Source organism: Panthera pardus, unplaced genomic scaffold (assembly GCF_024362965.1).
Source record: "Panthera pardus isolate Hobbes unplaced genomic scaffold, ASM2436296v1 HiC_scaffold_13, whole genome shotgun sequence".
In the NCBI taxonomy this organism is placed as follows: Eukaryota; Metazoa; Chordata; class Mammalia; order Carnivora; family Felidae; genus Panthera; species Panthera pardus.
This window is the reverse complement of record NW_026526688.1, coordinates 148,454,994-148,579,893: the sequence shown is the minus strand read 5'-3', so window position 1 is coordinate 148,579,893 and position 124,900 is coordinate 148,454,994. Positions and strand designations below refer to the sequence as shown.

The 124,900-nt window shown below is 35.3% G+C and overlaps 2 protein-coding genes, 4 long non-coding RNA genes, 1 other non-coding gene and 1 pseudogene across 7 annotated transcripts; 7 read left to right on the top strand and 1 right to left on the bottom strand.

Moving 5' to 3' along the window:
- The first annotated feature begins 7,669 nt into the window (after positions 1 to 7,669).
- Positions 7,670 to 25,060, top strand: LOC109275427 (uncharacterized). The gene is made up of 3 exons (XR_002084137.2): positions 7,670 to 7,736; positions 21,526 to 21,546; positions 24,965 to 25,060. It is a non-coding gene; the product is annotated as an uncharacterized LOC109275427 (long non-coding RNA).
- A 15,041-nt stretch (positions 25,061 to 40,101) lies between these two features.
- LOC109275034 (uncharacterized) lies at positions 40,102 to 42,934 on the top strand. The gene is made up of 4 exons (XR_008421484.1): positions 40,102 to 40,132; positions 41,244 to 41,267; positions 41,361 to 41,405; positions 42,815 to 42,934. It is a non-coding gene; the product is annotated as an uncharacterized LOC109275034 (long non-coding RNA).
- Positions 42,509 to 42,616, bottom strand: LOC128776782 (U6 spliceosomal RNA). Its single transcript, XR_008421956.1, has one exon. It is a non-coding gene; the product is annotated as a U6 spliceosomal RNA (small nuclear RNA).
- A 4,837-nt stretch (positions 42,935 to 47,771) lies between the features above and the next one.
- Positions 47,772 to 51,434, top strand: LOC109275419 (uncharacterized). Its single transcript, XR_002084131.2, has 3 exons — positions 47,772 to 47,818; positions 49,114 to 49,242; positions 51,165 to 51,434. It is a non-coding gene; the product is annotated as an uncharacterized LOC109275419 (long non-coding RNA).
- A 6,198-nt stretch (positions 51,435 to 57,632) lies between these two features.
- On the top strand, positions 57,633 to 59,788 carry LOC109275414 (uncharacterized). The gene is made up of 3 exons (XR_002084128.2): positions 57,633 to 57,776; positions 58,346 to 58,409; positions 59,757 to 59,788. It is a non-coding gene; the product is annotated as an uncharacterized LOC109275414 (long non-coding RNA).
- A 26,364-nt stretch (positions 59,789 to 86,152) lies between these two features.
- On the top strand, positions 86,153 to 86,269 carry LOC128776853 (U2 spliceosomal RNA; annotated as a pseudogene).
- Positions 86,270 to 90,239: 3,970 nt separating this feature from the next.
- Positions 90,240 to 105,903, top strand: LOC109275406 (alpha-S2-casein-like). Its single transcript, XM_053900713.1, has 13 exons — positions 90,240 to 90,290; positions 91,925 to 91,948; positions 92,739 to 92,762; positions 94,365 to 94,400; positions 95,793 to 95,816; positions 95,913 to 95,957; positions 97,541 to 97,669; positions 98,183 to 98,209; positions 99,434 to 99,460; positions 101,609 to 101,632; positions 101,717 to 101,761; positions 102,604 to 102,732; positions 105,820 to 105,903. Exons 1-13 carry the CDS (start codon positions 90,240 to 90,242, stop codon positions 105,901 to 105,903), a joined length of 669 nt encoding a protein of 222 aa, XP_053756688.1.
- Positions 105,904 to 119,787: 13,884 nt separating this feature from the next.
- Positions 119,788 to 120,335, top strand: PRR27 (proline rich 27). The gene has a single exon (XM_019463059.2). The coding sequence runs from the start codon at positions 119,922 to 119,924 to the stop codon at positions 120,333 to 120,335; it is 414 nt and encodes a 137-aa protein (XP_019318604.1). The 5' UTR covers positions 119,788 to 119,921.
- Positions 120,336 to 124,900: the final 4,565 nt, after the last annotated feature.

Genomic DNA, 124,900 nt, shown 5'->3' with positions numbered 1-124,900 from the left:
ATTATTGTATGTAGATGTGTGCATAACTTTTTTGAATATAAACATACCAATTGAAAATTAAGGGTTTTTTTCATTAATAGTATATTCTGGCATCTAAACAATAGGGGTAAACTTAAAACAGTTACATTTTTTTAGTTATGAAGACCAAAAAAAAACCACTTTTTTTAGGTTTAATTCCTTGAATAAATCAGTTAATGGGGTTTATTCTTGCATTGCTCCACTAATCATCTAACTTCTCAAGTTTTCTAGAGCAATGGAGATCTTGTCATTGAGTGGACTTCATTACTCCAGCTTGGCATTTCAAATGTTTGCCATATGCATTTCCTATCTAGGCTATATTTAATGAATATTTTTAACTTAACATTATTTAAATGGCTTACTTTCCTTTTTTTTTTTCTTTTATTTTTTAAATAGAGAAAGTGTGAGCAGGGGAGACGAGCAGAGGGAGAGAAAGAGAATCTCAAGCAGGCTCCATGCTGAGCCATGCAGGATCCAGGGTGAGGAGCATGACATGGGTCTCAATCACATGACCCTGGGATCATGACCTGAGTTGAAATCTAGAGCCTGGCGCTTAACCAGCTGAGCCACACAGGCGCCCCTAAGTGGTTTAAATACTAACTATATAATTGTAACTCAAGTCACAAATTTACTAGGTAGTTATATGTATAATATTTTAATACACATTAACCTGAACATAAAAATTTTTAAAAATCTTTTTATTCATGTGCTGCCCAAAATCATCTTGTAGATTTATTTGTTCATGAAACATATATTTATAGAGTATATACTACATGCCAGACATGACTCCAAGCCTCTGAAGATACAACAGTCCACAAACTGACAAAATTTCCGTCATTACAAACAGAAATGAAGTGATTTTTCAAAAAGAATGAATTTATCTTTTTATGATAAAAAGATATACTGTATAACAAATGCTACAGGAATAATAGTTCTATTTTTTTTAAGTAACCCCCAAAGATAGATGATGTAGTAAGACATTTCTATTTATGAAAATATTTTAGAAGTCTACATATAATTTATATCTTTAAAATCTATTTGTAATATTTATAGTATTGTTAATAAGGTAGAGAAAGGTTTTTAAATTGCCTTAGAAATAGAATTACTTCCTGCCCCCTTCCCGCCAAATACATTCCTTTGCAATTGCCCTGAATTCCTTCAGTTACAATCCTTCCACTAAAGGTAAGGTGTTTATTATTTCTTCTCCCTTTCTTTCCAAAAGTAGTTGACAATAAAGAGTTAAGTAAACAGATTGTATTGATTTTCTGTGCTAAAAGTATAATCCAATCTTCGCTTTTACTTGTTAATCATGAGAAAAATTTCAAGTCCCTATGATATTTAACAAATAATGCAAATATTTCGATTTCCCCTGGCACCTGATTTTAACTTAAAAAAATTCTTTAAGGAAACTTCTAGAAGCTCGTCTACTGAGGTAAAACTTCTTCAAAGTCAAAGAGCCAAAAAATAGAGATATAGTACTTATTCCTGTTGTTGTGTGGTGCTCTGTCGCTAATTTTCAGCTAAACCAAACTTGCAATCAGGAGAAAGTAATGCAGAAGCTATTTAAGCCACAAACACAGAATCAGAGTTGATTGGAAGACTGGAATTAGCTGTCATAGCTATATTCTCAGTATTTCATATTCAATGTTTGTTTTACTCCCTGGTCTTTGGCAATATGTATCTAAACTCTGACTCTGAGCTTGTGCCAATTAATGGCAATTGGCTTCACCACTTTTTTACTATTGAATAAAAGAATGGGTTAGTTGTTGAGCTGCTTATGCAAACACCTGGAGGAGAAGTCGCCAGGTTGTTGAGCACCATTGGAAAGGGTGTCTCAGGACAAAGTCTGTGATCTGTGTCTAGAGGCTTCCTGTATAGAAATTAGTGAACACACTTTATCTTTCTCCTAATTTGGAGAACTTAATCTGAGAATTCATGGCCATAAAAGGCTAGCAGTTGTCACCTTCGAAATGACATGCATTTCAGCAGCTCCAGACCTCCTTTTGCTCATTTATTTCACCTACCTGCCCCTGTGGATATTAAACATTGTCTGAACACAAATGTAGAATTGATTCTGACTTTAAAACACATTTTTGTGTCATTTTCTAAATCCAGAGTAAGGGTTTAGATAATGAAGATTTTAATATATTTAACTATTAGTAATGCCCATATTGAATAAGTTTGGCTTTTATTTCTGAATGGAGGTGGTTTCTGATCATTGACAAGTATTTGGGAGAGTATTTTGTTGCAAGTACCGATATGCCGATGAAGTTAAGTTGTTCCTTATTGTTCTTTACTAAAGAATCTGAAGAAATAGTCACTGAGATAATTATTTTTTCATTCAATAAAATCAATTCAATATTGTATACCTTTTTGTGTGTTTTTGTAGCATGGGCTTTTTTATTCTTAGCAGAAGCTTGATCTGAGAAAAGCACTACCTAAACCAATAACTTCAGTTAAAAGATTTTACATCTGTTTCCAGATGACCAGTGACCTGTCACTTACTTTTTCCTATATAATCTCTTTAATGTTCATAGTTTTCACTATAATCAATAATCAGATTACTTCTAAATCTTAAAGCCCACTCTTGACCTTTTCTTCCCAAATGTAGAATACCATATTAAACACTCTATCAGCAGTCACCTTTTTCCTTGTCTGTTTCACAAAGATCTCTCATTCAGCTGAGGCTACTATAAAAAATACCATAGACTTGATGGAGCCTGGGAACTTTGATATCAGGGTGCCAGTAGGATTGGGTTCATGATGCAAGTCCTCTTCCTGGCTTCCAGAAAGCTGCCTGTCTCTTCACATGGTGGACAGAAGAAGCTCTTTTTCTTCTTATAAGAGCAATAATCCCATCACGGGGGCTTCACCCTCATGAGCTCATCTAAACCTAATTATCTCCCTAGGGCCCTACCTCCTAATACAACATATTCGGGAGTAGGGCTTCAACATATCAATCTGGGAGGAAACAAACATCCATAATATAAGGTGAACCCCCAAAGGCAGCAGTAGGAGATTGCCACTTTGTACTTCCAATGCCCAGGAGGTTTTATGTTATCTAGTAGGCAGTCATACATTATTCTATATTTCTCAGTTGCAGTATTTTTTATTTTAGTAATTCATACAGGAATGTAACAAAAGTGTTTTTTTGAGTTAAATAAGTACACGTCATGGCTTATGTCATAGACTGCTAACCATGTTTTCATTGTAAGGGAAATGAAGGAGGAGGAGGGACAGGGGGAGAAACAACAAGAGAGAAAGGAAGAGAAAGGGAAGGAAAATTCAGCACAAATACCGTCATAAATACCAATTCACAGGTTGCATCCTTATGCCACCAATTTAATGCCACACTTGTGATCTAGCAATAGCTCTTTATTGATATTTCCCTTGTAAATGTAAACCCTGGCATTTTCAAATGGTATGGTTGGTTATAGAGGAAATTACATCTGTTTTACTTAACTGTAAAATATCAGGACATGTTCTGGTCCATCAGTATTCTAAAATGACCTACTGTCTCTGGAGGGTGGCACCATAACTAACACAAGAAGGCTATTCTGGTGCTTAGAGTCTACCTTCTTGTTTCCCACCGTCACACATAATCCTCACACTTCCTATCACATTAAGGCGGAAAGTGATGGGTGGAATAATGCCTACATTTTGATATCTGAATCTAACATGTGTTTTTAATTGTAGGTTTTAAATGTATATATTTAAATGTGCATAATTATTAGCATCTATTTCTTTTCATTACCTGGCAGTTTGTTGTTGTTTCTGGTGTTGTTTGGTATTGCCTTTGGAACATTAGTTCACTTTGTGTTGATGAGGCCAGGAATCTCATAGGTCTATTAGGTTAGTGCCTCATAACATTGTTTACATGAATCAATAAATACATAAGTGAGGAAAGAAAGTGAGACATGGAGGGAGAGAGAAAGAAAAGAGGAAAAAAGGAAGTCATATGACAATCCCAAAATGAATAAGCAGGACTTATTTTTAAAAATCAGACTTATTTCAATACTTACTAAACCTTGTATATCTTTTTCCCATTGAGAATATACTAGAGTTGGATGTGTTTGCATTTGACAAGAGACCATATATCTATGACGCTTAGAAATCAGTGAAAAATATAACAATGATTAATTGAATTTGACTTTAATTCTTTTTTTTTGGCCTTAATAAAACTCATATTTTGTATACTACCCAGAGAATAACAATACTTTCTGACTGAGTTATTCAAATATAGCATACAAGATTTGCATTAAATTTAAATAAATATTTTCTTAAAACACCTGTTAAAAATTAAAACTTAAGTTTTATTTATGGGATCAAGTCTATAGGAAAATAATACATTTATAAGCCTATCATGCAGTTTTTCAAACTTTATGGTACCAAATAATCTCCCGGAAAAACTGTTAAAATGAGATTCCCAGTGCACCTCTGAGATTCTGAGTCTGGAAAGAGGGACTAAAAACTTTGCATTTCCAACAAGCTCTCAGGTGGTGTTGACACAGTCCCACATACTACACTTTGAGTAATAATAGACTGGGACATAAAACTTACCTAAACTTTAAAAGTTATTTTCTGATATTCAGTTCTGATTACATTGAATTAATCAACTAGTAGCAAAGAGGTGAATTTTTATAAAGTTTGACTAGAAACTGGTGAAAACAGTTTTTCCTTCTATCTAATGTAATCTTATGAACACATGGCTTCCATTGAGGAACATGGGCCTCTAGAGAATCAAAGTAAGTAAATCAAATTTCAAAACATATTCCTCTGTTTGCTATGTGAGCTATGTAATACCAAGCTTCTAAAGTAATTTGATTTGAAAATAAGAATTGCTTTATTATACAATTCTCAAAAACTACTGAATTTTGGCAACATGAATTCAGACTTAAAATATGCCAAAGTCAACAGAATAAAAGCACATTTTAATAATTTGTAGGAAACATACTTGAAATAAATGATGACTCCTATATTATTATGCTGGTTATTAACACTTATTGAAAAACAGATAAACTTTTAATAAGATGGTATCATTTTTGGCATAGAGTTGTTCCATCTTGGACATGCAATAGTTGAAACAGGGTAGATGGCATTCTACAGAGACATTTTTACCATTTCAATTCATTTCCACACTTGGTTTACCCTTGCGTACATTTCCTTTTGTCTTTTTCACATATGCCTAGACTAATACTAGGATTAACATTTGACAGGTCCATTTGTTTCCTGGTCATCTTCTTCACAATCTTCTATTATAAAATCACCATGTTCAGTTTATCTTGGTTTCTGTGGAGACAGATTTTGGGCATTATTTTCAGTACTATAATATGATCTCATATGTGACATGATTTAGAAAAACAAATGGAGGATTTCAGTGTATTTAAACACATCAGTCCTCAGGAAAAGCACATCATACTCTTAATTAAGGCTTGAGAATTTTGGGTTCTCTGACTTTTGAGTCTCATCTTGGATAACAGGTAATATATTCATGGACAATCAAATATCACCTGATTCTAATCTTTTGTTTGTTAGAATAAGCTGAAAACCATTTATAAAATGTATATTACTCACTGATAATTTTTTCAAAAAAAATTTAAAGAAGTAATGACCTGATGTTGGGATCTGAAGGTGAGTTCAGGATTTCAGTGCTTCTGAATTGATAGCAATTATTGTACAAAAAGAATGGTGTGGAAAATGGAGAAGATGTGCCCCATCATTTCTGCTTGTGGGATTTTCTAAAATCTCTTTTATTTCTTTGACTAAATATATGACATTGACTTTGTTTATAATTACTTTGACCTTTAACTTGAAGTTTAAATTTTATAAGAAAATGTTGTATTGAGTAGCATCAAGCTCTCCTTTTTGCAAATGTGTATTATTTCAAAAATTTAAAAATAGACTCTTAATAGTAGAGAACTACCTGATAGTTACCAGAGGGGAGGTAACTGGGGAGATGGATGAAATAGCTGAAGGGGATTAAGTGTACAGTCATCAGTGTGAGCACTCAGTAATGTAGAGAGTTGTTGAACCACTATGTAGCATACTTGAATCTAACATAACACTGTATGTTAACTATATTGGAATTAAAATTTTTTAAAAATAAAAAAAATGAAGCAACCTTTTCAAAGTTACTTTATCCCCAGCACCAATGCATTTTCCATTACCTTTTCATTATCCAAAATAGTTTCTATTTTTCTGCATAATTAACTCTGTATAATAGGCTATTTTGTTTCAATGATTCATCTTTTATGATATATTTTCATTTTATTTGTAATTTGGCTGAAAAAAATTTGACTGTTTCAAAATTTTATTATTGTGGTTTTAGGGAAATTTTTTTTCAAAGTCCTTAAATCTATCTATCTATCTATCTATCTGCCTATGGCATACCAATTACTGTGAATATCTCTCAGTCTTCTACTTTCAATAAAATGCCAGCTATAAACAACATCAAAAGTTACATTCTATTTTGTATCATCAAATCACTGAATATTTGGTTTTACTAGTAGATGATAGAAAAACTTTACCAAGAAAGATTTAATTTTTATAATTTATCTAATGCCACAGTCCTGAGTTAAAGCCAATGTGGCAAAATAAGCAGATAAGAACAAGGAAAATGCCATCAGCCCCGAGTTCTGCTTCATATGTTAAAGATTTGAGGTTATTTAGTAGAACAGTCTCTTCTATCCCTAGACAAAAGTTGTTACCATAATGTTCTACCAAAACTGATGGTCAATAAAAAAAAAAAAAAAAGCCTTTGCCCATTATTTACCTTATAGTTTGCAAAATATTTTTACTTATATGTCTTCAATTCAGAAATAAATATCTGCTTTTCAACAGCAAAAGAACTGGGTTCACTTGCATAGAAAGAATTACAAACACATGTCAAATGGTCCCAGATTACATTAATTTGATTGAATAGGATTATTTACAATATTAAATCACTTTTACTGATTCAATTTGTCAAAGTATTTATAAATACTTATCCTGAAACTTCTTTTTAATTATATATTTTTTCTGCCAAGTAACATTCATGTTCTAATACCAGGGTCACAACATCCACACCATTCTCAAGTCAGAAACCTGGCTCACTCTCACTCACTCCTTTATAAAACCAGTCCCTGTTGCTTGTCATTCTACTTTCTAAACATTTCTTTAAACTCTGCCTTAACTCTCCTCATGTCATTCTGTGGGTCCTGTAGTCTCACAACAATCTAAGGGGCCAGTCTGTCTCCATTATTGTCTTCCTTGCATGCTGACCAGTGTCATTTTCAACATGCAAGCCTCTCTCTCATTTGTATTTCTTGGCCAGCTCCCAACATCTCTCCTTACTTATCTTATATAATCTAGCACAGCGTCTGCTTTTGCTTGGTCTGTTCTTCTGGTCTGTTCAAGGTGTCCCTTTTGGGTGTTTCCATAGCACTTACTATTTCCATATCACAGCACTTATCTTTACTTATCAAGGTCCCCACCAGTCTCTAAGTTCCTTGATGTCAGGCAATGTGTTTCAATTGTCTTTGTATTTCCAGTATGTTTCCCAAGGCTTTGGAGCATAGTTTGGTCAACAAATGTTTAACTTGTAAATAAAGGAATGATAATTATGCTACTGATTATGCTACTGAAATGCTACTGATTTTCACATATGCTTTCACAGGACTCAGCCAAATATGAAGATCCTTGTCTTTGCCTTTATCATGGCTCTCATGGTTGCCATGATTGTAAGTATACCCGGGAATTTTGAATAATATGGTCTTTGTAGTTATCCAAGGATTCTCCTTATTTCTTGTGTTTTTGCTTGTGTTTGCATTTTCCTTAACTCAGTTTTATAGATTTTAATGGTTTTATATAGACATTTTCTTTGAATTAACCTAGAAATGTTCATTATCGATTTAAAATAAATCTTGGGTACACACACACAAACATTCTAAACACAGAGAGACACTCAAGTATAATTAGTTTAATGTAAAAATAAAATGTTTAAAAGAGCTCCATAAAGTTGTGAGATTGAGAAGCACTTAAATATTATATTATAAAAGACACTTAAATATTATAAGCTCCAGGCCAACCAAATGTCCTGCCTATATTGCCATTTACCTGTTTGTCACCAGGTAAATTTGACCTCTCTGAGGCTCTTTCTTCCTCCTCCACCTCCTCCTCATTTCTTTATTTCTTACTCTGTTAACATTAATGGCCTCTTTCACGTTGGTATATTTCGTGTTCAGTTACTGAGAGATTCATTAAGATATGTAATAATACTTCAACTAATCCAACAAGTTCTTGTGCATGTTTAAAAACATTTGGTTAACACAGTTTATCACATAATTTTTAATAAAGGATACAAGTGGGAAAAATAAAAATCTAAGAATAGAGAAAAATATAATACCAGACTCTATGAGCACATAAACATTTGAATGTGAGTAGCTTCTGAGCAACTTAAAACATATCCACATAAAAAATATTTGTTTTGAGCAATTCCAAAGCTTAGCTTCTGAATTTCACTCTCATTCACACGTGATAGATTTTCTTCCCTTTTATACACACAAAATAATTTGTACCAGAGTGAATTGATATTAAAATGTAGCAAGTTAGTTATAGCAAAAATTTATTCTTCACTCCTTTTAAAGATGGCATTAAACAAAAAAGAAAAAACTAGTTTAATGTATCAGTTACTAAGGCTTGGCCTCCATTATGTTTAATCATAATTGTGGCAACTAATGCATTTTTATACTCAATTTAGAGTTATAAAATGAAGATGTTCACTATTTTTTCTTTTCTTCTCTTTTTTTTCCCCCAAGGGAGCCGATTCATCTGAGGAGGTAAGACACATTTTCATTCACTGGAAAAGTTGATAATTAAGTATATATTAAAATTTTAATCTGTTCTCTATTTTTACAGAAGCATCATTGGCATAAAAAACATCACCATGTAAGTATTTTCCTGATAATGTGAAAATATGTACAAACATATTTTATATTTTCATCTCCAAGCATTTATTCTATAAGGAGGATCATTACTTATCTCTCAACATATCTGTATAACGAATGGCTAAAATACATATTGATTTTATTTTTTTTTATGTTGCACTGGTGAAAGACGCAAAAGTCTTTTGCCCTAGTACCATTTAAATGTAAACTCATAATGTCATCCTGAAGAGACCAATTATTCCGTCAGAACTTAAGTAACTTAGTCTGGCAAATAATTACTTTGGCTACAGAATATTTGAAATTCTGATTCTCTTAAGTATAATATATGCCTACTGGAGAATAGAGGCTGCTAAAAACACATATTATATGGTAAGTTTCCACCTTCTGATTCTTTTGCAGGGTGGTGAAGTCTTAAGTTAAATTGACCATGTTAAATAAGTTGAAAAATTTCATTTGTTTAACATTTTCCTTAATGAAATATATCCTTGATATCTCATATTATTTTCACATGTCATATCAATGTGATAAGCTCTCAAAAATTCTTACTAATATAGTAAATAAGTGAATTTACAATAGCACAAAGTAAGACTCCAAAGGAGGGATGAATGATATTTGGACAGAAGTAAATATTAAAGAATATGGGAGTTGTAAGACACAGCAAGATCACCCAAAGTCAAGAGTGAGAAGTAACAATTCCATCTAACCTCGAACTAGTAAATTCCTCCTTCCTGGAATATTCAAGGATGGTCAAAGTAGGAGGTTGGAGGGTTATTTTAAAGAATATCCAAACCTTTTGTGAGTGTTTGGCTGTAAGGAGGGGTCCCATAGTATTATAAAACAACAAAATTATCAACAAACAGTATAAAAAATGTGAATGCTGTATCATTTTTATCTTCTTTTAAATATTTTCTTATAAAAAAGTGAAAACCTGACCAAAAGTTTGAGAAAAAACCATGTAGATGATATATGAGCCCCTACCAAGTTTAACAACCTAAGTTTTTCATCAAAATTATTGTGAAATATTTGCAAGGCCATTGTCTTAATTCTCTGCAATTGTTCCTTTCCTTTTGTTTGTATACAGGGAGTATATTTCCCAAGTTGGCAATATTGGCAGCATCCACAATTTCAGAGATATCACAGAGATAAATAACCTTACAATGCTTCCCAGTTGCTCCAGGACAAGATTACAGAGGTAAACTGGGTCTAGTGAAATTCTATATTCCAGAAGTATCAGTGGTGACAGTCTAAATAAGAAAAAACAAAAGCAAGGCATCAAACCCAAAGCACCCCAATTTAGGAGATGTAGCCTGGTGTAACTCTCCTGAAGGGTAGTTACTTACCTGTTTGCAAAAGAAAACTTCAGTCCTGGGATGGGTAAAGGGCATTTGGGGATGGAAACAGCTGTGTTTGTATCCTGGTCCTGACAACTACTATGTCATGACCTTGAATTATTCCTAATCTTTTCTAAACTTCATTTTCTCATGGATAAACAAGTCTTACAGTGACACTTAACCAATTTATAGAATTGGTGAGACTATTAAAAGACAAACGACATAGAAGACCTTAATCAGAATTGTCCCAGAATTGTCACTGCAGGCTGCCCTCCCACTAAATCTATGCCTCGATATTGTTTAAACATTTCCTTCTAAAATGTAGTCTTTGGAGTAGCTGCAACAACAGCGTCTGGGAAATTGTCAGAAATAGGGAGTCTGAAGGCAACCCAGACCTATTGAGTCAGAATCTGCATGTTAAAAAGATCCCATTATGATTCAAACACAACAAGTTTCAAAAACTTTGCTTTGGGGATTCTGATAAGCAATTGAAATAGGGACCGATATTCTAATATAATATCAACAAGGAGAGAAGGAAACATTACCAATTTGCTTTTAGAATGACAATTTTATCTAAAATAATATTAAATATTCCAAAATCTATGAAAGATTCAAACTTTCACTATAAAATAAAGCAATGTTTTCTGGAGAAAACTAAGACTGTTCTACATCTCAGAGTTGAAATAGTTCCAAAAGATTTCAATTGTTTTTAAATATACATAGAGACTTCTTTCAAATTGAATTCCCTGTTGCCATTAATGACAGAGCAACGAATCTGAACTTGACTTCTTGAGCATTATTAAGGAATAGCTGAGTAATATTTCAGCAAGGAAGGATATACTAAAAATATTGTTTGGGAGGGATTAATATGGGTGAAAAGAGTAGGCTATAATTAAGCAGAGGGATGGTGGAACTGAAATAGATTGGCAATAGAAAGACTCTAGAGAAATATGAGAAAGGGATCCAAAGAAAGGCAATCAATAGATTTGATGAAGGATTGAAAGAAAGACTAATTCAGAGAAGGAAAAAAAAAAAGAAGAAATGGATACAACTTGTCAGAATTGGAGTAGCAAGTAAAAGTGCTGAGCAAATATGTCTTTCAGAAAGAGTGCTCTGCTGTTGTCCATCTGTTTCTTGGCTTTTGTTGTTTTCCTTCAGGGAATTTTGCTTTGTGTGTGTCAGTCTCAGTAGGGGATGTTAAAGACAATTTGACTATGTTAAGTTTCTAAGAGAATAGCATCCAAACTGAAAAGACAAGTGGGCTAAAATGTAGAACTAAACCACTGAACTTCAAGGGAGAAGTGACAGGAGAGAAAAAAAAACCAGACTAGAAATTCATTCAATCAATTTTTCAATATTCATTTTAATTTTTTTTTAACTCTGTGAAGTACCAGGAAAAGTATATAAGTAGTTTGGCTAGGAGATTTGAAGACATAGAAATAAAGGAATTCTTTAATAGATTGGAAAGAAACAATTGGAAATAAATACGGTTCCTTTTGTTATTATTGGAGGAAATAAGGGTCCAAACGAAATTCATGTTCATTCAGGCATGAGCTATTACTTGACCTCATAATGAGCAGCAGTGAGACAGCCACTGGAGATATAAATACAGTTATGCCAGTCTCTTCACACCACAGCTCATTATCTAGTTTTAAAGATGGATATGAAAACAAGCAACCATCAGTCACAATGTCATTGCATAAAGAAGTGAGGTGATTGGGTGGGTTATTTAGGACTGTTTTACCAGCAGGTCTATGGCAGCTGGAGTGAGAGGGATCTAGACAAACAATGAAGACGGCCATCAAGAAACTACCAAAATAATTTAGGATGAGAAATAAGAGCTTGAGGAAAAACAAAGTAATAGAGATAGTAGCAATTTACTCTAAAGCAGAGTCTGACTATATAAATACTTGAGAATAATTCTCATCAGCTCTTCCCTGTGGATGATTTTTAACTAAGGCACAGTTTTTGGTCAGGGAGCTTGTGTCATGTCAAATCAAACGGAACCCAAACTTAGATAAGGAGGGACTTTATTGGTAACAAATTCCATTGCTTAAATGGGGAGAACACTTATATCTCAGAAATCTGCAAGTGTCTCAAAATCCAACAGAAAAGGCTTTTCTTTCACAGGCTAAAAAGAAGAAAGCAAGGATCAGCAGAAACTTTTGAGGGGAACTTGGGCAAGCAGGGGGAATCCAGTAGGATCTAAGAGAAAGTGTAGGCTATGGTTAGTCAATTCTCAGGATAAGTTGATAAGGGGCACACTCCATCCCTAGCGCTTCTTCAGACTTGGGCCACACAGAGCTCAGAGCGTAGAGGAGGGAGAGAAGCCTGATGAATATGAAATCCAGACCAAGCAAAGGGTAACAAATGGGCAACTGTGAACACCTGCTCATTCACGGAGGAATATATTTAGATACAAATCAAAAAACAAGAAAGCATAAGGGTATTAGCAATGACTTGGTCTGTCGTTCAAATTTAATAAAAAGAATGTTTCTTTATCCACAGGTTTGGCGGAAAGTCCTATTTTCTCTCTTACTGATGATGATTCTTCTTATTCAAAAGTCCTTTGACCATCTATTTATTAGATAGAACTACCCGCTGTGCTGTTTGTATTATGTTATGTATTATATTGGAATTTTAAAAAATAGTTTGAACCATCAGTAGTTTCTAGCTTCCCCAACAACAACAAAAAGCTCTTTCAATCAAATAGTGTTATATGAAATGCACAAACTTGAGGTAAATGATCAATATTTTTAAAAGAGTAGTAATGTTAGTCTCTGAACAATTTGATTTTTCCCTGACTTTGTGCTCTGTATTCATAGCATTATAAAACTTTTTTAAAAAGTTCATGCATAATAAATTGATTTATCAAGCATATACTGGTTCTCCCATTGTATTTGTTTCTAGGGTGGCCATAACAAACAAATCACCAAAACTGGTGTTAAGAACAACAGAAATTTGTGATCTCACAGTTCTGTTGACAGAGTCTTGCTCTTTCCAACAGCTCTGGGGTACAATCTTTCTTCGCCTCTTCCTAATCTCTGGCATTTGTTGATAATCCTGGAATTCCTTGGTTTGTAAATGCATTATTTCAATCTCTGCCTCTCTTGTCTCAAAGCAATCCTCTCCTGTGCATCTCTCTTCTTATACAGATAATCATCATATGCAGTTAAGGGCTCACTCTACTCCCTCCAGTAGGACCTCATCATAACTAATCACATCAGCAGTGGCCCATATTTCCAGAGAAGGTCACATTCTGATGTTTTGGGCTTAGGACTTCCACATATCTTTGGGAGAGGGACACAACTGAATCCATACCACCCATTTTTGTTTTGGTTCTCAATAACATTTTTCTGCAATGATTATATGTCAAAAACTCATAATATTCTTCACTATGTCAACATTTCTAAAGGAACGACAAGCAATGCTATTTCATAATCTTCTGGGACAATGATTATGGAAGAAAATAGTTTATGACATAGCAATTCACAACAAACCTAGGTGGTTAATTAAGGGGCATGAAAATTATCTAAGCAATCTCATTTTAGCCTTGAAATCTTCTGTACTAGAAGACATTCCAATTCATGCAATTTGCATGAAATCCCTAGAATGCCAATCAAAATCTTTCCTTTAATTTTAATCATATGCATAAGGAAAACTAATGCACATTTAGCAAGTGGCTTGGAAGAAAATCTCAGCTGTGCCCTGGTTGTAAATATTGCCAGCTAAAAGTTTACAAATTATGCTGAATGACAATGTTTATGATAAAATGTTTTATTCACCAAAATTCATGGAGGCAGCTTCTCTTCCAGAGAAAAACAGCCCAAACTAAAGGCCAATCCCCAATCCCCACAGGGTTGCACACAGCGGAGAGAAGTGTGAAGGGCCAAAGACATTTGAAAGGAACAAAAGGAGGGTGCTGAGACTCAGAGGCTGAGGAAAGAAAGGGAGATAAAGGGAAACTGGTAGAATGCTGAGTTGGGTGGGTTGTGTTTGTGTCCTGAACCGCCTTCTGGCCCTCCACCTTACACACTTTGGTATGTAAGGGACTTCTGAAATTTAACAGATCTAGAACTCTTTCTTGTTCTCCTCCTCGAGTCTTAGAGAATTTCACCTTGTCCTTGTACAGATTCTAACCTAAAGAAAACAGTGATTTTTTTTTCTCCTCTGCCTTTCACTCTTTACACACACACACACACACACACACACACTTGCTATTTGTGACCACAATGAAAGTTTTATTTGTCAAATACTTCAAGTACAGTTTGATTCCAATTACATATGTCTCAATGAGGCATTGCTAATAAATTAGGCACTGAGAAATAATTCTGCTTTGTGATTTTCTTTGAAAGGGGCTACTTTCTTTCTTCTTTCTTTAGTTGTAATGTTTATTTATTTTTGGAAGAGAGAGAGAAAAGAAGGGGAGGGGCAGAGAATGAGGGAGACACAGAATCTGAAGCAGGATCCAGGTGCCGAGCTGTCAGCAGAGAGACTGAAGTGGAATTGAATTCATGAACTGTGAGATCATGAACTGAGCTGAAGTCACTCCCTTAACGGACTGAGCCACCAGGTGCCCCAAAAGGGGCTACTTTCAAGTATGAGCCTTAAAGATTCTGGTCAATGGCCTAGCTCTCAAGTAGATTCCCTTGCATGTACATGTTTTTTTTCATGTTTTAATTATGACTCTCACTTTCTGGTTACATGATTTTGGCCAAGTAACTAAACCTGTCTGAACCCTATTGTGTCTTGTGTGATGACAACTTAAAGGCGTTGCTGGAAAAATTAATGTAATAACATACATAGGCACCTATACGATGCCTGGCAAAGAACAATACTTAAAAATTTCAGCAGGAGTCATTATCACTTTCTATGCTTGAGAACTGAATGCTTTCCCAGAAGTAATTTTATTAAATCTGTACACAATCCTGCTGAAACAGTATAATTGTATACAGAGAAGGAATCCAACACTGAACAGAATTAAGATATTTGCCCTAAATGACACAATTAGTAAATTGTTAGAGAAAAAAACAATCAATATTCTGGTCCATTAGATTCCAAAGCCCCGGCTATTTATCATACTCCAAGAGTGCCTGTATTGGTTTCCTATTACGGCTGCAACAAATTACCACTAATGTAGAGGTTCAAAACAAAACAAACTTATTTTTTATTTTTAAAACCACTTCATTGGTATTCAGATTGAGATGTAAAAGCTGTACATTGACAGCAATGATTACAAAGAGAATGATGTGGAAAATGGAAGAGATATGGTCCATCACCTCTACTGGTGGGATTTTCTAAAAGACTTAATTTTCTTGGCTACATATGTGACATTGGCTTTGTCAATAATGACTTTTACCTTTCACTTAAAGTTGGAGTTTAAATTTTATGAGAAAATGAACTCTTGAATAGCATCAGCTCTCTTTTTGGAAATGTGTGTATTTCAAAGTTTTAAGTCATCATTTTTAACATTGCTTTATTCCCAGTACTGCTTCAATTTTCCACTACCTTTCATTGTCCTTTTCATCATTCAAAATAGTTTGTTTTTGTGCATAATTAACACAGTATAAAGGATTATTTTATTTTAATGACTCATTTATTTAACTCATCTTCCGTTTCTTTGTAATTTGACTGGAAAAAATTTTGCAATATTTCAGACTTTTATCATTGTGTTCCTTGGGAAATATTTTTCAAAGCCCTAACTCTATCTATCTATCTATCTATCTATCTATCATTTATCTATCTATCAATGCAATACCACTTTCTATGAATGTCTCTCAATCCTCTACTTTCAATAAGATGCCAGGGATACACAACACTAAGACCTACATCCTATTTTGTATCATACAATGACTAAATATTTGGTTAGATTGTACATGATAGAAAACCTACACCAAGAAAGACTTAATTTTTATCATTTGTCTAAGGCCACAGTCCTGAGTTTAAACCAGTAAGGCAAAAGAAGCAGATAAGGAAGAAGGAAAACTCCATCAGTCCCAAGTTCTGCTTCATATGTTAAAAACGTAGTCATTTAGTGGAAGACTAAATACTAACTTCTTCTCTCATTAGACATACATTCTTAAGGTATGTTCTATCAAAACTGGTGGCTAAAAGAAAAAAGAAAAAGGCTTTGCCTATTGTTTACCTTACAGTTTGTAAAATGCCTTTATTTATATATCTTCAATTCAGAAACAAATAACCTATTTCTTTTTCAAGAGAAATAGAACTGAATTTACTTGTATGGAGAGAATTACAAACATATGACAAATGGTCCCAGATTCCATTACTTTGGTTCGATAAGGTTATTTGCAAGATTACATTATGTTTACTGATTCAATCTGTCAAAGTGTTTACAAATGTTTTCACTGAAACCTTTTAATTAGATTTTTCCCTACCAAGTATCATTCATGCTCTAATACCAGGGTCACACCATTTACACCATTCTCAAGCCAGGAGCCTGGCTCATCTTCACTCATTCTGTTATAAAACCAGTCCCTGTTGCTTGTCGCTCTACTTTCTAAACATTTCTTTAAACTCTGCCCTATCCCTCCTCATGACATTCTGTGGGCCCTGTAATCTCACAGCAATCTAAGGGGCCAGCCTGTCTCCATCACTGTCTTCCTTACGTGCTGAACGATATCACTTCCCACATGCAATCTTCTCTCTTGGTTGTGTTTCTTGGCTGGCTCCCAACACCTCTCCTTACCTACCCTATAGAATCTACAACTGCTTCTCCTTTTGCTTTACTTTCATGCCCCCATCCTCTTGGTCTTTTCATGCTGTCACTTTTGGGGGTTTCGATAACACTTTACTATTTGCAAATCTCAGCGTTTATCTTTACTTATCAAGGTCCCCACCAGTCTCCAAGTTCCCTGATGTCAGGCATGTGTTTCAATTGTCTTTGCATTTCCAGTATGTTTCCCAAGGCTTTGGAGTATAGTTCAGTCAAGAAATGTTGGACTTGTAAATAAAGAATGAATATGCTACTGATTTTCACATATGCTTTCACAGGACCCAGCCAAATATGAAGATCCTTCTCTTTGCTTTTATCATGGCTCTCATGGTTGCCATGACTGTAAGTATATCCGGGAATTTTGAAGATTACGTTTTTAGTGGTTCTCCAAGGAGTCTCCTTATTTGCATTTTCACCTATGTTTTTGCATTTTCCTGAACACGGCTTACTAGATTTTAATGGTTTTATATGGACACTTGCCTTGAATTAATATAGTAAGCTCACTAGGAATTTAGAATAAATCTTGGGTACACAAACACAGTAAACATATATGGACACTGAAAACAATTAGCTTGATATAAAAATATTTTTTTTAAAAGAGATCCATAAAGATGTGGGAAGGAGAGGCTAATGAAAAACACATATTATCAGCACTAGACTAACTAATTTTCAGAAGCTCTTACCTACGTTGTCATTTTCTCGTGGGTCACCAGTGAAAATTGACTTCTCTGAAATTTTCTTTTCTCCTTCATCTTTCCATCTGCCTCCTCTTCTTTATCCTCTTCCTTCCCTCCTCCCTCTCCTCTTCCACTCTCTAACCTCTTTGTTCTCCTCTCTCCCCTCCTCCTTCCAGCCTCCTCCTTTCCTTCTTCCCCTTCTCTTCTCTCTTGCTTCCTCCTCCTCTACCTACTCCCCCTCCTCCTGTTTGCCTTCCTTCCCCTCCTCCTCCACCTCTTAACCTCTTCAGTCTCCTCTCTCACTTCCCTTTCATCAGCCTCCACCTTATGTCCTTCCCTTATCCTCACTCTCTTCTTTCCCTCCTCATTACTTACCTCCTCCTCATTGTCCTAGTCTTACCTTTGTTTCTTAGTCTGTTCAAGTTAAAGTGAGTCCCTTTTGCTTTGGTATTCTTTCTGTCTAATTATTGAGAAATTCATTAAGAATTAAGAATACTTCTTCAACTAATCCAACAAGTTCTATTTGATGTTTCTGAAAATGTGTTTATGACATCACAGTGTATCACTTTATATTTATTTGCAAACGAACAAAAGTGGAAGGAATAAAATTTGAAGAACAAAGAGAAAAACAATACCAGACTCTACTAGCACATAAAATATTTGCAGATAACTAGCTCTTAATCTACAGAAAATATATCCATGTGTTTAAAACAAGCATTTGTTTTTAGGAAATACAAAGCTTAGTCTTTCAATTGCTCTCCAATCTAATTACAGCAAAAACCTACTCATCACTCATTTTATTTATTTTTTTACGTTCAAGATTTTATTTGAATTCAAATTAGTTAACATACAGCATAAAACATAGTATTGATTTCTGGATCAAATCCCAGCAAATCCCAGCAAGGGCCCTCCATAAGGCCCATCATCAGTTTAGCTCATCCTTCCACCCACTCCCCTCCAGCAACCGTCAGTTTGTTCTCTATATTTCAGAGTCTCTTATGGTTTGCCTCCCTCTCTGCTTCTATCCTATTTTATTTTTCCTTCCCTTCCCCTGATGGTGTTTGTCTCCTCTGATTGACTTATTTCACTTAGCATAATATACTCTAGTTCCATCCTCATGATTGCAAATGGCAAGACTTAATTCTTTTTGATGGCTTAGTAATATTCCATTGCATGGATATACCACTGTTTCTTTATCCATTCATCAATCAATAGACATTTGGACTCTTCTCTTAAATTGGCTATTGTTGATCATTCTGCTGTAAACATTGGGGTGCATGTGCCCCTTATTTTTTTGTATCTTTTGTGTAAATACCTAGTTGTGCAATTGCGGAATTGTAGGGTAGTTCTATTTTTAACTTTTTTGAGACACCTCCATCTTCTGTTTCACAGTGGCTATACCAGCCTGCATTCCCACCAACAGTGTAAGAGGGTTCCCCTTTCTCCACATCCTTGCCAGCATCTGTAGGTTCCTGAGTTGTCAATTTTAGCCATTCTGACAGGTGTGAGGTGGTATCTCATTGTAGTCTGGATATGTATTTCCCTCATGATGAGTGATGTTGAACATTTTTTAATCAGTCTCCTAGCCATTTGTATGTCTTCTTTGGTGAAATATTTTTTCATGTCTTCTGCTCATTTCTTCACTGGATTGTTTGTTTTGGGGATGTGGACTTTGATAAGTGTTTTATACAGTTTGGATACTAGTGTTTTATCTGACGTGTCATTTGCAAATATCTTCTCCCATTCTGTAGGTGGCCTTTTAAGTTGATTGATTGTTTCCTTCACTGAGCAGGAACATTTTATCTTGATGAAGTCCCAATAGTTCATTTTTGCTTTAGTTTCCCTCTACTCTGGTGACGGGTCTAGTGAGAAGTTGCTCTGGTTGATGCCAAAGATTTCCTCCTGAGTTCCTCTCTAGGATCTTGATGGTTTCCTGTCTCAATTTAGGTCTTTCGTCCATTTGGACTATTCTTTGGTGTATGGTGTAAGAATGTGGTCTAGGTTCATTCTTCTGCACGTTGCTTTCCAAGTTTCCCAACATTGTTTGTTGAAGAGACAGTCTTTGTCCATTGGATATTCCTTCCTGCTTTGTTGAAGATCAGTTGACCAAATTAGTGAGCATCCGATTCTGGGTCCTCTATTCTGTTCTGATCTATGTGTCTATTTTTCTGCCAGTACCATACAGTCTTGATGATTACAACTTTTTAATACAGCTTGAAATCCAGAACTGTGATGCCTCCCACTTTGTTTTGCTTTTGCAACATTACTTTCTACCCCTACTTTCTTGAGCGTTTTTATCAAGAAAGAATACAATATTTTGTCAAATGCCTTTTCTGCATCTATGGGTGGGGGGGATCATAGAATTTTTATCCTTTCTCTTATTAATGTGGTATATCATGTTGATTGATTTGTGAATATTGAACCACCCTTACATCCCAGAAATAAATCCCACTTACTGGATCATGCTGAATAATTCTTTCAGTGTACTGTTCTATTTGATATGTAATATCTTGTTGAGGTTTTTTTTTCACCCGTGTTCATCAAGGATTCTGGTCTGTATTTCTGCTTTTGGGTGGGGTCGTTACCTGGTTTTGGAATCAAGGTAAAGCTGTTTTCATTGAATGATTTTGGATGTTTTCCTTCCATTTCTATTGTTTGGAACAGCTTCGGAAGACTACGTATTCATTCCTTTTTAAATGTTTGGTAGAAGTCCCCTGGGCATCCATCTTGCTCTGGACTCTTGAGGGAGATTTTTGATGACTGACTCAACTTCGTTGCTGGTTATACATCTGTTCAAATTTTCTATTTCTTCCCACTTCAGTTCCAGTATTTTATATGTTGTTAGAAATGTATCCAGTTCTTCAAGATTGCCCAATTTGTTGGTATACAATTGCTCATAATATTCTCTTATAATTGTGTTACTGTGGTGTTGGTTGTGATCTTTCCTCTTTCCTTCATGATTTTACTTATTTGGGTCTTATCTCTTTTCTTTTTGATAATTCTGGCTACGGGTTTGTCAGTTTTATTAATTCTCTCACAGAACCAGTGTTTAGATTTGTTGATCAGTTCTACTGGATTCTTATTGCTTCTACATCATTTATTTCTGTTCTAATCCTTATTCTTTCCCTTCCTCTGCTGGTTTTGTACTTTATGTGCTGTTCTTCTTTCAGCTCCTTTAGGTGTCAGGTTAGGTTGTGTGTTTGAGACTTTTCTTACTTCTTCAGGAAGGCCTGAATTGCTATATATTTCTCTCTTATGACCAGCTTTGTGGCATACCAAAGTTTTAGGACTGCCATATTTTCATTTTCATTTGCTTCCGTGTATATTTTTATTTCTTCTTTAGGTTCCTAGCTAACCCATCCTATCTTTAGGAGGATCTTCTCTATCTTCCATATGTTTGTGGTCTTTCCAATTTTTTTTTTCTTGTGATTGATTTCAAGTTTCATAGTATTGTAGCCTGAAAGTTTGCATGGTATGATCTCAATCGTTTTTTGTACTAGTTGAGGTCTCATTTGTGACCCAGTATGGGATCCAATCTGGAGAATGTTCCATGTACACTCGAAAAGAATGTGTATTTGCTGCTCTAGGAAAATGCTCTGAATATATCTGTTAAGTCCATCAGGTTCAGTGTGTCCTTCAAAGCCATTGTATCCTCCTTGATCTCCTCAGTCACTTTAAAGATGTCATTAAACCAACAACAAGAAAAAACTACTTTAGTGTGTCAGTTACTAAGACTTTGTCTTCATTTTGTTTAATCCCCATTGTGACAGCTTAGTGCATTGTAACCTTCAGTTTGGAATTATATAATGAAGATGTTCATTATTATTTTTCTTTTTTCCCAGGGAGCTGATTCATCTGAAGAGGTAAGACACTGTCATGTAACTGGTAAGCTTGATAAGTAAGCATGTATTAACATTTTAATCTGTTCTGCTTTTAACAGAAATCTGTATCTCCTGAGTATCCATATCCTGAAATTCCCAGTGATTATCCGGTAATGTACAAACATTTTCTGTCCCTGAGTATTTATTCTATAAGAAGAATCAATGCTTACCTCTTAAATATATCTATATAGTGAATGGTTATAGTACACATTGATTTTACTTATTTATGATGCACTGGTAAAAGACTCCAAGTCTTGTGCACTAGTAATGACTAAATGGAAACTCATAAGGCCACACAGTAGAAGCTAACTCTTCTCTCTACTTAAGTATCTCTGTCACATAATTGCCTTGGTCAAAAGAATAGCTGAAAATTTAATGATATTAAGTATAATATATGCCTCATGGAGTATAGAGGCTGCTAAAAACACATATGAGGTGGTAAATCTCCACCTTCTGATGCTTTGGGACAGTGATGAAGTCCTTAGGTTAAGTTAATGGACCATGTTAAATAACAGAGAAAACTTCATTCATTTAACATTTTTAAAAACTTTATTTCTTTATTTTGTGAGGGAGAGTGAATGTGAGTGGGGGGGTGGCAGAGGGAGACCTAGAGAGAGAATCCCAAGGTAACAACACCAACCCTGATGTGGGGCTAAAGGCAAGGAACTTGAGATCATGACCGAAGCAAAAATCAAGAGTCAGATGCTCAACCTACTGAGCCACCCAGGCGTCCTTAACATTTTTTTAAATGAATGCAACATTGATATCCTTTATTATTTTGACATGTCATATCAGTGTGATCAGGTCTCAAAAATACTTAGTACCGTAGTAAATAGATTAGTTTAAAATGGCACCAAACAAAAAGAATCAGAAGGAGAGATGAGCGATATTTCATTTAATAGAAGTTTGTAAGGGACTTCTAAGAGATAGTAAGCTTCTTATGACTCAAGAATCAAAAGAGCTCTACCTGACCTGGTATCAGTAACTTCTTTCTGTTTGGAATATTCAAGGATGGGCAAAGTAGGAACTTGGAGGTACTATTATAAAGAATACGGAAACCTTTTGTAAGTGATTGGCTGTAATCAAGGCCCCTGCATGTATTATAAACTGACAAAATTGTCAGCAACAGTAAAAATGTGAATCCTTGATCATTTTTACCATCTTTCAACATTTCCCTCTTAAAAAAGTGAAAACCTATGCCCAAGTTTTAAAGAACAATGAAGTAGATGATACATAAGTTCCTACCAACTTTAACTTTAATCAAAGTTTTGAATGAAAATTATTGTGAAATATTTGCACTGTCATTGTCTCAATTCTCTGCTATTGTCCATTTCCTTTTCCTTGCATACAGGGGAGGTATTCCCAACAATTTCCAAAAACAGGACAACTTTATTTTCAACGTTACCCAGCTCCATATCCATAGGAAATCCCTTTTCCATTACATTCCAGAGGTAAGCTGGGTTTAGTTACATTTGATATTCTCCAGAGGTATCAATGGTGACATTAAAACAAGAGAAAACAAAAGCAAGGTTTTAAGTCAAAAGCAGTCCCAGTTTAGGAAATGCAGTAGCTCTCCTAACGATAATTGTTTATTTAAATGTTTCCAAAAGAAAACTCCTGTCCTGGTATGGTTAAGGAGTCGGGGTTAGGGCTGGGAATACCATTGCTTGCCTCTGGTTCCAAACATTACTGTTTTATGACCTTGAACTATTCCTAATTTTTTCTAGACTTCATTTTCTCTAGGACAAAATGTGATTGTGATGACACTTAAACCAATTCATAGAAGTTGTTAGACTATTAAAAGACATATTACATAAAAGACCTTGATCAGATTTGTAACTGCAGGATGCAAATTCATTTAATCTATTTTTCAATAATGACTCACTGGTTTCTAATTCCCCAAAGTACTAAGAAATGTAATCCCTTAGGATACAATTAGTTTGGCATAGAGATCTAAAGACATAGTGTGGCAGGATTTTCGCACAAAAGTTGTGACACCTAGGCTTTTCTCTCCAGGAAGCAACTTTATTTGTGCCGGCACTACTCAGTCGGGTTTGTACCCGAAGAATTGAGCCCCAACACCACATGGCATAGTGTTGCATGCACTTTTTTATTTTTTTGGTTTCCCGTCCATGGTAACACACAAACATGTAGTCTGATTAAATCGTCTCAAGGTTGTGAAGGATATTGTCACTTATGCACACCTCCAGGTTGCCTTGAGGGGTTTTTGTTTGTTTTTTTTGTTTGTTTTTGTTTTTTTGTTTGTTTGTTTGTTTGTTTTGTTTGTTTTTTTTTTAGGGAGGGGACCCTACAACAATAGAAATAAAGAAGCTCTTTCAAAGATAAGAAAGAAACAATTGCGAATAAATACAACTCCTTGTATAATCATTTGCGAACATACGGGTCATACTGAAATTCGTGTTCATGCAGGCATAGGCTGTTACTTGACCACAGAAGGATCATACAGTGAGACAGCCATTGGAAATATAAAGACCATTAGCCAGATTCTCCGTACTCCACAGCTTACTATTTAGTTTTAAAAATGAATGTATAAACAATCATCAGTCAGAATATCACTTAATAAAGAAGTGAGGTGACTGCATGTGTATTTAAGACTATGTTACCAGCAGGTCTATGGCAGCTGGAGAGAGAGGAATCTAGAAAGACAATGAAGAAGGCCACTGAGAAACTATCAAAATAATTTAGGACAAGATATAAGAGCTTGAGGGAAAAAAAAAAAAAAAAACTAATCGAGATGGTAGCAATTTACTCTAAAGCAGAGTCTGATTATATAAGTACTTGAGAACAATTCTAGTCAGCTTTTCTCTGTGGATGATTTTAACCAAGGCCCAGTTTTTGGTAAGGGATCTTGTGTCATGTCAAATCAAAGCAAACCCAAACTTAGTTAAGGAAAGACTTTATTCGGAACGGAACCCATTGCCTAAATGGGGAGAATGCTTAAATCTCAGAAATCTGCCAAGTGTCTCAAAATCCAAAAGAGAAACCTTTTCTTTCACTGCCTAAAGAGAAGTAAGCAAAGATCAGCAGAAACTTTTGAGGGGAGCTTGGGCAAGCAGGGGAAACCAGTAGGATCTGAGAGAAAGTGTGCACTGTGGTTAGCTGATTCTCAGGGTAAGTTGATAAGGGGGCACGCTCCATCCTTACTGCTTCTTCAGACTTGGGCTAAACAGAGCTCAGAGCCTATAGGAAGGAGAGAAGCCTCTTAAGCCTCTAATCCAGACCAAGCAAAGGGTAACAAATGGGCAACTGTGAACACCTGGCCAGTCACAGGGGAATATATTTAGATACAAATCAAAAAACAAGAAAGCATAAGGGTATTAGCAATGACTTGATCTGTAGTTCAAATTTAATAAAAAGAATGTTTTCTCTTTATCCACAGGCTTGGTGGAAAGTCCTATTTGCTGTCTTTCCTGATGATTCTTCCTATTCAAAAGTCCTTTACCCACCTAGCAAAATTTTGTAGCCCGGGTATAATGAATACACCCAAAGTACTTTTAAAATCATGTGAAAAGTAATTAAAACACTACAGTTTTACTTTTATTATGGTATGTAGTATATCAGAATTTAAAAATAATGGAGCCATCAGTAAATTCTGGCTTTTCAAAATAAAAAAGAAGTCCAATCAAATAGTGTTACAAGAGCAACACGACCTGAGATCAAAGTTCAATATTTTTAAAGCAAAAGTAATGGTAGTCTCTGAACTCTTTGAAATTTCCCTTTTTCTTTCTGTGTTAATTGCATTATAAAATTGGTCTAAAAACTCATCACCCATAATAAATTGATTGATCAAGCATGTACTGGTTCTCCCATTGTATTTGGTTCCATGGGTTGCCATAACAGATTTTCAAAACTCATGGCTAAAAACAACAGAAATTTATGCTCTCATAGAACTGTTGGAAAAGACTTGCTCTTTCTGACAGGGCAAAATCTTTCCTCAACTCTACATACTTTCTAGCAACTTACTGGCAATCCTAAAATTCCATGGTTTGTAAATTCATGATTTCAATCTGTTTCTCTTATCTCAAATCTATCTTCTCTCTCTCTCTCTCTCTCTCTCTCTATATATATATATATATATATACATATCTTCTTATAAAGACAGCAGTCAAATGGATAGCAGTCAAATTTAGTGCCCACTCCACTCTAGTGTGAACTTCTCCCAAATAATTACATCCATAGCAGCACATATTTCCAAATAAGGTCACATTCTGAGTTACTGGGGTAAGGATGTCAGTATATCGTTGGTGGGAGAGACACACTGAACTTTTTCCACCTATCTTTATTTTGATTCCCAGTATAATTTTACTGCAACTATTATATGCCAAAACTCATAATATTCTTTACCATCTCAACATTTCCAGAGAATGACAAGTGATTATTTCATAACTTTCTGGGACAATAATTATGGAAGAAAGTAGTTTATGACATAGCAATTCATGACATACCTGGGTGGTTATTTAAGGGGCATGAAAATCATCTAAGCAATCTCATTTTAACCTTGAAATGCTCTCTGCTAGAGGACTTTCCAGTTCATGCAACCTGCATGAAATCACTGGGATACTATTCAAAATCTTGCCTTTCATTTAAAACATACTCACAAGGAAAACTAATGAGCAAGCCACTTTAGCAAGTGGCTGGAAAGATCATCTCAGCTGTACAATGGTTGTAAATATTGACAACTTAAAGTTTACAAATTACGCTGAATGACAATATTTTGCTGCAACATTTTACTCACCAAAATTCATGGATACAGGGCTTCTGTTCCAGAGAAAATCAGCCCAAACTAAAGGCCAATCCCCAAACCCTATAGGGTTGCACACAGCAGAGAGAGGTGTGAAGGGACCGGAGATATTTGAAAGGAGCAAAAAAGAGGGTGCTGAGACTCAGAAGCTGAGGAAAGAAGCAGAGAGGAAAGGAAGTTGGCAGAATGTTGAGTTGGGTGTGTTATGGGCCTTTAGGCCCTCCACCTTACACACTGGGTGTGTAAGAGACTTCTGAAATTTAACGGATACCAAAGAGCTCTTTGGTGTTCTCCTCCTTGAATCTTAGTGATTTTCACCTTGTCCTTATACAGAATCTAACCTGAATGAAAACAGTGATTTTTGTCCCCTCTGCCTTTCACTCTTTACATATACCCAATGTATATCTGGTAGGTTGTCCCTGCAACACACACGCGCGCACACACACACACACACACGCACGCACACTATATACACCCAGTATTTGTGACCACAATGAAAATGTTACTTATACAGAAGATCAAATGCAGTGTGACTCCAATGACCTATGTCTCAGTTACACAATGAATGCATTAGGCATCTAGAAATAACTCTGCTTTGTGGTTTTCTTTGAAAGAGGACACTTTCAAGTATGAGCCTTAAAGAATCTGATCGGTGTGGCCTATCTCTCCTGTAGATAAACTTACATGGACATATTTTTTTCACGTTTCAATTATGGCTCTCATCTCCTGGTGACATGATTCTGGCCAAGGAATTAAGCCTGTCTGAACCCTATTTTCTCTTGTGTGATGACAACTTAAAGGTGTTGCTGGAGAATTAACGTAATAACGAACGTAAGGCACATATACACAGTCTGACAAAGAGCAAAAGCTTAAAAATGGCAGCAGGTGTGTGGTAAGAACAGTTTCTATACTTGAGATTATCACTTTCTATGCTTTCCCAGAAGAAATTTTATTAAATCTGTACCCAATCCTGCTGAAGTAGTATGATTACATCCAGAGAAAGAATCCAGCACTGAACAGAATTAAGTTACTCATCCCAAATTGCACAATAGGTATATTGTTAGAGAGAAAAAATCAATACTTGGGTCCGTTGGATTCCAAAGCCCAGGCTATTTATAATACCCCCACACCCCCTGTATTCATTTCCTATGGCAGCTGCAACAAATTATCACTAACCTAGGGGCTTAAAACAATACAAACTTATTTTTTTATTTTTTTTAAATTTTTAATTTTTTTTAACATTTATTTATTTTTGAGACAGAGAGAGACAGAGCATGAACAGGGGAGGAGCAGAGAGAGAGGGAGACACAGAATCTGAAACAGGCTCCAGGCTCTGAGCTGTCAGCACAGAGCCAGATGCGGGGCTCGAACCCACGGACCGTGAGATCATGACCTGAGCCGAAGTCGGACGCTTAACCGACTTATTTTTTATTTTTAAAACCATTTCACTGAGATAGAGTTTGAGATGCGAAAGTGGTACACATTTAACGTATACAATTTGATGAGTTTGGGGATAAGTACACACCCAGGAAACCATCACCACTATCAAAATCAGAGACCTATCTATTGCCTCCCATTTTCTCCCACCCCCTTCATCATTTATTGCGATTATAATTTTGTGTGCATGTGTGTGGTAAGAACACTTAGCATAAGATCTAATCACTTAGCAAATTGGAAGTATGCTGTACAGTTTGGTGACTATAGATACTCTGCTACCCTGCACAGGAAGTCTCCAGAACTTGCTTATCAGGCAGGACCACAACAGTGCTTTCTGACCATCACGTTCCCATTGCCCCAACACCAGCCCCTGGAACCACCATTCTACCCTATGCTTCTGTAAGTTTGACTCTTTAGATTCTCCAAATAAGTGAGGCCACACAATGCTTATCTTTCTAAGCATTTCTAAGCATTTCTAAGGTCTGGCTTATTGCATTGACCATAATATCTTTCAGGACCACCCATGTTCCCCCAAATGGCATGATTTCATTAAAAAAAGAGGAATAATATTCCAGTGTGTGTATATACTCCATATTATTTCTGTATTCATCCATCAAGGCACTTCTATTTCCACATCTTGCTACTGTGGCTGCTGCTGCACAATCATGCTACAATGAACATGGGAATGTAGGTGTCTCTTTGATATCCTGATTTCAGTTGCTTTGGATAAATAGCCAAAGTGGAATTCCTAGATCATGTGATAGTTCTAGTTTTTTAATAGATCAACCACACTGTTTCATTGAGGTACAAAACAAATACTGCATCATATTAATTTCAAGTCAATGCCAATGGGATTGCAAGATCTAATGGCAGTTTTATTTTTAACTTTTTGAGGAACCTCCCTACTGTTTTCTGTAATAGCTGTGCAATTTACACTGTACACCTTTTCTCCACAGTTCCCTTTTCTCCTCATCCTCACCAACAGTTGTTATCTTTTTTTTTTTTTTTTTTTTTTTTTTTTTTTACAATAGTCCTTCTAAAGAGAACTTTACAAGGATAGTCTTCCTTTTCCATCTCACACCCTTTGTGGTGATGTTGCCTTATATGTTCAGTTTTCTATGTGTTGCAGACTGTCCTATATGTTGTTATTTTTAAAAAAAAAAATTTACCCTTTATAGAGTTTTAAGACGTAAGTATTAAGACGATTCATATTTACCCTATTTCTATCATTTCTAATGTGCTTCCTTTGAGTAGTTTACAGATTTCCAGGTGTTATTACTTCTACCTGTAGGTATTTCCTTTAATATTTTTTACAAAGTAAGCCGGCTGTCATTGATTTTTCACCTTTGGGAGTATGAAAGATTTATTGTATCTTCACTTCAAAGTATAATTTCAGGTCACCTGGGTGGCTCAGTAGGTTGAGCATGTGACTCTTGATCCCAAGGTCATGGGATTGAGCGCTATTTATTTGACAGATATATTTTCAGTGCTTAAAAAGTTTTCCTATTCTCTTTTCCTTCTATTATTTTTTTCAAAATTAAGTCAGTTGTCATTTGCATCTTTGCAACTCTGGCTACTTAGGATGTTCTCTTTATAACTGCTTTTAAGCAATTTGATTATGTTGTTTGATGTACATTTTTCATGTTCTCTCACCTGCCATTTTGTTGAGCTTCTTAATCTACGGTATCAGACTTTCCTAATATTTAGAAAATGTCAGCCATTTATTTATTCAAATATTGTTCCTTCCTTTTCCTCTTTGTTACAATTACATATGTATTCACAAACGGTTTCCCCAGAGATATTTCAAGGGACTGTTTTTTCTTTTAGCACTTTCTTTTACCATGTTATTTTGGATACTTTTTTGCTATATATTCAAGTTCCTGACTCTTTTCATTTACATATGCTACTACCTACATTCAGTGTACTTTTCATCTTACCATCATGTGTTTCGAATACGCTCAGGATTTCCTCTACTTAAACACATCAGATACAGTTACACTAAGATTCTTAATAGGCTTGTTTGCTAATTCCATCTTATTTGTCATTGCTGAGTCTGTTTCTATCAATGTAAACTTCTCTTCATTGTGAGTCATATATTTCTTCTTTGCTCCATGCCATGTAAATTTGAGTGGATGCCAAGCATTGAATTTTGCCTTTTTGAGAGGGGGTGCTGAATATTTTTTTATTCCCTTGAATGTTATTGATTTATGTTGTGGGTCACAATGAAGCTACCTGTAAACAATTTTTCACTGTAGAGGCTTGCTTTTAAGCTTTATTAGACAATCGAGGCAATTAGAGGCTTTCATTTCCACATAAATTTACACTTCTATTAAAGCATGCTACCAATGCCAGGTGCTTTACAGGCTATTTCCACCCTGGCTGTAGCTAACCTGGTCTATCTTAGTCCCGTTTGAGTTCAAGGGATTCAAGGGATTGCACAACATGCTCCTTTGTGATGTACAGCCCCCAGCCTCATGGGGTTTCCTCACATGTATTTGTACTCGTGAAAACTCAGCAGAAGAATAAGAGCAACCCTCTGTAGATGTCCAGAAGTCTTTTCTCTGGGCAGTCCTCTCCAGCCTTTGAAATGCTCTCCTTCTCAGTATTCTGCTACATCAAGTGCAGTCCTTTCCTCCAGCAATCTCAACAACTTCTTCTCCACTGAGGGGAATTGCCTATTGCTTTAAAGCCCCAAATTCTTGTGCCACAGTTTGTAAATTCTTTCCAGGTGATGAGCTGGGTTAATCACAGGACTTATCTGGCTTTTCTCTCTCTTCCTGGGGATTATATTTTCCTTTCCTGTAGTATAAGGTCTTAAAATTGTTGTATCATATATTTTGAGGGGTTTTTTTCGTTCTTTAAAGCAAGAAGATGAATCTAGTCCCTGATACACAATTATGGCCAGCAGCTAAATGATGGAGTAAAACTCTTTTAAAGTCATCGTGATGCCCCCAAATCCTGTAGTTCCTGGGCATATGGCTTCTCTGAACTCATCCACTAAATATCCTCAACTCCAGCTGCACTGTTCTATTTGTTGTAGTTTTTAAGAGTACCAGGCGTGCTCCCCTCCCACAGCCTGGAGTGGAGTCTCTTCTCCCAGCTATGTCTATAGTATACTTCTTATGTTCTTGAGTTGTTACTCTCCTGCTCAGGAAGGCATTTCCTGGCCACACTATCTAATACTGAAAAGCCTTCCCTCCCAAATTTCTTAACTCCCTTCTCCAAATCAATTTTCTCTTAGTGTATATCACAATCAGACCAACCACCTATTATTTAATTATCATGTTTGTTATGTCTCTTTCCAGTTACAGTATAACTTCCCTGAAGTCTAAGATTTTTGCTGCTTGTCTGCATGGTCTATTCTAAGTGTCTATTGGAGCTCCCAGCACATATTAGCTCTCAATAATTATTTGTTAAAGTGTGGGGAATAAGTTTAGGAATACCCTGAGCTTGCACCAGTGGGTCGACAAGGCTTAGAGCAGAAAGCGGCCACGGGGCAAAAGTGACCCCAGTGTAGAAAAAAAAGCATAGATCAGGAAGCCATTTCCACAAGATGAAAGCATTGGAGAATAGGTAAACAGGTAAACAGGGTGAAAGACCAAAAACAGGTAAACAGGGTGAAAGACCATGGCAGCAGGGTGAAATTGCCCTGAACTAGTTAGCAAAACAAACAAACAAAAAAACAACAAGTGCCTTGTTGACCCTGAGGTAGCATGTTCTGTCTTATCCTCTAAGCAAGTTAAGATAAACAGACAAGGTGCCTACTGCCTACCATAAACAGCCATCTGCTCAGTGCCTTGATTTTGTTTTGTATTGACCCAAATCCCTCACACTGCATAGCATCAAAACCCCATTCTCTCACACACTTGAGTTAATGATCACTGTTTCATTGTCTCTTTCTGCACATCCATCACACTTATAAGCTTTCTGATCCTAATAAGTACAGAGCAAGGACCCTTACTCAGGGCTCTTGTCTCCTCCTAGCTATCAGCCTCTCTCATATTCAATTCTTCATCTGCTCTCTTGCTGGACAAAAGAGAACTCCAGACTCAAAGTCTGCGACCTTAAATGAATTACAGTTACATATCAGCATCAATCTTTTATTTATATGTATATATTATTTTTATTAAATAGAAGAAATTTGCACAAGAAATATAAGGATTTGTGTTTCTGTGATATTTGGAGAGTAATTTCAAAGTTGTATTCAAAGGGTACCTCGGCGGTTCAGTCTGTTAAGTATCTGACTCTTGGTTTCTGCTCAGGTCATGACTTCATGGTTCATGGGCTTGGCCCACAATGAGCTCCATGCTGACAGTGTGGAACCTGCTTGGGATTCTCTCTGTCCTCCCTCTGCTCCTCCTGCTCTCCCCCTCTCTCTCATTCTCTCTCTGTATCTCTCAAATAAAGAAATAACCTGTAAAATAAATAAATAAGGGGCACCTGGGTGGCTCAGTCAGTTAAGCATCCGACTTTAGCTCAGGTCATGATCTCACACTCTGTGAGTCAAGCCCCGCATCATGCTCTGAGCTGACAGCCCAGAGCCTGGAGCCTCCTTCAGATTCTGTGTCTCCCTCTCTCTCTGCCCCTCCCCTGCTCATCCTCTGTCTCTCTCTCTCTCAAAAATAAATAAAAACTTTAAAAACATTTTTTAAATAAATAAATAAGTGTTTCTAGTTTTAAAAACAAAACAAAATAAAAAGGTGTGTTCAATTTTGAGTTTGATCTGAAAGAACACATAGGAAGTTATGTATTGTCACAGAAAATGTGAGTGGGCACCTTGGTCAGAGACAAAATGTGGAGTCACAGAGATGTGAACATCCATGGTGACCTCAGGAAAGAGGGTCAATGACTCAACAAGGAGCAAGAATTGAGGCCACAGATATCTACTGTGCAAAATTCAGATGGCCTTGAAGATGATTAGAACAATCTTCGGTATTACCTTAGACATGATAAGAAGCCAGAGAAATGTTTTTAGGCAGTTAACTTACCTGAAATATCTATTATTTTAAAAAGTTTTGTGAGGGCGTTGTGGGACATAGATTTTGGAAATGGCTCATAAAAAGTTGGAGACCTGCTTGAAACTAGAGGGGACTGACTGTGCGGGAGATGATGAGATGTCCGGTGCAGAGGCAGTGGACTGGGAAGTTAGTGAGAAGAAGCTGCACATATGTCATCTTTCAAGAGGCTGGGGGGTCAGTGTAAAGAGTGAATTAGTGGTGTGACTCCTGGGAGCACAAATTGAAGCGTTGGCATCAGAGACCAGAGAGAACTCAAGAACATTGTAGACTAAGGGGATGATCAAATGCAAACAAAGGAAGTGAAGATATAGGAGAAAGAAGTTACCCACATGAAAAGGTCTTAGAGGAAGACGACAAGTACATGTGCATTCATAGTAATTTCTAAGTCAGAGAAAAAAGTAAAGTTCATTGGCGTTTAAAGAAATGAAAAAGCATGGTTGCATGATCTCCAGTCTCTTTGAAATTTAAAGTTATCAAATACGAGTCAAAAAGGTAGCTGAAAAAGCAAGCAAGGCCAGCTGTAAAAATAAAGAATTTACTGAATACCACAACATGCCAGGTGTCAGGGCATGTGCTGGAACTAGTCAGGTTTCCTCCACTCTGGATGGAAAAGTGATTCAATGAAATAGTTTCATACAATGCAATGTAATTGACTGACAGCAACAAAGAAAATAGAAAATCAAACACAATTTTTTAAGGCCAAAAATTATAACTTTAGGAGAAATCATTTCTCAATGGCAGCTAAGTACCATATACTCTAATTGTTCTTTATTGTTTACAAGCATATGGTATGCATGATAAATTTTAGAAAAACTCTTGCAAAAAATATGTTAACATATTGAAGCTTAAACATTTATTGTCAGCTAACCAGCAAATTGGGTTTCCTAATGCGACTAGTTCCTCAATAAACACAAATAATTACATGTAGGCATTTGCACAAGAGTCTCATCCTGGTGGCACTTAGGCAGGGGCTATAATGTTGTGTTTGATTGGACTGCACAATATTTCAAACGTGTTAAACAGTTAGCAATATATGAAAATCAGATTCACATAAATATTCAACTCTTGTCCTAATGTTAAAAATTAGAAGACATGTCATGATTGGGACATTAACTGTAGAAGTCAAAATAGTCTTCTGAGTATTAACTCTGCCTTTCACAAGAAGCTGGCACTCCTAGGGAAGCCATGGTCTCATTATATCTTATTTTCTTACACCTGGACCTTTATTATACATTTTTAACACCTGCAATGAAAATGTTGTTTTATGAATTTGTAATCCGTTTTAGCCATTTCCATAGAAATATGTATCTACTTCATACACATTAGTGCCAAGTTGTAAAATCATTACATTAGATTAGACAATATTATTATTTTTATTATGATGATAGCGTTTTTATAGAAGCAAAATCCAGAGAGAAAAAGAAAAAATTCATTCCAGAATTTTTTTCCAGGGTATTTGACAGCTGGAAAAGCATTAGAGAACTATTTTTTTGTCGAAAACACCATATTCTTATGCAGCAAAGGAGGTGCCAGGAGAAAAGAAAAAAAAAAAAGAAACTTGTTTGAATCAACAAACTAATTCATAGCAGAGGAAGGCCACATACAAAATACAGATTATCATTGTAGATTACAACATCCTCATTTCCTGCTATCATGCTCTAAATCAAAGTGTGTTAAAGCATTCCTTGGAATCTGCGGGGGAAAAAAATCTGGAAGAAAAACAATTTCTAATCAGAGGGACTTCTTAGAATTCAACTGGCTTTTTAAGGATTTTGAACCACAAAATTAACATATAATGGAGGAACAACATTTAAATAGTACTGACATAACCCATCAGAGATCATTCCCTGCCTGGTCCTCTGGTCTTCCATTTGGGGAGCAAGGTAATGTTTATATATGTTCTTTCTCTCCTATGATGGCCTGGTAAAAGATATTTCAAACATGTTAAAAAATATTTAAGTACTTATAAAAAGTTATAATTTTGAGGAATTTTCTTTTAATACAAGCTAATCATTTATCTTCTTTTTAGTTTTTTTGGGTTTTTGTTTTGTTTTGTTTTGTTTTGAAATTAGGGGCTCCTAGGTGTCTCAGTCGGTCGAGTATTTTGACTCTTGATTTTGGCTCAGGTCGTGATCCCATGGTTGTGCGATCAAACCCAGTGTCAGGCTCTGTACTGGGCCTGGAGCCTACTTAAGATTCTCTCTCTCTCTCTATCTCTCTCTCTCTCTCTCTCTCAGTTTCTCTCTTTCTCTCTCCCTCTGCACTTCTCCATCAATTACTCTTTCTCTCTCTAAAATAAAACAAAATAATAAAGTAATTAATAAATAAATATGCAATTAATATGTAGACACTGCAATATTTCCCATGACTCTCTATCTCATAAAGTGCAATGTTTCTTTCTGGAGGAAGGACCAAAGTACCAGGCTTCTAGATCGCCAGCAACTGATTATTTGGTGTGTAGTTCCGGGACCATATTTTTATTTAGAAATTGGAGATGATACAGAAAACACAAAGCTATTTTGAAGAATACATTGAATATTATATGGAGTCAGGCACAGTATTTGCCGTATAGCAGTTGTTGAATCCCTACAACTCTTTCAAATGTCCATCTAACATGTTAAATATATGTCTAATTAAGAACTCGCAGTTTTACACGTTTCATTTCTTTCACCTATGTGAAATACTATCTCTAAGTAAGAATGATATGCAAACAGATATATAAAATGCACTTATTTCATCAAAAGCAATGAAATATCCCTTACAATTTTAAATAATCCTTTGGCAATGTGAAATATGTCTTCTGCATACCGTATGGATGAAACATTATTTTTGTTTAGAAGAGAAAAATATCACATCAACTCTATGCCATTACTACTCAGTGTAAAGCTGAGAGGTTTTATATTATAGACTTGGAATTATTTTAATATTATACAATCCAGGATTAAGACAGATAATTTAGTACATGTACATATATGCCGTCTTCATTCACATAAGTATGGGTCACAGACATTTTGAAGTTGTTTGGGTAAACATTAAAATTACTCTTCAAAGTAGATTTTAAATATGCAAACTATGATAAGTAAAATATATGGAAAATACAATAGAATAACCTTATTTTAATCTTTGCTTATTCACTTAATCACAGGGAAAAAACTCGAATCGGTCAAATACCTCATGGATTTGTTTGTAGCCATAGAATTAGAGAGTGAGCTGGCTAGAGGCAAACTTAGAGTCATAGTCCCATTTGTTGAATGCGGTCAATGACACCTAGTGTTGTCCCAGGCTAGCGAACACTTCAGCAGCCAAGTCCAGGGTCAAGCTGGAACTAGGAGGACACCTGATGTCTAACCCAATCACTGCCACCTGCTACTTCTTAGGAGGGAGCAAGGCTGCATTTTGCCTCACCTGTATCTGATTTAAAAGAGTGCCCCTTGTGCTTTGTGTTTCTGATAGTTGATCTTCACAAAAGGCCTGTCAGTGAGAATAATCCCTTGAACTGACTATGTCTGAATGAACCTTCCACATTTCAGCAAGTATGGCATTACATTATGTCTTGTTGATTGAGAACGACATAAATGGCTCTTCCAAAATAAACTGATACATTCATATTCACGAGCTCCTTAAAAGCATCTACTTTTAGTCCTCTTCAGTGCCCTTTCTCCATTACCTGGTGTAAAGATAATAATAGAACATGAAATGTCAGAGAATGTAATTTGTAGAAGCTGAAATCTTTTCTTGGTCTTCCATGTATGTTTTTGCAGCCCCGAGTAACCATGAAGTTCCTCCTCTTTACCTGCCTTTTGGCTGTGGCTCTGGCAAAGCATGTAAGTAAGGATAATGGGACATATAATGGGATCCTTTCTTACTTAGATACATCAGAGTGACCTTTTTACTACACGCAGAAGATGCAGATGTGGGCAGCAATGGAAGAGAGGCTAAGGATGTAACCCTTTAATGTATGACCAAGGATAGTACGGGCCTGCATTATGCGGACTGTGAAGAAAAACAAACCTTTATGAAGTGATTTCGCGATAATGACAAGGAAGCTATCGCCATAGGGAGGGAGGCATAAATTCCCCTGCATCCTATGTTGGCTAATTGATAGAATTTTCCGGAGGAGCTTTCTCCACTCCCTGGCATGTCTCTCGAATTGTAAGCAGGTCCCACCACTACAATTTGGAATTCGACAGTCAGCTGTCAATGAAATGACAGAATTTCACCATTCTTGATACAAGCAGTTGAGAAATCATGATGTTAAAATACAAAACAAGGACCAGTGACAGGGGACAATTTATAGCTCTGGATTTGAGTGGAAACTTTGTAAATTATTCACCCAATGACCTAGCGAGAATACAATAGTAACATTCATGTCACAAAATAATGAGTATATCAGAGATAAAGCATGTGAAAGAGCTTCACAAACACAGATATACATACACATGTTTACGTATGTATTTTAGTGTATATCATGCCGGTCTATCAGCATTATTCCCACACTGTTCTTGGGGGAACTCACATGCCCACTTCCCTCCCACCCCAACATCAAACTGTGCGACAAGGGCAAGTTTCCTTGTGGTGCTCAGAACCTTTGCCCTAACGTGTGTCCCCACATCCAGGAGACACATGCAGACAGGGATTTGTGCCTTCTTCCATTTGTAGCCAATTTAAGAATAAATCTAAAGTGAGACTTATTTCTGATAAGAACAAGTTACTTCAAAAAACAACAAAAAGGCTTCAGTTATCAATACTGTATAGCATCAATGACCTCTTTGCTCTTAAACTCCACTAGACATAATCACCCTCCTGCTTTTCTTTCTACAGAGTCATTGGCCTTAATCATACCTCTTAATTCACAAGGTTACTAGGCTACAGTTTGGGAGGTGCCACTAGCCAGTGCTAGATCAGGATATTCAAAAGGACTGTCACAGTTGTCCTGGCAACTTATAAGTAACAGTATCATTGTTTACTGATTGTATTTGGAACAATATTTTGAAGGAGGCCTGATTTCTATTCCCTATTTCCCTAGGTTACAAAGAAATTGTTTTAATCATTGCTATTGAACAGTAGAGGCAGAGAATCACCTTGGCATTTTAAATAAGCCATAAAAGTTAAACTTCTGTTTGTTTTTGTTATTTATATAGGAGCTAAAGCAGCTCTCCTCCAGTGAGGTAAGGCGCATTATTGTGAAGACAATTCCTGGCACCTAGTAGCACATAGCATGTACTGGGTTAATTATCTTCATTTTTGTGATCAATAACACTAGAGCTACGGAATCCTGAAAAACAAGAAGTGTAGTCATTGCTACAAAATTTGAAAAGAGTAAACCAAACTCTGTGCTTCCACTTATACTAGGATGAGATTTATACCTTTTTTTTCATTTATTTCTCAAGCCACTATCCAATAATAGTAATAACAGCACAGGAAGAACAGTGAGCATTTTGCATGTCGTGAACGCAATGACAGGATCTATTTTATCCTCTTCTGGAGTAGGAGACTCCTGCACATTTGAATCCACATTAAGTGCTAATTTCTTAATTTTCTTGTTGCCCAGGGATACACAACATGTGCACAAAACTTCTTTAAAGTCACTCAAAGAATTACCGTGCTCCCTTGCTTTGTATTCCATTTCAAAAAGAGAAAGAAAGAAAGAAAGAAAGAAAGAAAGAAAGATAAAAGGAAAGAAAGAGAGAAAAAGAAAGAGAAAAGAACAAAAAGGGAGGAAGGAAGGCAGAAAGAGAGGGAGAGAAAGAAAGAGAGAAAGAAAGAAGGGAAAGTGTTCTATGCAGAGGAGTAATAAATTGTTTCTTCCCTGCTGTCGGTATTTGCAAAAATGTTATAGTTGTGCAATCTTATAATACAAGAGTGCAGTATAAGTTACTTAACTAAAACATAATGAGCTAGGTATCTAAGGAGAAAAAAAATTAGGTCAAATTCACTTTTTAATTCTGTCAAAGACTAATATTTTATCTTGACATCCTGGATAATGTATGTGAAAGGGTACTTTCTTAGGGAGGATAAGTAAAAATTCCATAATTAAGGAATAAAAATTCATTATCAATTTCTTTTGCTAAGGACTCTGCCATCCTCCCTGAAGAAGTAAGTCAGAACTCTTGTCATTAAATACATTTCAAGTACTTTTTCATTTTCACATAGGCTCTGAAATAAACAGTATGTATTTTTTTTGCAGAAATATAGGCAGGACAATAATGTGGTCATCCAAACCAATCAGGTAAAAGTTATTCATTCATATCTTTTTGCTTGATGAATATGGCATCTTTTCTAACAATTATGTTCTTTTTGCTTTTTCTCATATAAGTAGTGTTTGTTCACCTCTGAGTGTGAAATGGGTGATGTTTTCATGGTCTTATTTGTTGTGAAACTATGTGAAAAGGATTCCAGGGAAGCATTTGTGTTCCATTTGTGACCCAAGTTTTCAAAATGCCATTTCTCTACAGGGGTTCTTATATATGGTCCATCACGTTCCCTTCTCCGTCCCAATTCCGGACCTCATGACCATTATATTTTATAAGCATCACTTTCTGCCAAAAAATTCGATATAGAGATGATGGAGAAGCAACTCTCTCTTGAATCAAGATTAGATCAGCCCTGATTTTGGCTGCTCTCAAGGAGGACACTCGCTGCATTCCCATTAAGATAATAATCTTGATTTCAAATCTCATCATATCGTTTAGTATAAAATTGCTTTGAGTAAAGTTACACGTTAGCAGAGATGACAAATATATTCTATATCAAGAATATTGGAAAAACAAGGCAAAACCATGCACTTGTCCAAATTTGAGGACTAATTAATTGAATTTTTATTTGCGCATGAATCAACATATCCAGTAAATTCCTCCGCAGTTAGTTGCCAGGAGAAATACAGTCCTTGACCTGGTCCTTTTGTGTTTTAATGAGTTAGGCTGATATTTATAGTTTCTCAAAAATTTACCCTTTTAGTAGTAACTAAATTTGCTTTTAATTGAAAGTCTCTATCAAGTCTACCCTAGTCACTGGTTTGATTCACTTGGTTATATACTTTCTAATATACATTAAAATAAGTACATATTAAAATAAAAGCATGAGGAGCATATATAAAGTATATTGTTGTCTTCCCATTGGTTTACCAAGGTCATTTGCAATAATTATCTCTAAAAATCGATTTAAGTGTTCTATTTCAATACATTTTGATGTTTCCTACTAATCATCAAGTAGGTAATTACTACGAAGCACATATAAAATAACTACTGATATTCAAAAATAACGTTGAAGATTCAATTTCTTTTGTGCCAGATTTGTATTATTATATTATCTTTTCACTTCTCAGGAATCTGCCACCAGTTCCTCTAGTGAGGTAAGATCCTGTTTATGTTAAAGCCAAAGAGCTATTTCAAGAAATGGCAGCTTTCCTGTTAGTCAGTACTTTGATAATCCTTAGCAAATCCACGTCTAAACATTTAAAGGATGTAATGGAAAAGTTCTAAAAATATCTTTGGTGACTGCAATTGACAATCTTCCTGAGAAGAATTGTTTGTTCTACCCTGATCCTCTGAAAATACGTATATGAATCCATAAGAAACTGCATTTTAAATCAACCCTGTGCCAAATCAAGAGCTTGCCAATTGCCTTCACTGTGGTTTCACTTCCGAAAACTTCTCAGGATTCTTTAGAGAAGCAGTTCATACAGATTGTCACGATGTAAGTAATATCAGAAGCACCTGAGAAATTATGAGAAACACAAAGTCATCGGCCCTACCTCACACATACTGAACCAGAAAGTTTGAGTTGCAACTAGGCAATCTGCATTTCAGGCAGGCCACTATGTGATATGGATCACATTAAGCTTTGGGAACCACTTTTAAGGAGCTTGAGTTGAGCATTGGAGCGAAGACATGTGTAGGTCACCAGTACAAGAAACACCTTCTATGGTAGCAAAAGTCACAGTGTGAGAGTGTTCCGAAGGAGCAGGAAACATCTTCATGGGTCACGGTCCAGACCATTGTGCCTTGGGCACTGCCTGGATTCTTCCCAGCTTGTGACTTGGGAAACTTGCTTGATCTTTTGTCCACGTCCACATTCCAGATGCAAACTGAGAGTCTCAGGCCATGACTGTCATTTCCACAAAGAGCCACAAGGCCTCATTTCCCACACAGCCCACCTGGTCTATTTTGCTATTTTGGGACACCTGTCTACACTGGCAGCATGTAAAATTGCCAACTTAAGATTGATAATGTTTTTGAAATAAGACATATTTAGAGTCATGGTTTTATAGTGGCGCAAAATGAGAGAGACAGTTGTGAAAATTAATAGTTTAACTTACTTAATTGCTAATATATACTTGATTTCTCAGGCTAGTAGCTTGGACTCTGGCTATTCAGTTATTGCCCCTCCCTTTCTATCATATTGTTTAGAGACAACTACTGCTATGTCATTTAAATAAGCTATTTCTTTATTTGTCACACTAGGAAACTGGTGATGTCCCTACTGATGTAAGTAATCATTATTTTTAAAAATTAACTTAACAACATTATGAATTGGGGTTTTGCTTATCTTTGTCTAATATGTGCTTTATTTTTTGATAGACAATTGAGCTGCCTGAGGAAGAAAAGGTCTACCTCAATCAACTGGTAATTTCTCAGATAATTAATTACTTCCAGTGAAAGAATCTGTTTGACAACTCTTTTCTCTCCCAGATGATCACTTATTGGATGTTCCCTATGACATAGTTCACACCAAATTTGTGTTAAAAATTACTTTGTTCAATTGTTGTGATCAGGATATGTAAAGATTATCTTAACAAACAGAAGTTTTCAGTAAAATGTATGACCCAATTAATTAGGAAGAGTTACAAGCCTCAGGAAGAGTGTTCTTAAATTTAAGTCATCTATCACTGTGGTCTCAAAGTACATAACTGCTCACTGAACTTCTCTTTCAAGTAGCAAAACCTGATATGTTAAGGTAAAAAGCTTTTAACTATTATTACCCCAACTGTAAGAGATCTGGTAACCCCTCTCTGGAGTTAGATATGTAAACTATTTAACAGAATCCTCAAAACACAAAAATGTGCACCAAAGGTCCCAATTGCTATTGAATTTATACACATAGGAAAAATATGCTCTAAATGCATTCTAACAGGAACTGCTTCCCATTGAGCATTTAAAAGCGAGATCTCCCAAATGAAACCATTTATTCTTAGAACATTCTAATAGCTCTACTAGTCTTTCTATATATTTCTAATAACATTCCTTCTATCATCCTTATCATAATCATGTGTCCATCTGACACTTATCCACATGCGATTCTAAAGACACGTTGATTTTTACATACTGATTTTCTTATCATCAGTATGAAGTGAATCTTTCTAAGAATTAAGTGATTTCACATTCAATTTCTACACTAACATATGGGCAAACACCCAAAGCCAAATCAAGGTAGAATTTGTTCAGCTAGACAAATGTGACCTGTAGGATCCAAATCACTCCACATATATCATCAGTTCACTAAAGGGTAACTTCATAACAGGCATAGGACCAGCCCAGGGCCATGGGAATAGAAGGTGAGTGTTCCGTGACATGAGAACCAGGCTTTCTTAACCAGCTATGGAAACAGAAATGAAAACTCAGACGGTGGTTTTGTTTGATTTTTTAAACGATTCTCCACTCCATTTCTTATACTTTCTGTTCCTTTTGTACATTCAGTTATTTCCATGTGGAAGCGTTCAAGTAGCTAGACTGCATCTTTAATTCTGAGGTTCAGTCTATGTCATCCTTGTGCAAGGGCCAAGCCAATCTTCCCTGTATCCTTCCAATTTTAGTGTATGTGCTACAGAAGCAAGCACTGAAGTTCACTCCATGAATGGAGATAGTAAATATCTGTAACAGTCAATTTTGGGTTAGAAATGTCTTTGATCAGTTTGGCATCACTGAGATTTTATCTAAATCAAGTTTTAATTCACTTTGTCTTGTCCATATAAGCTCTGGCCCATAGAAAAGATTCCATTCTGATGTTAAATACTGGCATATTTCTTTTCTTACAGAGCAAAATCAACCAGTTTTATCAGGCATGGAATCTTCCCCAGTATCTTGAGGCTTATCATCAACAGCACAGTGTTAGGAACCCATGGAATCACATTAAGACAAATGGCTATCATCTATTTCCCCTTCTGGTGAGTTCTACTTTTTGTTTGTTGGTTTCTGACATTCTTGTAAAAGAAAAAAATTAACAGGAGAGAAACAAGGCGTCAATCCCTTTAAATGTAGAAAGTGCAACAAACTTAAATGTAATTCTTTAGGTCAGAAATGAAGTCACAAATCATATACTCAAAATGCTATAAATATAGCATTAGTAATACCAATTTTGAGTATGAATAAGTTGAACTGTCCTAAGTATTCATTTCTAGGTCATTTTACTTGAATCTGGCAGTTGTCTTTGAAGGAGGCAGACCAAGAGAATATCATCTCCATTGTATTAAGTGAACTGAAATGAAAGACATGAAATCATTTGTCAACAGTCCAGTTCACATCTCCACTTGCATTCATAAATCATCTTTGGCTAAGGGACTTTGTCAAACACAAGGACTAAGTGGCAGAGCAGGAAACTGACCATAGGAGAGGGCACTTAACTGTAAACGATGTGAGATGTGGAGTCAGAAGTCCTGGAAAAGAGTGCCAGACCTGCCATGAACAAGATATGAGACTTTAGGGAAATCACCTCCCTCTCTGTGCTTCCTATTTCTTGAATGGGAATGATTTGCTTAGGTGACCCATGGAGGTTAAAGATACCATCACCACCATGAGGGGAAGTAAGCTTTAGTACCTTGGTTTGAATGCCACATGCCTAAGGAACAACCTAAAGGTCAAAATGTTTCTTCGTTTGGGCGGAAAAACTCTTGTGTCCAGAAGATGGCAGATTTGGGAAGCAAAATCCATAGATTATGTGGATTTGAGCTATTAACCAACAAAGAAAGCAGTGACCCCACTTGAAATAGGATGAGAGTCAGCTTGTTTCCATAGCATTCATTCTGGGTAAAACAAGGAAGCTATGTGAAGTCATATGTCAATATCACGTGAAATTTACCAGTTTACATAGGAAAAAGCTTCAGTGATCTTAGAGTAAATAAAAATAGCTATGTACATATAATATGTCAGTGTTATGTAATTGTCACTTAAAGAGAATTTCCAATTACTCCTTTACTCTGCAAAGCCTAAGAAACTCCATACCAACCCCTCCTCTGACCCTCAATTTACATCTCAGAAGACCACCATCTACTTAAGGCACTCAGAATCTTTCTTGCCTCATTTACTTGATGAGACTTGATGTCTTCTTAACATTAAAGCCAATTCAATAGTCAAGAGGAGATAGACAATTGCAAATGCTAATAAATTCAATGCAGGCAAAGAGAAGCAAGCTACTTCAGTGATCAATTTTACATGGGACAACAGTTCCTTTTCCCATAGACTTCACTAGTCTTAACCACCTTCTTCCCTTTTTTTGATTCTGTAGGTGGCCTCAGTCATTCCTTCTCCTCTACACTTTTGCTCACCTAATCATGAACTGCAGTCACTAGCAGGTGACTAATACACAAGTGCTTCTGCCATGGTTGGAATTTTATGTCAGTGATGTATATCAAGAAAATGCTTTCATCTTTAGGACTTGCCTCTGATAGAGAACACCTGCCCAATATTATATATTTAGCATTGATCTTCAAACTAAGTGTATATTTCCTACCTGAGAACCCATAATTATGTTAAATTACTGTAGTATTTCCTCATGTACTATTGTCTAATTTCCACCGATAATATCGTACGTTAAAAAACTATGGCAACTTTAATATCTACAATGCAACACTTCAAGCAGCTCCTAAATATAAAAATACGTTAAGTTAGAACAATAATTTCTTTCATGTACAGAGTTATTTGTGTATTACTATGTAGGAAACCATGAGACTTTGGCAAAGGAAGCCCAATTCAACTAAAGTCCTCCTAAAAAGGAAACGGTATTTCCACATGATAGTCATTTCATTGGACCATACAATTGAAACTTATGTTTGTTTCTATATAGGAAAAAGAGTACCTGTCCTCCAGTGAGGTGAGGGGCTTTCCTGTGAGGACAGAAACATGGCATCCGGAAACAGAGATTAAGGTCTGTACAAGACAGTCTTGATTCTCAATTTCTATTTTGCATGCATCAAGTTGGTTAGGGAATTACAGAAAAAGAAGACATAAATTGTGGCAATGATCACAAACATTTAGGGGAGCAGACTAAAACCCTACATAGTCAAAGTGAGCAAGATCAGATTTGTGTGCTAAGGGACCGAGCAAAAATGTTCAACACCATTTCCTTTGCTAGAGGTCACTGAATAATAATGTGACTCCAGGAGTCCTGGTGCCCATCCTCAATTTGACAAAATGGCTGAGAGGCATCCGACTTGGGGTAAGGACTCAACTTCATACATCAAGTTCTAATTTCCAAATATCTTCCTACCAATGCTGCATAAGCTAAATGCCTAAAGACACCCTGATACCACCTAAGGCTAGGGCTACTTTGGCTCCTTGTATTTCCTTTATGAGAAAGTGGGAAGCTGCTTGAGGCAAAATGACATTTATACGAATACATAACTGAAATGCATTGTTTCTTTCTTTCTTCTTCAAGGAATCTACCAGCGTCTCCCAGGAGGTGAGTCAGAACCACTAAAATTAAATCAACTTTTAAAGTTACTTTCAAATGTCATAATGGTTATAAAATACATGGCATGTACCTTGCTTTAAGAAGCACAAGACTCAAATCATGAACTAAAATCCATGTGTCCCATGAGGAGAGGTGATCTCAGCATTTCGTGGTTTTGATTTTTACAAAATCCTGACTTTTTCATTTATTGTGACTATCTTTGCTCATGTAAGCAAATGCTGAGCAAATATTTTTCCTGAAATTTATTCTAGTAGAAATTTTACATAAAAGCCACCCAAAACACAGATTTGAAGAAATGCTTCTCTATGCAAACACCCACTTACTGTACTTTGCAACAAACACACACATTTAAACGCACACTTCATACTAGAAGTCATTAAATTCAAGTAGATATTTATTTCAGAAATATGTATTTCTCAAGTACTATGTTCCTTACATGACTCTAGGGCTTGGAGATACAACAACTAAAAGAAGGGAATCATATTCCACCTGGAGTTTGCATTCTAATACAACACAATCAGTGTGTTTCCCGGTTGGGGAACTCAGATACAACTCAAAGAATGGAAATGAATGCATTATTCTTCTTTCTTTATGGAACATTGGTTTTCTTGTTGTATTCCAAAGGAAATTCTGTATACCCGATGGAATGAAATGGGTTTCACTTTTCTCTGCTTTCTTTAAGGAAACTTCAGGGAAGATTGTTGATATGGTAAGCTGTTTTTATTTATATACTGCTACATCGGGTTTAAAATGTTAATGAGAAGAAGTGGCATGCCTGCAAATTTGGTCTCTTAATAAACCCAAAAATCATCATTTTAATTGCCTAAGAAATGCAATTTTTCTTTGGCCCCTGGATTGTATTTCCTATAATTGTTCTCAATTCTCTCCATCCGACGTTTTCATTTACATCTAATTATATTTTCTGTCTTTTACACTACTTTTAAAAATCGGACCGATTTTTACAATTTTTTGAAAGCCTCATTTTTTTTTCTCGGGTTATTGCTTATTTTTGCCTGTCACAGTAACGGTCACGTTGGTGACATACACTTGCCTATCTCTACTGGCAATTCAAACAACATGGCAATGCTGCAGACTCCGCTCTCGTGGTCTTTAGAGTTTGGTTGCTTTTACTCATCGTTTTAATTTCTTAAGAAGACTTTTAGCAGCTCACTTTCTAAGCTGCTTTCTTTTAAAATAAAGAAACAACTGGTCTCTCCAGGACAGCACATTTTCAGCTCGTATGTTATCTCACAGAAATGAGAAGCTGCCAACTTTTTAACAAATAAAATATATACAACAATAAAAATAATACAATACAATAAAAATAATAATAATGTTGTAATAAAAATATACAACAAAGATAAAGAAAAAGCGTGTGACAAAAATGCTCAACTCAAAGTTACTTGGGGGTATGGCACTAAGTATTACTTAGCCAAGATTAACTGTTCTAGTGTAACTTCTCAGATAAATACGCACTTTCCTTCTGACTCTTCGGAAACGTCACTTTTTAACAAGAGCCCATAGGAACAAAAGAGTCTGTAAATTGCTTTCCCCATGGTTTTCCTCTCCCCACATGGTTTAGGAGATTGAATAGCAGAGTGGGTCATTAGAGCTGTGTAGGTGAGTGGTACACAAGTACCTCTTGTGACAGAAAGAGCTGGGTGAGGAGCACCATGGGAAGGTTGCTGCGAGGTGGTGAAGCCTGGATGTGGCTCGGTGTCCTGTGGCCTGTGGCCCGGACAGAGGTCTTCCTCATCAGAGCCCTAGGAGTCATACTAGGAACCGTTCCTGTCCTTTCACGTCTGATCTCATACTGAGAGCCCATGCCACTTTCAGAAATGACCTGCGGGCTCTCATTTCCCTCACCCCTCACCAGCTCTGTGTGCTCGCTGAGTTGTCTGCTCCTCTTGGTGGTCGTTCTTCCTTGTTTGGATGCACATGGAGGAGACTGTAAGAAAACATCCTTCAGCAATGTGTTAGTATGTTAACACACAGTGTGGCTCTCACAGTGAAAGTTTCGGTGTTTTGGCTCCTGGTTAAATCCGACATCACAAATTAGGACTGTGATTTGAAAACAGTGGCTTGGCTCTCAGGTGTTCCATCAGCCCTAGCTCCTCTGCCGTAAGTAGCTGGACGCAAATACAATTGTGTCACCCAAGTGAAGCTGCTTTGTACTTTCTTTCCCTAAGGAATCCACTGAGGGGTCCCCTGAGGTAAGCAGTATTTCCTGAAATGAAATACATTTAATTTCTCGGGTAGTGATTTCCTTTGTACTTTTATAACCAAAGTTGCTTTTGGTTCTTAACAGGAAGTTCAGCTGAATGATGAAGAAAAGAATTACCTGAAACAGCTGGTAACTTTTAATAAACTTATACTTTTCCTTCACACAAATTATAGTTTATTCCAAATAAGTCATAACAAATAATTTCATTCCAAATAAATGTTTTACATCACATTCAACATAAATCTTATTTCTGTTACATATTTCTGTATCCATCCTGGATATGAAATCATTGTTTTTGTGGCTACGTATGGATTGATCTCTAAGAAAAATGATTTTGAGCAATTATCTGAGTGACTTTGAAACGGTTGCACACCTCAAAAATGGATCATATTTGGTTTTTCCAAACGACCTACCCTGGAACCCATGTACAGTGACTATGCTTCATCTTCTCTTGGACAGGATGCCATGACCTGATGTCTCAAAACTAACGTCTTTTGGAGACTATTTTGGAACCACAGGCATTCTTAGACCAAATATTGTGGCGGGAGGCACATGTATCTCAGTGAAAGGACACAGGCTAGGGGTCAGGATATTTGTATTCCAACTCCAGCTGCACCAGTTTTTATGTGTGTAACATTTCTTAAGTACGTAATCTCTGTCAGCTACACTACCGTCACCTGAAATGTAAACATAGAAATAAACTGTTGACTGAGGGGCTTTTGTGAAGATCATTTCGGGTAATATATGTAAACTACATAAGAGAATGCCAGGGACACAATAAATGCACCAACAGCATTAGGTATTATTCTAATCTTTGTCCTATACAATGCCGAAATGTCCTCTGGAGGTTTTATAATGGAAGCAGGATTTCCTTCAGTGATCTCCAACCATAATCCTCCCAACTGAAAACCAGTCTGATTTTAGGAAATTCTCTTTGGTATTTAGACTTCCCTTTATATTTTGTCAACATGATTCCAGTAGCATTCTTCTGAATTGTGTATTATAGCCATGGATCTACCCAAAACTTGGTCCTTTGCAATTCAAAACATAGCTTCCCATTCATAAGCACTGGAAATTATTCTCTGGGACATAGTTATTTTAATTCTACCTTTATTCCATACAAGAACCTATAATAAGGCTTATGGAATAAGCTTAAAGAACTTGAAAGCAGGAAGATTCTATGTACATAAAATATGTGACTGGCAATATGCCAGATCTCTATGCCCATCAGATTTTTTCAATATTATAATGTAAATATGTTTACAGTAATTTCTATGTAACTTCACTCTCTTTTTGCCAGGTCTACTTAGAATAATTTATAAGTTATCTAAATAGGTAATGCTAGAGTTCATTTGCCTCTGTCTGTCTTTTGCACCCTGCCAGAGATTATGTGAGTAGTGATTCATAATTTTATTTCTCTGTAGGTCAAAATCAACCAGTATCAACAGAAGTTCACTTTCCCCCACTATTTCCAGGCTGTTCATCCACAGCAGATAGCTCTGAACCCTTGGAATCGCCTTAAGGAAAATACTTACCCATTCATTCTCACTTTGGTATGTTTCATTTTTAAATAAGTAAGATGTCGTGGCCTTTTTAAAAATATTTTTAATGTTTATTTTTGAGAATGAGAGAGAGAGAGACAGAGCATGAGCAGGGGAGGGGTAGAGAGGGAGACACACAATCTGAAGCAGGCTCCAGGCTCTGAGCTGTCAGCACAGAGCCTGATGAGGGGCTCAGACTCAGGAGCCATGAGATCATGACCTGAGCTGAAGTCAGAGGCTTAACCCACTGAGCCACCCAGGTGCCCCTTCTGGCCTTCTGATAAAAAGCATATAAAGATATAAAATAAGTAAAAATCCTAAATTCTCACATAGAAATTAAATCCAATTTAACTTAAAACCTAGGCCAGCAGTTAAAATTAAAAATCATACAGTTAAATTTAACAATGTAAAATCATAACAATAGTGGTAAAGATTTGGATTGTATTGAATTTTAATTTCCTAATCACTGGTGTATATATTTTGCTTGATTCTGGCAGCCATTCCTTGAGATGAGAAGATATAGAATGTATTAGTTTATTTTATAAAAACACTTCAAATTAAGGAAGTGAAATAGCTGTAATAAATTTAGCAAGTATCCATCATCTCATATAGACGCAAAAACAAAACAAAAACAAAAAAATTCTCTTTTGTGAAGAGAACTCTAGTATCAACTCTCTTAAGTTACATCTTCAAATTTAAATTCCTGGTCAAAACCCATATATGTTCATAATAAAATAATAAATAATAAAGTGGCCAACATGGCAAAATGGGCAATGGCAAATCCTGTGGTAAAGCCTGATATTTACTGAGTGCTTAGCGTGCGTCAGCCACAGTTCTAAACCCTCTGTCATGCTCACATCATTGAGGGTAGTACCATTAACAGCAATTTGTAGGTGGTGTAAACAATGCACAGGGAGGTTTAAAAAATGCCCGTGATCACAGTGCATGTAATCAGTGCAAGAGGCAGGATTCCAACCCAGGAGTCAAGCCCTAGTGTCCTGCCTCTGAAACTCTCCACGACTGAGGCTACGCTGCACACACATGCCAGCTGGAGATGACATGGAGGGGTGGTTTTTACCTTTCATGGCTTTGGTCCACAGCTTGGCTCTCGGAACCAGTTTGGTCCTCCTGATGATGAAAAGGGATTAGACTACTTTTCCAAATAACTGTATGTGAAGAAAAAAACATGATTGATATGGATAAAAGCTTGGCTGTGGTGGTATTTTCTGAATAGGAACATTCACTTTGATGTCATTCATTCATTCATTCATTCATTTTCTATTTTGCAATAGCTTATCATGAATACCACTAATTGAGAGACTTGATAGATAGAAATGAGATGCTGACTCACATATCCTCAACTTTATCTTCAGAAAGAGAAACAACTTTATAAAGAAGTTTCCTAAGTGTTAAGATTTACAAAATAAACCTATACATAAAAGCATCTAATAAAATTAAGCATGAAGGATTTATTTTTACAGAGATTTAAAAAAAAAATTCAAAGGACATTTTGCTTAATACAAGTGTTTAAAGATAGATTCAAATTAAGTCAAGACATAGTCATTTAAGAAGTAGTAATGTGTTTTATGCTGAAAACAGTAGATGGAAATTAAAATATTCCTTCAAATGTGTTAAAAGATATAAATATTTCTCACTTATTTCAGGCAGTAAATAGAACCATTGCAGAATCTGGCTATTATCTGTCAATCATTTATTCATTTGGAATATAAATACGTGCTAAGAATCTTTTCTGTTGGCACTTATAAATATTAATTATTATTAAATGTAAATAATTATATTTCTACTTGTCTGAATGCCGGTTAGCATGTTTATATGTATTATGCACACATGTGTACACATACAATGTACACATATTACATATGCATATTTTAGAATATAAATTTTATGGCTAATCTAGAATTTTCTCTTTATAGGCTTGACTGGAAAAATCATTTCTATATAGTTTCTTCATCTATCATATCACCTCATACCAATATGTTGACTGCTTCTTGAAAGGGCAACACTCCTGAGCCAAAGGAAGATTGTGTAACACTGTTTGTATTCCTCCTTTCGGTTCATGTTGGATATGCTAGATCTGGATTGCGGTATCATTTTAACTGTATCGACGATTAACTGAAGTCTGCAGCATGATGGCTGAGTCACAGAACCCCACATCTCTTGCCAAAACATTAAAATTTCAGATGCATTTTTATCTGTGTGGTGTTTTTATTTCCATTCCTCATATTTAGAGACCAGGCAACTATTACCACAATAACCAGTTCTCTAACAACTAACTAAGGCCATGTGGACGGCACTGGAGTAACTTTGTAAACTCACAGGGCCTTCTATCTTACATGTGCCTCGTAGACTTAATGCCTTAGAAGCTTCAGTGTATAGGCCCAACTACAGTGGTTCCTCAGCACAGGTTAGTCCTCACTATAACATCTCTGTGATTTCTTCCTGCTCCCATGTGTCTACTCTAAACAACTTTCACCCAAATTCTCAAGTCAGCAGTCACAGTCCCTGTCTGCCCACACGAGAGCCCACAATATCACCCCAATAAGAAGTGAGTCAGGCACTGGGAACCTAAACATTTTAAGGCCCTCCATTGGTGGTTAGACTGTTTTCCAACAAATATTGAGCACATATGATATGCCAAACATGTTTTCTGGTTGTTATTGTACAACAGAAAACCAAACAAAGATCCTGGCTTCACGGTGCTCACATTCTAATCATCAGAGGAAGAGCACAGAAAGAGCAACTTCACTGAGGCTGGTTTCTGTGCAGAGTAAGGAGAGAACTCCAGGGAGCTGAGCATGGCTTGAGAGCAGTGGGGGCTGGGAGGCGCTCAAAGGGCAGGGCACAGGCCTTGATGGCCTTGCAATTTGTGCCTAAAGAGTCACTTTGTGATGTATATTGGAGAAGGGGAAACAAGTACATCAAGAGGACTTTTTGCTGGACTTCAAAGAATCATCTTGTTTTGAGGTTACCCCTTAGCATTCCATCCCACCTGTTTCCACTGGGCATCAACACTTTCCCATTCACCTGGGCTTCATCCTGGATCATTTTAAACACTTATTTCAGAGTTCACATGGACTCCCTGCCTTTGACAATCTAATATTTTTACCCCAGACTGGTTACCAGTGTTTTTTTAAGAGAAACTTTATATAATCATAACCCAAGTCACAAGGTTACCATGTACTTACATGTACAGTTTTCAGACGCTTATTAATATAAACAAAAAGTTTTTGAAAATTCTTCTATTCATGTACTGCCTACTTTCATCTTTAAATCTATTTATTCAAATATCCATAGAGTAGGTACTACATACCTGACATTATTCTAAGACTCTGAAGATACAACAGTCCATGAACTGACAATATTTCTGCCACTGCAAATAGTGCTGAAATTATTTTAAAAAACAATTTTTCTCTTATGATAAAAGGACACACCCTATAATAAATGCTATAGGAACAAAAGATCTAATTTTTCCATTTCTCTTTTTAAAATTTGATTATATTTGATACACAGTGGTACATTAGTTTCAGGTGTACAACACAGATACACCCCTCTACATGTTATGCTGTGTTCACCACAAGCGTAGCTACCATCTGTCGCCATAGAATGCTACTATAATTCCATTGACTATATTCCCTACGCTGTGACTTTTATTCCCATGGGTCATTCATTCCATTACTGGAAGCATGTAACTAGCAATCCCCATTGTCCATCATTCCCACCCCTTTCCCTCTGGAAACAATCAGATTGTTCTCTGAATTGATAGGTTTGAATCTGCCTTTTTTGCATGTTTATTTATTGTTTTTTTGTTTTCAGAGATTACATATAGTAACATCATATGGTATTTGTTTTTCTCTATTAGACTTATTTCACATACCATAATACCCTCTACGTCCATACATGTTGCTGTAAATGTCAGCATCTAATTCTTTTTATGGCGGTGTAATATTCCTGTTTGTGTTTGTGCATATGTGTGTGCATGCATATGTATACATGCACCTGTGTGTGTATATACCAATTCTTTCCCTCTTGTTTGCTCTCAATCTTCATGGATTTCTGTAGTTATGTTTAGGTTTTTTTCTCTCTTTTTTTTGTGCATCTCTTATAAGTTTGGGGTTTTGCAGTTAACCGTGAGTATTATAAACACCATCCTGAATGGATAGCAGTCTATATTAAGTTGATGATCATTTAAGTTCAAACACATTCTAAAAAAAACTTCTTTTTTTTACTTTCTACTTTTTATGTATATGCTATCATATTTTACATCTTTTTATCCACATTTTCTTACATCGAATTATGGTCATTTCTTTTCCAATTAGAAAACTCCCTTTAACATTTCTTATAAGGCTAGTTTAGTGTTGACCAACTCTTTTACCTTTTGTTTTTCTGGGAAACTTTTTATCTCTCCTTCAGTTGTGAATGATAACCTTGAAGGGTTGAGTATTCTTGGTTATAGAGTTTCTCCTTTCAACACTTTGTATATATCATATAATCCCTTTCTGGCCTACAAAGTTTCTGCTGAAAAATCACTTAATAGACTTACAGGGTTTCCTTTGTATGTGACATTTGGTTCTCTCTGGTGCTTTAAAATTCTCTCTTTTCTTTAATCTTTGACATTTCAATTAGTGTTTCCTGGAGTGGACCTCTATGGGTTCATCTTGTCCAGAATTCTCTATGCATTTAAACCTGGATGTCCATTTCTTTCGCTAGGTTGGAGAAGTTTTGAGGTATTATTTCTTCAAATAATATAAATAAATAAATAGATAGATAGATAAATAACAAAGTTTTCTGTCCCTTTCTCTTTGTCTTCCTCTTAGACCTTTATAATGCAAATGATCATTTTTTTTTTTGATGTTGTCTAAGAGATCACTTAACCTATATTCACTTATTAAAATTTTTTATGCTTTTTGCTGTCTAGTTTGGGTGTTTTCCATTACCCTGTCTTCCAGACCACTGATGCATTCCTCTACATCTGCTAATCTACTGTGGATTCCCTCTTCATTTTCATGATTCACAAGAGAATATGCACAAAATGTTTTTTACGTTAAATAAATAAACATCATGGATTTTGTCATAGACTTTTTCATTGTGAGACAAATGAAGAATAAGGAGGAAAAATAACATGTGGAGAAGAAAGAGAGGGAGAAAATATATCCGGCAAAATACCACCACAAATACCCATCATTGTTTACATAATAATGCCTCCAAATGAAGGTCACATTTTGATATAGCAATAGCTCTTTATTTATTTTTCCTTTGTAAATGTAAACCCTGACATTTTCAAACAGAATGGTGATTGATTATAGAAGAAATGATAACTGTCTTACTTAATTATAAAATATCAGGACATGTTCTGGCCCATCAATATTATAAAATGAACTACTGTCCCTGAGGGCGGCACCATAGTAAATACAAAAAGGTTATAGTGCTTAAATTCCACCTTCTTATTTCCCACTGTCACACATAATCCCCATGCTTCTCTTCCTAAGTGAAAGAAGAAAGTAAGTGAGACTTGGAGGGACAGAGAAAGAGAATACTTAGGAAGGAAGTCATATGACAATTCCAAAATTAATAAGCAGGACTTATTTTAAAAATCAGACCTGTTTCAGGGTGCCTAGGTAGCTCAGTCAATTAAGCATCCGACTTCAACTCAGGTCATGATCTTGCAATCAGTGAGTTCCAGCCCCGTGTCACTTTCTGTGCCAACAGCTCAGATACTGGAGCCTGCTTTGGATTCTGTCTCCCTCTCTTTCTGTCCCTCCCCAGCTCACGCTCTGTTCTCTCTGTCTCTCAGAAATGAATAAACATTAAAAAAAATTAAAAATCAGACTTATACTTACTAAACCCTATATATCTTTTTTTTTCCATTGAGAATATACTAAAGATTAGTTTTGCTTTGCATTTGAGAAGAAACCTTATATCTATAGGGCTTAGAAATCAATGAAGAATATAAAATAAATTGAATTTGATCACAATTCTTTCTTCACCTTATAAAACATTTGTAATGTTTTGTATACTACCCAGAGAATAACAACAATTTCTAATAGATGGCTCAAATATAGCACAGAAGATTTACCTAATGAATATTTTCTTAAAACACCTGAGAATAATTAAACCTTAAATTTTCTTTATAGTATCTAGTCTATAACTATAAACAAATAATACATTTATGAGTCTATCATTTGGTTTTTAAAACTTTATGGTACACAAATAATTGCCTCCAAGCTTCTGATGCAGTCAGTCTTGAAAGAAGGCCTATTAACTTGCATTTCCACAAACTCTCAGGTGATTCTGATTCTGATGGTTCCTCTGATCACATTTTGAGTAATAATGGACTAGGAAAAAAATCTACAAACCCTAAAGTGATTTTCTCATATTCGGCTCTAACTACAGTGAATTATTTAACCAGTAGAAAAGACATGAATTGTTATACAAATTTACCTAGAGATTAAGTGAAAGGAAACTTCCCTTCTATCTACTGTAATCATGTACACATGGCTTTCACAGAGAAACACGAACCCTTAAAGATTCAGAGGAAATAAATTAAATCCACAAATAGCTTCAGTTACCTGTGAGATTTGTGGTACTAAGCATCTATGGCCATTTGATTTGAAAATAAGAATTATTTTGTCATACAGCACTTAGTGGATTAGTGAGTTTTGCCAAATTTTGGATACACATTAAAATTTAAAATATTCCAAAGTCAGTAGAATAAAAGCACAGTTTAATAAATTGCAGCAAACTACTGAAATAAGTGAAGACTAATTTTATTATGACAGTTGCCACCACATTTTAGACAGATAAAATTTTTTAAATGATACCATTTTTGGCATTGAGTAGTTCTATTTCAGACATATATTTGTTGGAATAAGGTAGATGGTGTTCCAAAGAAAGTTTTTTCCATTTCCATCATTTTACATTTGATTGACTCTTTTGCCTAACTTTTCCTTTTGTCTTATTTACAAATGCCTAGACTAGCACTGAGATTCTTACTGAATGGATCCATTTGTTTCCTGGCCATCTGCTTTACAACCTTCTATTGTGAATCACTGTGTTCTGTTTATCTTGGTTTCTATGGGGACAGATTTTCAGCATTATTTTCAGTTTTATAATATGATCTCATATTTGACATGATTTAGAATAACACATGGAGGATTAGTGTATTTAAATCAGTTCTCAGGAAAAGCACATCATCTCTCAGGGCTTCAGAATTTCAGCCTCTGACTCTTGAGTCTTATCTTGGATATTCATGTACAATCAAATATGATGTCTTATTTTTATCTTTGTTTGCTAGAATCAGTTGAAAACCATTTATAAAATGTATATTACTGACTGATAATTTGTCATAAAGAAACAATTGAAAGACATAATAACCTGATGTGAGGATCTAAATTTGAGTTCAGGATTTCAGTGCCTCTGAATTGACAGCAATGATTGTATAAAGAGAATGATGTGGAAAATAGAAGAGATATGGTCCATCACCTCTGCTGGTGGGATTTTCTAAAAGCCTTTTTATTTCTTTGACTAAATATGTGACATTGACTTTGTTAATAATTACTTTTACCTTTAGCTTAAAGTTGGAGTTTAAATTTCATGAGAAAATGAATTCTTGAATACTGTCAGCTCTCCTTTGGAAATGTGTGTATTTTTCTGCATCATTAACATGGCATAAAGGACTATTTAATTTAATAATTTCTTTCATTTAACTCATTTTCATTTTAATCATAATTTGGCTTAAAAAAGTTTATACTATGTATCATTGTGTTCCTTGAGAAATATTTTTTCAAAGGCCCACCTCTGTCTATCTATCATCTATCTATCATTCTATCTATGTATTATCTATCATTCTGTGTATCTATTATCTATCTATCATCTATCTATCTATGCAAGACTGCCTTCTGCAAATTTCTCTCAATCCTCTACTTTCAACAAAATGCCAGTAATAACACTAAAAGTTACACCCTATATTGTATCATATGACTGAATATTTGGTTTAACTAGTAGATGATAGAAAAACTTCACCAAGAAGATTTAATTTTTATAATTTGTTTAATGTAATGTAACAGTTCTGGTTTAAACCAATAAGGCCAAATAAGCAGTTAGGAACATGGAAAATGCCATCAGCCTTAGTTCTATTTCATATGTTAAATATTTAGAGTTATTTAGCAGAAAAACAGTCTCTTCCGTCACTAGACATAAGTTGTTACTATTTGTTCTGCCTAAACTGGTGGCTTCAAAAAAAAAAAAAAGACAATACCTATTATTTATTTTATAGTTTGAAAATGTTTTTATTTATATGTCTTCAATTCAGAAATAAGTAATCTATTTTCTTTCTTTTTCAACAGCAGTAAAATTGTGCTCACTTGCATAGAGAGAATTACAAACCAATACCAAATAATCTGAGATAGCATTAATTTGGTTAAAGAAGAAAATTTGGAGAAGCATATCGTTTTTACAAATTCAATTTGTCAAAGTATCTACAGATGTTCTCCCTGAAACTTCTTTTCAAATTGATTTTTCTCTGCCAGGTATCATTCATGCTCTAATACCAGGGTCACATCATCTACACCATTCTCAAGCCAGGAACCTGGCTCATTTTCCTGCACTCTGTTATAAAATCAGTCCCTGTTGCTTGCCTTTTTTCCTTCTAAACATTTCTTTAAACACTGCCTTAACTCTCTTCCTGTCATTCTGTGGACCCTATAATCTCACAACAATCTAAGAAGCCAGTCTGTTTCCATCAGTGTCCCCCTTACATGCTGAGTGATGTCATTTCCAACATGCAATCCTCTCTCTCGTTTGTGTCCCTTGGCTGGTTCCCAGCACCTCTCCTTACTTATCCTATATAGCCTAGCACAATTTTCGCTTTTGCTTTACTTTAATGCCCCCATCCTCTTGGTCTGTTCAAGATGTCCCTTTTGAGTGTTTCCATAGCCCTTACTATTTCCATATCATGGTGCTTATCTTTACTAATCAAGGTCCCCACCAGTCTCTAAGGTTCCCTGATGTCAGGCAATGTGTTTCAATTGTCTTTGCATTTCCAGTATTATAAATATAGGAATGAATGTGCTACTGATTTTCACATATGCTTTCACAGGACTCAGCCAAATATGAAGATCCTTGTCTTTGCCTTTATCATGGCTCTCATGGTTGCCATGATTGTAAGTATATCCGGGAATTTTGAAGAATATGTTTTTAGTAGTTATCCAAGGATTCTCCTTATTGTATTTTCACCTATGTTTGCATTTTCCTGAACATGGCTTTAACAATTTTAAAGTTTTTATATGGGCATTTTCATTTAATCAATCTAAATATGTTCATTAAGGATTTACAATAAATCTTGAGTACACACACTAAACTAACATGGACACTCAAATGTAATCATTTAATGTAAAAATAAAAATTTTTAAAGAGCTTCATAAAGATGTGGGACTGAGAAGCTAATAAAAGACATTTAAATATTATAAGGTCTAGGCCAAACAAATTTCAGGAGCTCCTGCCTGTATTGTCATTTACTTGTGTGTCACCAGGTAAAACTGCCCTGTTAGAAGCTTTCTTCTTCTTCCACTTCTTCCTTTTCCTCTACCTCCTCCCTTTCCTCCTCCATCTTCTAACCTCCTCCTTCTCCTCCTTCCCCTTTTGCTCTTCAGCCCTCTCCTTTCCTCCTTGTCTTCTTACTCTACCTACACCCCTCCTGATTCCCCTGCTCCTTTTTCACTTCCTTCTCCTCCTCCTTTTCCTCCTAATGTCTTCAGTCCCCTCTCTCTTTTCCTCTTCATCAGCCTCCTCCTTATGTTCTTCCCCTCATCCTCCCTCTCTTCTTCCTCTTACTTCTCCTTCATATCCTCCTCATTGTCCTCCCTCTATCTTTTTTTTTTTTTATTATTCTTTTCAAATTAATGGTCCCTTTTGCTTTGGTATTCTTTGTGTCTAGTTACAGAGAAATTCATCAAGAAATAATAATACTTTTCCAACTAATCCGACAAAGTCTAGTGGATGTTTCAAAAAGATTGTGTATGGTATCACAGTAAATTTATTTTTTGTAAAATGACAGAAGTTGGAAAAATAAAAATTCAAGAATAGAGAAAAACATAATACCAGACTCTATTAATAATCACATAAAACATTTTCATATAAGTAGCTCTTAACCTACATGAAACATATCTGTTAAAAAAATTGTTTTAAACAAGTCCAAAGTATAGCTTTTCAATTTCTCTACCATTCATACATGACTGGTATTTCTTCCTTTCACACACACACACAAAATTGGGCAAGTGTGAGTTGATATTAGAATGTAATAAATTAACTATAACAAAACCTACTCTTCATTCATTTTAAAGATGTCATTAGACAACTACAACAACAACAAAAACTAGTTTAGTGTATCAGCAACTAAGACTTTGTCTTCATTATGTTTAATCATAATTATGGCAGCTTGGTGCATTTTTACACTCAATTTGGAGTTATAAAATGAAGGTGTTCATTATTATTTTTTCTTTTTTTCCCAGGGAGCTGATTCATCTGAAGAGGTAAGACACTTTCATTCACTGGTAAACTTGATAATTAAGCATGTATTAACATTTTAATTTGTTTTTTTTTTTTAGCAGAGACATGGAAGGTATCCTCCATGGTTTGTGAGTATTCCCTTGATAATGTGGTATTGTACAGACGTATTCTGTTCGTGAATATTTATTCTATGAGAAGAATCAATACTCATCTCTGAATCATCTCCATATAATTAATGATTAAAGTACACATTGATTTTACTTATTTATGATACACTGGTAAAAGACCCCAAGTCTTGTGCAACTAGTAACAATTAAATGGAAACTTGTAAGGCCACCCTGAAGAAGCCAACTATTCTCTTGATACTTAAGTATCTCTGTCTGACAAATAATTGCATTGGCCAGAAAAAGAGCTGAAATTGTAATTCTTTTAAGTACAATACATGCCTAACGGAGTATAGAGGCTGCTAATAACATGTATGAAGTGGTGTCTCCACCCTCTGATTCTTTTGGAGAGTGATAAAGTCATTAGGTTAAGTTAAATGACCATGTTAAGTAAGATAGAAAACCTCAGTTACTTAACATTTTTCTTAGTAAAATGTACTATTGATATCCCTTATTATTTTGACATGTCATATCAGTGATATAAGGTCTCAAAAATTCTTAGTAATATAATAAATAGATAAATTGGCACCAAAATTGGCCAATTGGCACCAAATAAAAAGAATTAGAAAGAGAGATGAGGGACATTTGGATTAACAGAGTTAATATTAAAGAATATGGGACTACTAAGAGAGAGGAGGCTTATTGTAAGTCAAAAGTCAAAGTAGCAGCCCAACCTGACCTGGATTAGTAACTTTCCTTCTCCCTGGAATATTCAAGGGGGTAGGAAGCTTGAAGTAGGAGCTTGAAGGTAATATTATAAAGAATATGGAAACCTTTTGTAAGTGGTTGGCTATAATCAATGGCCCCACATGTATTATGAAATGGCAAATTGTCAACAAACGGTAAAAAGTAAATGTTTTATCATTTTTATCTTCTTCTTAACATTTAAAAAAGGGAAGCCTAACCCAAGTTTAAAAAAAAACAATCATGTAGATGATGTATAAGTTCCTACCAACATTAACAACCTAAGTTTTTAATGAAAATTATTGTGAAATAGGTTTACACGGTCATTGTCTCAATTCTCTGCAATTGTCCCTTTATTTTGTTTCTATCTAGAGATGGTATTTAAATCAGCCACGTCAATATCCTTGGATACTTCCAATAAATGACCTACCAGTTCCTTATCCACCTCCTTTCAATTTTGCTCCGTAATCCCAGGATATGATTCCAGAGGTAAATTGGGTCTAGTAACATTTTATATTCTTCAGAACTATCAATGGTGACATGAAAACAAGAAAAAACAAAAGCCAGGTATTAAACCAAAAGCAGCCCCAGTTGCTGGTGTGGCTCTCCTAAAATGTAAGTTATTTACTAACATGTTTCCAAAAGAAATCTTCTGTCCTGGTATGGTTAAGGGCTGGGATGTGAGAATGGGAACACCATTATCTTCATCCTGCTTATGATAATTACTGTTTCACGACCTTGAGCTATTCCTAATCTTTCCTAATCTTCATTTTCTCATGGACAAAACAGGCATTATGATGATATTGAGCCAATTCATTGAATTGGTGAAACTATTAAAACACATTTCATAAACGACCTTGGTCAGAATTGTTATAATTGCAGGTGGCAGGCTGTCCTGCCCCTAAATCTGTGCCTAATATTGTTTAAAACGTTTTCTTGGGGCGCCTGGGTGGCTCAGTCGGTTAAGCGTCCGACTTCAGCTCAGGTCACGATCTCATGGTCTGTGAGTTCGAGCCCCGTGTCTGGCTCTGTGCTGACAGCTCAGAGCCTGGAGCCTGCTTCTGATTCTGTGTCTCCCTCTCTCTCTGCCCCTCCCCCGTTCATGCTCTGTCTCTCTCTGCCTCAAAAATAAATAAACGTTAAAAAAAATTAAAAAAAACCCGTTTTCTTCTAAAATTTAATCTTTATAGCAGCTGTATCAATTGTCAGAAAGTTAGTGTCTGAGGCCACACCCTGACCTATACAATCAGAACCTATATTTTTATAAGATTCATGACACAATAAAGTTTGAAACTTTTCCTTGGGGATTCTGAAAAGCAATAGGATAGGGACAACTGGTCGAATATAATGCCAACAAGAAGGAAAGGAGATATTACCAATTTGCTTTTAGAATGTCAATTTTATCTAACTCAACATTGAATGTTATGAATTCTATGAATGATTCAATATTTCACCATAAAATTAAGCAATATTTTGGGGGAAAAATAAGACTGCCCTACATTTCAGAGTAAAAATAGTTCCCAAGGATTTGAATTATAATTAAGTGCACATGGGGTTTTCATTCAAATTTAATTCCCTATTGCCATTAAAGATAGGGCAAAGAATCTGAACTTGACTCCCTAACCATTAGGTAATAGATGAATAATATTTGATCAAGGAAGGATATATTAAAATATCTTTTGGGAGATGGGGTGCCTGGGTGGCTCAGTCAGTTAAGCCACTGACTCTTGATTTCAGTTCAAGTCATGATCTCACGGTTCATGAGTTCATGCCCCATGTCTGGCACTGCACTGACAGTACGAACACACTCTCTCCCTCTCTCTGCCCCTCCCCTGCTCATGCTCTGTCCATCTCTCTCAAAATAAATAAATAAACTTAAAAGAAATTTAAGTAATTAAATAAAATATTGTTTGGGAGAGATTAACATGGATGAAACGAGTAAGCTATAGTTATGCTGAAGGGTGGAGAGACAGAAATAGGTCGGTGATAGAAAGAATCTGCATGAAATATGAGAAAGAGACCCTTAGTAAAGGCAATCAACAGATTTGATGATAAGTTGAATGAAAGACTAAATCAAGGAAGGATTAAAAAAAAATGGATGAAGTTGTCAACATTGCATTAGCAAGTAAAAGTGCTCAGCAATATTCCTTTCAGAAAGACAGTGCTCTGCTGTTTCCCATCTGTTTCTTGGCTTTGGTTGTTGTTGTTGGTGGTGGTGGTGGTGGTGGTGGTGGTGGTGTTTTCCCTCAGGGAATTTTGCCGTGTGCCTATGTTTTGCTTGGTCTAAGTAGGGAATGTTAAAAATACTCTGGTTATGTTAAGTGTGAAATCATAGTATTCAGATTGAAAAGTGACTAGGGAACAAAAAAGATAAAAATTCATTTAATCAATTTTTCAATAATGATTCAATATTCTTTAACCCCCTAAAGTACCAAGAAATGTAATTACTTAGTATGTAATTAGTTTGCATAGTAAATTTGAAGATATGGAAATCAAGGAGTTCTTTAAAAGATTGAAAGAAACAATTGGAAATATATACAAATCCTTCTGTCATTATTTGAGAAAATAAGGTTTGAAATGAAATTCATGTTCATTCAGGCATGGGCTATTAATTGACCAGATCATGAGCAACAGTGAGACAGCCATTAGAGATATAAATACCATTAGCCAGAATCTCTGCACTCCACAGCTCATTATCTAGTTTTAAAGATGGATGTAAAAACACACACAGAAAGAAAGTATTTCATTTCAGAAAGAAGTATTTGGGCCTATTTTACCAGCAGGTCTATAGCAGCTGGAGAGAGAGGAATCTAGATAGACAATGAAGAAGGCCACTGAGAAACTACCAAAATAATTCAGGATGAGATATAAAAGCTTGAGGAAAATTTAAAAAACTAATCGAGATGGTAGCAATTTACTCTAAAGCAGAGTCTGATTATATAAGTATTTGAGAATAATTCTAGTCAGCTTTTCTCTGTGGATGATTTTAACCAAGGCCCAGTTTTTGGTAAGGGATCTTGTGTCATGTCAAATCAAAGCAAACCCAAACTTAGTTAAGGAAAGACTTTATTTGGAACAAAATCCATTGCCTAAATGAGGAGAATGCTTAAATCTCAGAAATCTGCCAAGTGTCTCAAAATCCAACAGAGAAACCTTTTCTTTCACTGCCTAAAGAGAAGTAAGCAAAGATCAGCAGAAACTTTTGAGGGGAGCTTGGGCAAGCAGGGGAAACCAGTAGGATCTGAAAGAAAGTGTGCACTGTGGTTAGCTGATTCTCAGGGTAAGTTGATAAGGGGGCACGCTCCATCCTTACTGCTTCTTCAGACTTGGGCTAAACAGAGCTCAGAGCCTATAGGAAGGAGAGAAGCCTCTTAAGCCTCTAATCCAGACCAAGCAAAGGGTAACAAATGGGCAACTGTGAACACCTGGTCAGTCACAGAGGAATATATTTAGATACAAATCAAAAAACAAGAAAGCATAAGGGTATTAGCGATGACTTGATCTGTAGTTCAAATTTAATAAAAAGAATGTTTTCTCTTTATCCACAGGCTTGGTGGAAAGTCTTATTTGCTGTCTTTCCTGATGATTCTTCCTATTCAAAAGTCCTTTACCCACCTAGCAAAATTTTGTAGCCCGGGTATAATGAATACACCCAAAGTGCTTTTAAAATCATGTGAAAAGTAATTAAAACACTACAGTTTTACTTTTATTATGGTATGTAGTATATCAGAATTTAAAAATAATGGAGCCATCAGTAAATTCTGGCTTTTAAAAATAAAAAAGAAGTCCAATCAAATAGTGTTACAAGAGCAACACGACCTGAGATCAATGTTCAATATTTTTAAAGCAAAAGCAATGGTAGTCTCTGAACTCTTTGAAATTTCCCTTTTTTTTTTTTCTGTGTTAATTGCATTCATAAAATTGGTCTAAAAACTCATCACCCGTAATAAATTGATTGATCAAGCATGTACTGGTTCTCCCATTGTATTTAGTTCCATGGGTTGCCATAATAGATTTTCAAAACTCTTGGCTAAAAACAACAGAAATTTATGCTCTCATAGAACTGTTGGAAAAGACTTGCTCTTTCTGACAGGGCAAAATCTTTCCTCAACTCTACATACTTTCTAGCAACTTACTGGCAATCCTAAAATTCCATGGTTTGTAAATTCATGATTTCAATCTGTTTCTCTTATCTCAAATCTATCTTCTCTCACTCTCTCTCTCTCTCTCTCTCTCTATATATATATATATATATATACATATCTTCTTATAAAGACAGCAGTCAAATGGAGAGCAGTCAAATTTAGTGCCCACTCCACTCTAGTGTGAACTTCTCCCAAATAATTACATCCATAGCAGCACATATTTCCAAATAAGGTCACATTCTGAGTTACTGGGGTAAGGATGTCAGTATATCGTTGGTGGGAGAGACACACTGAACTTTTTCCACCTATCTTTATTTTGATTCCCAGTATAATTTTACTGCAACTATTATATGCCAAAACTCATAATATTCTTTACCATCTCAACATTTCCAGAGAATGACAAGTGATTATTTCATAACTTTCTGGGACAATAATTATGGAAGAAAGTAGTTTATGACATAGCAATTCATGACATACCTGGGTGGTTATTTAAGGGGCATGAAAATCATCTAAGCAATCTCATTTTAACCTTGAAATGCTCTCTGCTAGAGGACTTTCCAGTTCATGCAACCTGCATGAAATCACTGGGATACTATTCAAAATCTTGCCTTTCATTTAAAACATACTCACAAGGAAAACTAATGAGCAAGCCACTTTAGCAAGTGGCTGGAAAGATCATCTCAGCTGTACAATGGTTGTAAATATTGACAACTTAAAGTTTACAAATTACGCTGAATGACAATATTTTGCTGCAACATTTTTCTCACCAAAATTCATGGATACAGGGCTTCTGTTCCAGAGAAAATCAGCCCAAACTAAAGGCCAATCCCCAAACCCTATAGGGTTGCACACAGCAGAGAGAGGTGTGAAGGGACCGGAGATATTTGAAAGGAGCAAAAAAGAGGGTGCTGAGACTCAAAAGCTGAGGAAAGAAGCAGAGAGGAAAAGAAGTTGGCAGAATGTTGAGTTGGGTGTGTTATGGGCCTTTTGGCCCTCCACCTTACACACTGTGGTGTGTAAGAGATTTCTGAAATTTAACGGATACCAAAGAGCTCTTTGGTGTTCTCCTCCTTGAATCTTAGTGATTTTCACCTTGTCCTTATACAGAATCTAACCTGAATGAAAACAGTGATTTTTGTCCCCTCTGCCTTTCACTCTTTACATACACCCAATGTATATCTGGTAGGTTGTCCCTGCAACACACACACGCGCACACACACACACACACACACGCACGCACACTATATACACCCAGTATTTGTGACCACAATGAAAATGTTACTTATACAGAAGATCAAATGCAGTGTGACTCCAATGACCTATGTCTCAGTTACACAATGAATGCATTAGGCATCTAGAAATAACTCTGCTTTGTGGTTTTCTTTGAAAGAGGGCACTTTCAAGTATGAGCCTTAAAGAATCTGATCGGTGTGGCCTACCTCTCCTGTAGATAAACTTACATGGACATATTTTTTTCACGTTTCAATTATGGCTCTCATCTCCTGGTGACATGATTCTGGCCAAGGAATTAAGCCTGTCTGAACCCTATTTTCTCTTGTGTGATGACAACTTAAAGGTGTTGCTGGAGAATTAACGTAATAACGAACCTAAGGCACATATACACAGTCTGACAAAGAGCAAAAGCTTAAAAATGGCAGCAGGTGTGTGATAAGAACAGTTTCTATACTTGAGATTATCACTTTCTATGCTTTCCCAGAAGAAATTTTATTAAATCTGTACCCAATCCTGCTGAAGTAGTATGATTACATCCAGAGAAAGAATCCAGCACTGAACAGAATTAAGTTACTCATCCCAAATTGCACAATAGGTATATTGTTAGAGAAAAAAAATCAATATTTGGGTCCGTTGGATTCCAAAGCCCAGGCTATTTATAATACCCCCACACCACCTGTATTCATTTCCTATGGCAGCTGCAACAAATTATCACTAACCTAGGGGCTTAAAACAATACAAACTTATTTTTTTATTTTTTTTAAATTTTTAATTTTTTTAAACATTTATTTATTTTTGAGACAGAGAGAGACAGAGCATGAACAGGGGAGGAGCAGAGAGAGAGAGGGAGACACAGAATCTGAAACAGGCTCCAGGCTCTGAGCTGTCAGCACAGAGCCCGACGTGGGGCTCGAACCCACGGACCGTGAGATCATGACCTAAGCCAAAGTCGGACGCTTAACCGACCAAGCCACCCAGGCGCCCCACTTATTTTTTATTTTTAAAACCATTTCACTGAGATAGAGTTTGAGATGCAAAAGCGGTACACATTTAACGTATACAATTTGATGAGTTTGGGGATAAGTAAACACCCAGGAAACCATCACCACTATCAAAATCAGAGACCTATCTATTGCCTCCCATTTTCTCCCACCCCCTTCATCATTTATTGCGATTATAATTTTGTGTGCATGTGTGTGGTAAGAACACTTAGCATAAGATCTAATCACTTAGCAAATTGGAAGTATGCTGTACAGTTTGGTGACTATAGATACTCTGCTACCCTGCACAGGAAGTCTCCAGAACTTGCTTATCAGGCAGGACCACAACAGTGCTTTCTGACCATCACGTTCCCATTGCCCCAACACCAGCCCCTGGAACCACCATTCTACCCTATGCTTCTGTAAGTTTGACTCTTTAGATTCTCCAAATAAGTGAGGCCACACAATGCTTATCTTTCTAAGCATTTCTAAGGATTTCTAAGGTCTGGCTTATTGCATTGACCATAATATCTTTCAGGACCACCCATGTTCCCCCAAATGGCATGATTTCATTAAAAAAAGAGGAATAATATTCCAGTGTGTGTATATACTCCATATTCTTTCTGTATTCATCCATCAAGGCACTTCTATTTCCACATCTTGCTACTGTGGCTGCTGTTGCACAATCATGCTACAATGAACATGGGAATGTACGTGTCTCTTTGATATCCTGATTTCAGTTGCTTTGGATAAATAGCCAAAGTGGAATTCCTATATCATGTGTTTGTTTTGTTTGTTTGTTTGTTTGTTTGTTTTGTTTGTTTTTTTAGGGAGGGGACCCTACAACAATAGAAATAAAGAAGCTCTTTCAAAGATAAGAAAGAAACAATTGCGAATAAATACAACTCCTTGTATAATCATCTGCGAACATACGGGTCATACTGAAATTCGTGTTCATGCAGGCATGGGCTGTTACTTGACCACAAAAGGATCATACAGTGAGACAGCCATTGGAAATATAAAGACCATTAGCCAGATTCTCTGTACTCCACAGCTTACTATTTAGTTTTAAAAATGAATGTATAAACAATCATCAGTCAGAATATCACTTCATAAAGAAGTGAGGTGACTGCATGTGTATTTAAGACTATGTTACCAGCAGGTTTATGGCAGCTGGAGAGAGAGGAATCTAGAAAGACAAGGAAGAAGGCCACTGAGAAACTACCAAAATAATTTAGGACAAGATATAAGAGCTTAAGGGAAAAAAAAAAAAACTAATCGAGATGGTAGCAATTTACTCTAAAGCAGAGTCTGATTATATAAGTATTTGAGAATAATTCTAGTCAGCTTTTCTCTGTGGATGATTTTAACCAAGGCCCAGTTTTTGGTAAGGGATCTTGTGTCATGTCAAATCAAAGCAAACCCAAACTTAGTTAAGGAAAGACTTTATTCGGAACGGAACCCATTGCCTAAATGAGGAGAATGCTTAAATCTCAGAAATCTGCCAAGTGTCTCAAAATCCAACAGAGAAACCTTTTCTTTCACTGCCTAAAGAGAAGTAAGCAAAGATCAGCAGAAACTTTTGAAGGGAGCTTGGGCAAGCAGGGGGAAACCAGTAGGATCTGAGAGAAAGTGTGCACTGTGGTTAGCTGATTCTCAGGATAAGTTTATAGGGGGGCACGCTCCATCCTTACTGCTTCTTCAGACTTGGGCTAAACAGAGCTCAGAGCCTATAGGAAGGAGAGAAGCTTCTTAAGCCTCTAATCCAGACCAAGCAAAGGGTAACAAATGGGCAACTGTGAACACCTGGTCAGTCACAGAGGAATATATTTAGATACAAATCAAAAAACAAGAAAGCATAAGGGTATTAGCGATGACTTGATCTGTAGTTCAAATTTAATAAAAAGAATGCTTTCTCTTTATCCACAGACTTGGTGGAAAGTCTTATTTGCTGTCTTTCCTGATGATTCTTCCTATTCAAAAGTCCTTTACCCACCTAGCAAAATTTTGTAGCCCGGATATAATAAACACTCTCAAAGTGCTTTTAAAATCATGTTTTGAAAAGTAATTAAAACACTACACTTTTACTTTTATTATGGTATGTAGTATATCAGAATTTAAAAATAACTGGACCCATCTGAGGAAGTCTCGAAGCATAGGAGAGATTCAGGTGCTAGGAAACCCAAAGAAACTACAAATAGCTCTTATTATTGTACTTTCATATTATCATTATTCTTTGGATTGTATCAACATCATAGTGCTTTTGGAAGCCTGATGTTCTAGTCCTGATGACTTTCTGATCCATTATCTCCATTCTTTCCCAGATCACTACTTCCAATAGCTCAAAGAAAAATCATAAAACTTCAAAAACTAAAACTTCTACTTTAGTTATTAGAGATCAAAACCAGCTCCTACTGTAGCTAAAACTATAGCTATTTCAGACATGCCGTGATATTACAAAGTAAATATTTTCTATATAATTGCGTCTTTTCTATATAATGTTTTCATTAAAAGGAAAAAAATCCCCCCCAAAAAAACTGGACCCATCAATAAATTCTAACTTTTCAAAACAAAAGAGAATTCCAATCAAATAGTATTACATGAACAATCCACACCTGAGATCAATGATCAATATTTTTAAAACAATAGTCATGGGAGTCTCCTATTTGAAATTTCCTTTTTTTCCCTCTGTTTTAATTAAATTATAAAATTTAAAAAGAAAATTGTCATTAATAATAAATTGATTTATCAAGCAATTACTGGTTCTCTCATTGTATTTGTTTCCAGGGGTGCATAAGAGAATATCAAAACTGGTGGCTAAAAACAACAGAAATTTATGTTCTCATATTCTATCGGTAGAGTCTTGTTCTTTCTGACATCTCTAGGGCACAATCTTTCTTCACCTCTACCTAGTTTCTAGCAATTTATTGGCAATCTTGGAATTCTTGGATTTGTAAATGCTTTATTTCAATCTCTGCCTCTCTTGCCTCAAAGCAATCTTCTCCCTGTGAGTCTCTCTCTTCTTAGGAATACACCAGTCAAATGGATTAAGTGCCCACTCTACTCCAATACGAACTCATCACAATTGCATCTGCAGTGGCCCGTATTTCCAGATAAGGTCACATTCTGAGTTACTGGGGTTAGTGGCTTCAGTGTATCTTCTGTGGGAGGGACACAACTGAACCCATTCCTCCCATCTTTATTTTGATTCCCAATATAATTTTTCTGCAACCATTATAGGCCCAAACTCATAATAGTCTTTACTGTACCAAAATTTCTAAAGAAAAGACACACAGTGCTATTTCATAACCTTCTGGGACAATGATTATGAAATAAAGTAGTTTATGACATAGCAATTCTTAACATACCTGGGTGGTTATTTAAGGGGCATGAAAATCATCTAAGCAATTTCATTTTATCCTTGAAATCTTCTGTACTAGAAGACATTCCAATTCATGCAATTTTCATGAAACCTCTAGAATACTAATCAAAATCTTGCCTTTAATTTTAATCATACGCATAAGGAAAACTAATGCACATTTAGCAAGTGGCTTAGAAGAAAGTCTCAGCTGTGCTTTTTTTAGCTATACTTTACTGGTTGTAAATATTGACAGCTTAAAGTTTACAAATTACACTGAATGACAATTTTTATGAGATAGAACGTTTTATTCACCAAAATTCATGCAGACAGGGCTTCTCTTCCAGAGAAAAGCAGCCCAAACTAAAGCCAACCCCACAGGGTTGCACACAGCAGAGAGAAATGTGAAGGGCCAAAGACATTTGAAAGGAACAAAAGGAGGGTGCTGAGACTCAGAGGCTGAGGAATGAAGGGAAGATGAAGGGAAGCTGGTAGAATGTTGAGTTGAGTGTGTTGTGTGTTCTGTCCTGAACCAGCCCTACAAGACCTGAAACTTAACAAACTCCAGATAGAACTTTTTGTTGTTTCTCTTCCTGAGTTTTAGTTAATTTCACCTGTCCTTGTATAGACTTTAGCCTAAGAGAAATGAGTGATTTTTTTTTCTCCTCTGCTGTTTCATCTTTTACATATACCAATATATATCAGGTCTGTCACTGATCACATCTCTTTGATCTGTTTCCCAATGACTATATACATGCTCCTTTCTGATGTTCAGTCCCTGCCTCATGGGGTTCCTTCACATTTATTTCTACTAATCAAACGTCAGCCGAAGATTCAGATCTCCAGTATTCTTTCTCTGGGAAGTTTTCTCCTGCTTTTAGAATGTTCTCCTTCTCAGTGTTTGGCTACGTTAATTGCAGACCCATGCCTACACTAATCTCAACTATTTCTCCTCAAGTCAGGGGAATTGTGGATTCCTTTTAGGCACCACCTTGTTGTGTACAGTTGGTAAATTTTCTCTAGCCAACAGGCTGGGGCAATCACGGGATTTATCTTGCCTTTATTCTCTTCTCTGGAGGATACATTCTAAATTCCTAATGTACAATATGTTAAAATTGAGATATCATATATTGTTTTCTCTCCTAAGGTACTTAAGGCATGAGGGTGAATGTAGTCTCTGAAATGCAGTCATCACCAGAAGCTGTTTTCTGGATTAAAAGCCTTTTGAAGTCCTTACAGTGTCCTAAAAATCCTGTATTATCTGGCCCTTTTTGCTTTTTTGACCTTGATTCACCAAATATCCTCAATTCCAACCACACTGGTTCTATTTGCTATTATTTTAAGTGTTCCAGGTGTGCTCCCCTCTCTGGCCAGTCCCATGGCCTGGATTGGAGTGCTCCCTTCTCTCTATCTTTATACTCTACTTTTTATTTCCTTGAAGTTTTACTCTTCCGCTCAGGAAGGCACTTCATGGCCACACTACCTAATATTGGAAATACATTCCTACCAAAACGTCTAATCTTCCTCCATACCATCTTTCTCTTAGTATATATCACTAGCAAACCCACCACCTATTGCTTATCACATTTGTTCTGTCTCCTTCCAGTTAGTGTATAACTTCCATGCAGTCTGAGATTTTTGCCACTGTTGTTCACTGTCTATTCTCAATGTGTAAAGGGTTCCCAACATATATTAAGTCCTCAGTAAGTATTTAGTAATCTTCAGTTATATAGCAGCTTCTAACTTCATATTCATTTTTGTTTATTGTTTTTATTAAATAGAAGACATTTTACATAAACAATATAAGGAATTGTGTTCTGTGGTATTTGCAGGATATTTTCACAGCTGTGTTCAAGTTTGAACTTGATCTGAAAGACTACAGAAATTTATCAGGTACCCCGTCAGGAAAGTCAGTGGGGCATCCTCGGTCAGAGGCAAAATGGAGTGTCACAGAGATGTGAACATCCGTAGTGTTCTCAGGAAGAGTGGAATGGCACCGGATGAACAAGAATGGGAGCCACCAATATCTGCTGTGTAAAATTCAAAGGGCCTTGAATATGACGTGAAAAAGCTTCAGTATTACCTCAGACATGATAAGAAGCCAGAGAAATGTTTTTACGCAGTTAAGTTACCTGAAATATCCATTGTTTTAAAAAGTATTGTGGGGGTGCTGTAGAAATATATTTTGGAAATGACTGATAAAAATTTGGAGACCAATTTGGAAGCCAGAGGGACTCTCCGTGCAGGAGATGATGAGATGTCTGGTACAAAAGCAGTGGGCTGGAGGGTTAGGGAGAAGAAAGCACATACATGGAGTCTTCCAAGAAGCTGGGGGGGGGGGGTCAGTGCAAAGAGTGAATTTGTGGTGTGACTTGCGGGGGCACAAATTGAAGGGATGGTATCTGAGATAAGAGAGAACTAAAGAACCTTGTTTTTATTTACTTATTTTAAAGTTTATTTTATTCATTTTGATAGAAAGAGAGAGAGAGAGAAAGCAGGGGAGGGGCAGATAGAGAGAACCCCAAGCAGGGTCCTCATTGCCAGCACAGAACCTGATACAAGGCCCAAACTCATGAACCATGAAATCATTGCCTAAACTGAAATCAAGAGCTGCTTAACCAAATGAGCCACCCAGGTGCTTGTTTATTTATTCATTTACTTAGGTTTATTTTATTCATTTTGAGAGAGAGAGAGAGAGAGAGCAGGGGAGGGGCAGAGAGAGAATCCCAAAGAACATTGTAGACTTAGGGAATGATCACGATCACGTACAAAGGAAGCGAAGATACATGAGAAAGAAGTTAACCGCATGAAAAGGTCTTAGAGGAGAGAAGACAAGTAGGTAGGCACTCAGTAATTTGTAAGTCATAGAAAACTTTTTTAGAGGGGGGAGAATTGGAAAAGCACGGTTGCGTGAGTTCTAGTCTTTTTGAATTAGAAGTCGCAAATAAGAGTCAAAGAGGTGGCTCAAAAAGCGAGCGAGGCAGTAAAGAATTTACTGAACAGCACAACACGCCAGGTCAGCGCAGGTGCTGGAACTACAAAGGTGGTTTAGTCCGGTTTCCTCCACTCTGGATGGAAAAGTGATTTAGTGAAATAGTTTGACATAATGCAACATAATTGACTGACAGTAACAAAGAAGATGTAAAATCAAACACAATTTTTTAAGTGCTAGACAATACTACGTTAAGAGAAAGCACTTTGTCACCAGCTGCTAAATTTCATATACATTGTCCTTTATTGTTTACAAGGATAGTGTGTGGGATAAATTTTAGAAAAACTCTTACACAAAATGATAAGTTAACATAATGAAGCTTCCGCATTTGCCAGATAACCAGCATATTGGCTTTCCAAACATGACTGGCTCTCCAATAAACACAAACCATTATATACAGGTATTTTGCATAAAAGCCTCATACTGGCATCCCTTAGGCAAAACTTAGTTGTGTTTGATTGGTTTGCACAATATTTCAAATATTTTTAATCACAATATATAATGAATAAATTAACTATTTTCCTATCCTTCAAAATTAGAAGATGTACTAAGACAAGGACATTAATTGTATAAGTCAAAATTTTCTAGAGCAGACTATTAACTCTTCATTTTACAAGATGAAGACCACTCTTAGGGAAGCCATGGTCCCACCATGTCTTATTTTTTTTACACCTGGACCTTCATTATACATTTATATCACCTGCAATGTCAATGTAGGTTTTTGAATTTGTAATCCGCTTTAGTGGTTTCCATAGAAATGTATATGTATTTTATACTCATTATTACCAACTTTTCAACAGTCTTTACATTAGGTAATATTGTTATTTTTATCATCATTATTTCATTTTTATAGAAGCAAAACAAGAGATAAAAAGAAAACTAAGAATTCATTCCAGATATTTATTCAGCTGGAAAAGCATTAGAGACATATTTTTATCCAAAACACCATACTGTTTTACAGGAAAGGAGGTGCCAGGACAAAAAGAAGAAAAAGTACAAAGAAACTTTTCTTCAATCAAAAAACTAGTTCATAGCAGAAGAAACTTCACACAAAATATAGGTAATCATTATACATAACAACATCCTCGTTTCCTGTTATCACGTTCTAAATCAAACTGTGTTAAAGCACTCCTTGGAATCTGTAGGGAAGTAATCTGGAAAAAAATTTCTAATCATAGTGTCTTCTTAGAATTCAACTGGTTTTTTAAGTATTTTGAACCACAGAATTACCATATCATGAAAAAACAATGTTTGAATAGTTCTGAGATAACCTATCCTAGGGGTTGTAACGTTCTAAAATGCTTCTAGAAATCCAGCAACTGCTTAGTTTCTGATCCCGAGACCACTTTCTTCATCTGGATATTTCAGAAAAGAATAATTAAAATAAATAGCTGGCACTAGTAAATATTATTTAGTAATACATATAAACAATTATATTTCTGCTAAGCCAGAATGTATCTTTGCATGCTTATATGTATTAAGCATACATATATGTACACATACAATGCATACGTATTACATATGTACATTCTGCAATATAAATTTTATAGCTAATCATATATGTTCTTTTTATTGATAGGTTTGATTGGAAAAGTCATTTCTGCATAGTTTCCTTATCTATCATATCACTTCATATATCAATATGTTTGCTTGTTGAAAAGGCAAAACTCCTGAGCCAAAGGAAGATTGTATGTAACATTGTATTGTTTGTATGCCTCCTTTCCGTTCATGTTGGATATGCTAGATCTGGATTGTGCTATCATTTTAACTGTATCGACGCTTAACTGCAGTGTCTAGGCCTCTGGCTGAGACACAGAAGCCCACATCTCTTGCCAAAACATTAAAATTTCGGATGCTTTTTCTTTTTCTCTAATGGATTTTCTTATTTTATTTATTTATTTATTTATTTATTTATTTATTTATTTATTTTTATTTTTTTTCAATATATGAAGTTTATTGTCAAATTGGTTTCCATACAACACCCAGTGCTCATCCCAAAAGGTGCCCTCCTCAATACCCATCACCCACCCTCCCCTCCCTCCCACCCTCCATCAACCCTCAGTTTGTTCTCAGTTTTTAAGAGTCTCTTATGCTTTGGCTCTCTTCCACTCTAACCTCTTTTTTTTTTCCTTCCCCTCCCCCATGGGTTTCTGTTAAGTTTCTCAGGATCCACATAAGAGTGAAAACATATGGTATCTGTCTTTCTCTGTATGGCTTATTTCACTTAGCATAACACTCTCCAGTTCCATCCATGTTGCTACAAAAGGCCATATTTCATCGGATGTATTTTTATCTGTGTGGTCTTTCTATTTCCATTCCTCACATTTAGAGACCAGGCCACTGTAACCAAAATAACCAGTTCTCTAACAACTAAGGCCATGTGGATGGCACTGGAGTAACTTTGTAAACTCACAGGGCCTTCTATCTCGCATGTGCCTCGTAGACCCAGTGCCTTGGAAGCTTCAGTTTAGAAGCCCCACTACAGCTATCTCTCAGGAAGATTTAGTCCTCACTGTAACATCTTTATAATTTGTTCCTGCTCCCATGTGTGTATTCCAAACAACTTTCACCTAAATTCTCAAGTAGGCAGTCACAGTTCCTGTCTGCGCACAAGAGAGCCCACAATATCACTCCAGATGAAGTGAGTCAGATATATCGGATAAGGGATTGGTAACCAAAATATATAAAGAATTTAAAACTCAATATAGACAACACAAATAATCCATTTAAAAATGGGCAGAGGACCTGGACAGACATTTTTCTAAAGAAGAAATGTGGCCGACACATAAAAAGATGTTCAACATCACTAATCATCAGAGAAATACAAATCAAACCACAATGAGCTATTACATTATGCCTGTCAGAATGGCTAGAATCAAAAAGACAGGAAATAACAAGTCTTGGTGAGGATATAGAGAAAAAAGAACCCTCGTGTACTGTTGGTAGGAATGTGTATATTGGTGCAGTCACTGTGAAAACAGTACAGAGTTTCCTCAAAAAATTAAAAATAAAAATACTGTATGATCCAGTAATTCCACTACTATTTACCCAAAGAAAGCAGAAAGCACTAACTTGAAAAGATATATGCACCCCTGTTTATTGCAGCATATTTACAATAGCCAATACATCCAAGTGAACTCGCATTTTGTCCTAAATCTGTTGTCTCTATTTTTTTATTATATTAATATGAAATAGGAATACATTATTTAATGTAGTTGCTTTTGCAGATAACTAAATAGGCTTCTAGGATTTGAGCTCTCCCCCAGCACTCACCAGACTAACTTTTCTCACTTGGATAGGTTGGCAGTAAGAGACTCTTTTCCTACTAATTGAAGTAGTTCAATTAAAATGGGAAAAGTAGGATAAAACCTCCACATGTACTGCATCCTTAGGTCACCATCTTTATGAAATTGCATTGGCTCTTCTTTATTTGTCTTCCAAATGAAACACTCTTTCATTTTCAAGGACATGGAACTGAGTACTGGAGATAAAAATACTTTATTTCCCCCTTTATTGCAAAGTTGTAGGACATGCTCTTGCTCATCGGTCTTCTAAAACCATCTCCTGTTCATGAGTATGAGATTATAGATAACATAAAAATGCTACTTTTGTGTCTGTCATCTGTTATTTCTGTTAAGCATAATCTGCACACTTCCTATATAGTTTGAATTAAAAAGGATCAATAATACCTATATATTTCAATGTTACAAGCTAAAATAAGGATCCAGTTACATTTAAAATTAGTTTTTGGGGCGCCTGGGTGGCTCAGTCGGTTAAGTGTCCGACTTCGGCTCAGGTCATGATCCCACGGTTTGTGAGTTCAAGACCTGCGTCGGGCTCTGTGCTGACAGCTCAGAGCCTGGAGCCTGCTCCGATTCTGTGTCTCCCTCTCTCTCTGCCCCTCCCCGGTTCATGCTCTGTCTCTCTCTGTCTCAGAAATAAATAAACGTTAAAAAAATTTTTTTTAAAGATGATGTTCATTGGGGAAAAGCCTATATGCATCTATGTACAATGTCTAGGAACCTCTTGTGAAAATTATTGATATAAATTATCTAGCTGCCTCCTTCAAATATACACCTTCTCCTTTATATTAGCTGAAAGGGGGCTAAGGGAGAGAATTCCAGTGGGCTTTTTTAATATGCTCTGGAAATATTTCCTTAAAACATACCAAATCAAACTTCAAGGGGCATCTGGGTGGCTCAGTTGGTTGAGCTTCCAACCTCATCTCAGGTCATGATTTCACAATTCATGAGTTCAAGCCCCGCATTGAGCTCTGTGCTGACAGCTCAGAGCCTGGATCCTGCTTTGGATTAAGATTGTTTTCAGTACACGTGATCATCCAACCAAAAAGAATTAAATTAAGTAAGTGAATTTGTTTGGAGAGGCGGTGAAAAGTTATTTTTCTATCACATGTAAACTTGTCACCAGCCTCACTTGAAGGACATGAGTCTTCCAACACCCAAACTGAGTAGATTAAATTTCATTTGATGGGGTTCAACTTCTTAAGTGAGACATGAATAAAGTTCTGATCTCAAAGCACGCATTTTGTTGAAGACAAATTTATCAGATCAAACCTCGTGGAACACTGGATTTTGGCGGAAGCTCTATCTATTTTATTGTTATAAAATGTTGACAGGAAATGAAATAACAAAAAATAAATATTAACTTTAATAAGTCAAAATAAGCACAGTCAATAGTCAAATATTAATTTAAATAGTCAAAATAAGTAACAAGGCTCCAATTTTATTGCGACATTTATCTCCATATATGAGAAAATGGATAGAGTTAACAAAATTGTGGATTTTCCTTCTGATACACGGGTGTCCATCTTCCACATAATATTTTTAAAATATAAAAGATGATATTTTATAGCCACACAGTATTTCAATTCATTTATTTTTTTAAATTTTTCTAATGTTTATTTATTTTTGAGGGAGAGATAGAGACAAAGTACGAGTGGGGACGGGCAGAGAGAGAGGGAGACACAGAATCCAATTCAGGCTCCAGCCTCTGAGCTGTCAGTACAGAGCCCCATGTGAGGCTCGAACCCACGAACTGTGAGATCACAGCCTGAGCCAAAGTCAGACACTTAACCGACTGAGCCACCCAGGTGTCCACATTTCAATTCATTTCTATACTTGCTTTATTCTAATAGTTTTTCTCATTGCCCTCCTTTGTGGAAAATATTGAGACCTATAGACAATCAACCTTTTAGTCAGAGCCTTCTATAGCTCAGTCTATATCTGAATATTAGCTTTTTCTCCAGTCTCAAAAGATGTGTGGTTCTCTTCTACTTTGAAGGGAACTTCTCTGCCTGTTTGTTCCCTACTCAATCTGTTTTCTTATTATGATAATAACAGTGATAAAAATAAGAATGACAGTTATAAATTCTAAAATTTACTGATCAACTTTATTGTGCGGTGTGATTTATATGCATTTTTTTCACCATTTTTTCTCTCAAAACTGTTATTATAACATCTTGCAAATGAGAAAATTGAAGCTGAAAGAGATAAGTAATTATCTTTGTAATGCCTATTTTATTCAGTTCTGTTAGTTATGTTTGTCTTCTTGGAAATTCTCCTCATAAATCTCTTCATGTAGTTACTTCCTCCAGGTGTTTTCACGGATTCATCTTCTTTTTCCCATACATAACATTAATGTTCTCTAAGGTTCTGACCTTGGTCTACTTCTTTTTTTTTAATAAATTTTTTTAACATTTATTTATTATTGAGAGACGGAGACAGAGCATGAGCGGGGGAGGGGCAGAGAGAAGGGGAGACACAGAATCTGAAGCAGGCTCCAGGCTCTGAGCCTTCAGCACAGAGCCAGATGCGGGGCTCGAGCTCACAGACTGTGAGATCATGACCTGAACCAAAATCGGACGCTCTACCGACTGAGCCACCCAGGCGCCCCTGACCTTGGTCTACTTCTTATCTGATTGGATTTTTCCTATATCACTTACCCACATTAACTACCATCTATCTATATCTTATGACTCCTCAAATATACTCAACTATCTCCTAAATGTCTCTGTATATTTGTTTATGTCCCAGATTAATATGTAAGTACCTTGAGCACAGTGTCGATATGTTTTCATTGGAATTCTTTGTACTCAAAACTATATCTTATATGTAGTTGCACTCAAAAATTGTTTCAAATTTTTCCTCTCATATTTCTATATTACAAGAGAATGAAATGTAATATAATATGTATCTAAGCTCTGGGGGCTTAAAAATATACTCTAAGAATTTGTCAGGGACTCTCCAGCTTTCTCTCATTAGTATGAATTGATAATAAAGGTCATCTTGTCATTAAAGGAGATTACAAAACAGAACAAGAAAATTCATTATAACAGTTGTCTATGGGCTACACCCTTAGAGTACCATTCTTTGAGATATCAGTATCTCTTTGTTGAGCTATTCTATAAATAAAACACCTTGAAATTTTCAAGGGCATAGTATTTAGTCTTGGAGGAAAATGAATCATTCCTTCTTTATTTGAAGACAGCAGTATAAATTCTGATCTATCGATTTTTTAAGATCACCCACTAGTCATGGAATATAAGATAATATATAAAATAAGAATGCCACTCCTTTGCTTACAATCACCAGTTGTTATTTTTGAATGTCAAACATTTTCCACATACTTCCTATTTTGTTAAGTGTAATTTGAATATACCTTACAGAATATATAACACTTTAGTATTCCAATATAAAATATAGGATGAGTTAAATTTCAGTGTGGTTTATAAACATCTCCATTTACATTAAAGTAGTATTATTTGAATTTTAATTCCAAATCCCTTATGTTCACTTTATCCATATGTTTTTATCTACTCAGTAATGTGATCTCAGTGCCTATAATACTGCTGAATATCTGTTGTTTGAGACAGTAGAGAAGGAAATATAAAAAAGAAGGGAGAGAGAGAGAAGAAAAAAGTGAATAAAGAAAAACTGGGGAAAAAAAGAATATAATCACATTAGAATGAACATTGTACATGACTTAGCAATGCATATTTTATTTTATTTTTTTTTAATTTTTTTTTTAACGTTTATTTATTTTTGAGACAGAGAGAGACAGAGTGTGAACAGGGGAGGGGCAGAGAGAGAGGGAGACACAGAATCTGAAACAGGCTCCAGGCTCTGGGCTGTCAGCACAGAGCCTGACGCGGGGCTGGAACTCACAGACCGTGAGATCATGACCTGAGCCGAAGTCGGAAGCTTAACCGACTGAGCCACCCAGGCGCCCCGAGCAATGCATATTTTAAAAGTCAGATTTATTCAATAGTTATTTAAAGGAAGCCTACTTAGCTAGAACACTTAGAAAACAAATGCAAAATAATTTATTTAAATTATTTAGCTCCCTCAATCATATGTAGATATAGATAGATATAGATATAGATATAGATATAGATATAGATATAGATATATAGATACAGATATAGATAGATATAGATAGTTATACAGATTTTTTTTATGATCCAAAAAGAGGACACTTTCCAATAGGGAGGATGAGTTACTAATTTATTTTTGTGAGTGCTTGTAAGTTTATTTATTACCTAAAAGTCTAATATATATTTTGTTGTGATTAATTATACCTTTGTTTGTAGTTTTAAATCTGTTTATTTCCTTGTTTGTTTTGAGAGAGAGCGAGAGTGTGCATGCACAAACAGGGGAGGGGCAGAGAAAGAGGAAGAGGAAGAGAAAGAATCCCAACCAGGCTCCATGTTGTCAGCTCAGGACCCCACACGGGGCTCAGTCTCAAACTGTGAGATCATGACCTGAGTCAAAATCGAGTTGGATGATTAACCAACTGAGCCACTGAGGCACCCCATGATTAATTATACTTTTAGCCTAAAGGTAAATTCGGAATTTATACTCAGAATTTATGTATGTTATCTCTTGGCTTCCATAGTCTTTTTGCAAAATTAAATTTTGTTTTGTTTTGTTTTTAAATATTTATTTGTTTATTTTTTATTTTTACTTATTTTTATTTATTTTTATTTTTTGAGAGAGAGAGAGCAAACAGGGGAGGGGCAGAGAGAGGGAGACAGAGGATCCAAAGTAGGCTCTGTACTAAGAGTAGGAAGCCCGATGCGGGGTCAAACTCATGAACTCTGAGATCACGATCTGAGCCGAAATCGGACGCTTAACCAACTGAGCCACCCAGGTGCCCCAAAATTAACTATTGTTTTAAAGTTTGACATGACATTTTTAAGTTATTTTATTCTCATATCTAAGTTTTGCATCCTTTTTATATTTTTATTTTCATCATTAAAAAGTTTCCTTTATTTTGCATTATTAATAACACACACTAACTGTTCATCCTTGTTTTACTCAACCACTATACTTAACATCTTAATTGTTTAAAAAGAAGAAAATTTCACTTATTTAAATGTTTAAAATTGTATCCTTGAAAATGTTTTTCCAAAGCCAGCAAATAAGATTTTTTGATAGGAAAAGACAAGTTTTTCCAAGTTTCTTCCTTATTCTAATTTAAATATAATATCAAAGAAAAGTAGGACTATGTTTGCATTTTTTTCTCACATCATGACATTGTTAAAAAATTATGAACAGCGTTTGCATGTTGGAAAACTTCATTAAGATATTCTTAATAGTTTATATTCTGAATAACACCCAATGTTCTTAATGTAAATAAATGGTGAAAACTGGCAGATAAGTGGTAAGTAAAATAATACATGAGTCATTACCACTTTTTCACAGGTTTGATCATTAAAATTTTCTAATAACCAAAAGAAATATGTACTAACACCCATCAATAGACATACTGAAGAAAGTTCATAGCAGTGCTATTCACAAAAGGCAAAAACAAATGCAAGCAACCCAGATGTCTATCAGTAGGAAAATAGATGATTTATAGTTTACTCCTACAATGGATTATTACTCAGCAATGGAAATAAACCAACTATCACTACATGCAATAATATGGATGACCCTCACAGATATGAGTGAAAGAAACCAAATACAAAGGATATATACTATATAATGCCATTTATATGAAGTTCAAAATCAGGTGCCACTAAACATGATTTAGAAGTTATAACAGTAGTCGCCTTTTGGATGGATTATTGACAGGGGTTAGGGGTGAGCCTCTGTGGTGCTTGAAAGTTTCTATACCTTGATCTAAGTGGAGGTTACACAGGTAAATGCATATAAAAAGTTTATCTACTGTATACTTAAAAACGGTGCACTTTTCTCTACATAAATACCTCTTAAAATGGAAAAAATGCTGATAGCAGAAATGTAATATTTCCATTTTCAGGTGTAATATCATTCCATAATCTTTTATCATTATCGACACAAATTGCAGGAGAAATCCACTTACTATTCTCTAACATTTCTTAACTAGATGAAATATAAAAGTTTTGTAAGTTTTGTAATTATAAAATATTCCTCGTGTTACCTTTAATTTTTACATGTCCAATTCACATATGGTTCATTTTTAACTGTACTGGCTCTAAATTCCCTTGCTTACAATTGAGCTAGAGAACTACAGTAAAGCCAGTAAAAAATGTTTTTATTTTCTTTTTAAGAAATTAGTAGAAAGAAGTTAATAATTTTCCCCAATTCTATTTCTCATAGTAGAAGAAAAAGTGTTGTGCAATGTTTGATTGATTGTTTAGCAGTCTGCCACCTCTTGCTCTAAACATTTCTCCAGTCTGTGTCTTAATCATCACCCCTAATGCCGTTTCTACAAATGAGCCCTTATAATTACATAGCAATCTATTTACACCCTCTTAGATGGTTATGCGGCCTCTGTTTTGCCTGTTCTTCGGTCCTTTTCTATATTGATGCCATGATGATTAATTTAAAATGCAATTCTCCCCATGTCACATGTCAGCTTAAAGTATTTCATACTGCCCACTGTCCCCAAAATGAGATATAAACCCTTAGCTCCTGTGGGCCTTTACCTCAGGTCCTGCCAATCTTTCTCTCACAATCAAACTTGGTTCTTCTCCCATATGTCAGTCTCTCTCTCTTTCTCTCTCTCTCTTTTAATGTTTATTTATTTATGTATTTAGTTAGTTAGTTAATTATTTTGAGAGAGAGCACACAAATGTTCATGCACGCATGTGAGCAGGGAAGGGGCCAAGAGAGAGGGAGAGAGAGAATCTCAAGCAGGCTCCACACTGTCAGTGCAGAGCCCACGCAAGTCTCCGTCTCAGGAACCCTGAGATTGTGACCTGAGGCGAAATCAAGAGTTGGGCACTTAACCGACTGAGCCCCCAGGATCCCCCACAGTCTCTCTCATTTTCATGTCTGCTCAGCCTTCCAACACCTTAGAATATGTGTATTTCACTGAACATAAATTATACCTTAATTTTTTAAAAACTCTTAGTTAATGAAAAGAGAAATTGTTATCAATACAACTGAAGTGTTGTTTTCCCCACTCAGTTCCATTTCCAACCAAGCTCCTCAGCAGTAAGCATGATTCTGAAATTTGTCTCCTTCCCTGGCATTACTTTATATTTGTACTACACATGCACATTGCTATTACAATAGACAGTAGATGTTTAATTTAAAAGTATTTTTGGAACGTGCGTAAGAATGTATTAATAGATTTCTCAAAACATACAAAAAAAATACTGAATTAAACCTTTATAGAAATAGAAGTAGTTATATATATTTCTCACAAATCATTCTTCACGGCTCACATTAATTTCATGTTTGTTTTCCTACCGGAGGCCACTTCCTCTCAGACTTAGAAATTAATGAAAGGTTCCAAATTATTTCCAAGGCATCAACATTCACTAGCCAATTATTGACATTTTTAATGATATTCACTAATCTTATGCACTAATCTATTTATGACATTTTTAATAATTGAAATTTCTTGAATTATTCCTAGCTCTTATTAACCCGTGTTTGAGTTTTCTTCCATTCTCACAGAACTGTTGGCCTTTGTACCTGTTTTGTCATGACCTACCTCTTAATTCTCTCAACTTTGTACAAACTCCTCCACACATTATTTTCTTTCTGGACCACCTCATTCTTATACCTAAGGACATTCTGTGTGTGAGTGTCTTGATGAACTATAGATATAATCACTGTAAGATATTAAACATATGACAACAAGTACATACACATTCCCAGTGAAATAATATAGGACTTCCTATACTATAGAACTTCCTTTCTCTCAGTGTATTTATATCCTACTGAACTTGTCTACTCCGAGCCTTTTATTTCTTTTTTTTTTTTTTTTAATTTATTTATTTTTGGGACAGAGAGAGACAGAGCATGAACGGGGGAGGGGCAGAGAGAGAGGGAGACACAGAGTCGGAAACAGGCTCCAGGCTCCGAGCCATCAGCCCAGAGCCTGACGCGGGGCTCGAACTCACGGACCGCGAGATCGTGACCTGGCTGAAGTCGGACGCTTAACCGACTGCGCCTCCCAGGCGCCCCATTCCGAGCCTTTTATTTCTAACTAATGGTAAGAGTTTCCTTTTCTTTCCATTCTCCTATTAGCTGCATATCAGTCGTATCAGCAAAGGCTGGGATGTTGATAGTTGACACTGAGAAGGGTTTTGTATTCAGTATGTCCATTAGTATTGTCATCAATTCCATTAGGTAAGTAAGTGTAATTGTACACTGTTTACTCTATGTTCTAATGAAATTTATAATTGGCACCTGAAACTTAACTTCTTAGAAAACTGAGCTCCTCATGTTTTCCCCACAAACCAGCCTTGTCTCTATCTTTTCCATCTCAGTCAATGGTAACCAGGTTATTCCAGGTGATCAAGCCAAAAATCTGGAGTAATTAGTGAAATTTTCCTTTCTCTCATGCCTCACTTCTAATCTATTAAATTCCATTTGCTCTAACTTCAAAGTATAATTAGAATGTGACAATTTCTCATCACCCTCACTGCTGCCATAATCATGTGTCTGGATTATTATTCCAGTCTCTAAATGGGCCATGTCTCTTCTCTTAACCTCTTCAGTCTGCTTTTTCCCGAGTTATCTTCTGCTTGACATCAGTTTCCATTCAGTGTAGTTGCTTTCTTGAAGTCCTGGCAATACTGAAGAGCCCTGTATCATTGGCCTCATTTTTTCTCTTTGTTTCCACCAAATTTACTATTTTCCAACCATACTGATCTATTCAATATTTCTGAATCTTGCCAGGCATACTTATATTCTAGGACCTTTGCAGATGAGTTCCTTCTGAAATATCGAAATATCTGCAAGGTTTACTTTCTCACTTCCTTCAAATTTTTACTTTTCTGCTCAGGGAGTCCTTTCATGGCCATCTTACTAGATAATGAACACCTCATCCCTACGACTGTTTTCTATCCAGTATCTTCAATTCAGTTTTCCCATAGCATGCAGTGATTGAACCAATGCTTTATTATTTATCATGTGTTAATATCTTAACCAATTAAAATATAAACTTCATGAAAACCACGTTTTCTTTTGTTCATAGCTTTCTTCCAGATGCTTAGGATAACTCCTGGCACACACTAAGTACTCAAGAAATGTTCACTGAATTAAGTAGAGAGTCTTAAGTACATTTTCAACTTCAGCATCTGTACAAATATTTTGTTGATAGCATATATGAAAAATTCAAGTATATCAAAGATTTTGGAGACCTATTCAGAGATGGTTCAAATTTCATTTGCATTTACAAGGCAGAGAATGTGATAGAAGGCCATTCCCAGTCATAGTGTGCTCTAACACACATCCATAGCGTGCTCTGGAAAGATTGTGATAAGGCACAAGGAATGTCAGGAAGTGGGGTCAGAAATGACTCCTGGGAAGATTCTGAATGATCTTGAATTCTCTTTTAAATATCTTGAACATTACCGTAGACAGTATAAGAAACCATACAGCGCTCCTTGGCCTTTCGGTTAAGATCAAGTGTAGTATCTGTTCTTATCAGAAACTATACAAGTGTTTTGGTTGAGTAACATGACTTGTTACATACATTTTAGAATGAGAATATTTGTGAGAAAGGTGTGGAAAGTGCATTTTAGAGATAACAAGAAAATGGAAGACATATAAGGAAATTCGTTGCAATTATCTAGCCAATGGAAGATAAACTGGTGCAGAAGCAATGGATTGAAGGTTAGAAGGAAGAAGCTACAAGTATGAAGTCCTTCAGGAAGTTTGGTGATGAGTGAAAGGAGAAATGCATAATGTAGCCAGTGTGGGTGGCACAGAATGATGACATGGGACCTGTAGACTGAAGAATTGAGGATACTGTAGACTAAGCAAAGGAGCAAGTACAAATGAAGCAAATAAAACTTTAAGAGGAGAAGGGGATAAACATATAGGTAAGTTCTTAGGGGTTGGGAGAGGAGCAGATGGACTCATGTCTTATAATGAAGGAACCCATAGAACAGTTACTGGGAGAGTCACAGAAATCAACAAGCATGGTTGTTTGGTTTCTGTGGTCTCAAAAACTGAAAGCAATAAGTAAGAGCAGAAGCTGTTGCTGCTGAAGGCAAGTAGTCCTGGTTGTTAAGTGAAATGAAAGCATTTACTAAATATCAACCAAGTGTCAGACCAACTAAAGTTGCAGACATGCAACAATGAAAAGTCCGATTTCTTCTTCTCCAGAGGACAAAGTTACTTAAATGATTTCAAAAACAAAAACAAACAAAACCAAAACAAACAAACAAACAAACAAAAGATGATTGATAGGCAGCAGAAAAAGAGTCATAAAAATCTGAAATGGAGCACCTGGGTGGCTCAGTCAGTTGAGCCTCTGACTTCGGCTCAGGTCACGATCTCATAGTCCGTGAGTTTGAGCCCCGCATTGGGCTCTGTGCTGACAGCTCAGAGCCTGGAGCCTACTTCAGATTGTGTCTTCCCCTCTCTCTCTCTGCCCCTCCCCTGTTTGTGCTTTGTCTCTCTCTCAAAAATAAACATTAAAAAAAATTAAAAATCTGAAACAGATGAAAAAATGGCAGTTCCATGAAACATAATCCCATGGGGGAAAAGCTATCTGTGGTTAATACCAAATATTAATAATTGGTCTTCCCTAGTGTTGAGAGTGTAGTCATGTGTGTGGTAAATTTTGCAAAGATTTCTACACAAAATTATTAGGGATTTTACCTTCTTGATACTTAAACATCAATGCTTCAGCAAATCAGAAGACTTGGTTTTCCAAAATGATTCCGTTTCTAATAATTACGTGAGCCTAGGACCTAGCATTTTCTCCAGAAATCTCAAATTGGCAGCACTTGGGCAAGATACAGTTGTGTTTTGGTTCTGTCAGCAGACACAATATTTTTAAAGAATTTTAATTCGTTACAATCAATATACAAAGAATTCTGAATAAGTAATGAAGCGGTTGGCTTATCTTTAAAAAAAATGGAAGATGTGGCAGCTATAGAGCATGTATATTACATGTCAAAATTGACTGGAGCTGAGTATTGGCTTTTCCCTTCAGGCTAGGCTTGAACTTTCAAGAAGGCTACAGTCCCCACAATACTTTATTTTCCTTAAACCTGGACTTACCTTCAGTACACATGTAATCTGATTGGTTACCACAGCCATTTCATTTTGTGACTTGTGAAAAAGTAGGTGCCATGTAGATACCAGTTCACTTTGCATAAATTGTGGCTAATTGTTACAATTTATAATTGGATTCAGCATGACTATTAATATTTTACAGATTCAGAAACTACTGAGACAAGTTAAGACTGTAAATCCTTATTAAAGTTACCGCTAGTTCGTAGGACTGCTGAGTTTCCCGTTACATCGCATGGACTTACATACGATAACCATGTTTGGTGGTGGCAAATGGTAAGCAATAAATATAAGGAGTATTATTTTTCATACGTTAATGAAATTTTAATTAACATATCCCAAATGTCACTTTAGGTATTTGTTCAAGATGTTTTTGATAAGAAGGGACACTGGTGTGCCTCTAGGAAAAAAATAAATACTTATCATGAACCACTTAACCAGTACATGGCAGAGGTAAGCTGCACAAACACGGAATAATCACTACACATTACAACATCCTCATTTCCTGTTATCATGCTCTAAATCAAGCTAAGTGGAAGTGCTCCTTGGAATATGTGGTACAAATATTGGATGGAGAAACTACTTCTAATCATCATGGCTTCTCAGAATTCAAATCCTTTTTAGGTATTTTAAACCACAGAATTACCATATCATGGAGGAACTAGGTTTAAATAGCGAGTGATAACCCATTTCAGATATCCGACTGCCTGTACTTCTTGTCTTCCATTTAAGAAGCAAGGTAATATTTTTCACTTATCCTTTTTGTTATTCTACATGCATTATAATATTGTAAAATCTAATAACATAGTTCTAAAAAATATTTTTAAAGAAATTAATGTCAGTGTACTTTAAGGTCCTTTGAGAAATTGTTTTAGGACATAAGCTACTGATTTAGCTACTTTTCAGTGCTTCTGGGTACAATTAATGTATAGACACCGTAAAATGCTTATTATACTACTCTATCTTATTACGAAGTGCCAAAGTCTTATTTTAAGAGCTAGGTCATCATAATGAGGTTTTTGGAAATCCAGGGTACTGTGTATTTAAGATGTGGACTCCTGGATCACTTCTTTCATGTGTTAATCAGACACAGTAACCCAACATAGCTGCTCTGGAGACCAGAGATAATATTTGCAATGTAACTACTACAATGTCTGGCATATAGCAGGTATTTAGTAACTGCAACAATTTCTATGTTTCTCATTTATCATTATGCTAAAAACATTACTTTAACTCTCAGCATCTACGTTCCAATTTCTTTTATCCCTGGAGAACCAAATGTCTAAGTAAAATTGAAGTAAGCTGTTATAAAATAAATTTATTTCATATTTTAAAAGGCAAAATGATGTTTATAATATTATAAAGCATTATCACTATGAAATGCTTCTAAAATGAACATCCTATGCATCATCTTGTAACAGTAAACAAATATACCTGATATTCTTAGTAAAAATGAGAAATTAATTAGAAATTTAGGCAATGTAAATCCTAGGACAGAGTAATGCCTATATGTACACATTCCCCAGAAGTGCATAGGTAAAGATCACCAGCAAATTTAATACTATTTGAGTAAAACAAAGTCTTACTCTAAAAATAATCAATTTAATGTGTTGATCTAGACAGTAAGACACTGTTATATATAAACAATGCATTAGAATAATTATTTCACTTTTCAGTTCTTTGTTTAACAAATAGGAAAGTGAAGTTGATATGTAGTCAGCAAACCTTATGGACTAACACATAGTCATGGTATTAGAGATTGAGCTGGAAGGGATTACAGAAATCAGTCTTATTAGCAGTCTCTCTTTTGCTACATATATGAGGTGCAGTGATGTTTAATGATTTATTCAAGCTTCAGCAGCCTGTCTCAGACTGGGAGGCACCCATCACAATATTATTTCCACCTGCTACTTCTCATGAAGGAGCCAGACTGCATGTTTTGATGCACCTGATATCTGTTTAAACATGAGTTTCTCTTCTATTTTACATTTCTGATAGTCCTTGTCCACAAGATTGAGGAAGAGTTATAAATAAATGGCCTGATTGAGTGTACTTATTTTTCATCACTGTATCTTCATGTCTGATATGTTGTATGTTGCAACTAGTCATTGAATGAGTAAGTTAGTAAACTAACCAATTACATATAGGGCAAAAAAAAAAACCCTACTAACTTGCTATACCCAAAAAGGAACTTCGACATTTTAGAAACCAAGATTTCACATTATATTCTGTTAATAAAATTTCTCTTTATAAAGAACTTGTCATATTCATATCCATGTGTTTCTCAAGTGAATCTGCTTTTATCAAAGTTTTCATTAGACTTTCCTAATTGCCTGGAACAAAGCTAAATTAATGTACAATTATTGAGAAAATGTGTAATTTTTCAGGAGAATAAAACTTATTAACTTGCAATATACCTATTTTACAGAACTAAGTAAACATGAAGTTCTTCCTTCTTACCTGCCTTTTGGCTACTGCTCTTGCAAAGCATGTAAGTATAATGACATGTTTATGATTATCTATTCTTATTTAAATATAAGAAGAGTGAATCTTTTATGCAGACGATGGCAAGGGTAGGGAGCAAGAAATAGAGACAAGTGTGTGACTTTTAAAACCTATAATCAGAGGTTTCATTGGCCTTGCCTTATACAAGGTATCAAGGTGGACAAAAACACTTTTTATAAAGTACTCTCCTTATAGGATGAAGGAGATGTTAGCTATAGGTTAAAAGGCATGAACTTCCTCCCATATCTGCTTGAATGTACTGGGGAACATTTTTTGACTCCAAGAACCGCTTCCTAAAAGTAAGAAATATATTGAGATGAAACAAGGATACCTTGAAAAGTGTAGGAAAGCCACAGAGAAAATGTAGACTCAAAAACCATCTCTCAAGGAAGAGTCAGAATTTCACTATTCTTGGTTACAGTAGTTCAGAATCTGTTTAGACAGGAAACAGTGATGTGTTAAAGAGTGGTTCTCTTTGAAAATCACTGCCAAATAACTTACTGCAAAATAATCCCTTAACTTCTCAAGGCATCGTATTCTTCCAGTGAGAATATAGTAAATATACCACAAAATGATACAGTGGACTAGATATGTCATGTCAATGAAGTGCTTTGAAAACACACAAGTGGAATCTACTAAATTCCTCAGAAGTAACTGATTTTTTCCTTTCCCTTCTACCCCCACTGTCAATCCCTCTTCCATACCCAATATCTCCCTCCCCACAACTGCACCATAAGTTAAGGGGATCAGAATTCTCTGCATCCTCTGTTTCCTATCTCACATATATATCTTGAAGAGTTTTTTTGTTATTTCTTAAATTCAAAGCCAATTCGGGAGCAAAATTAGGGTAAGAATTCCATTTAGGTAAATAGAAAAAAATAATCATGATAACACTTCAATGAGCAATCTTACACCAAGTTTGATTATTTCTTCTGCCTATAATCTACTAGTCTTAGCCACACTTCTCCCTTTCTCTCTAAGTCAGTAATTGTCCTCAAACTTTCCTTTAAGATTAATTAAATCTAGGGGCGCCTGGGTGGCGCAGTCGGTTAAGCGTCCGACTTCAGCTCAGGTCACGATCTCGCCATCCGTGAGTTCGAGCCCCGCGTCAGGCTCTGGGCTGATGGCTGGGAGCCTGGAGCCTGTTTCCGATTCTGTGTCTCCCTCTCTCTCTGCCCCTCCCCCGTTCATGCTCTGTCTCTCTCTGTCCCAAAAATAAATAAAAAACGTTGAAAAAAAAAATTAAAAAAAAAAAAGATTAATTAAATCTAGAAATCAACATAAACTAAATAAAATATAATATCATGGTGTTATAACATTTTAATATTCTGTAGCACATCTACATTTGTATTTTAGGCTGTGACAGGATTAATACTTAAAAACCAAGAACCCAATCATTTCCTAAAAGTAAGAAATATGTTAAGCCATAACAATGACTTATTTGATGTATAAAATGATTTATCTATTAATATTATGGGAAACATCCCACTAAACCCTAAGCATTCCCAGAAATGGATTTCTAGAAGCTCCATATCCCCAAAACAAGAACAACAACAAGACAGATTTTCACTTTAAAATAACCAATAAAACTGAAATTTGTTTTTTTTTTTAATGCAAAAGATGGAACATCACTCCTCCAGTGAGGTAAGACACTTTAATAAAACATAAAATCCTTTCACCTAGTCAAAACATAAATGCACTGAACTTGTAAGTATTTACAATATTTTTTTTACCAATAAGACTACAACTATAGTGCCAGAAAAAAAAATTGGAAGTGCAACCATAAAAAAAAAAAAAAAAAAAAAAAAAAAAAAAAGAGATGAATAAAGACCAAGACCAAAGCTCTATAAATTCTAACTACCAAGATTAAATTTCTGGGTTTTTCCTAAGTTGTCTCAATATTAATGATATTCGCTCAGAAGTCACGATAAACACTGTATATTTTGTGAATCCACTTTATGTTTCTGCAATAAAGACTCATGTTTTTCTGGATCCATATTAAGTGCTAATTTCCAAATGACTCTATCCATAGGTGCATAACAGGTGTCCACAGAATTTTCAATGTTACTAAAGGATTTTCTTGTCTCCTGTGATATATTTTGTCTCTTTAAAAAATACCAAAGAAAAAGTAATGAAAATAAAAGAAAATTGGAAATTGTACAGTGAAAATAGAAAATCTTCTCTTTTCTTCTCTGTGGATGATATTTAGGAAAGTTTTTGATTCAGCTATTCATAACTGAAAATAGTGTGGAATGAGCTCATTATCTGAAATATAGTAAGTTAATTACATACAGGGAGTGAAACTTTGATCAATTTTGTTCTTTAACCTAGGCAGAGACTCAATGTTATCTACCTAACGGTTGTTGATTGACAATTTATTGCTAGTATGAATATAATCTAGGTAAGTAAGTCATATTGTTTTTCTCTTTCTAAGGAATCTACCAGCATCTCCCAAGAAGTAAGTCCTAACTTAAATTACATATAATTTTACTTTTTTATTTAATCAACACTATAAAAGAAGTTATTTGTTCTGTAGAAATTTAAACAGGAAAAGAAAGTGTTCATTCATCCCAGTAAGGTAAAGTTTAATTTTTTAATCTATTACTCCTGATTGATGAGGTATCTTTTTCTCTCAAACATGGGTCATTTTCTCATTAACCCAAAATGAGTATTATTTTTAATTATAATTCTAAAAATGGCGAGGCTTTCCACTGCTTTACCAAAATGCTGTGGACTAACATGAAAGGGATAGTAGGAAAAGATTTGTGGGCTAGAACGTGCAAGACATGCTATTAAAGCAGAATATCTTTGAGTTTCTTTTTAATGGTCCATCATCTTTACCTTTCTTCCCTAATTCTGTACACTTTGTTTACGAAGTTGATTTTTCTTGATATCACATTATGACCAAGAATATTATACTTCATTTCAGTAAATGCGATCTTTCTTGGTATTGTTTTCTTTTTGGGGGGAGACATTTGTCCCACATCCTGTGAAGTATATATTGATTTCACATCTGTAGGACAATGTGAAGCAAAAATATTATATTATTTTGAAAAAAAAAAAACATTGACATTAACCTAGATTTGGAAAACATATTCCAAGTGAATGAAATTTGAAAACCAAGGTTTTTTAAAAGAATGACACTAAAATTGCACCCTCTTACCCTAATTCTACGAATAATTAAATTGGAGGAAATATATTTTTGCATGGATCAACTAATACACTGATTTCCACATTCTGTGAGGAATGGAGGACTTATCTTTTAATGGTTTTCATTCCTAAAAGCTTCAAACTTAACATTCACCTTTCTCTTTTTTTTTTATTTTTTAAACTATTCTCTCTTCTTTAAATGTTTGTTTGTTTATTTATTTTTGAGAGAGAGTGTGTGTGAGTGGCGGGGGGGGGGGGGCGGGCAGGAGAGAGGGACAGAGGATCTAAAGTGGGCTCTGCACTGACAGCAGCGAGCCTGATGTGGGGCTCAAAACCACAACCCATGACATCATGACCTGAACCGAAGTTGGACACTCAACCGACTGAGCCACCCAGGCACCCCTAACATTTTCTTTTTTAAAAGCTATTTCCTATTGTAATATTTTCTTGAAATTGACTCATTTAAACTTAAATGAATTTATCATAGAAGCATATATATATTTACTTCCAAGACAAATGTTAGTTGACCTGATATATTTTTTACAATTCAGAATGAAATAAATAGTGACTACTAAAATGAAAAAAAAAAGTCATTCATTCTTTTGGCCAATTTACTGAACAAGAACTATGTCTCAAACACTAGTTTAGTCTGTAGGGATACAATAATAAATAGAACATTCTCTGGAGATACAATACATACAATAAATATGACAATAAATACTGCTGATTGTATGTTTGTCACCAAATGGGAAATTCTAATATAATTCATACAAAACCCATACAATTAAAATGAATCTATTTAACATTTCTTTTTATGGAAGAGGAATTTTTCCCTTTATGATCAGGATAAAATGTTTATAAACAATGCTGTGGAGATAAAAAATATAATTATTTTTCTTCTCTCTTCAAGGAAATCACAAGAAACATAAATGAATTGGGAATATCTGTAAGTATCCTCTTTTAATAAAACTGGAAAGAGATATATAAGTTCTTAAAAATGACAATTTTTCCCTGCTCACCTTAGTAGTATCCACCTAAATTGGTCCATATTCTTTTGAGACACTTCCATTTAATCACAAGATCATTTTTATCTCTTCCACTTGTTTTCCAAAGGTGATTAATAATGAGCAACCATGAACCTGGTTTTATTGCTGTTATGTTAATCCTTTTAACTTATCATATTAATGACCATCTAGGTGATATGAGAAATATCCCCAATAACTACTAATATTCAAGAATAATCCTGAGGATTTCTTATGGTGGCTGGATTTTGATATTTATTATTATCTTTCAAGGAATATTCTAGCAGGTCATCTAGTGAAGTAAGAGCCCTTTTCTTTTAACATCAAATAGCAAGTTCATCAAGAAATACCAGATTTCCAGCAAAGTGTGCATTAACTTATTAAAGTCACAAATAGGGTAAACAATGGAGAAATCACTTACCCAAATGGATTGAAAGTGGCTATCTACACCACAATGTACATTGGTGCCTTTCATAGAGGCATCAGATATCTGACTCCAGAGAAAAGTGCATTTTAAAGCAAGCTCGTGTCACATCAAGAGCCTACCATTTGCCTTCAACATAGTTTTATCCTGAAAAGCTTCTCAATATTGCTTAGTGCAGTAGTTCTCAAAGTGTTACTTCTCAACTAGCAGCATCAGAATCGCCCAGGCATTGTTCTGATATACTTTAAATTTGAGAACCTCTTGTCTAAAGGGGGTGATTAAGGGAAGGCATTAAGATGTGTGGGTCACTGGTTTCAGAAATAACTCATATGGTAGAAATATCCAAGCAAAAAGCATAATGTGAAAACATGCCCGGGAAAATAAGAGGCCTAGTTGTGGCCCTGAGCCCTGTGGCCTGAGGCCCATCCTGAAATCTTTCTACATATGTCTAGGAAGCATGTTTTACTCTTTCCTAAACTGCAAATTGGTAACTCAAATGGAGAGCCAATGGTCACTTATAAATAACTTTATATCTTCTAGAAAGAAAGTGTAGGATTTACTTTGCCACACACCTCACTAGGCCTACTTTGCAATTTTCATTTTTTTTTTTGTCACTTACATTCATTCTAGGGCCTTGATATTGTATGAATAATGTAGAATTGTTGAAAATTTTGAAATGAAACATACTTTCAGTTGCATGCTATGAGTTTGACACAAAGCAAGGGCTCTGATGATGAATGTTTTAATTTATTGAATTCATGATACAAACGGTATATTTCTCAGTAGCGGTGGCATGGGCCCCAAATATTCCAATAAATTGACCCTTACCACTCTAGTACAACTCTAAGGTGAAGTCATGCAGTTACAGTAGTTCTTCTCTTCTTCCCCTAAGGAGTCTGCTGAAGTTCTCACAGAGGTAAGCAACGTTCATTCAAACAAAATGGATTTATGTCACTTAGCAGTGTTTTCTTTTTGTGAATTTTTATAGCAAGTGCTTTTGTTTTCCTAACAGAAAGCTAAGCCCACTGTGGAAAAGAAGATCTACCTACAGCAACTGGTAAATTTCTCATACAAATCACAGTTTCAACCATCTAACTGCGGCTATGTCTTCTCCCAAATGTTCACATAACTTATTATATACCGATCAGATATTTACCCCCAAATTTATAGTAGGCATTTTTTTCTATTTTTGCTACTTTAATTTCTGGCTGCTATCTTGTCAAATTTGTGGATGTGTTTTAAGAAAAATAAGTGTTGAACAATTATCCGGCCGATGTTGAAAGAGTTACAAACCTCGAAGATTAGTTTCAAGTTTAAATGATGGAAGTTAGATACCAGCATAATTGAAGTATGACATTATTGCCCACTCAACTTTTGACAATGGCATCATAGATAGATATCTCAAGAGTAAAGGTTTCCATGCCATACATCATATAACCCATCCTCTATGAACTAGAAAAGTTTGCCATAGGCACAAGGGAAGAGCGCACACTTTGGAGTTCAGCAATTTGTGTTCCATTCATAATTTCTCAAATTATTACTTAATTTCTCCAAGCTATAGTTTCTTCAACTATAAGTGAAGATAGTCATATTGACCCTGCAGAATAATATTAGATGATATGTACATGAATTATGTTTAAAAATGTTTGGAACACAGTAGATGCATCTAAAAAAGTGGTAAATATTGTTATCATATCGCTATACAGAATAGACATTCCTTCTAAACTTTTTTTAAACAGAAATAGTCTTTCTTTGAACACTAAAAATGGCACCCTCCAAATAAACCTTCCCTTTTTAGGAAACTGTAATTACTGTAAAGGCCATTCTTATACTTTGTTAAAAATGCTTCCAGTAGCTTTCTGCCTTGTACCACTCTTAATGTTGTGGATTTATCCAATAATTATACCCAGGCAATTCTACCAAATGATATTTTATATACCCATTTACTTTCAATCTCTATGAAATGAAAATTTTAAGGAAAGATGCTATTGTCATTTCATATTTAATCTCTAAAAAAAATCTTTACAGTCAGATCAAAGGCTTTGGCATTTACTAGAATTTTTATTGAGCAGGATAGACGTAGTTAAATGATAGATAGATATAGATGATAGATATTTCATTTTACCTTATTTATATTATATTCTTATAAATAGTAGGTACTATGAAAACTGCTATATATTTTACCAGCTATAATCCTGCATGGTAAGTAATGCTCAGAGAGATTAAGCAATATGATCAGGGTCATGGATTCCAGTGACCAGGATTAAGGGAATTAAACTTCAGTTTTATCTGACTGCAGACCAGAATTTTTATACACATGGAAAAGAAATGACAGACACTTACCTTTAATTCAAAAAAATGTCTTTTTCTTTCCTTATGCATTTGTTCTTTTCACACAAGGTATTGTTCTGGAAGCCTTAATTAAACAGATGATTTCTTTAATTCTGCAATTTACTACAAATGTAAACACAGTTACAACAAGTTTTAAGTGACTAGATTATTCTTTTGTTAGGTAAATTTGCCACCATTTACAAATTATCTGTGTAATTTGGTTCTGTGGAGACCTGCTTTGACTCATGGAGGAGATTCAATATTGGACTTATTATTGGACTCAATATTGATCATTTTCCTTCTTTCTAGGACAAAATCAACCAATTTTATCGGAATTTGAACTTCCTCCAATATCTCCAAGCTCTTCATCAACCTCAGATTGTTATGAACCCATGGGATCAGATTGAGAGAATGGCCTATTCCTTTATTCCCACTGTGGTAAGTGCTGCTTTTTTGATTTACTGTTTTTCTTTTTTATTTGCTTTTATTTTTGTTTTTGGTAAGGGATGAGATCAGGATAAAGGTATGTAAAATAGCTAGATACCCAACAAGTTCTGAGAACACAGAACAATAAAATATTATAGTCCAGAAATTAAATTACAAACAATACAGTCCAAATTGTAGTAACATATACAATTGTAACCATAATGAAAAATAAGTAATTTCATTTAAATTTAGTATCCATGTCCTTAATGTTTGCTCATATATCATTTTTCTTGGTTCCTCAAACAATTCTTTAATGTAGGAGAGAGATAGATTATCATTATCTTTATGTAGCAAAAAAGACAATAATGTAAGAAAATGCAGGGAAGTGAAGTAACTTGCCCAAGTTCCAAGTACTCTTCCATTTTGTTTTATAAAACAGTTTTGTATTAAGGAGCTTTTCTTCATTTCAAAAATAAATAACGAAATCTCCCTTGGCCTTTTTCTTTTTAATATACATATATACAGAACAGAGAACAGCTCTCCACCAGTGAGGTAAGGCATTTTACTATAAAGATAATATCTCAGTAACTAGCAAGATATTAGACACTTAATATGCACTGCCCTAAACAGTCTTTGTTCCAGTTTTCTTAAGCAATAAATTTAGACTTACAGAATATGGGAGAATTGGCACTTCAGATCTCCATGAAAAATTTGGGGAGGGCAGAAAAAAAATGTACACATCCAAAGATAATGAAGATTAGATTTGTGCTAGGAGACTTTATGAAAAATTTTAATACTACTACTTTTTTAAAGGTCACTCATTAATACTGCTACCACACCAAGAGATCTGGTGTATATCTTAAAATTTGCAAATGAAGTGGGAGCAATCCAAAATATCATTCTCGATAAGGACTCTTGTTCATTCAGATCTATACAAAGTGTTATTTTCCAAATGTCTTCCTGCATACCACAAATGACTAAAGTCATTTTCATATCATCCAAGAAATAGCCTAGTTTTGTCTTGCTTATTTTGTCTCTGAGAATGAATAAAAGTCCAAAAAAGAAACGAAAATATAACAATTTTTAAAATAAGATTAAAATGTGTAATTTAAGAAATTTTAAAGGAATCTGGCGGCTTATCTCAGGAAATAAATCAAAACCATTTATACTAAATATATTTAAGAAATTATTTTTTATTTTGTTATGGCTATACAATAAGTATTATTTATTTTATATTTACATAGGCAGGAAAATAATGTAGTTATGCATACCAGTCAGATAAGATTTATTTATCTATTTGTTGTTTCATTAATGAGATATGTCATTCATCATTCGTTTAAGAAATATAGGGGCACCTGGGTGGCTTAGTTGGTTAAGCTCCAGACTCTGGCTCAGGTTATGATCTCACAGTTCATGGGTTCAAGCCCCACACCTGGCTCTGTGCTGACAGCTGAGAACCTGGAGCCTGCTGCAGATTCCTTGTCACCCTGTTCTCTGTTCCTCTCTCTCTGTTCCTCCCCTGCTCTCTCAAAAATAAATAAACATTAAAAAACAAATTTTTAAATGTGTATATATTTACGTGATCTTAGATCTTAGATCTTACGTGATCTTAGATCTTGGGTATGTAACCACGATTAAAAGAATCAATAAAAATAAGTTTAATTATATTCTTCCTCTTTATGAAAGAGGAGTTTTTTCCCTATATATTCAAGAGTAAATTATGTATAATCAATACAGTGGGAATAAAGTATCTAATTCTTTTTTTATTCCTTTAAGGAAACCTCAGGGAAGACTGTTGATATGGTAAGGTATTGATACTATATAAAGCTATATTTAATTCATATTTTTTCAAAGCTAATATTAAAATAGTAATAATTAGGCCTATATAAAATGCTCTTCTTTTAATGAAACAGAGTGATATTTTTAAGTTACTTAAAAATATAATTTCTCTCTACCTTTTAATGTTGGGTTTCTCAAGTAGCTTAAATTCTTTCTTGCATGTAAACAAGACTCTTCCTTGTGGCATAAATATGCGATTTCCACTGCTTCTTAAAAAAAAAAAAACTAGTTTTTATTATTTTTTTAACTGAAATTTTACTGCAATCCTTTTTCACCTATCGTACTAATATGCTTGTAATATGAGAAAGATCTTTTATTTAATTTTTTTAACATTTATTCATTTTTGAGAGACAGAGTGTGAGTGGGGGAAGGGCAGAGAGAGAGGGAGACACAGAATCCAAAGCAGGCTCCAGGATCCGAGCTGTCCGCACAGAGCCAGACTGGGGGCTCGAACTCACAGACCGTGAGATCACTACCTGAGCCCAAGTCAGAAGCCCAACCTACTGAGCCACCCACGTGCCCCCAGAAAGATCTTTAATTTCATGAATATTGAGAATATACTGCTAAGGATTTAATTACCTTGGTCCCCAAATTTTGATGATGATAAGGATAATGATGATCTTATTTCTTAAGAAATCTGCTAGCAGCTCATCTAGTGAGGGAAATGATACTTTTTTAAAAAATTTATTTCATGAGAGAGAGAAAGAATGGGGTGGGGAGGGAGGAGAGGGAGACAGAATCCCAAGCAGCCTCCATGCTCTCAGTGCAGAGACCAAGGTGGGTCTCAAACCCACAAATCATGAGATCATGACCTGAGCTAAAGTCAAGAGTCGGATGCTCAACTGACTGAGCCACCCGGGCACCCCAGGAAATGATACTTTTAGAATGAAACAGCCAAGGGTCACCTGGGTGGCTCAGTCGGTTAAACATCACTCTTGATGATCTCCTGGTTCCTGGTTTCCAGCCCCACATCAAGCTCTGTGTTGACAGCACAGGACCTGCTTGGGATTCTGCTGTCTCTTGTCTCCCTCTCTTTCTTCCCCTCCCCTGTTCACGCACTCTCTCTCAAAAATAAATAAACATTTTAAAAAATAAAATAAAATAAATAAAACAAAATAAAATAACCTAATAGTTTATTGAGAAATACTGTGCTTCCCTGGTACTGGTTAATTATTTTAAGTAAATTAAGTATTGCTAATTTTTAAACAGAGCCATATCAAAATATCCAATAAGGAAATATTGGCAATAAAGACAAACCTTCATAAGAAATATATACAGACTCAAAATCATGTTAGAGATTTGAAATGAATTATGTACACAGTCAAGTGTTTTGTTCTATCTCATACTTTTGATAATGTATAGCTGAACTCTGGTGCATTGTAAATATGCATTTTTTAAATAAGTCAATGGCAAATCAGGATCTTGCAATTTACCCTGATTCCCTCTCATATTGTTTAGGGGTTGAATATTGGTTTGGGTTATGTATCATGTAAATCACATGTACAAGAACACCTGCTGTAGTAGAATGAATCAAGTCCATGAACATAGTGGGAAAACATCTCAAGAGAAAATGAAGCATGGATTGTGCCCCAGTCTTGTGACCTGAGGCACAGTCCAACATCTTCTTCCTCAGTGCCTCACAAGCATGTGTTACCCTTTCTCTCAAACTCAAGCTTGGGCCCGTGGGCACTAAGAAAAAACAGTAGTCTTTCTGGAAATGGCAAACAGGTTTTGCAACATACCTCCACAGGCCTGCATCATTTTTCTTTCTTCTCTCTCTTTCTCTCTGACTCATTCTCCCTCTGTTTAGTTTGCATCTGCCTATACTGTATGAGAATTTGACATTATATGAACAACGTAAATAGAATATCTGAAACAAAATATATTTTCAGCCCAGGATCTTTATGTCGACATAAAGAATGTTCTGATAATGAATATTAAAACTCACTTAAGTCATAATAAAGTCCTATAAAATAGCACTTTGTTTCTTGGCAGCCATGGCTTGGCCTTTAATTATTAAAATAATTAGCTCTAGTTCCCTACTGTAATGACATAGATTAAATTACTGGTGGGCTATCCAAGTAAAGCTGATTCTTATTTTCTTTCCTTAAGGAGTCAACTGAAGTACTCACCAAAGTAAGTAATTTTCATTCAAACCAAATTAACTGAATACCATCCCATTTTTTTTTATTTGTCACAGTTTATTTTTGTCATTAACAGAAAATTGAGCTGACTGAAGAAGAAAAGAAGTACCTAACACTTTGGGTAAATTTTTCATACAAACATTTATAACATAACTGGACTAGATGAACATCGCTGAACTCCATTCCTCTCAACAACTGTTTTTAATAAATTCTAATTTCAATAAAACTCTTCCTTATACTCTGTCAAAACTGTTGGAAAAATATTCTCCCATAGAATCAACTGTACCATTGCATTGCATGTATCCACCTAGCCATTATCCCCTGGTTATTCTAAAAACCCACCAACTGTCCATTTTGGAAAAACAGGAAATTATCCTGAAGGGAGATGCCTCTGTGCTTAATTCCAGTTTTAATCCCTACAGTAATCTACAGTCAGGCCCACATAGATGCTTCAAAATAGAACATGGAGGAGGGAAATATATATTAATCATAAAATAAGTGACAGGCTCTCTGCAAATTGCTCTCTATGAATTCATTTACTTCTACAAGGTGACACTCAGATTAATAATTGGTTCAGTGTCACAGATTCTACTAAATCTAATCACACATTCTATGTATACGACTGTAAGGAAACCATGTTTTTCTACTGATCCTGGAAATGCAACCACAATCTGAGAAACTTATTTTAGCAAAGAATATTATCCTCTTGCCTTCTTACAAGTACTTCTTCTTTAAGTATTTTGGGCTTGAAGTCTGAATTAACCAAGAATCTTCTCAATTCTATAGTTCATTCTATGAATGCAAATATAGAAATAACATTTCATGAATTAGCTTTCTTTGGTTTAGGTCTTTTAGTATCATTTAGAATTTACCCAAACAAACCAAGTTTTAGTTTTTTTTGGTTATGTCCAGGTATGCTCTGGTACATGAAATATTAAGACAATTACTTACATTTTTTTCTAGAACAAAATCAACCAATATTATCAGAAGTTCACCCTGCCCCAATATCTCAAGACTGTTCAGCAATATCAGGCAGCATTGAAACCATGGAATCACAATAAGATAAATGCTTACCAAATTACCCCTACTCTGGTAAGTTCTCCCTTTTCATTTTTAATTTAAAAAATGGACTTATCTTTTGTAGTAAAAATAAGCTGAGGAAATGAAATAGAGAAATAAAATTCCAACAGATTCTATTTACTAGAAGATAAAACAAAATTAAATATTTCTAGGCTGGAAATTGAATTATAAATGATATGGTGCAAATGCAGCTATAATAAAAATAATTATAATGATAAATTGCATTTACATTAGATTTAAATTTCTGATGTATTTGCTTATAAAATTTCAATTGATACCTACAGCAGTTTTTAGCGGTAGTTAACAGAGAATACTATTTCCATTTTACGTAAGTATCTGAAATTCTAAAAAGTAGTCCATGCTCTATTTAACATTTCTCCCTTATTTAATTGTTTTTTAAAAATGTGACTTAGGAAACATTCTTTTTCAACATGAACAATAAATGAGAGAGCAAGAAATTGAACCCAGAGAACTGACAATTTAATATAAGTAATATAGAATTTAGAGTCAGAAGACCTGACATAACTAAGCTTTTGATTTTGAATAAGTCACTTCATTCCTCAGATATTTTTAAAACATGATTTAGTTTCTTAGATATACATGTAGCATTTAAAGATATCTTCCACATTATTAGAGAAAATGAGAATTTGGTATCTATAGTTTGACTATGAGATGCCTAAAATCTGTTCTAAATATTTCCATGGAGATTTAAATATTATTTTTGTTTGTTATTATAAACATTTAGCTAAAACATGTCATTTATTTCTCTTTTAAAGAGACACTTTTAAGAATCTTGAATTAACAGCTTCTACTTCTTTTGGTAAGTGCCTTTAGGCTTAAAACATAAACAATTATTTAAAATAGAATTTTTATGTGAAGAATGTGACCTTAATATCGTTAAGCAATGTAGTTTCTATTTTAATTAAATAATAATTTGGCTTGTGAAATACTTTATACTTTGCATAAGAATTGTTGATTCATAAATGTAAGTTACCTGTGTACCTATTTCATGTGTTTTATAAATATTTTATAAAACATATAATAAATAAATTAAGAAAATAAATTATAAGAAATTTTCTCTGTAGCTGATGATGCATTCAGCCAGAAGCAATGGCATTGAGCGGAAACTGTCACAAACTTAATGTCCACAAAGATGTTTATCCATATCTTTGAGCTGAGCCAAGAAGTGAAGACTCAGCATTTTTGTTTGGAAAACATATAATTATCAAGGGAGTTTCCTGCACAAGTCAAGCCATTTTAAAATAAATTCTCTGCATCATTTTCTCTGGAAAAAAAATCATCATTTTTTTTTTTGATACCCAAAACCTACTTTTCCTAGTTTACTTTTTTCATATTGTAACCACTGCTTTAAAGCCATGGTGGAGATCCAAGGAAACCAAAGAACATCAGTGTTGCTTTTATGTACTCACCTTTAATTTTTCTTATATTTTCCTTACAGTATATGTTATTTCCTGTCTTAGAATTCTGTCTCCTTCAATTTATTGCTTTGTTCTTTTTATACGCAACAGAGCAAAGTAGGCTTCAGAGAAATTAGTAATAACAGTAATGTATTAAGGCATTTACCATGTGCTGGTCACTATTCTAAGTCCTTTGCCTACATTAACTACTTTCATGCTTACAAAAAAAACCTATGAGGTAGTTAATATGATCAGCCAATTTGAAATAAGAAAACTGAGGCCCATGGAAGTTAAGTAAGTTGTTAGTGATCACCCCGCAAAAGTTGAAGAGCCAAGAGTCTAATACAGATTTCTGGCCTTAGGGCTCAAACCTTCCACTACCAATGCCACACTGTACCCAAAGTCCAGATAGGCTATTTTTTGAGAGGATACTTTAACTTTAGGTACATTGTCACAAACTCGATTTGCTTTGTCATATCATTTTTGTCCTTCTAATAATGAAAAAGAGTCAGATTCACTAAACAATCTTCTATGAGAAAAATACAGCAGTGCCTGGGTGGCTCAGTCGGTTAAGTGTCCAACTCCATTTTGACTCAGGTCATGATCTCATGGTTCATGAGTTTAAACCTGCATCCAGCTCTGCACTGACAGCAGGACCCTGCTTGGTTTTCTGTCCCCCGCTCTCTCTGACCCTCCCCAACCTGTTCTCTATCTTTCTCTCTCAAAATAAATAAAAATAAACTTACAAAATACTAATGTAACTACTATGGGTAAGAGCTGAAAATACAGTTGTATTTTATAAATAGCAATACTCCCCTTGCTATCATCATTTATATATTTTCTACATTTCTAAAACGCTGATCATGTGCTCTATCATGTGAGACACATGAAAGAGATAGAAATAAGATCCCAAATTTGCCCTCGTTAAGCTCTGTTCTACACAAGGACGCAAAAATGACAATACAATGTACTAAATGCTAAGTTAGAGGCATGAAGATATGGTAGTACAGGAAGATCAAGTGATGTATTGGAGTTAAGTCCTCAACTAAGTCCTCTCATATAATTAGAAATAGACTAAGCAAGCCAATGGTGGGGGGGGGGGGGCGGGCAGGAATAAGGCAGAAGATACTGAATTGACAGAAAAATTACAATAATTACAAAAGAAACAGAGAAACTAAAAAAAAATGTACAATAGATTCTGAAGACTTTAATAATTGTAAAGTGATTTCTTAAAATATCAGCCCAAAGTCATTCATCACAATAAAATTCCTTTACTAAAATCTATATTGCACTTAGATCAAAAGAATTAAAATATAGGAAACAGCAATATTTTATGACTAATAAACATTTTGGAAAATAAAAGTAAGTATTCCATTAAAGTTGGCTGAAAATGTAAATGTTTATCATTTAATAAATAAATATGAACATTACTTTTGTATGCTAGATTAAAGAACCTGGCTATTAACTTTCATCCACTCATTAATTATTCAACAAATAGTTATTAAAATCCTACTACATGCTAGATATCATTTGGGTAGTAGGAAATAACTAAAAATGCTTATAAATAATAACATTCTGCCAGACGAGAATGGTTGCGTATTTGTGTGTTCTATATACAGACATACATTATTTCTGGAAATAAATCTAATAGGTAATACAGGATTGTCTTTTTTTCTTTTAGGTTTGGCTGGAAAATCTATCTTCTACATTTTCTTATCTACCATATTACTTCATTACTACCAGCATGCTTGGACAGACCTATTAATAGGGCAGAAATGTTGAGCCAAAGGAAGACTGTGCAGAATATTTCCCGAAGAGTTTATACTTTTCCTGTTAGTTCATGTTGAGTGTATTGGGTCTGTATTGTGGTTTCATACAAACTGGGCTGATGATTATTTAAGATATTTTCATCATTCTTTCTGAGTTATAGAACCGCCTTTTTTCCCCCAAAATAAAATTTCAATTGCAGTCTTTGGTGTGTAATCATCATTTCCATTGTTCAGACTGGCCCACTAGGCTTTTAATATTATAAAGAGTCCTGTAACAATTGACTTTAAATGAGCTTGGCTCACTGACATAACTGTACACTTAGATTTTACTTCTCATAATGGATAACTTGGAACACTACAGATTATATTCTCCGACCACAGTTGGGTTCAAAGTTTTATTCAGCTATCATTCTACCATCTCTCTCATTCATGCTCATAAATTGCCATAGCCTCAACCACAGACCCTCACTCCTCTCAGTTTACATTGTCTTACTGAAGAAGGGAGTCAGGCATTGGGAACACAAACTTTCTAAGCACCCCCCCCCCTTTTATTGGTATCTGACAAATGAAGAAACACAAAATGCAAATAAGTGGGTACATGCATGTATTATAAGGAAAAACTCTGGATGAAAATACCCAGAGAAGACAGAGGGAAGAGAAAGTTAAAGAAAACTAGATTAGAGATCAGAAAGTAGGGGATAAAGATGAAGGTTATTGAGCTTAGAAATTTGTGTTATGCATTTGGTTGTGATGGGAAGACACGGGAGGGGTGTACACAGGATAATGACATTATACGACGTGTCTTTGGTGAAAAGATTTGAAAATTTGAGACTTTTCCTTTGATTTCATAGAATATTCCAATCTTTTAATCCTTCCATTATACTCCATTCTATCCAATCCTTCTTATCCTCATGTCCTTTCTTACTCAATATGAACACAAAGTTTTTTCAGAAGGAAGTAACATATGACATATACTTTGAAATGGTGGAACAGGAAGAAGCTAAGAGAATTGTTCTTTGTCTTCACAGAATACTCCATGCCTTAACACTGATTATATTCCATTCTCTCTATTCCCTATTGGCCTCACTCCCTTTCTTATACAGCCCAGACTTTATCCTTATTTCAAATATTATCTTGATGGTACCTATAACCCTCCTGCCTCTCTGCACTTAGTCTTACCTGGAAAACACCCAAACATGAACTTGATTTCTACTGTCACTCCATCCAAGCAGATGAATCCTAAAGTAAGTTAGTTTTCTAAACTTTTTTGGTCACCAAAGGCCACTTATCAAACTTTGTCTTGTTGGCATTAGAGTTATCTGCCTTCCTCAACTCTTCTTACGCTTCCAATTCATCTTATTAGAAAATAACTTCCCTTTTTATTTCATAGACTATATTGAGCCCATCCAGCCTAAATACTACCCACTACCTAGTACAATATACCAATAACTTGATAACTCTCAATATGACTTTAACTGTCTTCTTCAAGTCTCTACGAATATGGTGACCTTCCTCTATGTCAAAGATAATAACTCTTTTGATGCTTTTAAAAATTTCCTCTGTAATCTCTCCTTTTTAATAGATTGTGGCAAAAATAATAAGGGTGATTATAATATCTGAAACCGACTGAGCATCTATATGCAGGGTACTTTATATATTTGCCTCAATTAAACTTACAACCATTAATATTACCATTACATTACTAATAAAGATTAATATTCCTTGCAGATGAGGAAATTGTAGTAGAAAATGAGTAAATTGCCTCCAGGGCACTATTCTATTTGTAACTATCGCTTAAGATTTATTTCCTGGTAATTTTTTTAAATCTTTCTTTAGCTATTTCTTCCAGGCATTTTGCATGCACTCCTCTCCTTGTATAAAACAGTAATGTTCTCTAGGACTCTGACTTCAACCACTTCTTTTTAACTGTACATTTTTTTCCTATATGATCTTATCCACTTTAACCATTTTAATTGCCACATGTAATCAGCCAATTAAAATCAGCTCCCAGTTCTCTAGATTCAGCTCTATAACTGCTGTCCCTCAAATTTAGGGAGGGGAACCCAGCTGACTCCTAAATATGTATATATTTGTTGGCTTCCCAAATTAAAATGTGAGCGATATGAGGAGTAATGTGTAAGCAGAGTTTCACTTGACTCCCTAGTAGACAAAACATTATCCAGTATTCAGATAAAGTCTCAGGTATTCTATATATTTTAGACCTAATTTTTTAAATTCATTTATTTATTTATTTGAGAGAGAAAGAGAGAGAGAGAGCCACACACATGAGGGAGAGAGTGACTCGGGGAGAGGGGCAGAGGGAGAGGGAGAGGGCAGAGTGAGGGAGGGATCCCAAGCAGGCTCAATGCTCAGCATGAAGCCTGGTGCAGGGCTCCATCCCATCCTGGGATCATGACTTGAGTCAAAATCAAGAGTCAGACACTCAACCAACTGAGCCACCCAGATGCCCTGACCTAATATTTTATTATAGTAAATTAAACTGGAACATAGCAGCTATTACAGCTCCTTTTGGTGATTTCTAAATAATTTTCAAAGATTTGTCAATGATTCAGTCTCTCCAGATCCAAGTTTATTTCATTGGCGATTAGAAGAGATTTTGAAAATACTGAAATAGGAAAACATTACAAAAATATGGCCATTTTTTGCATACTTATAGCAATAAAACTTAGTATATATATATATTTTTTTTAAATGTTTATTCATTTTTGAGAAAGAGAGAGAGAGAGACAGAGTATGAGCAGGGGAGGGGCAGAGAGAGAGGGAGACCCAGAATCCAAAGCAGGCTCCAGGCTCTGAGCTGTCAGCAGAGGGCCCAATATGGGGCTCAAACTCAGAATGCTTAACCAACTGAACCACCCAGATACCCCAGTAGTATATTGTTATTTCTCTAGTAAATTAAAAACCTTGACCATTCCAAGAGAGTAGCTGTCAGTAATGGAGAAAAAGGCATCCTATTTCCATTACTACAAAAGCACAGGGTATGTTCTGGTCCATCACTATTCTAAAATCACCTACTGTTTGTGAAGTACGATATTGTATATAACAAAAGAAAGTTACTGGTAAGCTTATTTTTCATGTCCATTCTATCCAACTGTCAAATATAATCCATAGGTTTCCCATCCTGTTGAATCATGAAGTAGAATTAATAGCACCCATGTTTTTAGTATTACAGTTTGAGATAGAGGATTAATTACGTTACACCTTTTTAACTTCTTCATACATAAAAAAGTGGCATCTTTGGAGCTTTAAATTCCAAAGGCCTTATTTTAATTTTGTTCCCAGATTATTTTTTATCCACTGGGTTGCATTTCTCATATTCTCTAGGGTCTAGAACAGTACTATGTGTCTAAGTGAATGATCAGGTGAAGGAAAAAAAGGAAGGAAAAAAAAGAAAGGAAAGAAAGAAAAAAGGAAGGATGGAAGTAAGAAAGGGAGGGAGGGAGGAAGGGAAGGAGGGAGGAAAGAAAGAAGGAAACTTATCTTCAAGTTCTCTGCATCTTTCCTGGGCTGCATTGAGCCTACTGATGAGCTAACCAAATACATTCTTTTTCTTTGTTAGTCAACCTTTATTTCTAGCATTTCCATTTCATTCTTTCTTATAGTTTCCCTCTCTGTGCTGAAATTACCTATGTGATCCTGAGTCTTGTCTACCTTACCATTAGATTCTTCAATATATTATTCAAAATTATTTACATTCTCTGTTTGTTGGTTCCAACAAGTCACTGTAATAACTCACCCATGTTCTGACGATTGCTTTTTTTAATCTGTAGACTGCTCTTTCTTGCCTTCCTGTTTGTCATGTATATACATACACACACACACACACACACACACATCATTTTTTTTGGCTGAATGTCAGAAATATGTTGTAGTTTAATAGATAATACGGTTAAAATTTTTATGGTTGTATGTGAGCACTTTTCCTTCTGTGAGGCCATTAGTGAGGGGGTTTATGCTAATTGATTCCACAGAAAGTTACATATTTGGAAAGGAGGGTTCTCTCACTCTAACAAATACTACAGTCCTGTCTATGATTCAAGCTAAATCACTTCACATTACTTTATGACTTGGGCACTGCCAGCCAGTACTGTCTTTTATCATTTCTTATTTATATTGCATATTGCTAGAAATACATGGTTGTCAATAATAAATATACAAGACAGAAGAGCTCTTTAAGTTTTTAATATTTATTCATAGTTGGTAATTCATGTTTGTAACACTAATATAGAAAAATACACCACACTGTTTTTATTTTGTTTTATTTTATTTATTTTATTTTATTTTTTAATGTTTATTTATTTTTGAGAGAGAGAGAGCAAGCAGAGGAGGGGCAGAGACAGAGGGAGACCCAGAATCTGAAGCAGGCACCAGGCCCTGAGCTGTCAGCACAGAACCTGATGCAGGGCTCTAACCTACGAACTGCAAGATCATGACCTGAGCTGAAGTTAGATGCTTAACCAACTGAGCCACCCAGGCACCCCCACCACACTGGTATTTTAAACAAATATTTATGTTAAACCATTTTATTCCCTATTTAACATAAAATAAACTATAAAATTCCTTCATCACCCTTTCTAATTAATGTCAACAATCCAGTAATCAATATTTCAAAATGCATTTAGTATTTAAGTTTAATACAGTTCTCAATTTGTCTTTTACTGCCACATTATGGGAATTTCCCTGATTTTATGATGCTGTGAAATAAGGGGAATAATTTCCAGCCAAATAAGTAAAACTCATAGTTTTTTATTTTTTCAGATATGAAGCTGATTTATTTCAAAACAAAAGAAGTAACATTAAATTAAAAACTTCTTATAAGTACCCCCAGAGGAAAGGGACTGAGGCACAGTGTCCAGAGCAAGACCAAATCTACAGCCATTAGTTTCCATCCTGGAAACAAGGTATTCTTCCCTCCACCCTCATATAAAGATGCTTCCATTATTGAAAGATTCTCCCTTAGGTCTCAGTTAATAGGGTGACTATAAATGCATGTCATATTTACGTTCTCTCCAGGTTTGAAGAAGTTATTAACACAGCGTGGTATGTAAATCTAATCCACCATATATCTGAATATCACTTCAAGACTACATAAGAGAAGACTAAGTACAGGATTTTTTTTTATTCTTTAGGTTCAGACTGGACTCAGGAGTTCACATAAACCCTAAAAGGATGGGTTTGTTCTACTCAGGAATTCTCATGTTCTGAAGAACTGAAGAGTGGGGTCAAATAATCCCCTCTCACTTAAAAGCTATTCGAAGGAAAAAAAAATTGAGGAAAAGGAGAATGGAAAATTATTAATTGAATGAGACATAAATGTTTTTTTTTTCTTCTGGAGGATTCAAAAGACTAAATCACAAGTGATATATGAGTAGATAAATAAATTTAGACAGTGGGACAAGGGAGGGATTTTTAAACATTGATAAATCTGGAATTTTTCCATTTTTGATTTTTTTAGAACTCTAAAATTATAATTGAGCTATCCTTTGTTATTATTCTTATAGGAAAACTTTATTCTTTAAATTCTTTATGAAGAAGAAATGCTTATTCATCTTTAATAGAATTTCTAATGCATAAGAGCTTTGTTAACTTAATAGCCACATTAAGACAAAATATAAATGAAGTAAAACTATGCTTATTGGGTTATCTGTAATATAATAATTTAAGATAGCATTATTTGAACTACTAATATAGAATTTCTTTCTAAACCACATTTAAAAAGGTGAATATGCATTTTCTTTCATAGTTTTTTTATCTATATTTATCTATGTTTTGGAGCCTTTGTATATAATCAAATTGATAGGTTCCCAAAATAATACTGGGATAAGGGATGGGTTCTTCTAAGTTATTCTAGTGCCATGTAATATGACAATTATTAGATAATTATTAGACAATATGACAGTATTATGGCAAATTAGACATTTGTCATATAATATGTATATGAAAATCTGGAACCAGCCAATTAAATACTCCTGTTTCAGAAACCCAGAAAAAGCTAAAAGGAATGGTTTTAGAGAGATCAATGAATACATCAGTTAACTTTATATTGTTAATCTTTAGGGTCTACCATGAAGCACAGGCCACTTTAAAAATAATTGGTCTATATTGAAGACTACAATGTTGTCTTCTTTAGGTATACATTCATGATATTTTTGTTTCACCAACTAACATTTTTATGTTCTTTTTACAAAAATGTTAAAATATAGCAGAAGGGAATTTTGGCACTGTAAACAATTTTAGGAGATTTGTTTGGTTAATTTGTTCCTCTGTTTATAATATAACCCATTTTGAAAGGACTTAAGACAGCTTGCAAAATAAGTAAAACAGGATTTTTTAAAAAAGACATAAGTATTTTGATGAGGACAAAACAAAACTGGGGGAAATAAGATAACGCCAGAGATGAAGTAAGCATCTCCAAATGAGGTGCCACATGCCCTGTAGAGTTCTAAACATGGCCAAGATATTTGACTATGAAATTGCTGGTAAGCAAAAACCAAAAATAAATGCAAAAAACAAGAGATAAGTAATATCAATGTAGCTAGGACATGAAAGTGTATCCATAGCTGAAGAAAAGCTAAGTGTTCGGGCCTGTCAGGAATTTCTTCAGTGCTACTTATTGGAAGAGAGAATGAGGCACGGATCTTTGTCTCCTATATTTTTACTACCTAAAAACAATATAAAACCTATTGATGTCTTTCGTAGTCTCTCAAAAAAAAAAAAAAAAAACCACAAAGCAAAACAAAAAAACAGATGTATAATACCAAAGAACATTACAGCAAAGATCGTCCAATATGTGGTCAAAACCATGTTGAACATGTAAACAAGCGACCTAAAATAAAACATATGTTTTGAGAAATGGATGGAGTATATAATTTCCAGGGCTTTGCCCATGAATATAATTTTGCAGCCTAGGTCTTGTTACAAATTAGGTAATTAAGCATTCACAGTCTCAACTAAAACTTGAAAACATTTTGTATTATTAGAATATGCTTTGTATAGTTAGCATACAAGTAATACATTTTCACTTCACAAAAACATTATAGATTATAGAAGATAAAATGAATTACTTAAATTATTTTTAAAATCACCCATAACTAGAAATAGTCCATTAAATATGTTAGCTATATTTAACATCTGAATATTCATTTGGCAATATATCATGAACCTGATATTATTACTCCTAATAAATTACTCCGTATTGAGCATTCATATTTTTTCAAATTTGAGGTACTAAATAATATTAATAAATGTCTATAATAATATATATTATAATATATTGTAACATATTGTATATTGTAATATATTGTAATATATTGTAATATATATTATTAAATAAATAATATATATTATTAAATAATGTATTATTTAATAATATATACAATAATATATACAATATACTATACAATATATATACAATAATATATACAATAATAATACATAATATATAAATAAGAAATATATAATATAATAATGTGTAATTATATATATGTATGGTATATATAAGTAATAAATAATATATTAAATATATTATTAAATATTAATATATAAAATTATATAAAAGTCTGTATGTTGACTTTTTGTTAAGAGGGGAGATAATTTATGATTTTGAAGAAGGGAGAAGACATAAACCAATATTCAACCAACCAGAGATTGAGTTTACTATCTTTGAAGAAGACTGAGCCTAACCAAGGCACATACCTTGGTTATGGTTTATGCTAAGCCCTCCATGACAAATTAATTGCAAAAATGTATCCCTATGTAACTAAATCAATTCACTCCCACTTAAAGAAGTTTGGATAGAAGCCAATTAATTATTGAAGGACATTTGCAAAAGCAGGTAATTTGAGTTGTAGCATCATTCCTGTTAGGTCATGGGGACAGTAGTTAATAGCAGGACCAAATTTTCTGCTAAGGGAGCTTCTACTCAGACTAATAAAGCATGCATTCTTTTGTCTCTCTCTAGGAAAAGAGAAATAACTAAGATATATATTGTATATTTTCTGAAACAACCACTATAAAATTAATCTTCATAATATCACTCAAAATGAAGCTTCTATTATGGTCTTGCATCTTGTGTGTTGCTTTTACAAAGGCAAGTAAATAGACTCCTAAAATTATAGCCACAGTACAACCATTGAATAATTGTAGATAGGGAGAGATTCATGTTAATGACATAAGTTATTATAGTCTTGATAACAGTGCAGCAGAGAGACATGTTAATAGGCATGAGTTTTGTTATAACAAACTTTTCTTTAAAAAAAAAGTTTATATATTTTGAGAGAACGAGAGCACATAGGAGTGGGGGGAGGAGAAAAGAGAGACAGAGACAGAATCCCAAGCAGGCTCTGCGAAAGTCCAACACACTGGGCTGGATCCCAGGAACAGAGAGATCATGATCTGAGCAGAAATCAAGATTTGGATGCTTAACTGACTGAGCCAGCCAGGTCCCTGTGTTGTGACAAACTTTTCAAAAGAAATTTAAAAAAATAAAATAATAAAGTTGTGTTAACTGAAAATGGCTACCCAGCAAGGAGAAGAGGTTAGTACAAAAATGCAGTGGGCTACAGGAAGATAAACTTACATGGAATCAGAATCCCATGTAGATTATTTTAAGAGTCTATGTCCTCAAATTATGGAAAGCTGGCTTGGGCTTCCTGTGGGAGTGATGTTTCACTGCTGAAGGTATTTAGGTAGAGTCATAAGGAATATTTGGTGGAGTATACTTAAATATACTTAATGCTTAAATGGACATAGCAACCTTCAACATGGCATAAACAAATGAGACTGTGCTGCAAAAAAAAAAAAAAAAATAGCTGTAGGAAAATTTTTAATCCTAGCCAATGAGTGTGCTAAACATCGTCCTTTGTAAAAGGAGAAAATTATGACACCTACCTCATAGAATCATTTTGGGAATTAAATAATTACCTAAAGTGCTTGGCAGAATACTTAGGATACAATAGGAACTTAAATGCTATTTGATATTGTTAACTATTTTACAATTATTATTGTCATCCTGTGCAAATTTCAAGATATTATCCTATCTCTTAAAATTAATTAAATTCTAATTCTTAAAATAGCAAATGATGAGTTTTCCACTATTTTTTATTCTTATCTTGTGCATAATCTGTGGTGAATTTCTAAAATATATTGAAGCTTAATTGAAGAACAACTGAATATTGAAGAACAACTGCAACTGTAAAGAAGTGACACATATACACACAAGTGCAAGTGCACACACACACACACACACACACACACACACACACCTAATGCAAGCAAAACCTGAGAGGTGAAAGGGAGCAGTAAAACCAGGTATATGAATAACAGCTGAATCATCTTTCAGTTGGTTGGGAAGACTGATGTACACGTAGAAAATTACAAACCAAAATCCATCAGCCAAAGTAAAACTTTTGAGAGCACGTACCTCGTTCTAAACCATATGTTGATAACAATAACAAACAATTTATACTAGTGATTCATACTTCAAAAATAAAGAAACTATACTAATAAGACTGTACAAATTCTTCAGTAATATGGAAATCTGGGTGCAGATGTTGTCAAATAACCATAGGGAATTAATTTTTCCTTTGTTTTAGAAGTGCTTCTTCCATGTTCATGAGGTAAAACTTTTTTAATTTGCATATGAATGTGCTTGTTTTTATCTTAAAGTGTATCTTACATTTTAAAAGTCTTGGATTTCTTTACAATGCAATTTTATGACTACTGTTGCTGTTGCTGTTAAATTTGATTGAAAAATGTTTATGGAGTACAAATATATTGTGTTTAACATATTTCCCATGGGGTCTTTATTTCTTTTCAATGAGCAGAAGTATTAAGTAAGGGCACTCCCTCTGCAGAGTGATAAATATTTTCCTATGCCCAATAAAATTTATGACAAGGTACTAAATTTATTTGAACAAATTAAGGAATGAATCCAGAAAGATTTTGCCTGTATGAAAGATTACAGTAGAAGATAGCATGATCTAGGAATTACTAATAGGAAGAATGTGTCCCAAAGAGCTAGATGATTTCTGTGCAGAAAATACCCACAAATTACCCCTATGTATGAGGCCACAGCATTCATTGACTGACTAGTATATGACTTTTTGTAAGTTGTCATTTTTGCCTCAAGGGCTGATAACAGGAGTGTGCTAAGAAAACTATACTTGTACCATCTACAAGTATGCCGTAGAGAAACATGACAATCCAGCAAAGGAAAGCCAAGAGATACGGTCTGGATGTGCACACTTTTGACCTAATACCATGAGATATATGGCAAAGGAATGGAAAGGTTTTGAAATAATCATTAAAATGAGAACAGTAGGAGGTGTTACTTTGAATTTCTTATAAGAATTGATATTTTAATTATAAGAGTCTAGGGCTGTGTGGTCACAAATACAACTCACTGACATGTGTCTGTGTGAACACTCTGGAACATGTATCACTTGTGCATCACGCATCATACCTTAAAATGAAAATATGATGCATAAGCAAACATTTTTAACTCAGTAATTCAAGAAACCAACCTAAAATTGGGAAGAAATATCAGATACGATATTAAATTCTTTTTCATCAATTTTTTATTGGAGTATAGTTGGCACACAATGTTACATTAGTTTTGGGTATACAACATAGTGAGTCAACTTCTCTTTATGCTATGCTGTGCCCACTGAAGGGTTAGCCACCATCTGTCACCACACAGTGCTACGTAACACCATTCGCCATGTTCCCAATGCTGTGCCATTGATTCCCATGACTTACTCATTTCATAAGTCTCTATCTCTCTCTCCCATTCACCCATTTTTTTATTTTAATTTTTTTACTGTTATGAGAGAGAGAGAGATACAGAGCATGAGCAGAGGAGGGGCAAAATGAGACCAGACACACAGAACCTAAAACAGGCTCCAGGCTCTGAGCTGTCAGCACAGAGCCCCACGAGGAGCTCAAACCCATGAGCAGCCAGATCATGACCTGAGTCAAAGGCCAAGGCTTAACTGACTGACCCACCCAGGCGCCTCTCCCATTCACCCATTTTACCCATCCCTTCTACCCCTTCCCTCTGGCAAGAATCAATTTGTTCTCTGTATTTATAGATCTGACTTTACTTTTTTTTTTTTTCAACGTTTTTTTATTTATTTTTGGGACAGAGACAGAGCATGAACGGGGGAGGGGCAGAGAGAGAGGGAGACACAGAATCGGAAACAGGCTCCAGGCTCCGAGCCATCAGCCCAGAGCCCGACGCGGGGCTCGAACTCACAGACCGCGAGATCGTGACTTGGCTGAAGTCGGACGCTTAACCGACTGCGCCACCCAGGCGCCCCCTGACTTTACTTTTTATTCATGTGTTTTGTTTTTATACAATATTAAATTTTAATGAGGAAGCTGGACTAGCTGGGAGGCCTAGAAATCATCCCTGAACAAAGAAACCTTGTTTGTTCTTTCCAGTACCTAGGAACCCAATGTCTAGCACTCAGAGAGCACATAGTAGGCACTCATTTTATACTTTTAAAAAATAAATCCTTGAATATCCATCGACAAAAAGTTTAAATATCCCAAAGCTGCTGAGGAAACATCTGTATTTTCTGAGAATTTATATTGCAAAGCCTAGTTTAGTCACAGGGGATTTTGTGGTAAGCACAAATAATGTTCTAATGTAAATAACTGGTATATACAAGCAACTAGTCACAAAATTGAATCAAAATATTTGGTGCCCTATGTATGAAAGTTTATAAATAAATATGTATGAGAAATTTAATGATTGTATGAAATATTGTCACTAATAGAACATTAATATTGGTTATTCAGTATCTAGTTTTTAAGAAGTATTTAGAATAACAGAAGAGTCTACATAGTCACGGGAAAACAAGGCAAATAACTGTACCACTTAAGAAAGAAAATCCTAAGTTACTTAGAGAGTTTTGTCAGTTATGATCACTGAATATAGGTAGAGATCTAAAGAACAATATTTTTCAGGGGCATGAAGTTTAAAAACACTATTTTCTTTGTTGTTTTAGAAATTTCTCACATCTGGTGAAAGGGTAAAAAATATATTCATATTTGCTTGTAAGATATTAAAATGTATTCTCTATTATTTTCTTTTTAAAATAGTATTTTCTAATGATGTTAAATATAGTAAAACCTTGGATTGCGAGTAATTTGTTCTGCGAGTGTTCCGCAAGATGAGCAAACATTTCTAATAAATTTTAACTTAACAAACGAGAGAAGTCTTGCAATACGAATAGTACGTGATGCTGAATGTTACATGATCACAATGGTTTTTGAAATTCTCTTTGATATATAAGTGCTTTGGATTACTAGCTTGTTCTGGAATGAATTATGCTCTGAAACCAAGGTTTTACTGTAATTCAGTATTATGTTTTTCCTTGACAGGCTTGGAAAGTAATTTAGAAACATGTTCTCTTTTCTTGCTATGATGGGCTCATTTAAAATGCATGTATAAATATAGGCACATGTATATTTATACATCCTGTAATTTTCTTATTCATACTGATATCTTGCCCAGTTACACTCCCCGCACTTAAGATTAAATGCTTTAAACTGAAAATTAGCTGTATAAAGTTATATATAATAGAAAAGTACTGATGATAAAGAATTTATCTAACATATCTTCTAACAAATATGAAATTGGGTCTAGTTCATAAATGGTGTCTGCCATTGACTAGTTAACTTGGCATACATGTAAATGAAATAAGTTCATCAACTGGTTAGCATTAACATAAACACATTAAAAATATTATATATATAGTTTATTATATTTTAAAATATTTATGTTATACACATTTAAAATTCCTTAAATTATAATTGAACTATGCAATGTATCAAAGAATCTAGGAACTTGATATATAAACCAATATGTGTCAAAATTGCTCATGGAAACTGACAAATTTATGATAGGAAATAAAATGTCATGTAGATGAGACCAAGACATGTCTTAACTTTTTGTAAATTTCTACATAATTTTGTGACCTTGCAGCGCCCCAATAATCTTACATACATGTAATAGACAAATCTGGATAGCAACTGGAGGAAAATGTATCAACACTTATACTGAAAGAAATCATGTGAAATTTAACAGTAAATGTATCAGCAACATTAATAATCTCATTTAAAACACAAACACCACAGGGAAAACTAAATATGAAAGCCAGCAGTATATGTTGCAAAATGATCACCACATTGAGTTAACATCCATTACCACATAGTTACAATTTTTTCCTTGTGGTGAAAGCTTTTGTTATTTATTTATTTTGTGTGTGTGTGTGTGTGTGTGTGTGTGTGTGTGACAAATACGTTTAAGCTCTACCGTCCTAACAGTTTTCAAATATACAATACAGTATTAACTATAGTCAATTATATCTCAATTAAAAAAAAAATGCCAGTAGTCACTCATCCACATCCAGTCTGCTTTACTTCTTAATAACAGTTTGAGATATTAGGCTTTGATGAGTGGAATTGGATGCTGCTGGATGGGAAGGAGATCAAAAGGGCACCTGGAAGAGGTATAACAAAGTGAATGCTTCGGTGGGGCACTTTGGACTTTTCGGGAGCAGGCAATGAGATCAGTGGGCTTGGCGGAGGGTACAGAGAAGGAGGCCTGGAAATACCAATCCTATACTGCACACACTCTCTCCTTCTCTTTTTGTCCTGGCCTAAGCTGGCATATTGTGCAGTTTAAAACACTCTGATTTGCCTAAACACAAAATATTTCTCCCTAAATTGAGATTTATTCAGTTTTCTCAAGAAATTATTAGTCTCCTAATTCAAAAATTACAGAAGCGTATTAGCCTTGAGAAAGAGATTCCATTGGAATTGTTACAAAAATAATCTTCACTCATCATATATCATTACAGTCATAACGTAAGTAATATATAGATAGGATAGATAAAAACAATCAACTTTGACTTCTTTGCTTCTCCTTTAGGATTATGGTGGCAATCATTACCCACTTAATCCATCTCTGAATATTCCTTATCCCATGTCAGACAGGGATTTTGCTCCTCCTTTTCGTCCTTCAGAGAATAAAACCCCCCCTTACCCTGGGAATCCTGACCCTGATACAGGGGTGCCCTCATTTTCCTGGATTCTCACCTCTCCTGGAGACCCCTTCCACCACATTCCTAGTTTTCCTGCAACTGCTTGGTGGATCCCCTCTCCTCCTCCTAGGGAATCTCCCCACTTTGTCCCTAACTCACATAAACCCGAAGGCCCTTTCTTCTCACTCAATGTTCCCCTGCCTACTGCTGCCGAACCTTATGTAGCTATACCTCAAGTATCCACACGTACTACACCACCTCCAAACCCAGAACCTGTTGCAGTTGACCCTGGGGCGATTGAGCCTGATGATGCCGAACCTGCTGCCCCAGAACCTCAGCCTTCCACTTTTGACTAGGTGGGTTGCCTATATCTTAACTCCTGTGATGCACGGAATTTGAAGGAGAGAGAAAGAAACTGAATCTCTCCATAAGCAAACAAATAGCAGCTTAAACATTTTGAACAGCTTTATTAAGATACAGTTAGCATACAACACACTATAGGTACTGAAAAGGTACACTTTGATAAGTTTTCACATATGTACATATCAATAGAAAAAAAAAATCCCACCCTCCCCTTTCTCTTATCCCCAACCTCTTTTCTGTCACCACAGGTTGGTTTGCATTTTCTAGAACTGCACCGAAGTAGGACAAGACTGTAAATACTCTTGTGTCTGACTTCTTTCACTCAGCGTAATTATTTTGAAATTAGGGGAAACCATTGGTCTTCACATATACACATATTCAAGGGCTTTATTTTAAGATGGCATTAGGTTACAAGCCTTATTAAGCAGGAACAAAGGAACATTCTTATCTAAGGCTAATTTTTCCCATTACGGGGATCAAACCGTTCTGAGTACTCAAACTTATGCCCTGTGAATTTTGAGATTTTTTTTTTACTCTTATGAGATCAAAAACTTTCCCCTGCCCTATGTGAACACCAGATATTGTTCCGTTTTGTCTTTCAGGTGGTTCTTTACCTGGCCTCAGGTGGTATATTCATATGAATAATCTATACTGAGTTGAAAATATGAGGATAACCTCTTTAGATCTTTGTATGTATATCTTTGTCCCTCTTTTTCTGCTCCAATGCTCTGCCCTGTGAATTTCAGCTACCTTGTGTTTCTGGGCTCCTAGCTCCATCTCCCTTAATGAAGGCCTGGAAACTCTCCAGGCAGTAAGCTAGGGCGATCGTAAGGTTCACTTCATTTGTTTCCCGTCTCTTAGGGATCGCTGTCTTTCCTAGCTTAATGTTCAGATCTCGAGAAACTGTTGTTTCTCATATATGTGGTACATTTTTAAAAATTTGCTTCAAGTAAGGCTGTAAATCCAATTCCTGTTACTCATCTTGACCTAAAGTATAGTTCTCTAGACTTTTTTAAGACAATCAGTCTTTAAAAAATCTTTAGGAAGCACCTATTCCCTAAGTTTTAGTATATGTGGTCCAAGCAACTGGCCTATTTTATAAAAGGGAAAGTGGGATTCCAAACTACGTAGAAGATACTCTAAATTCTGGGCACAGGCAGAAAAGAAATGGGAGCTTAAATCCACCAGTGAATAATTTCTTCAGTACATTGCCACTAATGGAATACTCTTAGCATCTGCTTCCTACAAAGAGGTACAAATTCTCTTCCTGTTCCTTTGTTTTTGATAAAGATCAGGATCAAGTTAAAAGCTGGTTTGACATGGCACCAGAGGAGTGTAAAGAGCTAGCCTTATTCTACAATGCTCCACACGTTAACATAGTCATTCAGTGGGTTGCTTTGACCTAAAGCACTTTCCATTTACAAGCATAGGCTTGTGGCCCACATGGGGGTAGAGGGGAAATGTTGGAGCGTATGGATAAAAAGAAATAAGACGTATGATAAAAACGGGACTTGAAAACACTGCCAAATACTTGGACTTTATCCTGTAGTCAAAGGAATTTATCAAGGAGCTTCATTGAGAAGAATGCTTTGAACAACTCTCTGTTTTCAAAAACTAAATATGATGGCAATATACAGTATTCTAAATACGAGTTATAAAGAGATCACCAGGATACAATTTCTTAGAGAATAAAGATTATTCAGAAAATGTAGGCCCAGTATTATGAAATAAAGTATATTTAGCATGCATGACATTTATTTTTTAGGTAAAGAAATGAAATTTTCTGGAGAAGAGAGTAACAATCATTTGTTTCTGTAAGTCATATATGATACTGAGATTTAAAATCACACCTTATGGGGCACGTGGGTGGTTCAGTCCGTTGAGCATTTGACTTCAGCTCAAGTCATGATCTGACAGTTCATGAGTTCAAGAGTTTGAGCCCCGCATTGGGCTCTCTGCTAACAGCATGGAGCCCGTTTTGGATCCTGTTTTCCTAGCTCTCTGCCCTTCCCTGCTCACACCTTCTGTCTGTTTCAAAAATAAATAAACATTAAAATAAATAAATCACACATTAAATAGACTAAATCTCATCATTTGAAATCACCTGGGAATATATTTTTATGACATAAAACCAAGAAAGTGGAGTGTGGAGAGGCATTGATACCCTGCATCTGAAAATCTCTGCAATTATGAACTCATAATTGTAAGAAGTTCAGGAACTGCATAGATAGATCTTTCTTAAACTGATCCAAATTGATTACGATAAATATTCTAAAATAATAGTGGTCTGTATAAGGAAGAAACTTCCATAGGAGGTATGGGGGTTGAATTGTGGAGAAGAGGAACCATCGCTAAAGTTGTCACAGATCGTTCTGTATGCTATCCAATCAAGTTCCATCCTTACCCCACACCAAAAGCCACTGTCTCAGAAAACAAACACAAAAATTTAGATCTGAAATCTCCTAGTCCCCACCCCTTTCCTCCACAAAACTACATCCATCCCCCATTAAACATTGTCCTGGGAAGAAAGGCATTGTTCAAAAAGCTCATTTGGACTCATTCCACCTGAGTTGGTTACTCTTGTTGAACAAAAAACTTGGTTACCCTCGTTGCAAGTTCTCTTTCATTCCTTCCCAAATCGGCTTTAATTGTACTGTTATAAAATTGGACAGGAAAATGGCAAGGCTTTGTTTTACTGTCAGTCAAATCAGAATTTCTACTGAAGTGATATCAGCAGTTAAAGTAGAATTGAAAATCAAATGTGATGGGAGTTAATACTGTTGGTGATGCCTCTTAATGACAGCTCTTGCCAAGGAAATTAAAAGACTCCAAATTTTAATACTACTATATTCCTTGGGTTTTTACTATTTTATTATTATATAAGACAAAGATTATTGTTGATGAACTAGTTCAAGATATTAGACAAATTTAATAATTTCACATTTTCAGTAAGCATTTATGTTTAGTTTCTTACTATATTCACTTAGTTTCTAACTTAGAAAGTATGCTATTTTCTAAAAGTCTCTCAAGGCAGAGAAGGAATTCTATTTCAAATCATTCAGTATCAGAAGATTGTGTTGATCTGAACCCAAGACCTCACACAAAGGAATCCTGTATAATACATACATGCATGCAAATAAAGCATAATATTGAATTAAGGGGCTCCTGGGTGGCTCAGTTGGTTAAGTGTTTGACTTTGGCCTAGGTCATAATCTTGCCATTCCTGAGTTCAAGCCCTGCATCAGGCTCTGTGCTGACAGCTCAGAGCCTGGAACCTGTTTCAGATTCTGTGTCTTCCTCTACTCTGTCTGCCCCTCCCCTACTCACACTCTGTCTCTGTCTCTGTCTCTGTCTCTCTCTCTCTTTCTCTCAGAAACAAATAAACATTAAAAAAAATTTTTTTAATAATAAAAAATATTGAATTAAAATTACATTGTAAAATAGTTATAAGACTGTGCATAATATATACAAGAAGATAGAAGAAAAACTTGATTGTCTTAAATGTGCATTTTAATCATAACATGGACTTATTTCAATAGAGTCCTTTAACATTAAAATCATAAAAAAAACAAAAGCAATTTTGCTGTGTGAGTAATTTTGTAATTTTATTATATAAAACTAATATATTCTTTTCCTTTTTTTCAGATTCTGTTGCAGAAATCAATGAAATCTACAAATATTTACTTTCTTTTCCAAAGACTTTTATTTAGTATATTAAAACCACCAGTCTCACATATTGATTGGCTTGTGGTATTTTTTTCATCAGACTTCATTTATATAGAAATGATGTTTATGATGTACTTTTTCCATCCAAAATTTTAAACGGCTATTTCCTAAATATGTAAATAATTTTTAGAGATTTAAATATATAATGGCAATATGTCTTTGTTTTGAATAAACACTATCTAAAAAAACCCCATACATACAAATAGAATTTTTTAATTGTTTGTTTCCAAATTATTTCTTTTGAAAATGTGACATAAGGCAGTTAAAGGGGAGACAACCATCATTCCACGGCTCTCCCCCATTATCCTTCCCTCCAAATGTTTCATCTACTGTTTAAACAGGAGTGCTGATGCATAGGGACACTTGTACCCCAATGTTTATAGCAGCACTTTCAACAACAGCCAAATTTTGGAAAGAGCCTAAATGTCCATTAAGTGATGAATGAATAAAGAAGATGAGGTTTAATATACAATGGAATACTACTTGGCAATGAGAAAAAATGAAATCTGGCCATTTGTAGCAACATGGATGAACTGAAGAGTATTGTGCTAAGTGAAATAAGTCAGGCAGAGAAAGACAGATACCATATGTTTTCACTCATATGTGGATCCTGAGAAACTCAACAGAAGACCAGGGGGGAGGGGAAGGGGAAAAAAAAAAAAGTTACAGAGGGAAGGAGACAAACCACAAGAGACTCTTAAATACTGAAAACAAACTGAGGGTTGATGAGGGGTGGGGAGAGGGGAAAGTGGGTGATGGGCATTGAGGAAGGCACCTGTTGGGATGAGCACTGGGTATTGTATGGAAATCAATTTGACAATAAATTTTATAT

What these genes read in the sequence shown, in the direction of transcription:
- PRR27 (XM_019463059.2), top strand. Translation starts at nt 119,922, where the DNA reads ATGTCAGACAGGGATTTTGCTCCTCCTTTTCGTCCTTCAGAGAATAAA.
- LOC109275406 (XM_053900713.1), top strand. Translation starts at nt 90,240, where the DNA reads ATGAAGTTCTTCCTTCTTACCTGCCTTTTGGCTACTGCTCTTGCAAAG. An exon ending in AACATCACTCCTCCAGTGAG is followed by an intron (nt 91,949 to 92,738) that starts GTAAGACACTTT and finishes TCTCTTTCTAAG; the next exon opens with GAATCTACCAGCATCTCCCA. An exon ending in TAAATGAATTGGGAATATCT is followed by an intron (nt 94,401 to 95,792) that starts GTAAGTATCCTC and finishes TCTTCCCCTAAG; the next exon opens with GAGTCTGCTGAAGTTCTCAC.